Below are 141,505 nucleotides of genomic sequence, written 5' to 3'. Positions count from 1 at the left end.
AGTAATAAGGAAACAGTGCAAGATAATATGAAGAAATAAACTCTGTAATGGGGAGAAATCTTTACAATAATCTGTTCTGAAGGATGTGAAACCAAAAAAAAAAATCACCATCAGCAGAACACATATTATTTTACAAGTCAACCACTTCAACTGTACAAACTGTTATAATGTTTGAAAGAAGTTGCAAATCCTTGAGAGAAATGGGTTTGCTGAGATTATGACATACATTAAATAGTTGACAAGACTGCCTAATTGCGTTGTATTTATAACAAGGATTCCATGTCATTCTGTAATTAATTTCATGGCAAGTGTGATGTATGCTTGCCTAACATAAAGAGCTAATGTGCAGATGTACACTGTTCATAACATTACCATTAATTCCCCCGCTGTTGACAATCAGTTCATGGAAGTAAGTTGCCAAATCCCAGCAGGACTCTGCTATGCAGAATTTGTTCCTTTATTTTAGATGAATATCCTGTGCTGAAGTGCTTTGCTTCTGAAAAGCAGAAAACAAAACTCTTGTGAATTGAATCGTATCATTTACTTTACAGCTAATTGCATGTGGTTTTGTTCTGTTCTGGTTTAAGCAACATCCTTTGAAAACTTTTAATAGAAAAAACAGACAAAACATGTCTACCCCATTGCAGTCAGTAGTCCTGTGAAATGGACACCTAACTCAAGTAAGTTAAGACTTGGTGACTTGTATTTTGTGCAAATTTTGGTGGGGTACTGGCTGTTGGTTTAGTACAGAAATTGTTATTTTGAAGGTCACGCACAGAGGACAGAGGAGGACCAAGGGCTCTGCAGTGCACAGCACCAAGCAGCAGATCTCCTGCTGGCCAGGTGAGCATCCCCACCACTGGAAGTGAGACCTGGGGCCATGCCTGAGCAGGTCACCTGCCAGAGCTGATCTGCTCCATTGTTGGTCACTTCCAAAAAAGCAGTGGCTGAGAAGAGCTAATGTAATGGGCTTCAGGCATTTAGGAATCTGCTGCAGAGAAGAAGAGAGGCCCTGTTCCTCAAAGCCCCCATGGAAACAGCAACAAGCAAGGGTCTCACGCACACAATGAAGATTCACACCAGAAGTCAGAAAGGGCTCTCTGACAAGAAGGAAGCGTGACTGCTGAAACAGGCCCTGAACTTTCAGCAGAGTTCCTAAAGAAACGACCAGGCAGCTCTCAGTAACCTCATAAACACTTCTGCCCTTGGTCTGAGAGAGCTAACAGCCAAGGAGAGCACTCACAATCTCCCTGTGCTTGGTTTTCAATAGTTCTGACTCAACACATCACTGTTTGCTGACAAAAACTGTTTCAGCAATGGACTTCCGACCACCTCTGCTTTTTGCAATTGCAGGTAGGGGGAATTTGAGGGAGAATGGGCTGAAATTGTGCCAGGGGAGGTTTAGGTTGGATATTAGGAAAAACTTCTTTATGGAAAGGGTTGTTAGGCGTTGGAATGGGCTGCCCAGGGAAGTGGTTGAATCACCCTCCCTGGAGGTCTTTAAAAGACGTTTAGATTTAGAGCTTAGTGATGTGGTTTAGTGGGGGACTTGTTAGTGTTAGGTCAGAGGTTGGACTGGGTGATCTTGGAGGTCTCTACCAACCTAGATGATTCTGTGATTCTGTGAAGTAAATGACTAAACTGAATATGTCATTAACAACCTGAGAAATGAAACTGGACAAGAGCTTGAACTGTGCGCTCACAACCGAACACTTAAAGCAATGTGGACCTAGACTTGTGTGAACAACTGAGATGAATATAGCTCATATATATAGAAGCAGGGCTGAAAAAGAAATTCTTGGCATGTGCCTGGGAGCTCTCTTTTCTGGAGCTGCAAACACTGGACTTACTGGCCTTACAGGCCCCGTCCGCCTGCTGTTCCCCGCTCTGCCCCTGCAGCCTGCTGCCTGGGGCGGGCGAGAGGGGCTCCCTGCGCAAGAGCTCTTCCACCATCTGTTTCTTACTATCCCTTTGGAAATGTATCCACATTGTGCTTCTCCTGGTACTGAAAGCTGTCCCCGCTCAGACCAGGGAGGTTTGGGTGGCTTGCAATGATTTCTCAATCAGATCTTGCACCTTGTAGTTAGCAGATCTTGATTAGTAATCAGGGATACCTAAATAGATAATGCAAAGGACCTCTTTGGTGTCTCTCCTTGCTGGATCCATGCGTCTGCCATGCCCCGCAGTTCCTGGCATCACCAAGGACACAGAGACACCGGGCACGTTCACAAGGATGGCGCACCTCACCCAAACTGCTCTGCAGGCACTGCACGGTGCTGTGGCCCTCGGAAGGAAGATGCTCTCTGCTGGCTCTCATCATTTATTTCTCAGTTTGCCTCAAGTGAGACAAAGGACAGTAAATCAATTCTGCAGGCAGTAATCAGGAACTGTCTATTAATATGCCTAATTTTCACTGACCTGAAAATGTTTATCTTGTCTAAGGATGCAGTTCTTATTTCACGCTTTTAAATCAAGTGTTCTTTTCTATGAAGACTCAGTGAAACAGTCTGCGATTTTTTGTCAGAAACACTTTTCTAAGCAAAACAATGATGACGCATTTCCACCTGTTTTCTAAGCAAACCAATGATGATGCATTTCCACCTGTTCTCCAGTCAGTTTGCAACATGGTGTAATAGACACCCCCCAGTGACACACTTCCCTTGTGAGACAGAAATGCGATGAGAAATGTCATTAATTGTCCCTACGCTGTTATGAACTGTGAGGTCTGGAGACTGCCACTTGGAAGCATTTCTGATCAGGAGTGAGACACCCAGGAAGGCTCTCATTTTGAAAGGCTTTTATCTAGTTGCAGTAGGCTCACAGTTTCTTTGGTGATGAAAACATAATTGAAGAAAGTGTAAGACAGATGTCAATAAGACTGATTCTAAAATTATCCCAAACTTGAAATGTATTTTATATATATATATTTTTTTTAAAGACAAGAGGTACTGGGAAATGGACAGTAGTTCTTTTGGCTGACTTTAAACTTGTGCTCGTCTGTGGCTGAGGTTCTTCTGTTTGAAACTCTAAATTGATAGTTCATGTTTAGTTCTGGTAATATATACATATATATATTTAGATAATAAAAATTGTTCAAACCATTCATAGTGCAAGTTGAGTTCAACTCCCTGAGAAGCCTCCTGTGCAAAGTCATGTATGGAGGAATACTGAAGGTTTGCTTTTCCAGGCAGAATGTACTGCATAAAGCAATCTATAAAGCATCCCACACCTGTGAGATCATGCAAGTAATCTCAGCCTCCTACAGAAAATGCACAATAAGGGCAGGAGACGGTTTGACCCTTGCACATTTGGAAATGGGAAAGGATTCACTGAGCATTTCCTCCAGAGAAAAGAGTGCCATTGTTCCTTTAGAGACCTATTTTATTTCTGAATTACCGCACCTCGGGAAGTGACCCAGTATTTGCTTTAAGATATCAAAAATATATTCTCTTTTCAGTGCTGTGTGAAATTTCAAGTTCCCCTTTTCACATTTACCCTGTGTAAAACTGGTATTAGCTGCTGTTTGCCAATGCTATTTTAACATGTTTCAAAGATAGTAGAGGTTTTTCCCTGGAACATTGAATCCTCGTGTTCACTATTTCTGGCAGAGTATTCAAGAATATGATTTCATTTTGCTTTCTTAAAAAGCTAAGCAAGAATATATAGATAAGTGCATAGCCTAAATTGAACTGGTCTACAATTTCTCTGCACTTCTCAATACCACTTTTTTTTTTTTTTTTTTTTTTTTTTAGATCAGGTTTGAGAACTAACTATGGGTGAGAGGTGGTAATGTTGCTGATTTTCTGTCATGTTAACATTCTGCTCATCAGAACTGGCAAAGAAACAGCAGCAACTCTCAGGCTCCTCCTGCTCTCCCATCCGTGAGCTGGTGTCAGTTTAGCCCCCAGCCCATGCCAAGCCAGCTGAGCATGGAACCAGCCAAAGACCAGCAGCTTCTTGTGGCACTGGGGGACCCACAGCAGCGTAGGACAGAAGCTGAGAAACAGATCAGAGGAAAGCTCTGTGCTGTCCCACCCCTTCCCACCCAGGGATGGCACTGGGCATCACCTGGGCAGGGCGCAGATGGACACGGAGCGAAGCAGGACCAGTCTTAAGAAGTTCCTGCTGGGAGGGAGACCATACAGTGAGGGAGACAGCCAGAGACTTGCAAGGAGAGGATGATAAAAATCAGGCCCGAATTAATCCTTCTCCTAATCACAGGGATGTGTACACACACACACTATTTGTCTAATTCTGGTGTTTTTATTCTTAAGAAGAAAACCACTTCTCTGAAGACGAAGATTTCATCCCTCAGCTGCTGGAGGCTGAGAAAGCACATCAGGAAACACAACTACGTGCTCAACTCACTCCTCTTCCCCTGACATCAGCTCTTACCCATGGTCAGGGACAGGACACTGCCTGAGACAGACAGAAGACAGTACTGGGAACTGGGAAGGTGATGTATCTATGCCCATGTCTTGGAAAGCACTGTGTAATGATCACTTTTAGGTAGCACTCCTGTTATTAGTAGGATTTGCTCTGCGTGTGTCGTCTTTCTATGAGTATCCCAGTTAATGCAGGCATAGATGAGGGTGCTCGTAGGAAGCAGGGAGTTTGAAATTAATATTGCAGGGTATATTTGAGACAGGAGATTCTGAATTCATAATCTTGCATATTTGTATCTGGAAAAAGGCTCTGAAAGACCTTTGGAGCTTGATCTAAACCAAACTGAAGATGGTACATATTGCTTTCATAAAGGCACAAAGAAAAAGAATAGCAATAGGGCTCATCTACTCCAAAAAAGTCAGATTTTGTAACTGCATATGTTGTTCAAGACAAAGAAATTACCTAGCAAGAAAAGAATGTTAGCAATGTTTAAGGAAACTGACCTTATAACAGGAAATTTGAGAGCAAGGAATAATATGGAGGTAAATGTGTGCAATATAAAGTTCTACATCAGAATAAGTCATTAAAAAGTCTCCCATTGTTATATGAATGTACATTAAGTAATGATAGAAACGCATCTTTGGACACATTATTTCTGTAAGCTTTTTGTGCATTATCCCTGCATTGTCCTGAGAAGATCGTCGACAGACCTGCTTGCTTATTTCCGTAGCTCTTTATTGTCTCTGGAATAGATGTAACCCTGATTGAAGTCCTGGGCCACTCTCTCCTCAACTTGAAGCAAATGAAGAATAGAAACATTTTTTTCCTTCCATGCTGTTGGCTCTTATGCAGCACTTTGAACACAGCTTCACAGAGAAAGATAAAGTATTGCATCAGACAAATGTTTCTTGGAGCTGCCCTTGGCCTTACATTGTCTGTCGTTGAGTGAGCTCCATATTCATCATTCACCGTGCACGAAGCCAGTGGGTTTCCTGGTATTTTGTAAGTGCATGGGGAGACATTGTCCCTGACCTGAGTTCATAATCTAACGGAAGACAAAATAACAAAGACTGTTGTGGCACTCAGGGTACAGGTTTGAATTAAGATGAGTAAGGGAGCATTACACACATCACTTTGGAAAATGTTTTCCTGGCAATGTCTGTTTAGAGGGAGGATGTGAAAATTTGCTTTCACTGGAACTGAGAACAAGAGGAAATATCACAATAATTTTTCTGCAGATGAAAATGGTTTTACAGTGATTTGCAAATGTGGCATAATTAATCCTGAGAACGAGTCTGGAGGTACAATATGTCCAATCTGGCAAATTATGGGGGTCGGCTCTGAGCTGAATTGCAACGTTTGCCTCCTCACAGTGTTTGGGGTCATACTGGTGTTCTCACCTTGTTGGGGGAAGACTTACTGAAACATAAACCTCAGACTTAGTCTCTGATCTCACTAATCAGAAGCTTTCGACAGTGGGGTGGAACTGTCTGTACAGTCTAATCATATTGTTGTATCATTGGCAAGGCTACAGGCAACAGATGAGACCAAAAGAATTCAGGCAGATGAACACTTTGATCCAAAACCTTTCTCTCTACAAAGAGGGAGGCCATCAGGCCAAGCTGGGAGCCCTGCTGTGCCTGCCGGAGACGTCCCACTTCCTGCATCTTCACGCAGAGCAACCAGTAACCAAAATATGTCGCAAGACCTCACGATCTCTACTAAAAGGCTTGTTTTGTTGTCACCAAATAGCCAGCGGCGATGGGAAGCCTGGCTTGGCTCCCACCCCTCTTATGGGGAGTGGCAGCACTGCCCGCAGGGTGCCCGGCAGTGTGCCCAATGCTGGGCAGTGTGGCTGCAGAGGCCCTGCCATGGCTCTCCTTGGGGAGGAGCACGGGTCCTGGTTCCGTGCCAAAGCCAGCTAACTTGGGTGGCCTCCTGCCCCTCCCTCCTGGAAATGTATTTGAAAATAATGACAGCATGTATTTTCTCATTTGCTGGAGTCAATAACCCAGTGAACGTGATGCACAAATTAATCACACGTCATTGAAGAGGGATGATGGGAATCGCCCTGAGAAAAGGCAGCATTCAGCAGCACGGTGTAAGGGATCAATATGTCTCTCTCAGAAAAAGTAATAAAAGCATATGAAAGATGACAGGTTAGTCACAAGAAAGCAAAGAATGCAGTTTCAAAGCCAGCCAAATAGTATTTGACCCAAACCTTCCAATTAACGTCACGCCAGAGAGTTCTAATGGGAAATTAAGTCTGTGCTTGAGAAGGCATGGCTGAGGACCTGACCTGTGGAGAAGATATTAGAGAGACAGCAGCAGTATTTTTAGCAGTGTAGAGAGAAGGGAAAACAGAGCATGCAGCTGGAATGTATGCTGAGGGCTGGCCAAGCTTTGGGTGTGTCCTGCAGAGCAGTCGCACCACCCAAAGCTATGAGTCTCCAAAGATGAGGAGGTCTTGGTTTATCTCTGCTGCCCAGCACAGCTTTTGGGCACATTTAAAGCATGGGCTCTCAGGGTGTTATGAGTTGTCTTCACTTTCTTGCTATGAGACTCCAACCCACTTGACTTCAGCCAGGATATCCAAACAAATTATTATTCAAGGTTAATGATTTATTTGAAAAGAGTTTCTTTATTAGTAATCAGGAAACCAAATGAGGACAATGGATGAAGAGTGGAAGTGGTGAAATGATTCTCCTAATTAAGTAAGGTGATGCCTCAGGGGGCTTCAGGGAGTAGGAGAACCAAGCCCAGCTTCTCTTTCCTGATCATCTCTGATGTATTTGACTGAGTGAAATGTCCATTCACAAAACTGAGCATATTTTTGGTGATAGTAACATCTGTCCAAGAAAAGATATTTCCTTGGCCAGCTGCCTTATGTCTTGCACTGAGGCAAACACAGAAAATCTCTCACATGTCCTTTGAGATGAGAAAGGACATGTTTCCTTGGCAAACCTCCCCACTGTGTCTGTGCAGCTGCCCTCAGCACGATGGGTTGCATCACATCGAGCTGCGGTGCACAAAGCCCAGCTGCAGGAGCTGCCCCCGCCCTCCCAGCTGCGGTTCACACCGCTTCCCTTCCCCTGCAGCTCTCTCCTTTTCCTCTGTGGCAGGGAAAGGGAAATTTCTCATATTCTCTCCTCCCACCTTCCACCTGCTCAGTCATACCTGCTCATACCCTCTCTGATCTCCCATTTTGCTTTTGTTGCTCTTCTGCCATTCCCCTTTGCTCCTCCTCATTTTTTTTTTTTCTTTCTTTGTTTTTGTTTTCCCCCCACCAAAATAACATGCTTTAATCCCTCTCATTCTAAAAATAATCCCATCCCCGATCCCATTTACCTTTCCAGCGATAATTCATCCTTCCTTCATCTGGAAACTAACTTACCAAAGCAAAATTTCTAAAACACTGCAGTATTGAAGACGTAGCAGACCCTCCCGGCTATGTTACATGATCATTACCGGAAGGGCAGTAGGAGCAAAGCAAGGTAAGGAAGCCATCCACCCTGTTACTCGGTGAGAAGCAAGGAAGCTGATTGGTGTGTGAATGAGAAATACAGGCTGTCTCACACCAGACAGGAGCACTGGTAAGCCAAACATCTGGGGTGCTTTTACCTTCAGCGATAATAAAAACAAATAACATGGTCCACGAAGGAATAGCAGGGAACTTACAACCCTAGAGCTTCTCTGGAAGTCTGGTAATTGCCTTTGGTCACCTGCAGAGACTGCTGGGATTCGTGGAGCTACAGACAGGGTAATCAAATGAGAAAGGCACATCACAGCTTTGGGCACACACCCAAACTTTCACAATGTTCCTAGGTAAATTAGAGCAAAAATGAACACTTCTTGGCTAAAGGCTGGTGAACTGTTTTGCACTGAGAATTGCTCTCCCAGAGAGGAGTCCAACCCTTGGAATCAAAGTGTATAATTAAAATGCTTAAACAACCATTACAACAGAGGTGTGAACATGCTCCTATAATTATACAGCTGTTTGTTCATTAAAGAAAAAATTTAATGCAATTATAATATTTACAATTCCGCACACAAAAAAAAAAAAAAAGGAGAGAGAGAGAAAATAAGTTTTTAGCAAAAAAAACAGACTGTGCTGTCTCCTCTCCAAATTGGCCTTTAGGTATCAGGGCTTACAGAAAACTTTTACAAGGGGCAATCTACTCAGGGAGTTACCAGATTTTTCCTTGTTTGAATGATGCAATCCAGAGTTAAGAATAGAGCCGATGAGTGAAGGGTCCCTGATGACCTTTAAGATAACAGATTTGTCCCAGCCATGCAGTTCAAACTTCTAGGGGATAAGAAACCAGAGGGTAAAGGAGCCTTGGACAGGGTCCCGTGAAAGGGGAACTGGAGACGCACCAGCCTGCTGTGTCTGAGCCCTTTTCCAGACCAGCACACAGCTGAGTGCAATGGAGGGTGAGTGCTGCTCAAGCTCTCACCCTTTTACCTGCTCCCTGAAGGCTGGCACCCTGAAATCAAAGAACTTTGCTCCTCTCTCCCCATGAAAACATGAGCAGAACAGCCCCCAGGACCGTGCACTACCAGGAGGTTAGACCAAGAGTGCAAAGTGCAGGCACAGAGAGGTGCGTGGACTAAAGCAGAAAAAAACGATACAAACTGTGAGCTGCAGAGAATAGAGAGGCACTGCAAGAGCGCTCCCCTCTCAAATGCAGCTGCAATTTTGCTGAAGGCACAGCAGTTTGGAGTAGGATAGCCTAGCCACTTGTTCATACAAGATCCAACCTCACTACAACCTGTTTTACAGAGTGTCAGAACACTTCATTGCTGAAAATGACAATGAAGTGGAACCGCCATAAGATCCAGAGTAAGTAAGTAGGAAAAGGGCAGATGATGGAAGAGCTTAGTTGTACAGAAAGGAGATTGAAGGGTGCAGTCACCCATCCTGGAGGAACTCTTTCTGAGAGTCATCAGTCAAACACACAGCTGCCTGCAGGGCGCTGATTTGGAGGAGTCCTCTCCAGACTCAGAGATGACCACTGCTCATAAATCACTGAGAATTGCTTTACTGGGGCTCAGCCTTTCAGCACAGCCATTTTCAAGGCTAACAGCATGCACATCAAAGCATGAAAGTGCTGCCGCCTGCCTCCTCAGATACTGGCCAGTCTTGGCTGCAGGTAGGTGTCTGCAAACACCACCTGCCCCTTCTGCCCACATGGGGCTGGGACAGAGGCTGGTGCAAACAGCCTCAGGTCTGAGTCCATAGGATCATTAGCGTGTCAGGGTTAGAGCTAGGTGACAATGCTTTTATTCTCATTCGGTATCCATCCCCAGGCTTCTCTTCAGCTTCATTAGAGTTTTTATTGAAACAGAATGGACCTTTTTTCTGTTTATAAGACTCAGTTTCAAAACCTAGTCTTTAAGCAAATATTGGAACTTTTCATTTCAACTCTCTAAAGAAACATTAACTCTTTTGGATTTTCCCCTTATTTTTAGAAGCAAGCTGTTTAGAAGCAAGCAAACAGTACAATACAAGCTATTTGGAAGAAAATTAACTCTATCCCAGCCAAAACCAGGACGTAAACTCATTGCTGTATTTGATCTGAATTTACACACAATTTCAGTGCACCTGAGTTTGTGTTTTTGTAATTAATGAATTATTTCATAAAACATTTAGACCAGATATTACCAGGAGATATATGAATGTTATAGTCACTCAAAACACAGTGCTTATAGAGTGCTTTTGATTAAATCTTTGCAGCCACTGTTAAGCTACAAGATTTTGTGGAGGTGGAGGAGGGAAAGGTTTCCACACAGGACAAAGACTATCTGATGTTTATGCTCATCAGGGTTATCAGCTCAATTCGAGGGTAAGAAACATAACTGTGATCTACTGGTGATGCAGACATCAAATGCTGCTCAGTGTTATCACCAGTGTGAGAACTAAGCACAGTGAGGAGTTGATCCTGCACAGCTGGGAAATTCCTTCTGTCAGGGAAGGAGAGAAGATAATGAAGACTCAGGCAGGGTTAACATAGCTGATTAGAGGGGTTTAGGTTTAATGCCTAACACCACTTTTGAAGCAGATGGCTGAACCATGCCCTAATTTACCAAGCTGGCTTAAAGGCAAGAGAGGAAAAGGGGCTTCCTGGATGCTTCTCCTTGGTTTCGCACAGTGAAAAATAGCCAGACTAGCACTCCATCTTGCTCAGTCTCCTGACATCAGACATCATCTAGGAGGTGCAAATAATGAGAAAGTATGTTTAGATAGTGAACATATTAAATGTAATTGGCAGAGGTGAAGAGACAGAGAAATGTGAATAAGTCATCAGTACTCGTCACCAGTCCTTTTTTTTTTTAACGGTGTGGATTGGTATAAAATAAACTATTACCTAGAAACTGCAGGGCAAACTGAGGAAAAGCTGGGGCAGTTATGGTATTTAACTTTGTTCTAATAGTAGTTACTAATGGAAAAGTGAAATTAATTGCACAATAAAGGCTGTGTTTGACTTAGATGAAGTGGGTGTAGCTAAAGTGTCTCTAGTACATCATTCAGACCTGAGCACATAGTAACAGGAAATCAATTAATCTCCACCAACATTTGTTCTTTCTAGTGTGAAACTGTTTTAATTAACTTATTGTGAGTGGTCAGTCACTGCTCACTCTGGAAGAACCTAACAGACTTAATGAAGCACCATTCTTTCTAAATTTATGTTGGAAAAGTGACAATGACAAATTTTGAAGCTGAATTACTTGGCATATGTGATCAATTAATGGAATACCTTCCTCATCCCAATTATTTAACTCCTGTCTGGTTATTTTTCCCAATTAGGCAGTAATCTTCTGGCTTAGGCTATGAGTCCAGGAGCAAGCATACCATTGTCACTTGACAAAAAACAATTTGTACACAGGAGAATTGCTTTAGCACAGGTCATAGCCATCTAGTATTCATTTGGTACTTTCTATAGTCATTAAAGTGTTTGAAATGAATAAAAGGTATGCACAGCTCAGGGCAGGTCATTCACTGAAGACAAAATGGGGTAGCAGAGTGCCCAGTGTTATTCCTCTTAGCTCAACAGAGAAGCTGTGCACTGGGTATGTGATGGGTGTCCCTGTCAGCTGCAAAAAACACACTTGTTCTTTTCCAGGAAGAAGTCAGCATATGGAAAGGAAAATTGAAGTGAAATGCATGGAGTCTCAAATAAAAAACAACAACAACAAACAAACAAATGAAAAAAAAAAGCAACCAACCAACCAAAAACAAAAAATGAAAAACCCTGAAACGCCACAACCATGGGGCCATGTCTGTTGGACACTATTTGAAGCTTCATACTAATCTGAGCAATTGCAGCCATAGACTACCTGGGCAAAGAGAGAAGCTGCTCCTGACTGCACTTGTTTTCTCTGGCATCACTTTTCTCGAGTATTTCCAAACACCACTGAGTTTTGTGGTCTCATACAGACATGACTTTGGTACCTAAATAGAAGACAAGTCCAGCTTTGGCTCGTTGCTCCACAGCCCACAACAAAATGGCTGTGGAAGAGACCAGAGGGGGAGGAAGACCAAGTAAGCTCATCCTCTCATTTTGCAATTATGAGATGCCAGTAAAGCCTCGGTGCTCTGCTAGGCAATGGAGCTGCCAAACACACCAGAGCTAGCATCTGCTTGACAGACTTGCCCTGGGGCATACGGGCATGACATCAGTAAGTTAATGAGCAGAGAAAGGGGGATTACTTTGGAACACCTGTTCCACACTAATACCTTTCCATTTTACCAGTACTCATTGCTTTTGGCTGCATCACCTGCAGGAGTTGCCTTGTTCCCAGCTGAGCCAAAGTCTCACCACGGTGAAAGATGATAGGACTCTAATTAAAAACACATAAACCATTTCACCAAAGCTGGCATAAACAGAGTGATGGTGACACACACAGATTAGAAAGAGAGCCCAAGCATTTGGGTGCCAGGCTGTTCTCTAGGAGTCATGGATATTGTCACTGGTGGGCAGCTCCGTCTGGACCCTCCTGGAGCACTAGGCAGAGATTACTCACAAGCGCTAATTGGAGGCCACAGTTAAACAGTTAAAGTCTGGAGATTCAGAAATTAGGTGGCTTTTCTAAGCAGGAGCTCAGATAATCATCACCATGATTATGATGTTGACAGTAGGAGTGCCACAGAGCCTCCCCAACTCAGGGAGAGGCAGGTGTGCCTGGAGCTTTTTTGTGCCTTTCCAATGATACCTCTCTCTCTCCTTCAGAAAAATGTAATAGTCCAAGCCTGTACTGACAAGGTTCTTCAGCCTTATCTTGCATGAGTTATTACTGTTCGGGAGGTCTGTGCCGGGAGAACAAAATTCTGAATAATTCAGCCCCCAACAGTCACAGGCGTCCCCTAGCTCCCAGACTGCCTTCCCCCAAGGTAAGTTGGTATTTCCAAGTGTTTATGGTTAAGAACCAGAGAAAATGATCTGGGTTCTTCATGCAAGAGGAAGTTATCAGAAGAGATAGGAAAAGCTGCAGCAATACAGAACAAAATGCATTAACCTTTTCAACAGAGAACTTAGCAGTGGCAAAATCACAGATGTAGGAGTATTTTTATGAAAAGTCAATGCTGTGGTTTTTTGTAGTGACTTGTTCTGAGGATGATATCTGTACATGATGCAAAGTTAAAGACCTTATCCTGTTGATTCATACAAGCAACAGGAAAGGAAATTAGTAGTTAAGAACTTTATAAAGATTACTGAAGACAGGGAGATAATGCAGATTTCTTTTTTTTTTTTTTTTTTAAGCTTGCCTAAAGGTTAATTAAAATATTGATAATGCAAGGTGTTTTTTTTTTTTTTTTTGTGTGTGTGTGTGTGCGTAAATAAAAAGATATTTAGTGACAACCACTGAGTATTAGTACTGTGGACACGACATGGGGATAGGGAAGGAGCAAAGCAGAGCTTCGATTCTCAGCAGATTTTATTACTGTGGGTCACAGGTAGTGCTGGAGAAGACAAGGGGCAGGAGAGGGTCAGGGGTGCTCAGGGGACAGAAACTGAGGCTGCCATCCCGGGGGTGTTCCTAGTTCTGCGGCCCTGTGCCCCCCTCCCAGTCTGTGCCCTGGCACCCCGGGCTCAGCAGCGAGGCGGGGAGTTGTGCTCGCACCCGTGAGCTGCTCTGCCAGCAGGGTTGAGGGCACAGGAGCGCAGGGCAGTTGGGCCGCTTCCACGAAGGGCTCGTGATGGCGAATGGAGCCCAGTCCCAGCAAGGCGTGGTGCTGCTATGGCGAACACACACTAAAAATAATGGGACATATGTTAATCTTTGTCGTGTCTCAGATTTCCTTCTTCTCTTCTCAGAAGAAAAATGTATTTTCCATTGCTTATTTGCACGTTCATTTAAAAGTTTTAATCAAATGACTAAGAATGACTTTCATCCGTTTTGGTAGCTGCCATATTTCATCTTCAAATACAGAGTTCTTGTATGGTAACAACTGCAAATCCCATAATATTCTTACATCCCTATTTTCTACAGATGTATGCAACCAAGGAGGATAGGGGTCAGGAAAGCAACACTGCTCTCCGACCTGAAGCCAACATTACCCTTAGCATGGTGCTGCCAGGTTTGTTGTCCCATAGCTTGTGCCGGCTGTGGCCTCCTGGATCATCTGCTCAGAGCGTGACTCACAGCCTTCTGCTTCTGGACACGTAACCTGTGCTTCTGACACGTCTTTCTCTGTACATGCCCTTACTTTGTGGCCGTAATTATATTCTCAGTTTCTCTCTTTAAGCTGCCTTTGACAAGTCATTTATATTTTGCCGGCTTTCATGAGCTTTTATAGAAAAAGAAAGTTGGCAGGCAATTCTCTGCTATCCTACATGTCTCTTCTTGTCTGTCTGATGATCGATTTCCAGTGGGAGTAAGTTTTGATATTTGAAAAGATACAGACTATTATTCTTGAACATTTGAGTTGTGTAATGGAAGTATCTGTCTGACAAACCCAGAAGGGTATCTGTGCAAAGAGTTCGAAGGCTTAAGGAAATTCTGGATCATGTATAAACCATTGTCCAATGCCTTGTTTCTCACATCGGACAGATAATGGAGAGAAGACAACAGAAGAGTATAGCCAAGGTAAGGAAAAAAGGGGTACAAATGGAATATTTCAAAAAAGTTGGGAGAAATACTAAATTCTGTGAAGACTGAAAAATATGTCAGAAAGTTGTATGAAGAGGACTGATCCTGACCTATATAACCAGGCAAGATCCCTACTGACAGAGTAAAAATGATGCTTCTGATCTGCAACTGGCATCAAAACTTTGGGCAGACAGAACTGGTTGAATACCGCTGAAAAGTGGGTAAAAAGAAGCACACAAAAACCAGTGGAGTCAGGGAACTCACCTTGGACATGTTGGCATCTCAGTCTGGGCCCAAGCTAAGGTTTGGGGATGGACAAACCAAGCTATGCCCCACCTGAGGACTGGACATTGGTGATTAACTTAGGGACAGAGCTCTGCCAGGAGAAATGTTAAGCATGGAGCTGGTCAGTGTCAGCAGAAAGCAGATTGCAGATACCCTTTGGGTTTGTTCCAAGGTGCACTGCTCGAAGGCTTGGCTCTGGCTTAGGAGCTCTGTGCCCAGGTCTCACACATGGCAGCTTGTTTTTCCTGAAAAAACACACAAAGGTCGCTGCCTTGGTCATGGAAGCCTCCCTCCATACCTCATAACCTGAGTCAAGTAAACGGTTGGGCTAATATAACACTCACTTTATGAAAGTATATAGTTGAGGGTAAAGCACAAGAGATGATTTGAGTTTATGCTGTACCCTCCTTAAACAGCAAAACGTCTCTGAGTTCTTGAGAGATGTCTCCTTTTTGGAGCCATGTGGACAAACATATTTTTTTCTCTCTCATGGAGCTGAAGAAAGGACAACATCCTTGTGTCAAATGTGCAGCAAAGTACCACTCATACATGCAGGGAGACATCATTACAGACAGGCAAACTGTGCTTCCCCTGTGCAAAATTAATCCCGAAGTCTTGGTTTCACTTGCGACACTGGTGCCCTGTGCAATGTTGACACAGTGGTGGCAAAGCCGTAAGTGGGGCTGTAACTGTGCGTGAGGGACCTAGACAGTGGTGTCCTGGAATAGCAGACAGGCAGTGATACTAGAAATTGCCTTGTTTTATGTTATTGAGGGAGAGATGGACAGCATGTGCTTTACTCCTGAAGTACTGTTCCCAGTCTGTACCTGATACTGTTTCTTGTGCAGCAAAGTCTGCCTTCCACCTTTTGTGAGGCATTAGGGCACCGAGCCAAATTTCAGAAGCAGCATGCCAATCACAACCATTCTCCTATCCACACCTTACTGTAAAAAGCTGTCCCATCGCAGCCTGACAAAGCTGTTGGCTGATGCACGTTCATCTTGCCCGCTCGTGCTGGCGTTCACCCAGAACAGGAGCGGCAGGTCCCATCTGCTCTGCCTCGTGCCGTGTGCGGGGCGCACCGCTGGCCCCTGCCTCCCCCGGGCAGCGCCTGCTGCGGGCAGGGCGTGGGGCAGGCACAGCACCCGCACGCTGCCCGGCACGGCCTCTGCTCCGTGGGTACTGCCGGCACGGGCATGGGCACAAGCGTGGGCACAGGCGCAGGCAGTGCTCATCGGGAGGGCAAAGCCTTGCTTCTGGGCACGGCTCGGCTCTCCTTGTTGTGATACTTGCAGGCAGAAACCCCCACGCCAGGTTCTGGAGGCTGATGTTTCCCGTCCCAGCACTCACAGCTGCTGCACACTGTACCAGGAAAAAAACTTTGGGTGATGTCCAAGAAAATGCAAATTTTACCATTGTTTCTGGCAGGCTAGCATATAGTTTTTCACCATTGCTACTTCTGCTCGCATTTTCTCCTCCCAGATATTTGTTTTACATCCTCTTTCTCAGCCTCTGAGGCGCAGCTCTGCCCATCCGTCCCACCCAGACCAGGCGAGGATGAGCATCCCATGCTCGCTACCAATATATATAAATATATATTTTAGTTGAAAAAAATGTATTTAATTAAAATATATCCAAAATGTATGTATTATGCAGTTCATATCTATTTGATCCTTGTTTTAATTTACACCAGGAAAACTGATTTTTCAGTCAATCTAGTATTTATCTACAAAAGTGAGCGGGAGTTTTTCTGAAAGTGAGTCAGACAGAAAAACGTTTCCTAGAAAAGCAGGCCAGCTCCACTCCTGCCTCGCAGCACTTGGCCTCGCAGTCGTGCCCGTGCTAATAGAGCAGTGAACACGTCTGCTGCTATTCCCACCAGCCCACAGGTGTCTTGAGATGGAGGAGGGCGAGCGGGACTGGCTCCTGCAGCAAGGTGCTGCGTGCTGGGGGCACAGGGTGTGCAGGGTGTGCACACCTCTCTTGTGCTACTGCTGTTTGCCTAAGGGCAGTCTCTGGGCTGTATGTTGTGCTATAAATGCATGGGGATGGATCTCCATTTCTGCTGCAGGTTCAGGCCCACCCATGTCCACCCTGACCTGTAGGTGCAGGCGCTTTGCAGGGGCTGTCGGCCCTTCCAGGCATGGGTTTCTGCAGCTCAGTATGACAGGGTGGGCTGCCTGTCCCTGGAAATGGCGTGGTGGGCATGGCTGAGGAGACCTCTGGCCCTACACACGGCATGATCTGGAAGGGTGCGGTGTTGCCACGAGATGAACTGTTCTTGTTTCATGCTTCAAGGGACCCTGTGACTGAGCATTAAATTATAATGAACTAGATATTAGCTATCTTGGGAAATCACTCTGTAATTTGTTTGGAGATGTAAATAGCACATCCAAACCTCACAAACTGCATATTAAGCAATTAGAAGATAAGAGGCTTTTTGGGTTCCCATCTGTATCAATTCAGTGAAACAAAAACCTGGTGTAACCAAGGGTGAATCCATCTTGGGGCGCTTTGTGAAAAAGGAGTCTCTCCTGAACTTTGTATCATCATACCCAAGCATGTGTTTCCTTTGCTTAGCTACTTAGAGCAGATGTATTATTTCTAGGGGCTATTACTCATCACTGCATGCTAGTACATCTCATCAAATAATTGAATTCATTCATTTTATTTTTTAATTCTTCTTGCAAGAGTATTTGTCTACCGGTAATATCAGAGTGAGCTGTTATCCACCTACAAAAGGAGAGGTTTGTTTCTCTGGCTGCAGACAGATAGACAGGAATCTGTCAGTCCAACCAGGTGGCAGCATTACACTGCTTGTCCCAATTGTTCTCCCACCTGAAGGTGCCAGGAGGGAAAGAGGCACCCAAGTGGGAATGTTTTGTGCCTCATGTACCTCCTGCTAGTTTTGTCCTTGCCGGGAGAGCACAGGACCCAAGCTGTACCTGTATATCCCCTTGGCCAAGGCACTGTGCTCATGCTCGGGTAGCTGGTGGCATTTAACCCGAGCCTGTGTCCTGCTGTGTGACAGCGTGGGCAGCGCCCGCAGCCAGCCATGCCTGCCTGTTCCCACCACAGCTGGGTGCCTGCTGGTGGGGATGGCCCAGCCTGTGGGGCTTGGTGCTCCCCGGGCCCCCCAGGCACCCACTGAGGACCCCCCACCCCTTCAGACCTCATGTCCCTGCACGGGCCATCCCTGCTGAACCTGCACAGCCCACTCGCCTGGGCAGCCAGCTCCTGTTGAAAGGCATTTAAATGCCTGGCACAGCTGGCTCATTTTCTCTTTTGAAGAACTGGAGGGCATTTTTTTGATCCTGTTTGCAGGGGGCTGTATATGTTTATGCATCTTTTACAATGGAGTAAACCAGCAACTGCGAGTAAGCCCACACTGAAGGCTGTGCCCATCACTCACCTGTGCAAGGCCTTGCTGTAAGGCTCGCACTTCAGCTTTTCTCTAGAAACTCGTTCCAAGCTTCGTTCAGCCCCGGATACAGGCATGGATCCAGCTTTAGGGATGGGAGTGGCAGCTGTCAGCCTCTGGGACCTCCTCAGGTGCACGGCGGCGATGTTCACTCAGCAGAAGGGCCACGGTGCTTTCTGCAGTGGGGCCCTTCTCCCACCGAGGTGAGGGATGGCTCCTGAGCAGCAGCAGTTTGCAGTCCCCACTGCAGCGCCTCGCCCGCCTGTGCTGGGGGGCTCACCCCTACAAGTCTGCTTTGCTCCAGAGCATAACTTTCTCAGCAGACTGTTCAGTCTTATAAAGAAAGCTTGCAAATCCCCAGGAGTGAAAATGTGGGTTTGCAGAGGTTTCATTTTAGCACCCCAACTTCCATTTGTGGGGCAGAGCTCACCTGTGCAAGGCACAGTGCAGTCTTCCTTCGAGACAGGCAGAGCTGTACACCAGATATTTCTGGGTATTGCCTCTGCCACACTGCTGGTTAGCACCAAGAGAGGTGAAGAGGACAAGCCGTTTCCCCCCCACACCCGAGAAGTCTGACATCTGCAGTCCTTGTGTGAAGGTCACAGCCTACCAAATCATCCCAGTCCCACCTACTGCCTCAGCCCCCTGCAGGGTTTGCAGGATGCTCAGCACTTGTGTGATCGCACCCTGCTGCATGTGAAGCCATACCACCCACTGCACATTCAGCTGGTGTTCTCATTTACCTACTTCCAAACTATCCCAAACCCACCCCACTCCAGCATCATAAAGCAGAACAGTTTTTTCCACAAAACCAGCCTTTGTTTTGATGAAATTCACAAAACAGAAGTTCTGAACTGTTCATAACATCTTCCCACAGTTCTTTGGCAACAAAGAAGAATCAAAGTCTATTTTTTTCATCTTCTTTTACATAATGCATTCATTAGTACCAGACCTTTCCACCATTCTTCAGTACCTTGCTTTTTCATTTGGAAGAGATTTGAGGAAACCTCCTTACCACATGGCTGCTCTCTCTTTTTGTTAATAATTAGTCTTAGAGAACTGTCAATATGTTCTTACCTTGTGCCTGGTCATAGAATCAACTCTGCTGCCCATGGGGTTTCTATTAATTTACTTTTTCCTGCTGCTTTTCATCCTACTGCTTGTGCAAGCTTTGAGTCTGCTCAGTCTATCAGCGAATGTTGATTATTTTTTAATGTCACCTCTACTCTTGCCAGCTGGGATGTGGCCCACAGTGACCCGCGGCATGGCCCTGGCGAGGTCCTAGCAAGCTCTGCCTCGTGCTCCCGTCATCCTGGCTGGCGGCACGGTGCCCTGCACCCGGGGCTAGCGGGGCTGCCAGGTCACACAGCCACAAAGGCAGGCACGGGAGGTGGACAAGTTCTGCTTCCGTTTCTCCTTTTTATCCTCCCCTGGATAGCTTTTGGTTTTTTAATTGTTTTGGCTTGACTTGTTTTGCCAGTGAGTGCCTGCCCTAAGCTTTACTAGTGAGACACACGGTAGTTTTAAAACATCTCCGTCTGAAATGGCAATGCTGCCCTGAATGTATCTCAGGGCTGGATTTGCCTTTTCTGTGACCACCTCACAGCACTGGCTTGCACTTATGCTGGCAGTTGTGGACCAGTGCTTCAGCAGTGTTGCTGCCCTCTCCCACCACCTTAGAAGACCTTACTGTCCCATACATACAAATTACATTTGTTTGTACATGTTGGTTTGAAATGCCTAGACATATGCTCATATGCTGGTTCTAGAGGTGAGTTACTGCATTTCTACTTATTTTTGATGTGGCACATTCATAAAACTTTCCTGGCTTTGCTGTCCTTTGATGAGCTCAAGAACAATTTAACTGCTTACATTTTAAATGCTTCTCAGATTTAACATATTGTTAAACCAAAGCTACTTGTTCTCAGCTCTGCTTAAGCATATTAACTTTTTCTTCTTTCTAATACTGAGCAGAATTTGGGAGATGGTACCTCCGTTCTTAGCACAGCGCCACTCAAGGCTGGGTCACCTCCAAGCACTTGGTGGGAGGTATTCTCTTCCTGGTAAGGGTACCTGTGGTCAAAATACTTTGTTACTTTTAAGTTCTCTCTTTGCTTTTATAGCCTGTGAGGTCCAAAATCCCCTGCTGATCTCATCACACTTGCTCCTCCTCAGCCACCTCTGACTTCTGGGGCTCTCCAGCACTGCAGCGTGTGCACTTGTCCGTGGCTGTGTGGGGGTGCACGCACACGTAACGAAACAGAGGGATGATTTGCCAGCATTGCATGTTTGCTGAGATCAGCTGCCAACAACTAAAAAGGATCAGGGGAACTAATTATGCTCCAATATTGTAATTGTTCAACAATTCAAAGTAATGGTATGAGAGCTGACTCCTAGTAACTGCTCATGACTCAGGAGTGGATGAGGTAAAACAAGGACTTTGAGAAATAGGCAGTGGCACAACTGCTAATGCTCAGACAGGAGATCTGGGGAAATCGTTATCACAGCAAGCTAGACGGGCAGCTGATCATCTCTGTTGCAATTGGTCTCTGCAAATATGGCATGTTGGGTCCAAAAACCCCATTTTACATTATACCAGCACTGTTGCTTTTGGAGGAGGATTTAGGTTTGAGGTTACTGCTTGTGCTTGCTGTGGTTCCATGCGGTTAACATGCTCCCCTGTGGTTAATACACTACTCCTCCATATTTTTAACACTGTTATTTTCTAAGAGAAGTTTGCTTAGGGCAGGAGCGGTGGTGAGCAGCCACGAGGGAGAGGGCAGCTCCTGCTGGAGCTGGGCCGGGGCAGGCAGGGGCGCGGGGACACGTCCCCTACACCCTGCATCCCCGCCCCAGGGAGCTGCTCCCTGAGCCACGGCACCCTGTCATCGGCAGCATGCAGAGCGTCTCTGCCCCCACGTACTTTGTATTTGTAACTGCACAAAAGAGCAAAATATGTCCCCATCAGAATGTGCATTTCCCTCTGTGTCTGGAAAAGAACAAATTAAGATCTTTTCATGGAAATTAGGGCTTCATCACTCAATTGCACTAATGCCTTAACTACTCAGCGTTTGTGTGGAGAAATGGCACCAGGGACAGGGAGTTGATAGCGAAGCTGACATGCCCATTAACACATTGCATGCGTAATGCAGACAAACATGCTCTGTGGTGGAGCAGCCTGGTAACCTGTGACAAGGAAACTGGGGTGAGAAAAAAAAAGAAAATCTGAGGAACAACTGCATTGTGCATCTACGGATTTGGCAGAGTTGGGACGCTTCCTGGGTCAAGTTGTCTGCAAATTACACAGCAAGTGCTGTTATTTTTGTCTTATTGACAGCCTGAATAATGCAGCACTAGAGCCACAGGAAACTCTTTAGAAGGGTTCGTGCTGTGTTTGGGAAGCAGAAAATGCTTTTCTTTCCAGAATGACCTGAGATAGACTGTCCATCCATCTCCTCACAGCAGGGGGTCTCTGACTGAGGCTGGTGCCCTCACTTCTCTGTTTCTATCCCCACTTCCCCTCCATCCCCCCAGCCCCACATCCACAGGGCAGGCAGTCCCATGGCTGCACCCATGTCCACGGCTGCTCCAGGCAGGTAGGGCTCTCTGTAAATCCCTGGGTGACAGCAGAGCTGTCTTACTGTCTTACAGAGCTCTTACTGCTGCTGGCACCAGCTCTTGTTGCTTCTTGGGTTCAGTGATGTGCACTGCAGCCCTTTTGTTTTGCAGGGGGGCTCAAGGCACCCTGGCCCCTCAGCTCCACGTTTTTCACCAGTGCTGTTAAGGTGCAGTCTCAAGCCTGGAAGGAATCACAGAACTCAGACGAGTCAAGGCTTCTGTGGGCGATGCGCGGCTGCTCCTCGGGAACCAGGAGACAGCTCTCCTTGGAGCACCTCCATCTGCACTTCTGAGGTTGCCTTATTCTGGGGGGGAGCTGATTTTTTTTGGAGGGAGAAAACTTGCTGCCCGATAACTGTAACTGACAGAATTTGAACCTTTACTTTGGTTGAAGAGTCCAAAGCAGCCCAGGGGAAGCTGGTGGGGGATGAGGTGTCTGCAGGCTGCGGGTGCCCTTCGTATCCCATGGGCTCCGGATGGACCAGCTCCCCCCGGCAGGGCCTTCTGCTCACACATCGCTGCTTCTGCACGGGGCAGGGATGGAGCTGCATGCTTCACCTGTGTGCCTGAGCATGGTGGGGGTGGAGTGGAAGAATGGCCTCATTTTTATTTTATTAAGGCACCTTCTGTCAAATAGGAAACCAAACGAGGCATTTGGATAATGCCCTTGATAAAACGCTTTAACTTTTGGTTAGCCCTGAAGTGGTCAGGCAGTTGGACTTGAACTTCGTAGGTCCTTTCCAAATGAACTATTCTAATTCTAAAACAACAGACTTTTGGCTCGCCAGTATTAGTCTGCCATACAGGTACCTCCCCTCATGGTGTGTCACTCTAGTTGCTATATAAAATACTAAGTACTGAAGAACACTGAAGTCTCCTCTCAGCAAGGCAGTTCTGTTCTCTCTCACTTCTCTCTTCTGTAATAGCTTACTGTGTCCTTGCTTTTAAGAGGGAGAGTGACAGATCCACTATTATAACCAATATTAACTCAAACATACAGTGAAAATAAAAGTGTTTTCTTCCCTGGATTTCTGCAACACCAAATTCTCCTTGGGGCATATAAAATGCACACACAGTGCTGCACATGCAGTGCTCAGCTACAGGCCTATGGGGCTTAAAGTCACCTTTGTCAAAAATCAAAATATCAAAACAAAATATTTTCTAATAAAAATATATATTAGAAAATGATAATCTCTTATAATATTCCTCTGAAAAAGTAAAACTTGAGTAGAAGTAGTAAGAAGAATGTTTCAAAATGGGACATCTGGATTGTTTCAAGTTCTACCTACTGACTTGCAAGGCAGACGTGTGCCTGGTATAAATTAAAATTGACAAAATGAAAAAAACAGGAGATGATTGAGACTGTATCAGATTTCCATTTTAATTAGTCGTTTTGATCATTGCCATTTACAATGTAGATTGCAAAGGATTTTCTGATCTTCTTGATGAGAGGTTTTTAATCTCCAAGGCATTTCGTAGGGCTGCTTGAAACAAATCAGACTGAACACGTTGATGGAGTTGTCCCTTAATTTGCTCAGAGCTCTCACTGCTGTTGTGGTAACATCTGCCTGCAGGGTCATATGTGCCGTGTGTTGCAGGCAGCAGCCCTGTTGCAGTGCACCTAGGCTGAGCTGGAGTCCTGTGCGGGATTTGTGTCTGAAGGGCTACGTGAAGGCAGAGCTGGAGTGGCTGCCTTCCCTCCTTGTTTCATGATGGCTTGAAACTCACATTCACAAATTATTTGCATCTCCAGGCACTGAAAATCCTTTAAAAATCTGTGGGCTTGGCAGCTTGCGGGGCTAACTGCAATGGGGACCTGAATGTGGCATTGTTACTCTGGTAATTACTATTTCATATATGCCATCATTAGACGGTATAGGGTACATAAAACTATTTTTAAATGTTATCTGTAAATCCTCAAAAAATTAGTCTGCTTTTAAGGAGGTTCTATGGGTACACATGCTGGTCCAAGGGTATTTATCATTTCCATAAGATTCTAAAGAAGGAGGACGAGGGAGCTGAGTGGACAGACTGTAAACCCGTGCACGTCTCAGGTCAAGCAGCTGAGATACAGGGATCTGTGGAGAATGAACCGCGTAACCGGCGTTTCATAGTGAATTGCACAAACACGACTTAATCTCCAAAACACAGACTGTAAACCCAGGATTTTCAGAGTCAGTTTTTGGGGGGGGGTATGGAACCCCCCTGCAGCGGGGAAAATGACAAGTAAGAAATCCATCTCGCGCCTACCGGCTGCTGCGGGGTCACGTCCACTGACCCCACACCCGCAGGGACACAGCCGCCTTGCTCCGGGTGCTGCCCCCCGACGCGGGCCCTCCCTCTGGGCCCTGCCCCCCCCACGGCGACACCCGGGGCCGGGGGCACCCCGCGGCCCCCTGCCCAGCGAGGCAGCGGCGCTTTTTAAAACGCTTTTTTTTTTTTTTTTTTTTTTTTTAACGCTTGCAGTTGTTGTGGGAGAAGCGGCACCGTGTGCGCCCCGCACATGGCGACCACGAGTGCATTCTGAACGGGCTGGGCTGCGGGGCTGACTCCTTTTAGCTACTAGACAGAGTAAAATAAAGCAAATTAACCAATTACAAAGACTTAGCGGGCTTTTAGTTCCAGTAGTGCTGACGACTGTCCGCTTATCTTTGCACAGAAAGGTTTTTGTAACGGTAATGAGGCATTACCTTGCCATGGGGGCCCGCAACAAAAAATGGTTTTCCCGCTGTTCTCAAACCTCGATCATCATTCCCTGTGGATTGCTTTGTTGTGGCTGTGGAAATGGCAGGAAATTCACCTGATTTCCCGGATTTGTAGCCATCATTTCTGCTTTCAAGCGACTTGGGAGACGCCTCACAGCCAGCGTGCATTTTACTGGTCGTGTGGGAGGATTATGGCGATCAGAGGTCTCTGCTACTCCTCTACAGAGCAGCTAAGCACAAGCTGGCACTGCAGGGTTTGTTTTCACAATGTAACGTGATGAAAGCTTGAACGATTTTCTTCCTTTTTGAGGACCTGCAATTTTAATTGTATGGGTGCTTTTATTTCACTGCCCAGAGCTACCACTGAGGCTGGTAACTTATTACAACTCCGAAAGCAGACCAGACATTAATGTGGACAGTAATGAAACGAGACCAGAGGTGTATGAAGGTGATAATGCATCCTGCCTCCAGAGGTGTCGTCCAGCACTGGAGACGAGAGGGCTGGAAGTCACAGGCTCTTGCAAGCGGTGGCTGTGTGGGAAGCCTGGGGGCTGCTTCTCAGCTGGGCGCTGCGGCTGCAGTGCCTGGCCGCCCCTCACCTCCTGGCTCTAGCGCAGAACTGCCTGTGCTGTGCAGCCCCGCAGCGCTGCAGAAGGGAGGGCAGGGGTGACCTGCAGGCACCGGTTTGCCCCAGGGCATCATTTCTGTCTTGGCCATGGGTGAGCCCTGCTCCTGCAGACTTGCAGCCTTTAGCTCGCTTTACCCTCACAAGCGCCCCTGCAAGCTGGCAGGAAGTTCAGACAAAGATGCCAAATCCAAAGCGAGGATGGAAGTGCTGCCTGGCTGCCACCTCTCACCTGGACCCATGGCCACAATTTCATGCTGTCTCCTGACCTATGATCTGAGTGGGAAAATCCTTCTTGAATTTCCTCATGTTTGTTGCAGTTCTCTGTAGCTGGGAAGGCTCAGAGCAGTGCACACCACTCACAACTCAAAACTATTCCAATTGCCTTTGCATTCTTGTGCTCATATTTCATGTACAAAAAGCCAAGCTCTGCACACAGAAGATTATCTTTATCCATGCAAAATTGTTTCTCTAAGAGGAGGAGTGGGGAGCCCTGCGCTGCCAGGGTGCGGTGGGCACAGACTGCTGCAGACCTGGAGAGGGGAAACCCCAAGGTACACTCATCCTCCTGGAGCCAGCACATTTTGAGAGAACCAGAAGGAAGGTTTGGTTTTACTGAGACTGACAGGTCCAGCAAAGATAAACAGATGCACAGAAGTGTTCAGAGAGATACAGTGTCACATCCAAACACAGAGAAAGATGCTGTTAGAGATCTCATTAGCATACTCTGCTTTGTTTTTCACTAATCAAGTCACTGTGAATAATGTTGCTTATGATTGTATTTGATTGTATTAGTGTTATGGGTTTGAAAGGTCCATATTTTTTTAATCTGCAGAAAGCAGCAGCATTATTGCTGAACTATATTTAGAGAATTTTGCAGATAGCATGCTCTGTCCTTTTGCTGCTTCATTATAATAAGATTTTACGTATAGACCCCCAAGGAAAGTGAAATGCACCCTACACAGGTGGCTGTTATGTAGGTTTGCACGATGAGCAGGTCCGTTTTCTGAGTCATAAGTCATTTCACACCTTCCTACTGCCTGCCAAACAGCCAACGGTGATTCCATGCCAGAATACTGCCCCACGGGTGTTGCTACGACTCCTGGCACTGTGGTAGAAACTTGAGGCCAGACCTGGCCAAAGCCCAGGGCCCTCTGGGCAGCCTGTGGCCTCTGGTTGCACCACTTGCCAGTCCAAAATCGGTGCCCTGTAAGAAATCTGCTGTTTAGATCTGGTTTATGATCCAGACAAAGGGCGAAACACTGGATTGCAATATTAATTGACCCTGAAGATCTGTTATACTATGTGTCTGAAAAGAATTTTTATAAAGGCCAATACTCCATTTCTTCTACTGAACATATTAAACTACACATGTCCCACATCAGACAAGTCTTTAACTGAAAAGTGGTGAATACTACCAATTTTGAGGCAAAAACATATCCCGCTACTTTAGATGTGTAATTAACAGAGCCTGCTGTTTGCAGCACCATGAACCAGCACAGAAAGTGCGAGCAGGGTGAGGCAGCCTGCCCCCCCGCAGCTCCACACCAAGCCATGCCACGGCCCCGCTGGGGAGGGAGAGGTGGCAGCGTTCCTGCTCACCCCGGGGGTGTTGGGAATTCACAGTCCCTCGTCTAGGGATCACTCAGGCCAGGTCAATAATGCAAGGGAGAAGGGAAAAACAACATGTTTTTGGTGTGGTTTCCAACTGTTTTATTAGACCCAAACCTCTCCAGACATTTTCAAAGTCAGAAGAAGGACATAAGGGTTTGTGTGCTGCCACTTCCTACAACCCTAAGGAAGATTATGAGAAACTCCTCTCGGTCCAGCCTTTGCCAGGCGTTGTCAGCAATCATTGAGAAATGCTGTCAGTAACCACACAGAAAATAACCCTGCTCTTGTTTTCATATCACCATCATAGCAAATTGCACTTTTGGCTTGGTATTTTTGGATCCCTAAAATAAAATTAGGCAGGGTTGAAAGGGAAATACACCCATAATCTACACACTCACTGATGAAGGAAAAGATAACACTCACCTCCATCATGCCGTGACTTCAGTGTTGCTAAATAAAACCCAGTGGTGCTACTGTAGTTTAGAGCCTCATAGACAAAATTGCATTTTGTAACTCACACACCTTGCCTGCACTTACAATATATCAAAATGAGTAGAAGATGTTTTCTGCTCCAGTGATAAAAAGTGATTTATCTGTCAAGCCTGAAGTTATAATTACAGGTGAAAACCATGTAAATGTGGAAAGTAGATTTCCATGTAACTTTAAACCTCAGCTGCGGTCCTTTGAGGCCACAGAGGTTTTAAGGCCACCATGCAGCACCACTGCAACCACTAGCGAGATTTATGGGCAGCTGCTCTCTTTCCAAGTGCTTTCCCAGAAAGGGGAGCAAGCTGGGACCTGGCAGCCCACCTGAGTCACTGGGGCACAGCCAGAGCCCGGGGGGGTTCCCGGCAAGTGACACCGGCTCCGCGATCTGGGAGAGGAGCTGGGGAGCATCGCTGCAGAGACCAGGGAGACCCAAGGTCAGATAAGCTCCCCATCACCCCACGTCGTCATTTCTGCACTGGTGTTCTCCATAGAGGAACCAATTTTGCTGAAAAAAAAAAAGAACATCAACAAATTCCATCTTTCTTCCCTCATAGCTTCTTTGGGAATTACCTATTCTTTTTGCATTAGAAAAGACTCTTAAAGCATAAAAAGTCACCTCACTGGCAGCACGTCCCACAGTGGGAGTGAGTGCTGGCTGCACAGGAGGCATGGGCAGAAGGAATTACTGGTTTAGGATAAAATGAAGGCACTTCACTGAAGGCAGTTACGGAGCCTCTCTGCCTTAGGCGCTCCCTTGTAGTAGCGCTGTCCTGCTTTGTGGATGGAGAGGAAACCTGTCAGCGAGTGAGATGTTGCCTAGCTCTTCAGCTGAGCATACACCTGTGCACATCTGCACACACACACAGAACGCACGTTTTCTCCAGTGAATCCTGAAGAAGAGTTTAGAATAGGATTTTGAGCATAGGCTGTTGTTATGCATGTCGGCTGCAACACTTCCAAGGCACATGGGAAGAGTGGAAGGAGATACAGCGTGAAATGTTTCCGTGGTGGGTGATGGGATTTACTGGGGAAGAGTTTTTTTTTCTTTGCTTGCTAAGTTTTTAGAAATACCAGTGACATTGATCCAAACAGGAGCTTTTTATAATCCTTTGGAGGTTACAAGCCTGCAGTCTTCTGTTGTGAATTATCTCATGGGCTCTACTAGAACAGGTAAAGGGATTGCTCCTAGTACATCCACTAGCACCCAGCAGGACAAAAATATCCTGGAGTTAATTATGGATTTAATAACAAGGAATTACCAACAATTCCATCATCTTCACTCAGGCTCACGAACAGTATTGTGCGGATGCAGGGAGGCTGACTGGCCGGCGGCACACCCCGAGTGGCACTGGCAGCCAGCACACCCTGCTGGTACGGGCTTTGTGTGCTGCCCAGAGGATGGATCGATGGACACCAAGCTCTGTAGGGTCAGCAGCAAAATACCCATCTTGGGCCCTGAATTAGGCAAACAGATAGCCTGTGCCACCTAACTATGACTGCCAGCAGCTGTGAAAATATTTGTATGGCAAAAAACAGCTGAAGGGAGAAGGAAAAAGAAGCACTAAATGGCCCAGCCTCCATTTCAAGAAAGGTGGCAGGGACAAGCAGGACCAGAACAGTAGAGCATCATGTCCAGCAATGGTGCTGTCTTCATTCAGTCCATGGTCAGCTAAGGAGCTGGCTCTTACACCACTGACAGACTAAGAAATTACTAAACTCATTCCTACTTATGGCCCGTCAAAGAGCTAATAGGACAAACAACCATTGAAACGGTACACTGTATTAAAAGAGTGTGCAAGCCTGCATTAAGTGCTGTTGGTAAAGGACTGCAGACCATGTCCATGGAGTGTCCTGCCTTAACGTGAATTGTGTGTCAGCGTAGGTCTTCCCTGGGGCTGCCCTGAGACCCAGAGTCGTACCTAATGGCAACCTTGGGCAAAGGAATAACAGTCTGAGTGTCTGACAGCCTGTTTGCAAGACTCCAGCCGATACTTTTGTGCTGAGTAAATTAAAAAGTTTTACTCTGGTTCCCCCACAAAGAGCAGATAAGAAGCCAAAAGACAAATAAGAAGCACAGTCAGAACAGTAAACATTTGCTTTAAGGAGTGGGAACCATGGTTAAGTTTCTAGACCATGAAGCTACAGGCTTCCTCAAATTAAATTAATTTAATGGTTTATACATTTGCTCCATAGAGATGTGGGTACTGAAAAGTGCATCTCCAGACAAGTGCAGGAAGATCTGGCAGGTACTCCTGCCTCCCCGCAGAAAGAAGCCCTCTGCAGAGGGGTAGGGAGGAGAGGGCTGCAGGTACTGGTGCCACATCTGCACTGGGGACAGCTGGGGGGACAGGAGGAGGGACAGGGATGTGGGAGGAAAATCTCCCCGAGCGACCAGTGTGCCAGCTTCAGCTCTAGATGAGGGCTCTGTCCCTTCTTAACCAAAAACTGCCTGTATTGCCATTCTTCAAATTACTTTTCACTCATTTGGCCAAGCCCTAATTCATTTCTGTCAAATATTTTTTCCTAGTGTCAAAAGCACAGTTCTTATTACTCTGTTCCTCACATCCACTTTAGCTTAATGGCATCTGTAAATAATGAATTTGCATAATGAAAAGTATTTATGAAAACCAATTGCACTCTGTGTAGGTGACCTTGTGACTTCAAATAAGTTAATAACCTCTGAAGTACAGACAAGGTAATACAGCGATGCATCACTGCTTCATTGGAAGAGGAGGGAGCTATCACTGCCAACACAGGTATGCAGACTGTCAGCTGTGGCGGGGTCAAAGAACTGATAATTGGATATGTGAGCTACATGCGCAAGCTCACCTTGCCTAATCTACTAGCTGAATACATAAGCCCCAAACACTGAAAACAGAAATTCACCAAACTCCCTGTAAGAGTAAGGGTTTAAATTTGCAAGTCACAGTCCGTAAGGGTGGCAACACCCTTCTGGGTCCTGGTGAGAGACACAGTCTGGGACCACAGAGCTGGGTCTGTGACTGTATATTCCCACTTGTCAGAAGGCGGTTAATTACAGTGGAAAACACCATGTTTCCAGCCAAGGTTCAGTGTTTATAGCAGCACAGTGACACAATGTGAAAGATGCAAGACATAAAAAAAAAAAAGTACTAATGGCAGGTGTCTGTTCCCCTGAACTGCTTAAATGTTAATCTGCCAGGAGAAATGTGCATCACCTTCATTAAACTAGTTGCTTCTCTGTGGGCTGGAGGAAATTGATGCTGAGCTTGCATCATAAAATTTCTCTAAGAAAGGTTTTACAGGAGGTGGCAGAAGTGTTGGCAAAACCACTGTGGGCAAGCTGCTCCATGGCTAAATGTGCTCCATGTGCCTCTTGTCCCTTGGCACCTCCAGTCCCTCAGGGCTTGTGCAGTGCAGGGCTGGCTCAGGGGAGCACCAGCAGCTCTGGGTCAAAGACACACTGGCATCAAATGTACAGGGCAAGCCCTCCAGACAACTCGCATGTGCCATGCGGGCCCTGGACTCCACCTTTCTCTCTCTGGAGGATCTGCCATCTCTGTGGAAAACTTCCTGAAGTTCAGGGTCCTTGGGGATCCTCAACCAAGAGTTACTAGCACATAAATGGTCTTCATGAGATGGTGGGCTACTATCTTACAATAACAACGGGAAGTGGTTGAGCAAAAAGACTTAAATGTGCTGATTCTTAACAGACTTTCTATTTTAAATGCAATCAACAAATTGTTCTTTCCAGTGAAGCAAGATGGAAGTACTAAGGAAACAGTAAATGTGCATTACTCGTGACACATAATTCACTGAACAATCCTGCAATTATTATTCTTTCTGACATGTCATAAATAATGTAGCAGAAGAAACAGGCCTGATTAAAGAAAAGGGATCTGCGTCGGGTTTGCTTATCAGCTCTGCCCAAAACAGGAAAAAGAAGAGCATTTTGGATGTGGAGCCTCTGTGAGCCCTCCTCCGGCATCCCGGTGGTGCAGTGCAGCTAGCCCCCAGCATGGCACCCTGCCCCACACCTGCACGGGCTGGAGGGGCACTGCCCGCACCCGTACGGGTGCCTGGCACCCAGACCTTGTGGGCTGTGAACTGCTGGCACCAGCCTGCGAAGGGGAGCCCCCGGCCGGCCAGCCCTGCCCCTGCCGCAGCACCTGCTCACCCATGGGAACCGCTGATGAGGGAGATGATTTCTTGTGTCCTGTGATTTTCAGGGTGCACAGGAGCAGTCTCCACGAAATGGCCACAGTCCTGAACCAGCCTGCAAATGGGGACCGAGGGCAACAAGGCATCTGTTCTGGGCACCAATGGAAACACAGAGCCCAGGATTTTTACAATTTTGCAATATCTAGGAATAGACTGAAATTCACTCCTCAGGCAGAGATCTGCCAAGGAACCCAAACCATTAATGTATATGGGAAATAAACTGAAACATCCATCACAGCAATTAAAAGGAGCCCTTTTGCAGGATGGAGGCATCGAGGCCAGGCTGTGGATGAGCTGTGCTGGGTCCCTGCACCCAGGGCAGCCTGTCACTGGCAGGGGATGGCCTCTGTCACAGGTACTGGTCACTGGCCCTCACACTCCAAATGCAGCTCAAAGTTTACTGTGTTTCCACACAAGGAAAACTCCCCAAATTCCATGGTAACTGAAGGACACAACATGTTCAGAGTTTTATGGAAAGAATAGGTTAAAATTTGAATGAATTAGATGGAAGGTAAAAGAAAATTATCTAGAAGGAAAAGTTCAGGATATCAAACTAGTGACTCATTCTGGCAAAGAATTAAATGAAAAAATGCCACTCATTCTCTTCATCTTCTTTGTAAACAATTCCATGTTATAACATTCATATGGAGACCACCAAACCTCATCACATACAAAATGTCCTTCCCAATATCTATGACATTTTACTGAGATCATAACACAGGCTGAAAACTTTAGCTACTCAGCAAATACAATGTTTTTCTTTGCTGAAAATATATAGCTGGTAATAAATTACATCCTTGCCCTTACAGGTTACCTGGAACAGCTTAGTCAGTTCACCAGTGAGACTGTCAATTATTTTGCAAAATATCAGGCTTCTCTAAAAATCGCCATAAACTTTTCAGTTTTATAACATCAGATCCTGAAACTCATTTTTACCTCCTCAATTTTCCATTTGCCCATGAGAGCGCGGAGTTCCTGGATGACAGCAAGCTGTGGTAAATTAAATTTATCTCTTAGATATATATGTGCATGTTTAAGAGATAACCATTAATTCCAGCTGAAATAATTCTATAGATTCCTCTTGTATGCAAAGAAATTCACTCAGAAAGTTATCTCTCTCTAACCATATGATTTATATGTACAAATACAGATTTGTCAGAAGCTTCTGAACGTGGCTGTGTGCCAGCATCCAGCACACACTGTCTGAGCACGCAAATGGTGGAAAAATGGTACGTCTGCACAGGAATAAAATGACCCTCTACGATAACATGTACTAAAAACCCACTTTGAGAGAGCAACACAGTTGTACACCCGGTACCTTGCAGGGAGGGTGCACAGAAGCGTTGTTTTCTGCCAAAGCTGAGCGCGTAGTCCTCACTCAGTGGGCTCAATCCTGCACTGATAAAAATTTGTCTCAGGAATGCATTTGCAGTTTTTTCCTGGACTTCCCAGCTTCTACTGCCCTGAGAAAGCGGCCAACCGTCCCTACGCTACTGCAGAGGCCCAAGCCACCTCCCCGCAGCACCCAGGTGTTTGGGGGCGCAGGCCTCGTGCCCCCGTCCCCGGGAGGGCTTCGTGCCGCGGGCAGCAGCTCGGGCCCGGCCGGGCCCTGGGCAGAGGCCCCGCGCTGTGCTCCCGCTGCCACAGCGGCCGCAGGCCTGCCTCCTGCGCCAAGGCACCGCTTCCCCTGCCGGCACATCTGACCTCACGGCTGCCTTTAGCATCCAGCAGTGAGTGAAAGCGAAGTACCTCCAGAAACACACATTCCCATTAACCGTGTAGCTAAAGCGAATGACCCGAGGTTTATCCCAAGTCGCTACTTCTCTTTGCTCTAACCCGTCGGATAGCTGTGGCAATTCTGAGCACATAATTGGGTGTACTGAGGTGACCTAAGCTGGAAACTGTATCGGCAATCGCCCGATTGTCCTGTAAACCATTTATCTGTCAGCCTGGCAGAGGGCATACTTGACAGAGACAAGACAGAAAAGTGGTCAAAATCAAATCCATACAATATTATTCCATAAAAGAAAAAAAATAGAGGATGTATCTGTATTTGCTGCATACATACGCTTCTCTAACAATGCATTTCTGGACAAGGAACAGAGACACTTCAAGGAGTAACACTTTTTTTTTTTTTTTTGGTGTGTGTGTCTATGCTTTAAACTTACTATGTGATCATTTTTGCTGTGCTGCTTTGTTCATGTACTGTGAGAAACAGTGAAAAATAGTTCTCCATTTATCTTCTTTCCCCCTTTATTGAGTATTATACCAGCCATGCAAACACATCTTCCTTGGGCTGAAGAGATTCATTATGTTTGGTTACTTCTTATATGAAAGCCACTACTGTTGTCCTCCGTGTATTTTCCAGCCCCCAGGCATCCTCCTCTGTGAGGCGGGACCACAACTGCAGGAAGCCCAGCGGGGGCTACAGAGAGCGGCGAGCAGGAAGGAAGTCAGACCAGACAGCACTATCTCAAGGAGACTCTTAGCATCCTTTTAGACACCTTTCGCTGTCTCCGAGAATTGAACTTATGTCAGGTATTCCCAGTGACTACATTTTCCTTTGTTCATAAGAAAAAATAAACGATTTCTAGTTCTGCACAGTTAACAGTTGCTTTTAGCTCTCTGACTTTTGTTCCAACTGATTGAACTTAGTTAATTTATATCCCGTTTGTTTAAAGCTGACTACAAAGACATGAAGAAGCATCTCACAAAACTGAGGACCAAGAGAAGCCCAGTAGCAAGGGAAGCTGTTCTGAATAGGTCTGAATCATCTCCAGACTTTGTGTCCCCCCTCAGGGGTAAGTATGAGGGTGCCCAAGCACTGGGGGCCCGGGAGCCCTGTCTGGGAGCAGGGGGGTGGGGTGGGGACATGAACACAGCCCCTCCTGCAGCCGTATCCTGGCCAGGCATGAGGACACGGGGACAAGGGGACTCCAGGCCCTAGCCTCCACCCCTGCCTCTCCTGGAGCAAGCCACTGAGGGACCTTTGGAGAGACATCCACAGCCCGAGGGGGCCAGGAATGGCCCAGAGCGGTGAGCCCAGCGGTTCGGGGGGAATGGAAGCTGCAGAGAGCTGCCTCTGTGGCAGAACCTGTGCAAGACCTCTGGGAAAACTCTCATTGCTTCTGTCCTGCATTCTGTTTGCAGAGGTTTTGTTGTTGTTGTTTGTTTGTTTGTTTGTTTTTGATGTTGTAAAAAGATGGAAGCACAGGCTCACTTCCTAAAGAAAACAAAAAACAAAACCAACCAATGAAAAGAAACAAACATAGGAACACCCTACGAAAACAAAAACAAAGCTTCAGCTTTGTTTTAATCTTAATGTGGAAACACCACGCTAAGATTTCGAGAGAGCTTGCCACTGACCCCAGAGCACACACGACAACCCTTCCTAACGGGCAGCAGAGCAAGGGCCATGGGCGCGCAGCACCGAGCAGCCCCCATGGCTCTTGAGAGGGCGCGCAGCAGCTGAGTGCAAATGTGTGGAATTAAAGAAAAACACCACCTCTATGTTTTTTCTCCCCAAAGCCTTCAAATGTCCACAAGAACAAGCAGCATAGTTCATGATGAATGGACTAGAGGGAAGAAATCAGACCCGAACCACAGAGAAACAAAGAGCTAAGAGCAGAAGCAGAAGCAACCCCCCGGCCAAGCACCCGCTGCACCTGGGGGCGGGAGCAGCCCTGGTGCGCAGGGGGCAACCCTGTGACAGTGGGGGTGCAATGGCACCCTGCTGCCCCCGGACCCGGAGCAGGTAAGGGCTTGATTCCCGCAGTCAGGGCCCTGTCAGCAGGTGACGGGAGAGGAGAGCACAGAGTGGGGGCAGCCAGGGTCTCCCTGGGGCAGCAACAGTGCAGGGCGGGTGTGGGGTGTGGGGAAGGGGGACACGCTGGTGAACGAATAACACCTCTGTGAAGAAATGCATCACAAAAATCAGGACTGTGTAAAGTTAATTAAATGTAATACATAAAGACTGAGGTTAATTATCACCTTTCATGAACTCTCCACAGGTGGATACCATCTCCAAAGGAGCAAAGCGTGATTTGTATGATGGCAACAATTAATGTTGAGGTAACATAGCTTGTGCAAGTGTTAAGTTTATTTATATATCGTAATCCTATGGTTCTTAATAAGTTTTTCACATATGGACCTACAGCTGACATCGAGCTTGTTGCTTCACACTGTTCTGCAGGCCCTTGTTCTGCAAGCAGGGAGCTGCCAGCAGTGGGGGTCTGCCCCCCGACCCGGGGGGCTGCAGGCACACTGGGCTCATGGGGATGGAACAAGTGAGTGGCCTAGTGGATCGCTTTTATCAGCTGCAAGACTTCTGGACTTGTCTTTACACATTATAGAGCTAATTTAGAAATTACAGTAGATTTGTGTTTTCTGTTAGGAATTATGTGAGGCACTTCACAAACCAGGAATGGCTACCCATCCCATAGCGAGCTGCGGAGTTCCCTCGGAGCTGCACAGGGCGTCACGAAGCAAGACAGAGCAGGGAGGGGTGAGTGCCCCTAGGATGCTCCTTCGTGTGGCCCTGGTGGGAGTCTGGAGTCGAAAGAGATTTACACGTTCTTACTGTGCTTTTGAGTGACAGCTGCAATCTGCAGGCTATCAAAAGGTGGGGAAGGCAGCTGTGTCACCCTGTGAAATGGTGTTGTCATTGCCAGTCACAGTCCACACGCTCTGCACTGAGTTTTCCAGGCCCAGCACCAGGGCTTGTCACGCCGGCACTGCCTGAGCTCAGCATCATCCGCCTGCAGCTCCCTTGGCTGAGCTGCAACACCAAGCATGTGTACAGCAACTATAACTGCTTTTGCTGTAGCTATTAGGTCTGGACTGGTAGTGACTTGACTCTCAAGATTTCAGCAACGCTCACAATAATGTCTTGGCGTTGCTTTTGCATAAGGTGTGCCCATGATAAAAATCATAGAACCATAGAATGGCTTGGGTGGGAAGGGACCTTAAAGATCACCTAACTCCAACCCCCTGCCATGGGCAGGGATGCCACCCCCTAGATCAGGTTGCCAAGGCCCCATCTAACCTGGTCTTGAACACCTCCAGGGATGGGGCATCCACAGCCTCTCTGGGCAACCTGTGCCAGTGCCTCAACACCCTGAGGGAAGAATTTCCTCCTAACCTCTAATCCAAATCTCCCCTCTTTTAGTTTAAAACCATTCCCCCTTGTCCTGTCATTATCAGAACTATAATGCTTCTTCTAATACTAATGGAGTACAGGTTACCAATAATTTCTGGCTGATCAGTTGCCTACCTATCCTGTCTTCATGATAGCTGTAAGAAAGTACTCTTAAAATGAGAACTAACAGATGCTAATTCCCATCTGACAGTTTGGGGCCATGCGCATATTGCATTGCAGCATAAGGAAAGGAAACATCTCTTTTCAGTTTTATTCAAAGCAATTCTACAGTAGAACAGAGGCCACTCCTGTCTTTTGGTCAGTCCCTAAATTCTGTCCTACAAATGTTCCTCAATGACTTTCCACTTTTATTGAAAGAAAGCACAAAGCTCAGAATTTCAGTATTTTTATTTCATGTTCTACTCCCTCCATTCTTTTTTTCCCTTTTCTAGTAAGGGAAGTTGGAAATGAACTGGGAAAAGCAGGGAAGGGAGACCTGAAATTTCAGGTGAAGAGGGATTGGAAATGAAAACAGTTTCCAAAAAAGAGAAATATCTTCTCAAGTGCTTGATTTTTATTTAATCAAAACTTCATAAAAATATCAGTATATGTATTTATGCTTTATCTGTGTATTTGTTTTGCAGAATTATATATTTAGCTTGCAGAAAAATAGGATATATTTCCAAGTGGCCACAGTGACTTATGACTTATGTTCAAGGCAAACAAAAGATGAATGAGGTACCACCTCCAGACTGCTGAATGCCAGCCAAGCAGGGTTCACTGTCATGTGGTCCAGAGATAAATAATCACTACTATGCAGGATAGATTGAATAAATGCATAAAAAACAGGAAAAAAAAAAAGAATAAATCATGAAGGGGACACCTGAATGGACAAAACAACATTGTGGCTCATAAACTGGATTGTGAAGCTTAGAAAAATATGGAGAACAAGTCTTTGATAAGTAATAGTTTCTCTGATGTATGTAATGTATCAGATCTTGTTTGATATATTATATAGTGTGTTTTGTATTACATTAATTATATCAGCAATTGAAAGCTTGGAATAACATCCCTGTGATGATGAATGTTGGTTTCTGGGTTGTGAGGCTCCCCTTGAGGGCTGCACATGGCTCACTGCTGCTCGTGCCGGGCCGTGGCCGTTCCTCGCAGCGAGGACAGCAGCACTGACGGCACCACCGGGATCACGGGTCATCCAGCTCCGGGCACGGGCCTGCCACGTCCCCCTGGGCCTCCCTGCCCACCCGTGTCCCCACGCCTGCACTTCAGCCTCTGCCAGCTGCTGCTTGCACGCCGACCATGCCTTGCTGAGCAAGTGCTCCTGTGCAGTTCCGCTCAACACCGTGAAGCTGACTCTGGGTGCAGAAGTTCACCTGCAGGTGTCCGGGCACGGCTCGACCCAGCCCCCTGTGGCCTTGGCCCTTGGAAGCGCCTGGCACTCGTGCAGCGAGGCGAGACCTGGTCTAGGAGGCTGCTGAGGGGCACCAAGGTGGCCTGGGGCACAGCACCGCCCTGGCTTGCTGCAAGGTTATGTGGGCACTGCAGCAAGCTGGTTTTGTATTAGGCGTATCCCGTGTTAGAGCAAAATGAAACTTTGCTTGAGTAACTGTTAAGAAAGTTGCTGAAATACTTTATGGCATTTTAACTTTTTATACTTGCTTGCAATTAAAAAGAGCTCGAAGCACATAGTCAGCCAGAGTAATCCTTAATATGTTTAAGGCTTACACGCATTACCAACAGCTCAGTGCAGTACCGAATGTAAAAGGGGCTTCTTCCTGAACACATTGTTATGTAAATCAAAAGCAAGTGAATACAAACATTTCTGTTTTATAGGGGATCTTTTACCAAACAAACATTTGCATAAGAAGTAGCTTTGCGAGACTATTTTTAAAACCATTGATTGGGATTCCACACCTGCCATGTTTTTCATCGGAGGACAGAAATGACATTGCTTGTCTGACAGTACAGCACTAGAGCTGCTGTTGCCTCGATGCTCTAAGGATATAAGCAAGGAAGATTTATAGCAGACAGGACCTTTTATTTTACTACCTGATGTAGCTGGAGAAAAACAGGCAATATTTCAGGAACAAAAGATCTCTGGATCTGAAACTTTGCCTACCATATCAGTGGTCCTATTAAAAGATATAATCTCTCTACATAGACTTTACCTTACTTATGTATTTAGATCAGCTGTAAGTATGTTATTTCTGCAAATTGGAAAGAAAATCACATTTTCCACTTTGAGAGATACAGCAGAAGATGCAAACCACCTCCACTTCCAACCCAAAGTCCATGTACCTATTTATCCAGCATGAGCAGAATCAGACAGCAATGTACCTCCAAACCCCAAGATCCTAAAAATCTGTGCAAATCACTATGGAATACTGTGAAAGGAGCTAAAACCTAAAGCTGGCAATAACAGGACATAGGTCTGGAAAATACATTCTAACTTTGCAGATCAAATCCTGAAGCCTGAAAATAAAGACAGTTTGGTTAGTAAACACATGAAATGCACCAAAATTAATAGAAAATTTGGATAATGTAGGAATGAGAAAGACCTAAAAGCAAAGACGACAGACTTGCACACTGGCTGACAGCAAGTAACAGGAAAAGAGATTAAAGCGTATAACCCCAGAACATTCTTCCAGTTTCTCAGGATTTGTGGCTCAAATAGTTTTGTATTTTAAAATACAGGATTTTTTTTTTTCATTTCATTATAAACGTACCCAATCACTCCTCTGTTCAAGTGAACCTGTAGCATCCACAACAGCAATGCCTAGTTCATGAGCTCACACAAGATACACGACACGCTTTCCGGAGGATGTATCATCCCAAACCTTCCAGCACCGCCAGGCTCACAGCTCGGCTGTTCCCTCCCTCCTCTCAGGCTGTCAGCAAGGCTAAAGGAGGGGCTGCCGGTGTCCCCAGCGCTTGGCCATCCTCACACTGCTGTGGGCAGGTGTGGGAGATCAGGGTATTGTCGGTATAGCCGATACCTTGACAGGTTCCCTTTCCCCATTGCCCTGCAGCTCCAGGTTACGCCTGAACACATGCCATGTGGTGCCTCTGCATGTGTTAGGTGCTACTCCTTGCCCCCCCCCCCAAAGCCAGCTGTGTGAGGCACCAGCTGTGCATTTCTGTAACTGCCGGTGGTGAGTTGTGCACAGCCATGGGTCTCCCATGCCCATTGCTCGCCGCCCCGCACCTGCGCTGCCCTGCCTCACGTCCGTGTCTCCACGCCTCCGCCTCTGCTCCTGTGCGAGTCCCCGTCTCCCCACGCAACGTCTGCGTGTTGGTGGTCGACACTGCTCCAGCCTGGAGCGGCTCCTGGAGGCTGCTGCCCGTGCAAGGACAAGAAGAAGCAGAGCAGAGCAGACGCGGCCCCCGGTTGATGCAGACATCGCTGTCCCAGCTCCACCAGGCCAGAGGCGGCGGCAGGCAGGGCAGGCAGGGCAGGCAGGGCAGGCAGGGCAGGCAGGGCAGGCAGGGCAGGCAGGGCAGGCAGCGCAGGCAGCGCAGGCAGGGCAGGCAGGGCAGGCAGCGCAGGCAGCGCAGGCAGGGCAGGCAGGGCAGGCAGCGCAGGCAGGGCAGGCAGCAGCAGGCAGGCAGGCAGGCAGCAGGCAGGGCAGGCAGCGGCAGGCAGGGCAGGCAGGGCAGGCAGGCAGGGGCAGGGCAGGCAGGGCAGGCAGGGCAGGCAGGGCGGCAGGCAGGGCAGGCAGGGCAGGCAGGGCAGGCAGGGCAGGCAGCGCAGGCAGGGCAGGCAGCGCAGGCAGGGCAGGCAGGGCAGGCAGGGCAGGCAGCGCAGGCAGGGCAGGCAGGGCAGGCAGCGCAGGCAGCGCAGGCAGCGCAGGCAGGGCAGGCAGCGCAGGCAGGGCAGGCAGCAGCAGGCAGGGCAGGCAGCGCAGGCAGGGCAGGCAGGGCAGGCAGCGCAGGCAGCGCAGGCAGGGCAGGCAGGGCAGGCAGCGCAGGCAGGGCAGGCAGGGCAGGCAGGGCAGGCAGGGCAGGCAGGGCAGGCAGGGCAGGCAGGGCAGGCAGGCAGGCAGGCAGGCAGGGCAGGCAGGGCAGGCAGCGCAGGCAGGGCAGGCAGGGCAGGCAGGGCAGGCAGCGGCAGGCAGCGCAGGCAGGGCAGGCAGGCAGGCAGCAGGCAGGGCAGGCAGGGCAGGCAGCGGCAGGCAGGGCAGGCAGGGCAGGCAGGCAGCAGGCAGCGCAGGCAGCGCAGGCAGGGCAGGCAGGCAGCGCAGGCAGGGCAGGCAGCGCAGGCAGGGCAGGCAGCGCAGGCAGGGCAGGCAGCGCAGGCAGGGCAGGCAGGGCAGGCAGCGCAGGCAGGGCAGGCAGGGCAGGCAGGGCAGGCAGCGCAGGCAGGCGGCAGGCAGCACAGGCAGGGCAGGCAGGGCAGGCAGGGCAGGCAGCGCAGGCAGCGCAGGCAGGGCAGGCAGCGCAGGCAGGGCAGGCAGGGCAGGCAGGGCAGGCAGCGCAGGCAGGGCAGGCAGCGCAGGCAGGGCAGGCAGGGCAGGCAGGGCAGGCAGCGCAGGCAGGGCAGGCAGCGCAGGCAGGGCAGGCAGGGCAGGCAGCGGCAGGCAGGGCAGGCAGGGCAGGCAGGGCAGGCAGCGCAGGCAGGCGGCAGGCAGCACAGGCAGGGCAGGCAGGGCAGGCAGCGCAGGCAGCGCAGGCAGGGCAGGCAGCGCAGGCAGGGCAGGCAGGGCAGGCAGGGCAGGCAGGGCAGGCAGCGCAGGCAGGGCAGGCAGCGCAGGCAGGGCAGGCAGGGCAGGCAGGGCAGGCAGCGCAGGCAGGGCAGGCAGCGCAGGCAGGGCAGGCAGGGCAGGCAGCGCAGGCAGGGCAGGCAGGGCAGGCAGGGCAGGCAGCGCAGGCAGCGCAGGCAGCGCAGGCAGGGCAGGCAGGGCAGGCAGCGCAGGCAGCGCAGGCAGGGCAGGCAGCGCAGGCAGCGCAGGCAGCGCAGGCAGGGCAGGCAGCGCAGGCAGCGCAGGCAGGGCAGGCAGGGCAGGCAGGGCAGGCAGGGCAGGCAGCGCAGGCAGCGCAGGCAGGGCAGGCAGGGCAGGCAGCGCAGGCAGCGCAGGCAGGGCAGGCAGCGCAGGCAGGGCAGGCAGGGCAGGCAGGGCAGGCAGCGCAGGCAGGGCAGGCAGGGCAGGCAGCGCAGGCAGCGCAGGCAGGGCAGGCAGCGCAGGCAGGGCAGGCAGCGCAGGCAGGGCAGGCAGGGCAGGCAGGGCAGGCAGCGCAGGCAGCGCAGGCAGGGCAGGCAGGGCAGGCAGCGCAGGCAGGGCAGGCAGCGCAGGCAGGGCAGGCAGCGCAGGCAGCAGCAGGCAGGGCAGGCAGGCAGCAGGCAGGGCAGGCAGGGCGGCAGGCAGGGCAGGCAGGCAGCGCAGCAGGCAGCGCAGGCAGGGCAGGCAGCGCAGGCAGGGCAGGCAGGGCAGGCAGCGCAGGCAGGGCAGGCAGCAGCAGGCAGGGCAGGCAGGGCAGGCAGCGCAGGCAGGGCAGGCAGGGCAGGCAGGGCAGGCAGCGCAGGCAGGGCAGGCAGCGCAGGCAGGGCAGGCAGGGCAGGCAGCGCAGGCAGCGCAGGCAGGGCAGGCAGCGCAGGCAGGGCAGGCAGCGCAGGCAGCGGCAGGCAGGGCAGGCAGCGCAGGCAGGGCAGGCAGCACAGGCAGGGCAGGCAGGGCAGGCAGGGCAGGCAGGGCAGGCAGGCAGCAGGCAGCGCAGGCAGGGCAGGCAGGGCAGGCAGGGCAGGCAGCGCAGGCAGGGCAGGCAGCGCAGGCAGGGCAGGCAGGGCAGGCAGCGCAGGCAGGGCAGGCAGCGCAGGCAGGGCAGGCAGGGCAGGCAGCGCAGGCAGGGCAGGCAGGGCAGGCAGCGCAGGCAGGGCAGGCAGGGCAGGCAGCGCAGGCAGGGCAGGCAGGGCAGGCAGCGCAGGCAGGGCAGGCAGCGCAGGCAGGGCAGGCAGTGCTGGCGTGGTGGGGCCCGGCGGGAGCGGCAGCGCCCTGTCAAGAGCTGCACGCGTATTCGCAGCCGCAGCCATCGTCTCCTTTTCCTGGCAGCCTGTTTGGAACCAGCAGCCAACCAACCACAAACACTGCTTGCTGTGCTTTTGTATCTCACGGTTCATCCAGCTTTTGAGTTAGATCCTTTTTCTACCTTCATTTCAGTGGATACTGAACGTAGCTGACCTGGAAAACCTCATGAAGGTAATGAGATCTCCCAGCCTTCCCAAACAGTACAGAGCGGTGGCAAAAAGCATTTTTTAGGGAAGAAATTGCCATTTTGTGTGTGGTATGATGAGGAGCAAGCAAAGAGAAGAGAAGAGAGGAGAAGCAGGACTCGTTGGCTGGATTCCTTTTATTTGCTGTTGTTGCTTTTTTTGGAGAGTGAAAGGGGGGAAAAAAATTAGTGTAAGTTTTATTCAGTGTCAACCTTCTCGACATCAAAGAACTCTAGCAATGCTAGTGGGTTATTTATATAAACCACAAAATGCCCACGAAGTCTATTCCGCAGAGCTAACAGGAAATCTAGTTGTTACAAGCTGTTGTTTAAGAAAAATATAAGGGCAGGTTGTAATAGCGTTTTGAGTCCCGTTCATCTCAAGAATGCTGCCTTGTTTGTTTGCACAGGATTTGTCCACGCATTTTTTCATCCTTGAAAAATTTTCAGAGTTTGTCTGGAAAAACAAAGCCAGAGAATGACTCTGGGTGTCCTCAGCATCTTTGTGTCACACACAGCCCTCCTGGGACATGCAGTGCCAGAGTGGGCGCTGTGCTCTGTGAGCAACACGGACTCTGTCTGGGAAGGGATGCTAGAGGGATGTGGGAGGAGGCACGTCCATTTCAATTTCACTTGGGGCTGTCTGGAAGAGAGGAAGGGAAGAAAACTCAGAGATTGTTTTCAACCATCTTCCCAAACGCTTCCACTGGCAGAAGGACTACTTCTGTCTTGCTGGATGTACTTGAGGACCAGTGCCTCATGGCACCTTCCCTGTGAGTCCTTGCCCTCACAGCTACAGGTTTGACTTGCTGCTTCCGTATTCCAAAAAAAGACACTGGCTCTTGAGCTTTACTATGGAAATGCCAACACTTCTCAGACTTGGACCAGGTTAGTGATGGCTGGCCAGTGTATAGACTCATGTTCATAATGCAAGCATAGTCTTTCCAGGAGGAATCAAAGCACTTGAGAGTTATTACACAAGTCTTAAATTCATTATTAACAACGTAGAATTGCTAATTGTAGAATTGTGATGTAGAATTTGGCAATTGCTTACTATGCAAACACTTTAATGATTTAAAGAATTACATCTAGTTACTGGCTTTTGACAGAAAGCAGGCTTGAAATAAGTCCAGGGCTGATAAAATGAGTGCCTCAGCATCCTGACAGAGCATTTGCAGATGAGGTTATAAGCCAAGCGAAGCAGATCCACCACTGAAAGAGGAAGTCTTGCTCACCCACCTCTTCCTCACCCTGCTTCCACTTCTGGCTGTGTTCATATTTCTTCCGCAGAACAGGCTGAAGGAGATACAAGGAGGTGCTCGTTCTTTGCCACTTTTTGGTCCCAGTGGGAGTTTAACTTAAAAGCCAATGCAAGCGTGGCTCATGGGTTTTGTTTATCACACGGGAGGGCCTGCCCCTGGCAGCAGCCCCTGGCGCGTGGCTGGCGCTGCTCTCCCGCGAGCGTACGGGCTCCAGAGATGCCTGCCTTCGTGCGCGCCCGCCGCTGCAGATTCGTATCTGGCCAGCAGGGTAGTTTTACACATTTTTCGTTAAACCTATGTTAAATATGGAAAAACAGCAGAAATGAGACTCGTTGTTTTGCATGTGAGCTCTCCTGCGCATTTTGGTTTTCCTCATGTTTGGAGATAAAACTAGGATTGACAAAAATCTCTTCTGCCTTTCTACTGGAAATGTACATACGCTTACTGAATTGCAGTGGTAAATTCGTTTTAAAAAACTAATCTAAAATCAGGTAGAGTTAAGGAAATCTCTAGAAATGTTTCTCCAGTCAGATGAGCAAGATTAAAGACAATTTCTTTCTCTCTCTCTCTCTCTCCCTCTCTCTTGTTGGTTTGTTTTTGAGAAAGTAAATTTTGTCATTGTTGGTGTTTCAGAGTCAGTGCTCTCCTTGAAATAAAATGCAGCTCTCCCAGGTGTGACCAGCAATACAACCCCATCCCGGACCAGGCAAGTAGTTCAATAAGATCAAAGTTTCAAAAAGGAAGGTGGTTTTTCTGTGGTCATACAGAGAGAAGATTTTTGGATGCACTGATTGAGAACATCTTATTTGTGAGTATCTGCACTTTTCCAGAAGGTAAAAAGCTTTTCTGGCAGCACATCCTTTTGCTATGTAGTTTGAGAGAGGAGTTACGAGAGAACAAGCCAAATGGAGACAATAGTACCTATTTCTTTATTGTGTATAAAAAAAAAAATCCCACTCAGATATCAAAAAATGCCTTTCTGAAATGTAGCTGTGCAGTGCTTTATTTATGTTCCTTCATGAAAGGGAAAATTTGAGTGAAGGTGCCGCAAGTGGATGAACAATTTTAAAGAGAACATAAGGAGTGAGAGAACTTGCAAAGAGTTGGGGAAAAAAAAAGATTATCCAGCAAAGGGAAGTGCATCTTGGAGACAGTGAGAATCTTAGAGAAAGCAAAATTTCCAGAAGAAAAGTAAGGATAGGTTTTGACACAGCATGTAGAGTACCATGCTGAACCATTGTGTTCAGCAACATGAGAGAAAGATGGCTTCTCTGCATTTTGGCTGGGGCCGAGATTCAAATAAAGCTGGGCAAGGCAGAAGAACAGACTTGTTCACTTTATGCTTATGTCTTTGGTAAGGCCTGTGATGGTGAACAGAGGCGCAGAAAGATGCTGGTGAAAGGAAGCAAGTTTATGGAATAGAGGTGGCTGGTGGGGATGAGGAGCAGCTGAGACCACTGAGCTTCTTACCCACAAAAGCCAGCTCTCCACTCCATGGTACTGTTGTGACAGACCAGAAACAAGGTTTTAAGAACAGTCAGATTGTGGATAGTATCATCAGATGGAAAAAAAATGCACTAGGGCCTATATTTTAAGAAAGTGGGAGCTGAAGTGAGAGAGCAAAACAGGCATCTTTAAGTTAGTTCTTAGTTGTGTGCAAAGCTGCAGTAGAAACTGAGAAGAAATAACAGCTGAAGATAAGTGGATGCATCTATTATCAAACAAAGACTGGGTTTGAGGGAAGCCAATTGCAGCAGAATTACCCAGCCAGCAACATTTTCTTAATGACTGACTTCCTAGACAGGATTATCCTAAACCTAATAATGTACGGACCCAATCTGCGTGGAGTTCAGGAGGACAAACATATTTAAATTTGGCTGGGAGGAGGTAAATGTGATTGCCCCCGGCCGGGTGAGGCGCGCTGTGCTGGGGAAGGGCTGACAGAGGAGCTCCTCGGGGAAGGACCTGGGGACCTCCACACTCAGTCTGGGCTGAGCTGTCTGGGGAGAACAGCAGGCAGTGGGCAATAGTCACCAGAAAGAGAGGCCCTAACATGGAAAACGGTGTCCTCTCCAGCTAAGGAACAGCAGCACAAGCATACGTGAGCCTTAGTGCAAGTGCAGCTCCTGATCTGTACTCTCCGTCTCCCTGCCAGCCCTGTCCGATGCACAGGAATTTGCACACAGTGTCTCCTGCCTCCCTGATGTGTGGGCTCCTGGCACTGCTGCACCCTGCAGCACGAACAGAAACCTGCCACCCTGACATGGGGAGAAACCAGAGCGCCCCTCTGGCAGGCACCCGAGCAGGCTGAAAGCTGGGGGAAACGGTCCCTCTGCTCTCAGCGCGGCGGCTAGCGCGGGGCTGTGGAAGGGTAGCAAGGGGTTAAGGTGAGCAGAGGTTTTTATGCTGAGTGTACACATTTCAGCCTTCAGCAGCCCTGAGCTCCCTCCTACCATGAGGCAGATAGGTAGATTTTCAGGTCAGTGCCAAGCAAAGGCTCCTGCGTGGGCTCATTGAGAAGGCTGCTGCGAGGGCGCTGAAGCTGCTGCGAAAGGAAGATGCTTTTCATTACTATGTCTGCCATTGGCAATGGAGAATTCATGCTGCGCCGTAGCTACACGCACAGATCTCTGCGAGTGGAGAGGCAGGGATGTGCAGGTGCGACTTTGGTAGTGTGGTCTCCGTAATGGGAAAGGCATTTCTGAAGGGTATTATCTCCAGCACAGAGGGGGAGGTTTCCTGAACTGCCTTTCACTCAATGCGTATGAATGACTGCTATTTCACACAGCTACCTGAAGTGCTTGGTCATTGCTGTGTAAAGGACATTTTCTGTAGATCCTGTTCCCACTTCCTCTACAATTTCATGTTCCTATACGTACTGAATGCATATTTGTCTTGCATATTCATATTGCTCACTGACTTCGTAAGGGCACTGTATCTTTGTAATCTTGTCTTTTGATTCTATATAACATATACATTTTTTAATACCAGTAGGAGCATCTAAGTGCTTGATATTCACAGGGAAATGTGGTTTCATGCCTGCTCCTCAAGGGCAGCGCTGTGTGAGGCAGGCAGCTTTGCAGGGCTGGCAGGACAGTGGTTTATGAGCTGCGGCGGGGGAGCAATCTCCTCCAGCAGCTTCTAGCTGGCGGGGGCACATGCTGGGCAGTAAGGGCAGGGGGTTTGTTGTGAGGCTGGGTGCTCGCCATCACTGCTGTCCCCCATGAGGTCCCTTCATCACAGTAAGGCAAACTCCGACTTCTCCCTGAGCTAGGGCGGCGTTTCCCAAGCACGCTTCTGGGCAGGGGACACAGCAACGTGGGCCCTGGGCAGTGGGACCCCGTGCACCTCAGGGGGACGAGGCGCCTGAGAGTGGGGTCTGGCAGCAGGGAGACCCCTTTCCCTGCACCCAGGGATGGCCAAGGTGCGACTCCAGCAGGGTGGGCTGGGCTAGCAGGGGAGGGGGAAGGCGGCCCGGTAAACAGCTTCCTCCGATTTAGCAGGGTTTCTTGACCCTTTCAGGTTAGCAGTCCCTTCCTTGCAGTCATATTTTCTCAAGCTGCTGTGGCAGTATCAGCGGTAACGCTCTCACTTCACCGGTGTGAATTTCAAGAGCCTGCAGATGTGTGGCCTTGCAGGGAAGGGTGCTTCCTAAGTGGGAAGAGAGTGGGTTTTTTTTTTAGTTTGTTTGTTTGTTTTGTTTTGTTTCTTTCCTCTCTCCTCTGGAGATGGCAATATAATTCTGAATATCTCCTGACCCCTTCCTTATTAGGATATTTCCCATGGTCTTTCATACCATACCACCATATATTACCCAGTGCTGAGAAACCTTTATTTTTAGGGACTAGGCCTCAAAATAATAAATAAATAAATAAATAAATAGAATAAATAAATAAATACATAAATAATTATAAATAAATATATAGAATAAATAAATTCTATATACACACACACATATATACTGCCACGTTTGGAAACTACAGTGGAAAATTTAAAAGTAAATTTAAGATGCACATTTTTAACAATAAGGATAATAAGTCGTTGGAGCAACTTACCCAAGGGGCTGTTTGGGTTTTGCCTCGCAAAGCTTTTTTCATCCCAGACTGGATTCGTCTCTAGGAAAACTTCAATCAGCAGCACAAAGACTCTTGGCTCTTGGCCTGTGCCCTGTAGCAGTTCAGATGGGGATTACATGCCTGCCTCTTTTTTTTTTTTTTTAAGAAACTAAAATCTGTTTGCAGCCTCTGAAAGGGACCTGGGGTGCAGTGCTTGCCGTCCCGACCCGGCTGCTGCGTGCCCCAGCGTGGTGCCGGGGCAGCTCAGCCTCTTGCAGGGCTGCGCCCCTCTCCTGCACAGTCACCAGCAGCAGACTCCGCAGAGAAGCCTGTGCTGGCAACAGGAGGAGCGAGCCGGTAATTAGCAGTGACGGCTTCTGACCCGGGCGTCCCCGATCTCCCTGACTCTTGTAAAGGGAGTTATTAGTCAGATATAGTGCCTGCGTGTGAAACAATTATCACTAATTACCATCAATTCATGACATTCTGAGATTTTTAACCACAGCATGGAAGTCTTATGTGATTAGAGAGACTGTCAGGGCTAGGATTTTTCTAAAGCAACTTTCCAAGTGCTTTGCATGCAGCAAAATTTTGCGTATTCCTGAAAGCACAGGACGATTCTGTGCCAATCAGATGACTTTTAATGCCTTCTGATCTGTACATAGTATTCAAAATAAAGTAGGCTGGCAGACTGCATTAGGTTTACATGGCAAGGTTTTGGTAGCACAGGGCTACAGGGAGGGTCTCTGTGAGCAGAGCCCAGAAGCTGCCCATACTAGAGATGAGCCCGCTCCAGCCACCTCCAAAAAGAGCCTACTGCTGGCCAGAGCTGAGCCATGGGCACCGCTGGTTGTGCCTCTGTGAGGTGGTTAAGAAAGGGAAAAAGAAACACCAACATAACAGAACTGCTGCACAACAACAGCTGTGAGAAAGAAGTGAGAAAATTCAGAAAAACAATCCCACAGACCCCAAGGTGAGTGCAGCAGGAGGCAGGAGGTGCTCCAGGCACACAGCAGCAGTTCCCCTGCGGCCTGTGGAGGGGCCCCTGGTGGAGCAGGCTGTCCCCCTGCAGCCCACGGGTCCCACACGGAGCAGATCTCCACGCTGCAGCCCGTGGAGGAGCCCCCACAGGAGCAGGCCCCGGGCCGGAGCTGCAGCCCGTGAGAGGAGCCCCTGCAGGAGCAGGGGGCTGGGGGGAGCTGCCGCCCGTGGGGGACCCGTGCTGGAGCAGTTTGCTCCTGGGGGACGGACCCCGTGGTACGGAGCTGTGTGGGAGCAGTTTTTGAGGAGCTGCAGCCTGTGTGCAGTCCCCATAGGCTCAGTTTGGGAAGGATGGCATCCCGTGGGAGGGACCCCACGGGGAGCAGGGGCAGAGAGGGACTGTGAAGGAGCGGCGGAGATGAAGCATTAGGGACTGACTGCATCCCCCGTTCCCCGTTCCCCTGTGCCACTTGGGGGGAGGAGGTGAAAGTATGTGGATGGAGGGTGGAGAGGTTTTTAGTTTGCTTTTAGTTCTCACTGCTCTAGTCTGTTAGTAATAGGCAATAAATTACATTTATCTCCCTTTTGCCCATGATAGTAGTTGGTGAGTGATCTCCCTGTCCTTATCTCAACCCTTTTTCATCGTATTTTCTCCCCCTGTTCTTTTGAGGAGAGGGAGTGACAGAGTGGCATGGTGGAGCTGAGGTGCCCATCAGCATGAAACCACCACACAGACTGGGACCAACGCAGGCACATCTTCGCAGCACGTAGCACTAGCCCCCAACCCCCCCCCCCCTCCCCCTGTTTTGCACATGGGCGGATTGTGCGAGGATGGGACCAACAGGCCTGCATTGTGTCTGGTGTGCTGCACGCTGGCAGCCCAAGGAGAGCAGGCAGCAGAGGGGGTGGTGGGGAAGAGAGGTGTAGGGAGGAGGGAATGATCCTGAACGTGCAGTGCAGCCCCAGCACGACCAGACACAGACACTGTGGTCCCCAAACCATGCCTTGGTGGCACTGTGGTGGCAGGAGAAATTGCATGAGAAGGACATGAGTGCACCCCACAGATTGCCCCACTGCAGACATGAACAGAAAATAGGCCCAAATGGCCTTTAAAATGTGCTTGCTGCCTGACTAGACGGGAGTAAATTCTCCACTGGAAATACTGTGTCATGGCTAAACTAAGTAATTCAATAGTGCTCGGCAGTTGCATAGTCTCTTCCTTATTAGATTTATCTCACAGTTCTTCCTTCCTCCTCTGTAGGGTTCTTTATTCAGAATTTGCTCAAATATTTTCCTTCAGAAGATTTAATATCTCAAAGTGCAAGTATCCAAACCCTGTATCATTTTGTAATTTCATACTCCATGGTTCTTTCATATGCATATCACTCATTTGCTATCCCTTTGAAGAATGCAGCTTGAGTAATGGAAGTGAAAGAAAAACCATTCAGTGTTGATTTTAATTGAACAAGCTCAGAAGCTGTGGGGATCCATGCCAGATTCCAGCTCACTCTCTTTTGAACAGTTATTACTAGACTTCTTTTGCATGTGTGTCTGTATTTTTTTTCCAATTAGCAACTTCCCCAAAATATTAGTTACCTTATTATTTTTTCAGTTCTGCTTGTTTAGGATGTTTACTCCTAACAATCATTCAGCCTGCTTTCTTTTCCTGGTCCAGTGGAATATTGCATTCTTTCTTTGGTGAGCAAATCATCAGACAAATCTGAACCTTGCCTGCATTCAAGAGGAAAATTTTAGTGACAACTGACTCAAATTTCGTCTAGCTTTTTCATTTAAATGTGGTTACGCCAGTAGTGACCTTCTGTAGGCTTTAAACTGTGACTGTAAAGACTGTAAATTAAAGATCGTATACTATAATGTATTTATTTATTTATTAAGTTTGTGTGCATAAATGAGATTTCTAGTATTCTTCATTCTCCCATCACAGTCATCTGAACACGTGCCCTCAGCTTGTTGCTTGGATGCAAGAGAAGAGATGGGACATGTGGAAGGAAGACAGTGCAAACAGCTTGAATTATTGGATACCCTTTTCCATGCAAGACTTGGCTTAAGGAAAACACTTAAATCAGCAACTGGGAGAAGAGCAAACAATTTTTCAGTTCATTATGGAAACAAGCTCTCCACATGGCTGTTTCAGAAGCAGCAAGCATGCTAAGGGACTTTGAGAAGGCTGGTGATACTGATTTTGCTATTTTCGGCTGAGATGTCACCTCAACAAGGAAAATATAAATCACATAAGAAAGAACGTGAACAGGAAAGAAGTAAAAACAAACAAACAAACAAAAAGCAACTGAGCAAACAACAAACCAAAAAGAATGCAAGTATTAAGGGATGACATTATTAAAATGTCAAGGGCACACCTAAATACTACCAGAAGAAGGGAGAAGGTGACAGGCAATGGAGTGCATCCTTAACTCAGCCACTCTGCTTTGTTAAATAAGCAAAGAGATGGGTGTTGAGCCCTGCTGATGCAGGACAAAGGCACCTGCACTATGGCCAGGTGCAGCCCGTCCCATGCACACATCACCCAACGCTTCTGCCTGCCTAAATGCAGCAGAAGCACACTCACCTGATGATGTACAGGGTCGAAAGACTGCCAGCTCTGATGAAGGCACCTCGAGTGGTGTTCTGCATTTCTCCATCATCATCCCTGTCCCTGTGGGCCTGTCTTGGCTGAGAGAAATGGCACGGTCCCTTGTGGCAGGTGAGGTCTGGGCCAGGCGATGGCAGCGACATGAGGTCTGGCGCTGAGGGGGGTGTGGGTGCTGTGCAGTGTGCCAGCAGGGAGCCTTGTGCATCTCTGCCCTTGGATCCGGCAGGTTAAAATCCCTCAGAGAAAGGAGTCTAGGGTTGTTTTTTGCTCAATACCAGCTCATCACACAGCAGCATTGCACTGCAGCACTGAGTCCCTTCTCCGGGGACCATTGGTATATTTTGGCTCCCACCTCCCGCTGTTAGCTGAAACGCGACAGTAAAAACCACTCCTGCATCAAGAACCAGGCTTCACAGACTGAAGGCAGTGTCTGCCTCAGTAACACCTGTATGTCCTTTTACAGCTGGAAAAACAGGATTGCCGGGGTTGTCAGCAGCCCCCTTGTTTTACATTCACCTCTGCCCCAGCCCCGACACATCAGTGCCGCCCTCCCGCCGCAGCGGCAGCTCCCTGTTGCGCTTGGTGCCTTCCTGCCCAGCACTCCAACTTGGGCTGGCGGCTCGGGCAGGACGGGGCATTTGTCCCTCTGTGCTGTGAGTGACAGCCACCGCCACGGTGCCTGTCCCAAGTTAACGCCAGTCCCACCTTGAGGGACTGCAGGACAGGGAGAGGTGCTCATGTTACACAGGACCAGCATCCCTTACAAAACGGAGTTACAAAATGGATTCATAACGGATTATTATTCATACATAATAAAACAAAATTACTTTGTGTGCTAGGTCACTACTGGATGTCCAGTATTAATGTGTTAGTACTCCAGTTTATATGTACAAATTTAAAAATACTGAAAGATATTAAACGCTTTTTTGACAGACAGGTACTAATTGGTAGAAATCTTCATACAATCTTGTATGAGATTTAAAGAACAATCCAAACTACATCAGTGCTTTATTTTACTTCTTTCTCAGAAAGAAAATCTGTTAGAAGATCAAACAAACAGTGCAATTACTGTAATCATGAATATAAATCTAAGTCAAAAAGATTTTCAAAAGATAAAAAACCTGACAAAAGTAGGTTTCAGTTATTAAGCATCTCCTTTACTCGATTTAGTTTCAACTGGTGAACCAAGTCTGCCTGAGGACCAACACAGACCCACCATCTCCCTCCTCTCCATGGTGCTTTCAGGCACAGGGACGGATTCACCGTCTGTGCCAGTTGTCATCAGATAGAGAAGCACACCAAAGAGCAATAAATCAATCTTTTGGTGGTAAAGCATCATCTGTGCTGATGCTTTACCACTAACAAAAGTACGCTGGGCATAAACACAAAGCCAGTCTACCTTAAATAAACTTAGAACTAATTTTAAGGAAGAGGCTCATCCAACAACTGTTTTCCTGGGTCAGGTTTATGCACAGCTCTCAGTGCCTCACTGGCTGATGAATGCAATAATCGGATAAGCCTCGCTCCAGCAAGCCTCTGTGCCTGCTGCAGGCTTGCACAGCTGTCCAGGCTTCTGCTGAACTCCTGCTGCAGGCTGCTTAAGAGATGACACAACACCCAGTAACTAGGAGGAACTGTCTGTGCAATTTTTTTGTACAATGCAACAGCTCCCCCATCTTACAGACTAAAGAACTTGAAAAGGAAAAAAAAATCCTGTGAAACGAATAGCTGGGCAATGCAACAAACTTCACTGCTTCTTCTGGAGGGAGAAGCTCATGCTAAGCCCTGTGCCAGCAGCATTTCCCATTTCCCAAGTGCTCTGGAGGAGGGGAAAATCCACTCCACGCAATGCTGCACTTGACATTTCAGTGATTAAAGCAGTGAATTTTCTTCTTGTAAAGATGAGTAAACACTGCAATTTCCACATACTTTTTGATGAGGCACAACAGCCTATCATAAAAAATAACATTTACTCCCTCTTGCCTTAAAGTTTTAAGCAGGGATGCTAAAACTTGCAGCCACCCATCTGCTGCTGTTACTGCTACACTGCACTGCTGCTGATCTCCTTTAGGGTGTATACACAGCACACTATATGAACAATCAGAGGTGCCTAATGAAAAAGGTTTTTTTTTCTTTTTTTTCCCCAACATAAAGCATTTTGATCAATGCAGAATGATGTATGCCTAATTTGTCACTCCTCCAGACTCGCACACAACCACCACCACCTTAGAAAAGAAGTATTTCTCCTTTTTTACCCCAAGAATAGTGTGCAGTTTTGCTTGCCCAGCTGTTTGGCAGCAATTCATGTGGATGGTACCTGCTTCAGTTGCATCTTTAAAGAGCATGTGGGGTTATGGCACGGAGCCAGGGAGGAGGTCTGAACTGATGAGGGACAGGCTCCTGCTGCGATCCGCCGCCGTGGAGGGCAGACAGCTGGGTCTGGGAGGCGTGGGAGCCAGCTTGGCAGTGAGGTGGGCACAGTACCCCAACCAGCCAGCTGCACGCTGGTGGCACTGTGCCCAGTCCGTACGTCCCTGCTCTGTGAGATGGTTTAGGGTTAGAAAGCTCATCAGAGCAGCTCTATGTATTATTTGGTATAAACCACTTTCCTGAAAAAGATCTCTTTGTTTCAGCCCCAAAAGACCAAGGTGATGAAATACAAAAAAAACCATGGGGCGGAAAGAGGTTAAGGAGTTATTGGCTCTTTCAGAAAAAAAGGCATTAAAACTATTCTTGGAGGCTGGAGTAAGACAAAGCTCACCCCGAAGGCTTACGGGGAAGAGGAATGGGCAAGGCACACGGTGGCTGAGCTCTGGTGCAGTGAGGGCTCCCCGAGGCCGGGGGTCCAGAGCTACACCGCAGCTCAGGTGAGCAGCCCCCTGTGCCCCCAGCCCTGTGGGCGACACGTGCCCAGGCCACCTCGGGGGCACGCTGCCAGGCGCACGGGGCCTCCCCCGGGCACGGACTGGCCCCTTCCTGGGCCACCGAGGTCTCTGCCCACGCAGCCCGCCCTGAGCGCTGCAGGGAGTGTGCAGGCGCAGCCCCCCCTGCCCGACCCCGGGCAGCCAGGAGCACCCCAGCGAGGGACCCCAGTGCAGGGGGGACCAGAGGGAGGGGACTCCCCGGGGGGGGGGCTGCACCAGCAGGAAGCAGACAGCAACACCGGCCCCAGGGTTCGCTTTGCCTCGCTCTGATGTGGAACAGAATGCGCTGGTGACTGCTCCTGCCTGAAGGCAGCTGAGGTTTTGCTCTCACAGGCCATGGAGCCACACTTGGCAGTGGGCGTGCGCCTCCAGGACAGGGGCAGCCAGGCAGAGCCTGACCGCTCGCTGAGCACCACCACCCGCTGGGCAGCGCAGCCAGAGGCCAGTCACCGTACAGCCACCGGTCCTCCAGACCCGAGTCCGCGCTTGTCACCAACACGGTGCTCCCAGGAAGGGACACTCCTGATCTCCTGCAGCTGGAGTGCCTTTCCTTCTGCGAGCAGATCACAGCCAGGAGCATCCCGGTGCCTTAGGGGCTGCCCTGCTTTCAAACCAAGACCCCAGGAGCTGCTACCTGGGGAGAGCACCCGCAAGGCAACCTGGAGACCGAGGCCAAGGCCGAGGGCCGTGGAAAGTGACTGAAAGAGACATGCTGCGTCTCTTGGAGCACCACTGTCGGCATGTACAGCGACCAGACGAACTGTCTGTTCCTCTCATCCAGCAGGGGGTGAGCCCCCCCCAGCACACCCCCAGCTCTCCACACCCCCAGACACTCCACGGAGGAGCGTTTTCCACCAGGTACGTTAACAAGGCAGTGGTGCCACTTCAATCCCATGTCCGCCACAGACCTCAGGCTGGCAGAGAAGCTGCAGCAGCCCTTGCACAGCCCCCTGAGGCCAGAGGGCGTGGGGCGTTATTGTAGCTGCCTGCAAGAAGGCAGTTTCTGGGCTGTGCTGTCATAATCCCAGTTCAGAGAGCGGTTCTGGACCAGTTCTCCTGGTGTGTTTGTGTTGGATGGTAGCAAACCAATGGAGCCTCCAGTACAAGCCTGACTCTGAGAGCAAGCTTCCGCTAGCAGGGCTTTTTCATTTCCCTGTCGCCAGGGAAGCCATATCCAAACACTTGCTTCCTTCGTCAATGCCAGCCGCACAGCTGGCATCACCACTGTGCCAGCTGTCCTATTCCTGGGGCAGCAGAGGAGTTGCCAGAGCAGCAAATGCTGTGAACAGGAAGCCCGAGAAGACTGTCTAATGTGGTAGAACTCAGCCAAGACTGCAAACGTTATACCACAGAGCATCTTCTTGTCTCTGCTCTCTCCAGAGGAGAGCACACTGTTAAAGCTGAGCAGGGCTGGACACAAGACTGAGGAAAGCTGAACACCCTGTCTCCAGCTCCAAAGGCCAACAGCGATAGAAGTGGATGTTAGGGAGAGTAACTGCATGAGCCAACCTCAGCAAAATCAGCTTTCTGCCATGACCTTTCCCTTAGGGGAGAAGAAGAGTTAGTCATTCCCTCCCTCCAGCATTTTAGCCTCTCTGCCCCTGTAACAACTTGAACCACATCCATGAAACAGCAGCTGGGACTTGGAGATAAACACTGACTTATGAGAGCTGCCACGAGTACCTAGCCTGGCTGCCAGGCCCTGGGCAGCTTCACAGGCTGCTGGAAGAGCAGAGGACGGCTGCTGCTCTGCGAGGGGCACTCCTCTCTGGACCACGGTCACAAGCTGCTGTGAAGACCACAAAAACAAACTCCTTTTCCACCTCAGAGGTTGCAAGGAGAGCAGTTTTCTCAGGTTGCACGGACACACCCGAGCCTAGGAGCACTGCTGCATTCCCTTTTCTCACCCGCACTGACACGACACATCAGATCCAGGTGCACGAACAGTTTCAGCAGAGAGGTGTGAAAACTGGCACTGCATCTCTCCTTTTCTGGGGTGGAGCTCCCCCCACGTGCACCTGCAGCAAAATGCCAAGGTATCCCGACAGCACCAGGTCCGCTGCCTCTGAGCGCACGGAGCAGTTGTTGAGTCCTCCCCGGCACCCTGCAGCAGCAGCCGCCCCGTGTGCTGGTCCAGCTGCAGGCAGCAGCATCCTGAGTGCGTCAGCCAGGGAAGCCGAGCAGGCCTGGGCACCTCAGAAGAGCGGGCGGATGTGGGCTATCCCGACGGAGGGCAACCGAGGAGACAGCCCATTGCAGGGGGCGCAGGGCGTGCACCTTCCTCCAAACGCAGAGTCACTGGCAGGCTGATGAGGTTCGGTAGCTTCTCTTCAAGGCTTTCCAGGCGGTACTTGTCACACCGTTCCGCTGACAGTCCTGTAACACCACTGAAATTTTCTCGCAAAAGAGAAGCAAGCAAAGGTACCAGCGTTTCATAGCACGAGATGCACTCTTCTCTCTGTTAGGGATCTCTGGAGCCAGACGACAAGCTCTGAGTCCCTAAAAGCTCCCGAATTTATTGACCCCAGAGATAACCCAGCCTCTCCTTCTCCCGCCAGGATCATCCCCTCCTCCACGTCAGGTGTCAGGGCCCGTGCCCTCGGACCTGGCGCTCGCAGGACGGCTCCGCGGGCGCGGCTGGGGGGCCGCCTCCGAGGTGCGGGCCCGCTCGCCATGCAGGTCAGCGCTCAGCCTCCGCCGCCGCCTCGCAGCCGCGCCTTGCTGCTGCCGGCGCCGCGGGCGGATCCTGCGGCTTGCTTTTGCCGGCCGCACGGCCAGGTCGAAACCCCCGCGCACTCACGACGGGTCGCAGCCGCCCTCTCCTCTCCTCTCCTCCCCGCTCCGCTCCTCTCTGTCCGCTCCTCGCTCCCCGCGCGCCCTGCGGCGGCCCCCGCCGCCCGGCACCGCACGGCCCCCGCCGCCGCCGCCCGCTCCGCAGCCCGCGCCCTCCGCCGCGCCGGGGCTGGGGGCGGCAGCGCCCGTGGGCACGGCCGCGCTCGGCGCCGCGGGGCCGCGGGCAGGCGGAAGCGTGCCGGGTCCCGTGCCGGTGCCGGGTCCCGCGCCGGTGCCGGTGCCGGGTCCCGTGCCGGTGCCGGTGCCGGGTCCCGTGCCGGCGCCCCGCGCTCCCCCGCCCGGCGGCACGTCTGCGCGGCGGCCGGCGGCTGCGGCTCAGCCGTGCGTGCGGCGGGGCGGGGAGGCGCCCGGCTCCTCCAGCCCGCCCCGGCGCGGCGGCGCGGCGCGGGGGAGGCGGCGGCTGCCTCCATGCTGCAGCGAGCGGCGCGGCTGCCCGGGGCCGGGGCCGGGGCCGGGGCCGGGCGGCCGCCGGCGGCGCGGAGGATGGGCGCAGCGGCCGCGGCGGAGGGGCGAGCCGCGGGCGCCGAGCTCCCCGCCCTGCCCCGCCGCAACGCCCGGCGCCGCGGCTGCTCCGCCTGAGCGCGCCCGGCGCGGAGCGGCGCGGAGCCGCATGGCCCTGCCGCCGGCCGCCCCTGCGCGCTGCGCGCCCGCTGCGCCGTAGCTGCCCCCGGGAGGCGCCGGGGCCGCCGCCGCGCCCCGCGCCCGCACCCCCCCCCCTCCCGTCCGCCCGCCCGTCCGTGCGTCCAGCGGCGGCGCCCCGGCGCGCAGGATTACGCAGCGGGGCGCGGAGCGAGAGCGCTCGGCGAGGATTAACCTGGCGCAGGTACACGGCAAGGTCACCGGCCGGCCGGCGGGCGCGGAGCGGCGCGGAGCCGAGCGGGCTGCCCGCGGCGGGGCGATGCGAGCGGGCTCGGCGGGCTGCGCCGCCGCGTGCCCCGCGCCGTCCCCCCGCCTCCCGCCCGCCCGGCGCGGGCTGCGCGCGTGTGCATGTGCGCTGCCGCCGGCCGCGCCGCGCTGAGCCGCCGCGCTCCATGGGGCCGTCCGCGCGGGCTGCCCTGCCCGCCCCGGCCGCCGGCAGCCGCCGCCGCCGAGCCGCTCTAGGATGCGGCTGCTGAGCGCCGGCACAGGGCAGAGAGGCGGCCGGCCTGCCTGCCGCGAGACCCTGACGCCCCGCCGGAGCCTGGCCGCGGCCGCAGCTGCAGGGGGAGCGCTCCGGACGCCGTCTTTCCCCGGGAGGCACCAGGTAATCGCGGGGCGGGCGGCCGAGCCCGGCCCCATCTGCATTGCAGCCGCCGGTACCGCTCCGCGGGGGAAGGGGCGCGGGAGGGCGGCCGCGGCGGGTCCCGGGCCGGCCGGGCAGGGCTGGCCCCGCAGCGCGGCGGGCGGCGCCGGGACGGGGCTGGCGGCGGCGCCCGGGACGCCCCTCCCGGGAGGGCGGCGGCCGCGGGGCTGCGCGGGGCGGGCGGGGCGGGCGCCCCGCGGACGGGCCGGGCGGGGCCGGGCCGGGCCGAGCCGAGCCGGGCCGAGCCGAGCCGGGCCGGGCCGGGCCGCGCTCCCGCCGCTGCCCGCGGGACGGCGCCGGCGGCCGCCCGCGGCTGGGGGTGCTGCAGGGCCGCGGATGCCGCGGCGGCCGCCGCCCCCTCCGCGCCTCGGCGCGGTGCTGCCGCCGCCTGGGGAGCGCCGGCACCGCCGGGCCGGGCCGGGCCGGGCCGGGCCGAGCTCTGCGCTGCCGCGCCGGGTCCGCCCCCGCGGGGCTGCCCGTGCCCGGCGGAGGCGCCGCGGGGTCGCGGCCGCGTTCGGAGCCCCCCCGGCCCCCGGGCGCTCCCGCGAGGGCTGTGCCGCCGCCCCGTCGGCTCCTGCGGCCGCGGGGTGTGGAGCTGCTCCGGAGGGAAGGCGGCCGGACGGGGAGGCCCCCGGCTCTCCGGCGTCCCCTTCTCGCCCGCCCCCGCGGCGGGAGGCTCCGGGAGCCGCCCCGTCCCGCTGCCCTCGCCCGGGCGCACGCCTGGCTCCTCGCCCCGCAGTCCTGGAAGGCTGTCGCTTGTCCCCGGCATCCCGGGATATGCGTGTGCTGCCGTCCCTTCCCCTCCCCTCTGCCCGTCTGTAGCATGCGCTTCTAGTCTGCGGGAGAGCAAATGTAGGACAAGAGAAACGTTTTTTGCTGCTGGAAGGTTCCCGCTCGGGGAGACGGCACAACAGTTGTAGAGGAGCCAGCGGAAACCTTGCAGCCATGTTGATGTCAGGAGCAAACAAACCTGGTTCCAGGGAGCAGCCGCAGCCGAGGAGGGGCCCGTGCGAGGGGCAGCCTGCACAGCCAGGCTGGCTCGGGGGCTGCCGCACCCAGGGGGGCACTGGCGTGGCTGGGCTGGAAGCGCTTTTGAAAGCCCCTTCCTTTGGTGCTTGCCAGCGCTGGCTTGGAGGCGCAGGATCTGCACCCACCGAGGTCTGCCATGAGAGTTAACGTGAGCACTGCCCTCTCTCATTGCCTTCTGTGGTGCAAGATAGCAATGTTTCCTCTCCTGAACCTTTGTCTCCTTGTCTAGCTTGGTCTGTCATGTCTCTGGGACAGGCACTGCTTGTCATTGCATGGAGTGTCTGGAGCAGGACTTGCTGGTCTCAGTTGCAGGTATGAACATAACCTGACCAGTCCCCCAAACTGAGCGTGGGAAAGTTGGGTGTCTCTAGCTACGTCCAGCCCCTTGCAGCCTCCAGCTGACCGTCCTGGAGCCAGGATACCTGTGCCTTGGTCATCTTGCTGTTCGGACATCTTTCCCATCCATGCTTACATTTCACATGTCCCCAGAGTGACATCGTGTCAGTGCATTCCTTCTGATTGTCCTTGGCTGAGTGCGGCATGTCCAGATGTGTTCAAGCTAACGTGGCCAGACAACAAACCTGTGAGATGAGATGGATCCACCCTGGGTCATTTGGGCCTTTTTGGTTACAGCTGTGCGTCTGAGGGCCTGCTGCTGCTCTGCGGAAGGGTCTCAGCTGGTTCTGACAGCACAAATCCTGTCTGCAGATGTTTCCAGGAGCATGGTGCCCACCTGGACTTTCAGGGCTGCGCATGCCTTACGGTGCCTCATGGCCACTGGCTGGGACCCCCGTTAGCTTAGAGACATTCCCCCAAAGCTGTGAGCTGTGTATGGGCTTCACCTTCGTGGCAGCCCATGGACTTCGCAGTGCTGCTGGAGGTCTGTCCTGGGGGACTGGAGCTGGTGTGCTCCAAAACAAGGACTCTGCTGATCTGGGTGTCAGGTTCAATTTTGTAAGAAGAACCATACAACAGAGTGCTGTCAGTGCCCAAACACCTTTCTGAAGTAAATTTCTAAATATATACTGTATTCAGGGGATCGTGCATTTGTTTAAATGCATAGTAAATACATTTAAATGCACAAGACTATCAAAATGCATACCCAAGCTTGCCAGCTAGGCCTCAAGTCACAAACATTACTAAGAAGCTTCCCTTGACATAATAGCTTATTTCTGAAAGAGCGGTTACTAGTTTTATCATGGCAATGCAGTCAGTGGAAATATATCCTGGCTATTTCAGGCATCTAGCACGAGTTTGAGGTAGTTTACCAGTTTGGTGGTTTACTAAAACGCATACAGGTACAGGAATGGACTCCCAACTGTGCTGTTTCAGTGAGTGCTGGAGGGCTGGGTGATATTATTTTCCGTTTATGATCAAGAAGAAGGCTGGACTCTGTGGTGCAGTGTTATTCAGGATGGTTTCGTAGGGGGGCTTCTTGAATTTTTCATATAACTCTTGTCATTTAGAGAGGCTTCCATTTGGCCACACAGAGGTGAACGGAGGTAGACTTTGGTCATAAGGCAGGGGAAGAAGGATCAGGGATTGTCTCCCCAGCCCAACAACGGGACTGCCTCAGTGTGTGGTGCAAAACGGTTTGGAACCCAAGGAGAAATGTAGCAGAACAGTGTGGCAAGAAGGAAACAGATCTTCCCCGGTCAGATCTCCTGTGAGCTGCTGCCACTGCAGGTGGCTTAGTGTGCATTGTTTCCCACAGAATTCATGGAGAGGCCGGTGTGCCCGTAGGTGCAGTCTTGGCAAGCAAGGGTGCCTGCAAGCTGGAAGCACAGTGGGAAGATAAAGCACCCAAAGGTGCCTGGAGAGCTTGTTCGCCTGCTGGGGTGTAGGGCGATATGTCAGATGCTGGAGAGCTAATGGCTTTCCATTGCTGATCAATATTTCCTATGCTTTCAGATGTGGTAACAGGTTCAGTTTTATAGAACAATCTTTGAATGTTCTCTGAGCAAGCAACCAGTCCAGAAAATCATGCTAATAGCTCTGCTATTAACAGGCCTGGCAGAATTTGAGCCAAACAGAAAAGGCTTGTCTAAGTGCTATTGAAGCGTTTTGGGCCAGGCATATTCCATGCATTAGGGAAGATTTGTACTCCTTTGACCAGACATTGCTGAGTGTTGTCTATTTATACACATCTAAATATATCCTCTGCAGTCTTCAGACTTTTCTTGCTAGTAGTAAAATTACTTTTCAATATTATGCTATTAAAATGTGCTTGCTGACACTATTTGATGAGTTTCGTGCTAAGAGATATGTCTCTGCATGTGTTTTAAATAAAAATTATTCTTGAAGTAGTTACCTAAAATGCTTTGGAAGTAAAAGCATGTTGTTAGTGCAGATGGATAGCAGAAAGCAATGTAGTTGAACAGAAGCACTACTGGAGACATGCTCAAGCCTCTAAGGCCAAATCCAAACCAGTACAGGGTTTTGTTGCTTAAAAGTGAACCCCTTCTTCTATAAATATATATCAAATATATATATATATCACATATATATAAACATATATGTGTACTTTGCAATGAAAAGGAAATATTTGCTTCCAGTTAGTCAGGTATATCTTCTGGTATGCTGAAGTTTGAGACGTCGTTCTGGAAACAAAATATTGAAGAAGCACCTTCTCATTTGCTGCGAGTGTGTAGCGGGCCCAGGGAGCCAGCCGGTGCTTTGGTGCTGGTGCTTTGGTGCTGGGGCCTCCCCTCCTCCAGAGCAGCACCCAGGGGAGCACCCGCCTGCCCCTGGCAGCAGGGGGGTTCACAGCGATGGGAGCAGGACTCTCCTCCCCAGGTTAACTGACCGAGCAGCTCCCGACGGAGGACGGTGAGCGGGGAGCCCGTGGTCAGCCCTCCAGCCCAGCCGTGCTGCGCACCAGGGAGCAATTGCTGGTGGAGGAGCTGGTCTGGGAAGCTGTCTCACCGAGTACTGAGGTGGAGAGTAATCATAGTTGCTGTCCAGGTCGTGTATTGGAAATGGTGTTACAGACCCAGGGGTAGAAGATGGTGCCCTAATTCCAGGCTATCATAAATATTCCGACATAAGCCTGCTGCAAAAGCGATTGCAATGATGAGTCCATATCTATGAGTGCATTTCTCCTGCAGTAGGGAGGGTTTTGTGGGGCTCCTGAAGAGGGATGGAGACCTTTGATGTGTTCCCAGATAACAAACAGGATCCCTCATTGGGTTGTGGTGATTATGTGGCTGTCTGTCTGGCCTGCAGCCCATCATGAAACAGTAATAACAGTAATCTTTTTTTCTGTGGCAGCTCTTGCTGATGGTTCTTGGAGAACTAAGACAGCCCGTAGAGGAAGTGAGAGGAACTGGTATTCATAGGGCGTGGAGATGGGGCACAGGGAGTGTAAAAGCAGTGTTCTCAGAAGTCTTGAGCCTGGTGTTTGACGCCCTGATGTCCAAGGACAGGCACTGTGCCCTCCCCAGCCCCTTGAATCACAGAATCATAGAATGGTTTGGGTTGGAAGGGACCTGAAAGAGCATGTAGTTCTACCCCCACCCCCTGCCATGGGCAGGGACAGTTTCCAGTAGATAAGGTTGCCCAAGTCCCAGCCTGGCCTTGAACGCCCTATGGATGGGGCATCCACAGCTTCTCCGGGCGGCTCGTTGCAGCGCCTTACCACCCTCGGAGGTGGTGAATCCTAGGTCCAGGCTCTGTCAGCCAGAGGTCTGTGATGTGGTGAAAGGTTGTGGTGCCAGGAGCCTGGCCCTGGAGGCCACTGCCTGGCCAAGGACCGGGGGACATGGAATCAATGGCAGCTGTGTTAGCTGACAAATCACCTTGTAATTTAGAAAGGTGTGTAGTGGCGTCTGTGGTGTCTGAAGGGAGGAAGACCTGGGGGAAGGTCCCTGGCCAAGAGCATGTCCAGGTGGTGCCCGGTCCAGAGGGCGATGGCAGCGCTGGCCCTGGGGGCTGCGTCCACACAGGCCCTGGGTGCTGGCTGCCTGCTGGCCCTGGCCTTGGGGCTGCTGGCCTAGCTAGCGTGGCAGCTTCCACCTTCCTGGGGATTAAATCACTCTGCAGATAATATTTGTCCCAAGCTGGCTGAATAATGCAAAGGGTGATTTGTCAAATGGCTAATGGGAACCCTCAGTGAAGGCCTCCTTAACTGCGTAGCATGTGGCCAGAGTGACTCTGAGTGCTTGAAGCTGGTTCCCGATGCTGCGAAACCTTTGCCTAATGCCTTGCTTTTGAGGTTGCTCTTCCAGATGAAGTTTCTCACCAGGAACTCTTAGCAAAACATTTCCATGAAAACACGTGATTAGGTAACTTTGCTTTAAAGTTGAATGCCTTTTTTGTCCTTTGAAGATTTTGTTCAGGCTTCTCTGTCAAGATCATGTTGGATTGCTTTTTGGATTAGAGGCGTAAGGCTGTTTTCATTGCCTCAACATTGTTATGTTGCCACATATCTGATATTCCCTTGGTAAGTCATTGTAATTCTTTGTTTTGCGTAGTCTCTGTGCCTGGCCAGGGGGGACAGAGACCAGAGGCCGGAGCTTGGCACAGGAGCCTGTAGCAGGGAGGTGTGGCAGCGCTTTACCTACCATAGCATGAAGACTGACCACCAGCTGTAATACAGCAGTAAGGAAAAGGCGTACAAGGAAGAAGCAGCGTAGTAGAAAAAGTCTGACAGACAGGAAACCCCCAAATGTGTTTTCAGCACACTGGTGGCAATGTTCCTGGTCCTAGGATTTGGGCATGGGATTTCTCTAACAACACTGAACAGTAATTCAGAGACTTTCTGCTACGTGTGGATGAGACGTGGGTTGAATTTCTTCTAGGTTTTAGCCAGAGTTAAGGATTTACCCATTTCATGCAGTCTGTCCCAGCAAAGGAAAACACATACAGTTGGCAGCATTGCCTGTGCTCTGGAAAGCTGCATTGTTTTTGTTTTCACCAACACACTCTTAAAATACTTGATGTAAAGCCCCCTTCCAGGCTCCGTGGGAGCGCATCTGAGTAAGGCGAGCAGGACGTATCGCCTTGCCAGCTGTGACTCAGTGGCTGTGCTGAGGACGTGGCATTTCACAGGAGAGCCCCTGCTCGGGTCACGACTCAGCTGCTCTGCACCGAGCTGCCTTTGAGCCCGGCCATGCCAGGGCTCCTCGCGGCTCCGCTGCACGCTGGCGCCACTGAGCAGGCGCTGCCACTCGCGTTGGTCTCGAATGCCACGAGAGGACCCTTCCACACTGACACAGGGCTGTGCACCTGCCTCCGCCAGGGTGTAAGGAAACCAGATGAGAGCAGTACAAGTCTCAGTTCAGGCTGTGGTGGTGTTTGCCCATATGCAACTGCAGGGTGTCCCGGCAGGCTCTGTTCAGGAATCTTCTTGGATAGTCTGTGGTGGGGCTGGGGAGGTGGTGTGGGTTGATCCATATGAGGACCTTTCCTCACAGTGCAGCTTGTGACTCTGCAGCATTTGAGCCCCGTAGGTTATGGCTTTGGTTCCTAAAGAGGTTTTGTTGCACAACCCAGTGCCACGATGCAACTCCATGGCTTCTCTTTGTGTATCAGCTCTGTGCATACCCTGTTAGAGTGGATCCAGAGGAGGCCACAAGGATGATCAGAGGGCTGGAGCTCTCCTGCTATGAAGAGAGGCTGAGAGAGGTGGGGTGTTGAGCCTGGAGAAGAGAAGGCCCTGGGAAGGCCTTATAGCAGCCTTCCAGTTCCTAAAGGGGGCTACAGGAAAGCTGGGGAGGGACTCTTTGTCAGGGGGTGTAGTGATAGAACAAGGCTGATAGTAATGGCTTTAAACTTTAAAAGGGTAGATTTAGATTAGATATTAGGAAGAACTTTATTTTTGTGAGGGTCTGGAGGCACTGGAATGGGCTGCCCAGAGATGCTGTGGATGCCCCATCTCTAGCAGTGTTTAAGGCCAGGTGTGATGGGGCTTTGAGCAGCCCGGTCTAGTGGAAGGTGTCCCTGTCCATGGCAGGGGGGTGGATGATCTTTAACGTCCCTTCCAACCCAAACCATTCTATGACTCTGCTGGGAGAAATTTTGGGAAGGCAGCAGACGCACAGGCTGGAAAGAGCTGTGCTGTGCTGGAGACAAGGATTGTGGAGTGCACGTGGGGAGGACCAGTGTGCCAGGTGACGTTTCACTGTAAAGGCTCGGCCCAGCCTCTGCGAGCAGAGCACGCACATGGATGCCCCTCTTTGGGCTGCTCAGCGTTTGGTGCCCTGGCTGTAGCAGTGATGGACTGGGACACTCCAAACCATGTTTGGTCCCTGTCACCCAGCCTGTGGCAAGGGATGCACTTGGTGACCAGTTCTGGGGGTGCAGTTTTCTTTCTAGTTGCTCCTTGTTCCCTTGCACGGAGCCCCCGTTCTCACTCCAGATGATCACAACAGTCGCCTTACATACGCCTCCCCATCTCTGTATCCCCGTGTCTGCAAGCAGCGAGAAGCCCTCCCGTTGTGGGCTAGTGGAAAACTCATGGCGATATGGTTAGTCCTGTACTGCGTGTCTTCAGTTGTCCAAGAAAAGGAGGTTTGTTCATGTTCCAGGTAGAACTAAGATATTTCAGCTCATGGTTTGTTAAAAACAGGTATACACCTAACAGCATATGTGTGTGGTGGCAGGTAGATGCCGTGCCCCTTCCTGCATTGAATAGCCATAAATGGCTCATCTTAAATGGCTCTTCAGCCCAGCCCCCACAACTGTTTTTGCAATTAAGAGATTCAGAGCAATGCTTTTGTGTTGTTCTAGTGGCATAAGGCAGTTTTTGTTTTGTTTTATTTTATTTTATTTTTTATTATTTTATTTTTTTACATTATATCAGAAAACTTTAGCACTCCAGTCACTTCTCATATTGCAGCTCCATAAAAATGGAATACTTCCACTGGAACCAAACTGGAGTTTGGCTGGTGTAAGAGCTGAGCGTGGTTTCCAGTCTCATTGCATCCTTCACAGAGGCCTGGCACGCTGGCAGTGTAGTCCTTCATCCAGCCTAGCACATAACGTACTTACCTAGGTTTAGTTGCAGTAATCCTTTTAGAGTCCGTAGGACTGTGCACAGCACTAGAGGAAGTGCATGCCTGAGGGCTTGCCTGGCTCGGGGCCCTGCTGGCTGTTATTAGCCTTGTTACTTCAGCAATGTAAGGTCATGCCTGACTTCACCGGACATGCCGTGCCACATGCACAGGAGCGTGCTGTTGGGACCTGCTCCTCCGCTGGGTGCGGCGCAGAGCTGACACCTGCCCAGGGCAGCAGCAGAGACGTGAAGAGGGGGTTCCTGAACTTGCTCTGCTTGGAGAATCTGCTAGAAACACTACAAGAGTTGTGCATCTTGTGAAACGTTGGCTTTTAAAAATTTAGTAGAAAGTCATAAATCGCAGTGCCGTGCAGTTCTCTGTGTGGGGTGGCAGATTTACAGTAAAATACGTCTCTGCAGAGGCTGCCACCTTAGGAGGAGGTTTTCATTTCTTCACATGACATATGGTGGTCTTATTCAATGAGCATTGGTCATTAGTGTTGAGTGATGACTTACTCCCCGGCGTGATGGGGAATAAGAGCGAGGGCGGTGTGCTGGGCGTGCCTCGTCGCGTGCCACGCGCCGCTCCCCGGGCGTGATGGCGGGGCTGGTGCGTGGGGGCCGGGGGCACCGGCCCGGCTCTGCCCTGCGCTGGGGCTGTGCTCGCTCTGCTCCCAGTGCCGTGGGCGCAAGAGAAGAAGGCGGCAGAGCTGGCTGCTGGCCTGGCCTCTTCTGGGGCACTGGCCCCTCTCCTGTGGATGTCAGATGCCGGAGTGTGGGGTCGCCTCCAGGACCTGGCCCTGGCCCCGGCGAGGGTGCAGGGTCTCAGCGCATCCCCTGGGTCACGGCACCGCCCTGGGCACCAGCCCCGTCGCCCCGCGTGGCGTGTGGGCTCGTGGGCAGCTGGGCGAGTTGAATCGCAGGACGTTCGTCCCTCACCGTGGTCCAGGGCAGGGGCTTTGTTTGCTCCGCTGTAAGTAAACAAGCGGAGCACACCTCAGTTTGCTTTTTGTGTTCAAACAGCCTGACCTATAGACATTTCGATGCAGTTGTTGAAATGGGAGGTTACTTCCCTCAGGGCTCACATTTCTGTTGTGTTCATTATTGCCCATTACTGCCCTGGGTCAGACGCTCTGTTTCCAACTTGTTTTATTTAAGAGGCAGTCTGCAAACAAACACCTTCTGTGTATTGAAGCAATCCCCATGTCCTTCCCTTCTCATAGAAGGAAAATATGATAAATACCATGGAAAAAGATGTAGTAGGTAAAGAAGGATAGTTACAGCTGACTGCTAGTTACGTGTGACAACTGTATAGATTTCTAAGGGAACAAATTAGGAATATAGTTTATAAATGAATGTTCCTAGTGTAGCGTTGTGGAATACGTAAAAACGAGTAAAAGATAAACTGCTTAGGTAAATGCCCTTTCATGGCTTACGTTGGCGATCCACACGATCAGCGTTAGCTCTGTTTGAGTATCGCAGCCCCTCGCTGTTCACAGACGTTGTGTTATTGTCTTCCACACTTCCACTGGAGGATACAAACAGCTCAACTGAATAAGCTTAATTTCTACTAAGAAGCATTAGAGAGGCCTGTGTACAGACTGTGTGACTGTATTTGAATTGCATCTGGAAAGCTAAAATAATAATAAATAAATAACAATAATTAGGAGCAAAATTCTGGCTGGCAGAATGAGAGGCTCTCAGAATGCAGAGTTGCCATCTGAAATTCAGGCCATACATGAAACCAGATACCCAAGTGGTTCCCTGATGGTCAGTAATGCTTCTGTGATTTATATTTGGAATGTGAAGAGAGGTGAAGGATAAAAGAGGAGAGTGAAGAGCACAAGCATTACAATTACCACATAAATCAGAAGAATCATACTCCGAGGGTGCAATGTGTTTCTCCTTTACTGCTGGACACAGAAAATCTAAACCAGAACATCTCTGCAGAGCACCCGTTCATCTGGTGGTGTGCTGACTGCGTCCATGCAGTGTGGCAGGGACAGCGGCTTGCTCATTGTCCCGCTGCCATGTGCCGTGTCCATCTTCAACTTACGTTCTGACCAGCAGTGCAGAGATTGCAAATAATACTGAGCATTAAGATGCAAAAGTAGATATTTTACGCTGTAGGCTGGTTTCTTAACTTAGGTTTGTGTGCGCAGGGCGCCATGAAGCAGGATATCCTGTTGCTTTTAGGGTAGCCTCCGTGTGCCTTGTCTAAGCATGCTAAGTTTACTGACATAGCCTTGGTTTGTGTCTATTTTAGCAAGTGGTGTGGGGTAGCAGGAGAGCATTTCCAGGGTGACCTGATGGGTGGTAAGGAGCTGATATCCACACCGTGTGCGTCTGGGATGTTGCACAGATCTGGCTTTGGTAAGACATCATGGACCGGACGGGGGTCAGAGGCAGGAGCACACGGAGTTCGGGGCAGAGCATGCTGTCCTGTCCCGCTGTGCTTCCCTGGGAGCAGCCCCGAGCGGGGCTCCCCAGCGTGGGGCGTCCCCTGGGAGGGGGCTGGCATGGGGCCTGGCTCGCTGCTGCCGGCAGCGCAGCTCTGCAGCACGTGGCTGCGGCGCGGGGCGCTGGCTCGGCTCCGTGCAGGCTCAGCCCAGGGCTGAACGGCGGTGTGCGACACTTCTTATCTCGCCAGCTCAGAAATGCAGTGCTCAGGGCATCCTGATGGATTTGTGACACTCCCTGTGGGACTTTGTGCTCATAAACCAATTAAAGGATTACATTGTAATAATGTGGAGAGTATTCTTTGTTTATTAAGTAATGCAGGTATAATTCAATTAGTGACAGGCTGACCTGCTGATGTCAAGATGTGGATGCCAGCCAGGTCAGAGTCTTCAGCTCTGCTTTGCAGCTCAGCAGCAAGCTCGCTTCTGGCCTCTGAACCAAAGTGCCGAAAGCTGGAGAGAATAGCTGTGAGCTAAAAAGCTGAGATAGCTGCGCCTCTGGTTGCTCCTCCTGCCTTGCAGAGAGCTGGTGGTGGAAAGCCAGGGGAGAGTCACTCTGCAGGGTGCCCGGTCTCCCTAAGAGCTGCCTCCGGCCACTCCTGCTCGTAGCAGGAGGTGAGCACAGGCAAAGCTTCAGTCGGACCCTGTGTAGCCATTTCCTCATCCCTTGCGCCATGCTCACTTGGCGCCGTCTTGGGTAAGGTGTGGGGGCAGCACTGATACCTACCGTGGCCACGGCTGTCCCCCCACATGAGCCGTGCTGCCTGTTCTGGTGCCGCCTGCTGGGAGGGAAAGCCAGGTCTTGCACAGCTGCATCTGCCCTCGCGCCTTTGCCGGCCGAGGAACAAGAGACGTGTCCCTCCAGGGCTGCGGGAGGCAGCAGGACCTGACTCGCCCCGGCTTCCAGCACGCAGGCACTCAGCCTCTGTACCTGCATGACTGACTAGCTGGTGTGCGTTACTCCTGAGCGGTCATTAAAACAGCAGAATTTGTTAAGATTTTTACTAGTGTTCGTTTATGAAATGTTTTCAAGCTTGGCTGGGTATTTAATGTTCAGCATGGCTCAGAAAGCACAGTTTGACCAAACTGTGAAAGGCAATTTGCTCCCAGGGAGAGGCGTACCATGCAACATGGCCAGCCCAACTCGAGCGTGCAGCTGGGACCAGGTGGGTGCAAAAGGTGTTTCTGGGCTGCCAGAGATTTCCAGAACAACCAGTAGATTTCACTATCCAAAACAATGATGCTGGTCAAAATCACGCTCTGGTTTTCCGTGCAATCCTATGACAAGATTATGAGGAATTTGCAGCAAAGATGAAGTAATGCCTACCTCGTTATATGTTGAATGCAAATACAGTGAGAAAATACCTATATTATCTATACGTGTATGCAAATATAGACATAAAATCAGCTCATGTAGCCTGGCAGTGCTGGCACAATATAAGCACCCGACAGCACAAGAGGATAATCTCTGAGGACCAAGGAACGGCTTGTAAGCCATGCCCATATTTTGCAGCACTTACTTTCTCGGTTGCACTTTGCAGGGAGTTTGCTTGGCTGCCAGTTACTGTTTGCCAGGAGGAAAGCCCCAAACTGCTAGTAGTCTGGGCAGCTGTCTTGCAGCAAACTAGGCACATATGGTAAAATAAATGAGGCCTGGGCAGTAAGCTGTTCCCCCGCCAAGGTGAGAAAAGCCGGAGGCGCCCGCCCGCCATCGCTGCTGGGGACGGGGCGGCCTCGACCCCGCGCAGTGATCGCTGCCTGGCTGGGCTGGGGGCAGTGCGGGTTTCTGTCCAGTTTGTGCTATATTGCGTCGCAAAATCGTGGCTCTCCTTACAGAAAAACCCGTCACAGGAAGAAAGCGTGTACTTTTTTGGGTGAAGGGGGAGATGAATGCTGATTTTCCAGCTGCTGCGAGGCCCTTATGTGGTAACCGTAGCAACCGGGCTTCAAAGACAAGGGGTTAAGGTACAGGTTTCCCAACTTCTCCATCGGCACAGGCAGCGTCCTTCCAATGCCGTCGTCCACCGCAAGAGGTGACAGGAGCCGTGTGGGGGGAGCCTGGCTCCGTCCCCTCTGGGAGCTGCCCCGGCTGAGCCCCCCGGCCGCGGGCACCCCCGGCTGCTGGTGCACATCCGGAGCACGCAGCCGTGCAGCACCCTGCACGCCTCATTTCCCTGCGGCTTACGCCTTCGGCTACAGAACTTGAAATGTAAACCTCTCTGTGTGCTGCTTCTCTCCCAGAAGCTCAAGCAGCTTCTTCAAATCCTTCCCAAAATTGTAAGATTTGAGCCCATTTGCTTGGAGGGCAGAAGCGGAAGCGTGGGATCTCCGTGGTCAATCACAGCTTAGCAGCAGTTCCTTGATGTTTAGGGTGAGTTTTCACATGCTGGTGATGCCAAGCTGTCCTGACATTATTCCTTTTCCCATCGCTGTGTGATGCAATGTCTTATTTTCTATTTACCTGTGCCCTGCTGCTTCTCTTTAAAACATGCAGTTAGTTAAGGCTGTAACTTTGACATGACATTCATTCCCATAAAGTGCTTTGTACACTAATATGGTACAATCACGTTGCAGTAAGATGGTATCTAAATGCTTCTAAATGTCAGTCCGTGTTGATGCATGGATGCTGTTTCATCAGGAAATTAATTGCAAATACAACACCTCTGGGCATCCTGGAACAATAGTCTCTGCAGTGCTCCCAATTACCAGCCAGCACTTGCACAGAAAAGATAATGGCATATGAATGAGTTAATGGTAGTTGGAGGGGCTGAAGGGAAGGAGGATACCTTTTACAAATTAATGAAGGGGAAGAAAACAATGGAAGGAAAGTCAGTTCCTCGGCAAATGAGGACAGGAATGGAACCAGCAACCTGCCTACATAACTGACTTGATTTAAAGTTGACTTTATCATCCTTGCAACGATGGCTTCATCTCTGTGGTGTCAGAGCAGCAGCTCCAGCCGCTCCGGACTGTGGAGCTCCGTGTGCGGCCATCTGGGTGTTCTGTCCCTGCCCCTGCATCCCTGCCCTGAGCCTTGCCCTTGGGGCGGGGGTCTTCTGTATGGCCACATTTTGGGTTGGCCGCGTGTGACTGAGCTGCCCCCAGCTCCGGCTCCCCCTGCCACCAGCGAGCTCCTGCGCCTGGGGCTGCTCGCCCAGGGCGAGAGCTGCGCACCCCTGCGCTGCGCCCGCTGCCCCCGGGGACCCCCGGGCTGGCCCGCTCCCCAGGGCAGGGCAGGCCCATCAGCCGCGCAGGACGCCCGGGTGGCGGCCCCGTGACTGCCCCCGCAGGACGGCGCTGCCCAGCCCTTGGGGCTTGGCTGCAGCACGTGGTGCTCCCCTCTCCAAGGGGCTGACCTGGCTGGGCTTTGGGCGAGGAGCGGGCGAGCAGGAGCCCAGCTGGGTGGCGGGGGGCTGTCTGCTGTGCAGCAGCAGTGGGGAGGTGGGCTGAGACTGTCTGTGTGTGCCTTGCCAGCGCATCCCATCAAGTGATAACAGCTGTTTGACAGCAATCTGTGAGCCTGATGGGCTAGGCTCGTCTCCCAGACTAGGAGTAGGAAAGAGTAAAATACCCGTGCTCCCAGCCTGTGTCAGGGCAGGGCTGAGCAGCATGTTCCAAGGGCAGCCTGGACATCTTGTGGGTTCTCGTGGGGATCAGAGGGCAGGAGGGGCCCTTGTGCAGCCCTCTGTGCATGCAGCGCTGCCAGGTCTCCTCCTGAAATTCGCTAGGCGGAAATTGTGGGGAGGTGGAAGCTGAGGCTGAGCTCAGGTCGAGGGTGCCCTGCGGTGCCACCGGCCGGGAGATGTGCTCCTGCGTCCTCACCCGGGCCATGTGGTGGGCAGCGGCGGGCATCCTTCTCCCAGGATGTGCCCGATTTGTCAGGCCGTGACTTCTCAGTGGTTTTGCTGAAGTGATGATGCTTACGTCCCATGCAGTGTCGATTTTTCACATTATATCAACGTGTTCTGCCTGTTATCACCGAGGACAGAGCTGATGGCAGGATCCTTTTGCTGTGAGCATGGGCCTCTCTGTTATTTCATTAGATTCAGCTACTGAGGGACAGCAGCTTCAAAATGTAATCGCTTTGCTTTGCAAAAGGTCTTTTCCAATATGTTTCCAGCTGTGCCATGGTGGGTGCAAGTGCTGAGAGTGTCAATATGTTGAAAGGAAATTGCACATAAAGACAGCTCTTTACACCAAAAAGACACAGTAAGGCCAGTCAGATCTCATTCAGAGGTTGTGTAAAAGGCTGACATGGTATCACTAGGAGATATTGCTCAGTGCTTTTGGGACTTGTTTGTTTGTTTTGCTCTATGCGTATGTAAATGAGAGTTTAACTGATTGCAAATAGCAAAGTAGCACATTCCTCTAATTTAAATGGTTGGAACAAAGTGAAGCATTGCCTATTCCTTTCTAGTGGTGTGAGCTGTCTTGTGTCGTGGCTCTGCTGCACTGCTTTATTAGAAACTCATTTCCCATATGTCATCTTTAGACGTCAGTGTGTGTCAGAAAAGGCTGTGCTTGTGCCGGGTGTACTAATTCACATTTTCTGCAGCATATTTCCATGTTTCCCTAGCCACTGCTCTGCCGTGGTTAGGATGCAGCAAGTCATGGCATGCTGACGAGGTCTGCTATGGACACCCAACTGAAGTCTGGTTCAGAGAAGCCTCTGCTGGAGCCTGGCAGCCTCTGTAGGCAGTGGCCAGGGCACAGAGGCAGATGTCTGGAGCACAGGATCTCAGGGATTTGCTTCCTAGCTCTGCTTCAGGTTGAAAGAGAGTAATTTCTTGCATTAAGGGCATCACTCCTGAGAGCAAAAGGTTTTGTTTTTTCCTGGGCAGTGCTCCTGGCAGCTGCCCTCTCTGCTGTTTCTCAAACAGCCTGTTTGTGGCTGCTGTTCTCCGAGCAGTGCCGGTGTGGTTTGGGCAGTGCCAGAGCTGTCGCGGATGTCTCCAGGTGCTTCCTCTGGTCGTGGCTGTTGGGAGAGCGGCAGGGTAATGCTGGGCTGCCGCTGCCCACTGTCGCCCCTTGCCCTTCACTGTGAAAGCCGAGCAGGTCCTGCTGACAGTGGGGACACAGCACACCTGCCTCCGGGGCGTCTGGGTGTCACCCTGGGAGCCAGCCGGGCTCTCGCTGTGGCCTCCGACTGGTCCTGGGAGCAGTGCGGTTGCTCTCAGTGGCTCGCGAGAGGCTAGTCTGCTGCCGGGCATTTACGTGTCCCCAGAAGGTTTTTCAGTGACTAAAAAAAACCAACCCGAGAGTCACCTGCTGTCCAGACAGGCATCCCTGGCTGAGGAGTCCTCTCTGCCGGGGGAGCAGCACAGCAACCCTGCAAGGTCGCTGCTGGAAGGCTGCAAGCAGCGGGGGCTGCCAGAGGTGGTGGGGAGCTGCCGGGTTTCCACCGGGGCTGTGGGGCGCGGGGCTGCGGGGACGGACGGGGCTGGGGCCCCGGGGGAGAAGGGCCGGGCCGCGGGGCCGCGGGGAGCGCAGGCCGTGCAGCCCCGTGGCGCTGGTGGTGTGCGGCCTGGGGACCGTGTGCTGTGCTGAGGGGACAGGTCCTGGGCTGGTGTGCGCAGAGCTGCCGCAGCACCCTCCTCCGCCACCGCTGCTTCCACACGGGCGTGCCCTGTTTGAGGCTGCTGCTTCCAAGCCCCTGCAGACTGTCCTGTGTCCTGCTGCCTCGCCAGCCCTGCTCCCACCAGGAATCTTCTCCCCAGCCCCGTGGCCCCACTCCTGTGCCGAGGGGACGCCCCCATCCTGGGCCGAGGTGTCCCAGCTCCAAGCACAGTGCCAGGGGATGCTGCCTGTGCCAGGGGCAGGGGCATGGAGGGTTCCCTCTGTTTGCCGGCCAGCCTGGGGTGCTTGGAGTTTTATCATGTGAAAAGAAGAAAAGCTCAGTGGTTTCTGTGCTTGGAGACTCCATCTCCCACAGTTAGTGCAGCGAAGAGGGAGGCACGGAGGGGAGCAGCAGCCTGGGGACAGATGCTCTCGGAAGACGGACCTCTCCAGGAGGATTGTGACCTTGAACTTCGGTTGGGCTGTATCAGTGATTTTGGGACTTTGTTTACCATATCTGTGTTGAGATACACAAACAGAACAGCACTCACTCACACTGGAGTCTCACCATGGCACGTGCTGCTCACAGAAGTGCTGCTCTGCAGAGCTTACAGCCAGATAAATAAAATTGGCAGAAGAGTGATTTTTAATTAGAAACTGAACTCTGAAGCAGCTCAGTGACTTGCAGTGTTTCAAGGTCTGTGGCAGCCAGGGTCGAGGCACAGACTGAAGGGCTGATCCCAGCCGGTGACGGAGCTAGCTTTCCTCCCTTGTTGCAACACCCGATGAATAAATGTGGAACAAATGTTGCTGCATTGATTACTACAAAAACTTCTCTTTGATGAGCAAAATGTGCAACCTTGACTAGAAAGCATAACTGTAATTTTTAGAAGGCATGTATCTCTTGAAAGACTTAAGAGTCCTGTTTCTGAGAGAGATGAAGCATCAATGTGCTCACAAAATTAGTGGTACTTGAACTTCTGAGTGGCAAACTAACTTGAAAACAATGTTCAACCCTGTGAGCATTAAAAGTGTAACCCACAGTGTTGCTGTGCCAATCTGTCTCAATACTCAATACTGTAAAACTGAAATATTTTGTTTTTCTCTGTCTTTCCCCTCTCTTGTTTTTAATTGTAGAATTAAACAAAAGGATCCGGGAAAAAAAAAACAGATTGGAACGGAAGAACTTTGATAGCAAAGCTGGAAAAAAAGTTTTGGATTCTTTAAAATAAAATTTTATTTTCAGGAAAAGGCTCTTTTATTGCAAGAAAGACAATTAGCTTCAGTTCTTTGCAGCATAAAATTCAGCGTATGAGAAATTATTTGCATATCTCAGAGGCTTCAGTGCAGTGGGAGTGATAAGGATGGACCAACGATAATGCTTTTGCTTTTCTGTTGCTTTCTTTAGTACAGTAAAACTTAAAGAACAAAACAGCAGTCAGCAATAGCAGTTGTAATGTTGGCAAAAGATTGCAGTATGTTCACAGCAGCCATGGCAAGTGATGCGTTCACACTGTTCCAAAATGTGCAGTTCTGTGGCTGTGCCACTGCGCTTCCCGTGGCAGACAGTCACTGTCACCCATGTTACAGAGGATGCGAGACCTCACCTCTCCCGGGTGGTTTATTTCAGGTAGTTTGGTGTCTTTGGGTTCTCCAAGGTCTCCGCTGTGACTGACGCTCTCCTGGCCCTCGGTGGCTCCCTGCCCGTGGCAGCTGCTCAGCCTTGCTCGCGGCCGCATGGGAGCCAGCTCCAGGCTTTCCTGAGGAAGCCGAGCAGCGGCTGCCTGTCCCCGGGGATGGCACGGTGCCTGCCCGTGGGCTGCCCCCTGGTCTCTCCATTGTAACTCACACTTTGCAACTGCGAGTGCGTTACAGACCCGGGCCAGGCGAGGCTGCGGGGCGAGCAGCACCCTGCGGCTCAGGGACTTGTGTGTGGCAGTTGTGGGGTGCAGCTGGGCCCCTCGCGCTGCCACAGGCGGAGCAGCCCTTGGGGTGTCCGACTTGGGTGGGCGTGGGCGCGAGCTGTGCCCCCGCCTGCCCCGGCACGGCGCTGTGCTGCCTGGGGGCCCTGGGCCGGCAGCTTCCACTGCCGTGGGGAAGGGGCGGCGTGAGGTTGCCTTCGGGGCTGGGAGAGCTAAGGTTTAACTGGGTGAGCTCTGCTGTCAGGGTGCTCTGCGGTCTGTGCGTCGGGAAATGCCTCGGACATTTTCTGCAAAATGCCGTGCTCAGACTGTTTCAAGTTTGATGTCCTTGCTGTATGTTTAGGACAGATTTCTGAATAACCTGCCCTGGGGTTATTGGTTTCAGTCGGACCTGGAGTGCCTGGAAGCTGCAGGTGTGCGGTGCTGTGTCAGGCGCCCCCAGCTGCCACGCAAAGCCTCGGGGCCTGGCACCCCACGGCTGCCGAGGCCCAGCCGCTGCGTCGCTGTCGGTGCTGCCTTTGGTGCCGAGGAAGCTGCCGGTGCTGTTGGCCTCCAGGCAGTTAGAGGCATTCCGGTTCTCCAATAGTAATTTTGAAGAAAAAAGATGTATTCTTGTTCAGAGTGAAACAAAAGTTTAAAAATCCCTACCAAAATCCCTTCTTGTTCAACAGCTGTCTTGGTCATCTCTGTGTAGCCTGTGCAGATGGGGGCACACTGTTATCTTTTTTTTGCTATAGCAAACACAGATGAAAAATCTGCCTAACCTCCAGGCACCAACCGTCTCCTCACCCCTCTTGATGCCCTGCAGGTGCCAAGGCTCAAAAAGGCTCGTACGGGTGTGCGCTGTGCTCACCCCCACCCCAGACCCGCGGTGCCCGGTGCAGCAGGGGCAGCTCTTCCCCAGCCCCTGCGCTCCCGCGAGCAGCTTCTGCTGAGCTTCTGGAGAGGGTGCTGTGGGCACTGCGTGGGGAGCAGCCCGGCTTGGATTTCACTCCTCATCTCTCACTTTCTCGTGTAGATCCAAGTGGCACCTAAGCAGCAGGACTTGGGTGCAGGAGATCTCCAGTAAGGGCGAGTCATGGCCGTGTGCTGCTCCCTGCGCCAGGGAGATGCCGGGGATGTGCCAGTGACATGCCCAGGGCTGCTCCCCACCTGCTCGGGAGGTGATGGGCTCTCCTGTGCGTCCTCCCCTTTCCTTCTTCTCATTCAGCTTCTTTCTGTCAAGCTTGCTTGGATTGATGAGTAGGATCTGACACGCACCATGTCACGGGAAAATGCATTCCTATGCCTGGAAGCCTAAAAATGAGAAAATGCAGTGCGTTTCTAAAGAGAACATTCTAGGGAGAGCAAAGTACCTCGTTTGATTTCAGTGCATAATTTAGGAATAACTCAATTATCTTCAGTAAAGTCATGCTAATTTACCTTCGGTAAAAGTTTGAGGTTTCCTGTTTCTACGAGCATTTTCCTGCATAATGCTGTTCTTTCTCCTTTGGTGAAAAGGAAACCATGTAGTTTCCCTGATGCTAATTAAGATAGGAGAGAATTATACCTAAATGTATTCAATGGAAAATTATTACATTTAATATATAGCCTGAGCTCCAGGTTAAAATCACTGGCCTGGTCATTGGAAGGCACAGGCATCCTAAACAGCTGGGGCTTCTGTGGTTAGCTGATATGACAGCATCGCAAGGAACATGCGTGGCAGAGGTGCGTGAGAGCTGTATGGACCTGATTTTCATTTTTACTTTGAAAATATCGGAGAGTTGGGAAGGCTTACATAGGCAGGAGGTGCTACAGACAGCCATCGTGCTATGGCCACCAGCAGTTGAGCGATGCGGGCACTGAAGTTAAGGCTTCCCGTCCCCCTGCCCCCCCGCCGCTGCAGGGCTGCAGAAGGGCTGCGTGTGGAGCTCCGACGGAGCCTCCTCGCTGCGGGGCCGCACTCTGCCAAGGCGCGAGGGCCGCAGGTCCTGGCCCCGCGCACCGTGCCGCACGGCGAGCCTACGGGGCTGAGCGCAGGGGGCCCAGGGTGGTGTTGGCGCGGGGCTGGCCCCGAGCTGCCGTCCCCAGTGCCAGCACAGCGTGCTGCTGGCCAGGCCCGGGCGTGCTGCTGGGCCAGCGGCGGCTGGGAGGGTTGCTGGAAGAGCGGGCAGCGGGCATGGGCATGCGGCAGGCGTTGAATTCCGTCTTGCAAGTCAAGGAAAGATTTTGCCCTTCTGAGCTGGCAAATGGCAGGTTGCGGTGCAGTTCTGGATAATTTTGCTTACACCTGATGCAGCAAGGGGGTTTGTCCTTTACCTTCAGTCTGGAGCCTGTTGTGCTGCTCCTGCAAGCCACGAAGATACAGCTTGGGAGCCGCAGGGGCAGGCTGGAAGATGTGGGGAAAGGGCTTCTAGATCTCCTGAAATCTGTCTCCTCTGAGCAAAGATCAAAAGTGGCAGTGGCACGGCAAAACTTAGCAGGACGTGTGGCTCAGTGGTCAAAGCTGGGGCTGCTCCGCTGAAGCCTTGCAGGCTCTAGGATGGCCAATCTACAGTTGAGTGCAACAGAAATGTGGCACAAATATAATGCTTACAGGTGCCTACAATGGTAGGTATTTCTGATGACTGTAGCCAGGATTAGCCTCAACTTGGTGTACTGATGGATTTGATTTTGGTGGGGTTGTAGGTGTCCGTCTATCAAGTGTTCATTTCATGAGGCCAACAGAAATCTTGCAACAGAAGCACAGTTGATCAATTTTTGAAGCAGCAATTAAAATCTAAACTTCTTTGCCAAAGCCTTAAGTGTGTCTCTTATCTAAAATGCTCAGACACATTGCTGAGTTAAGAACATTAGGACCAAGAGACCCATTAAATTATCTGGCACAGAAGAGATAGCTATAAAACCTGCAAACTTACTTGATCTCATGCTGCAGATTTGATGGTATCTTCCTTATACACTGAGATGCAGAAGAGGGAGGAGGGAGAAGACTTTTTAGAACAATTCCTCTGGGATAGAAACTTTGAAAGCATGCTAAGGATTTCTTTTTGTTTTTCCAGAAATCTGTAAAGTATTTTTGATCTTGTCCAGCTGAAAGGAAATCTGCTTTGTTTGCCTCTTTTTTTTTTTTTTTTTAAATCATCCTATAAGAAGTTTTATCTCTCTTTTGGAAAAAGACAAAAAGATATAACACTGTTCTGTAAGCCGTTCCCCAGATTAATTAAAATGATCCATGATAATTAGATTGATTCAGAAACTGTTCAAAACTGTAACTCAGAGATGAGGTAAGGTCATAAAAATAATCACTGTACAGCTTTTCTATGTTTCTGTGATGTTATTAATCCATAATCCAGTTTCTTTTAAGTTTGGAGTTGGGGGTTATTAAAAGAAGTAGCCTGGATTTAAGTAGTAGGATTTATTTATTAGCCAAAGTTCGGTGCTTAATAACCAGTAAACACTTGTGTACACACTATCCTGACTAGCCTCAACGACGGTGTTTATAATGCGAAGCAGTGTGGTATGGAGAAATACCAATTAACACATGAAATAATGATGCGCTTACTTTGTCACCTACTTACGCAGAGCTGCGTCTGGAGCAGCCGGGCTTCCTCCTGCCCTGGGTGCACGGGCGTCCTTCGGGGCGAATCCGTACGGCTGCTCCTGGAACCGCCTTCCTTGCTGCCATTTTCTGAGCTACATTTTTGTGAGACCACGTCTTTGCTTCCTGGTCCTACTCCCCAGAAAAATTTCTGTGTGCTGAGGCTCTTTTTTGTGCCTGAATATCGATATGCCTTCGGAGGTCAGTCGAAGTTCTTTAACTAAAATGTTAAATATCCCTGGGTCAGGTACCAGGTGCAGAAGGAGAATTGCACGTAGAAACCAGTAAAAGCCTGTCATAGGAACGGACCTGTCATAGGAATGGACCTAACTCTAGGCAGAGACAGAAATGTTGTCAATGGCTGTGCAGAAAAGAAAGGACTTTTCAGTAATTATTTCTGTTTGCCATTTCCAAAGAAGCAAAAAAATGCAAACTCACAGTGACAATGAGATTTTTTTTTACCTCTGCAGGAACTAAGAAAAAGCTTAAAAAGTGACAGTTTAAGTAAGGCATTTTAAAAGTGGCAGAGCTGGATAACGGGTACCCAAGAGTATTAAAATAATTGGCTGAGGAGCTCCCTGAGACAGCAAAGGTTTATTTTTATCAGCTCCTGGAACACCATGGACAATCCCGAGGAATGGGAAGGGGCTAATGAAAACTGATAGAAAAACCAAATATGATTGGCTCCGGGGGAACTGTGCTGTCGGCTCCCGCTGGCCTGATCCCTCCCTTGCTCCCCTCCTGTTCCAGTGCCCGTACCCGTACCAGTTTGTCCAGCGCCCTGCACCACACGGTGCCCAGCAGCTGTGATCTCCCGTCCTCCCTTTTCCTGGAGAGCCCAGACCGGGGCTGTCCTCGGGCAGGTGCCGGCCCTGCGCTGGGCACCTCTGCCTTCTCCAGCATCGCCCTGCCCACGCCTGCTGGTCTGGGGGTGGCCGTGGGACTCCTGTGCCCTCTTGCTCCCTTTCCCGAGACCTCCCCGTCCCTGCAGCCCGTCTGTGGAGCTATCCGAGATGTTTCCCCTCTGCGCAGGCAGCTTCCCTTGCTCCTGCTGCCTGGCCTGGCCCTGCAGAGCTTTATCTGGCCTGTTTCTTCTTTATGAAAATACAGTTAGATAGTACTGGATTATTTTTTTAAATACAAATGTGGGAAGGACATTTTCACCCGTCAGTTACAGAAAATCCCGCTGGGTGGAACGGGACCCAGCCTAGGCTCTGGGTCGGCGACTCCAAACCTCCCAATGTTTTACTGCAAGTTCTTAGCTGCCATAGCTCTGTTTTAAACAGTTTCCCGTTTAGCTGACTGACAGGTGCTTAACCGAGGATATCTGAGCCTGCAAGATAGATGCTGCAGTCCGTGATCACTGAGCGTTGGTCCCGTTGCAGTCCCTCGGAGCCGCAGATGGCTCCCACAGCGTCCCACCCGTGGTGAAGGGGGACCTGCTGCGGGCTGGGTGCGCGTCGGGGTGGGCTCGCGTGGTACTGCCGGCACAGGGCACCGACCAACATAACAACTCCGCCGTGTCCCTAAGTACATGCAGGAACCTCTTCTCACCTGTCCTGAGCTCTGCTCACGGGCTTTGTTTGTTTGAGAGGAAATTTTTAAGTTTCACAGGCTTCTACAGGTTTTTCTATCTGCATCCCCTCTCACACAGCTTTCCGTATAAATTCTCCTACACCCAGTGACCTCATGTATTCTCTGAGGCATGCCAGGTTTTTAAGCCCTTTGGCATCATTATTCTGTTGCCTCTAAATAGTATGCCATCAATTATGGAAAGAACTGATATGAACTGATAGGACGGGCTCGGTCTATAGTTTCCTGATTACACTACAGAGATAGGCTTAAATGACTTTCTGCAGGGCGTTATCTTCTGCTGCGTCCTCTGCAAATTCACTCTCCCAGAGAGGGAGGGATCCTTTATTTGGGACTCCAGTGGGCTGAGTTATTTGCCGTATCACCTAAGGAGCGTTTCTGCCGGTGCCCCAGGACGGGGCTGCTGCCGGCAGCACCCAGCTGCGTGCCCCTGCGCTGGCTGCCCCTCGCCTGCCCTTGGCAGACAGCACGGGGGGCGCGCCCCCAGCGGGCCCTACCTGGGCCAGCCCTCTGCTCCTGCCTTTCCCCTGAAGCTGTCACCGGTCCTACATTTGCTTATCTGCCCTGCTGCTAGAGCTCTGCTAATATCTCATGCAGCTCATCATTACTTTCTTCTGTTGTTTTTCCCTATATCAGGAAACGATAAATATGTATTTTAGTGCCGTCAGGTTTGTCAAGCATGCAGAGTACTGCCTCCTGAAAAAAGTCCCAGCAGCAGATTTTGAGCCAAAGGGAAGACTGCAAAAAATAGTTTCTCCCTTATGGCGCACTGAAAGTTTGTCTTTTAGGCAAAATTGCCCAAACCTGACAGATGTATCAAGTTTTTAAAAATATAGGTCCCAGTATTTCACTGAAACTGTCATCCTTGGTAGGCAAAGGAAAATTCGCCTTTTAGTATGCCCGTTGATTTCTTTTGGATCTAAATCCACTTCGTGCTGCGGCTGAGCTCCTGCGGCCGGGCAGTGCTCGTGCTCCTCTCGCCAGCAGCGCCGCAGCCGGGCGTGCTCCCGGGTCCAGCCCCGCGCTGGGCTTCTGCGAGCGCGGCCTCCCCTGCAGCTCCGTGCAGCCTGGTGGGGAGATCCGGGCTCCGGCCGTCTGTGGCCAGAGCTTCATCTCTTGGGCTTCCTGGGCTTCATCCCCTCCAGGTCTGACCCTTGGCACCACGCGGCACGTCCCGTCCAGCAGAGAGGGACCGGGGGTGGAAGGGCGCTCAAACGCTCGGTGCCCGAGGACGCGCTGGGTGGGTCGGGCAGTGGCTCCCAGCTGTACCCGAGGCCGTGGCTTGGGGCCGGGAGCCGTGCCCCCCGGGCACCCCGTGCTGCTGTGGTGGAGGTGCCGTGCAGGGGATGCTCAGGAGCACTGTGACTGGTTTTTGCCTGGTTTGTAATTCTCTTTCTGAACCGTAGTTTAAAACAAGTTGGGGAAAATTGGTTTTGTCACCTTAAAGCTCTGGGCGTTTAACGTGGGGTGTTTCAGATGGGGGTTTGGCACTTGCTGTTAGGCTGCAGATGGATCCCAGCAGCCAGAGCGGGTCACATCGTTAGTGCTCTCAAACATTCCCTTTGAATTGATCTAAGCCCTAAGGCAGTCTCAGCTTTGAACTACATTTGAATTGATTTTACCTCCCGGACGGTGAGACGTGGAGTTATTTCGGAGCCAGAGACGGATGGAGGTGGGAGCAGTGCGAGGGCTCTGCCGGGCGCGCCCCGCGCCCCGTCTCGGCGTCAGGCCCGGGCGGGTGCCCCGAGCACCCCGCTGCCCCGCAGCTCCTCCGCACCAGGGCTCTGCCGGGGAGCCGCAGCCGCGGCTGCTGTGAGTTCGTGGTTCCTGGGAAGGGGGACTGCTTGGACTTCCAGGCAAGATAACGTGGTGGATTAATTAGATAGTTAAGTGCTAATAGCAATTGAGAAGAGATACACTTGCTGTATGCCCCTAAGTTTGAATTTATTACAACTCCTTTCTGTACGGCCTATTAATTTTTGATGACTTTAGATAAATTGTGCTCAGCCTGAAAATAAATTAAAATAAGTGCATATAAATCATTTACTATTCTTGGCTTCTGCAAAACAAATTTCCATTTCAGCTCTTGTTGTCCTTTTATTACATGTATTCTGCCTAAGCACATCATTCTTTATTGTGATAAAAATGTTTTATCTCCTTGAGATTCCTTGGTTTTGTCTTTGAAGTTTTGAGACTGCTGTAGACGCAGCACATCTTATATCATTTCAGGAGCTAATTTGACTATATCCATTTTGATTTACCAGTTAACAGGCTAGACCTAGATACTAAATAGGTATTATTTCAGGAGAGAGATCTACAGTTTGCAACTCGTATTAGCTGATGTTAAATTAAACTTTAGAACTTAAAATCCAGCCTATGCTTTATGGCTCACATCCCTAAGTAATGTAGAGGCAAGTGTAGAGGAAAGCCTAATAAATGCTCATCTGTTTTTGGCTCATTTAGTTTACTCTATGTTTATGTAAAAGTACAGTGACTAAGAAAAGAATTGGCCTCAGTTAGTCCTGCGATGATTGCGAAATATTAATACTAAGATAATAAATGTCCATCTGGACTAAATCATTGTTAGTTTATTTTTCATTTAATTTTGTAGATTATGTGTAAGTGAGGCAGTGAAAGAACTGAGTTATTTTTACAGCACTTAATAAAACCTATGGACTGCTTAGGCTTGGAAAACGAATTATGATTACCCCCCCCCCCCCATTTTACTTTGATATGCCGAGCTAATGACCCCCCTCCTTGGTGGCGCAGTTTCTCCCGCTGTCCACGCACCCTGCCCGAGCTGCAGGCAGGTCTGGCGGCAGGTGAGGCGCTCGGGCACGGTGCTCGCGCAGCGGGTGACGGTGCTGATGGACGGGGTGCGTGGGCCATGCCGTTCCCCTGCGCTGGCCCTGGGCAGCAGGGATGCCTTGGCCTCATCACCAGCCTGTGCCACCTGCGGCTCTGCTCCCGTGTGTCCTGGGCTTCCTCGCCCAGCTGGTGCTGGCCCAGCTGGTGCTGGTGGGGCAATGGGATGGTGGAGCAGGCCCCGCGGGTGTGACAGCGGCAATGCACAGGGACATGAGCTCCTGGCCAGCCCCGGCAGGATGTGCCCCAGGTCCTGGTTCTCTCTTCTCCTGCTCTGTCCCACCCAGCTTGGACAACACCCTAGCACTGGGTGTGACCGCGGGCACCCCGAGCCAGGGAGCGGTGTGCTGCGGAGCTTGCCCCCAGCTCAGCCGGTGGGGCCAGGGCAGGGGCTGGATCCTTGCTGCTGCAGTGCACATCTCACCCGCACAGTCCTGGGCGCCTCTGCCTCTGCCTCCAGCTCAGCTGTGGTCATGGTGCCACGCTCCCCTGTAAGGGCCACCGGGGCTGTGGGTGGGCGATGGAGCTTGGGTGTGTGATGGAGCTTGGCTGCGCAGTTGGGCTCACATGCACGGTGGAGCTCATGAACATGATGAAGTTTGGGTGGAGCTCAGGTGCATGGTGGAGCTTGGTTGGGGGTGCAGTGGAGGTTGGGTTTGTGGTGGAGCTTGGGTGTTTGAAGCCTGGGACAGTGGAGAGATCATTTCCCTGCCTCCTCACGGGAATGGCAGGAGAGTCTCTGTTTCCATGTGTCCATTTCCCGTGGTTGCAGAGACAGTGTTTGGATAGCACCGTGACGGGGCTCCCTGGCGCCCCCCTGCCACCCTCCCTGTGTGGCTGCAGCGAGGCGCGCTCACCCTCACCGCTCAGCGTACCCCTCCCCAGGCGCCTCGCGAAGAGAGCAGGCTGTTGGGCGCTGAAGGCAGGCGGCTGTGGAGGAGCACGCCCAGCTGGGCAGTGGATTGTCTATCGTCCCGTAGAGCACTTTACCCTGGATGTGAAGCTGCACACCAGATCGGACAGAAATCCGGGGTTTGATTCAGGTTTCGGTTCAGTGGGCACAGCTCTCTCTCAAAGGCTCTGCTCACAGGTCTGCGGTGCCCCAGGTGGCCACGTCCCTGGGGAGAGCTGCGGTGACGGGGCTGAGCTGTCACGGCGGGTGCCAGAAGTGGGTTAGGAACTGAGTGCGAGCTCTGGAGTAGTCCTCAGAGGGAGGATAAAGGGCTAGATCCCGAGGCAAAGATGAGGCTCATACTTGTACACGAAATGCTGCATTTAAATTTGAGAACGTGCAGAACTTTTTGAAAATGAAGCCTTGTTGTTAAAGATGAACCCCCTGAATTTAAGGGAAGGGCACTGTGTCTACGTGGAGCTGCGCTGTGAAAGTGGAGCAGGGGTTTTGCTGGTGTCGTGTTCACCTGTGTGCAGGGGCAGGCAGAGAAGTTCATGCCGATGCCCCATTTCAAACACAGGGGTCCCCGAGTGGTTCCTTGGCACGGGGGTACCTTTGGCTACCGACACATCTGAGCTTTCTGTCCTCCAAAAGCCCTCATGAGGCACAACCCTGCATAAGAGTCAGGCAGGAAATGCTTCCCATATGCTTTTTGCAGTTTCCAGGAGTGAACTAGTGACTCCAAGGTGAATCCAGAACTTGGCGGAGATGGTTTTAGTGCTTTTTCCAGGAGATGATCCCCACTGGATGGCCAGTGGCCCTATAGCTGGAGTGCTCAGCCAGCCAAGCAAGGTCTGATGCAGCATTTTGGTGTGCAGTCCTCTTTTTCCTGCTTCAGTTTTGTTTTGAACACCGGTTGTTGTGGCTTGCAGCGCAGTCGCAGGGTGCGTGCACCACAGGTGTACGTGTGGTGCTGCGTGGTGCCCGGCTGCCTGTGTCGCCGTACTGCTCGGAGCCTCTGCAGGCATCAGTCCGGCTTTGGTGTGTCTGCTGTCCTGTTCACGCATCTGCTGGCAGCGACAAGTGCCAGGATTTGGCGTGGTGTATTTCAGGTCGCTCTGTGGTGGTGCCAGCCTTCTGGTAGGCCACGGACAGAACGATTCTTCTGGATGATTTTCCTGCCGAGCCTCTGGTTCGGCTCTGTGCAGAGGGAAGCAAGGACATTCCGGCGTCCTCCTTTATGGGATATGCAGTTGCATGCTCCCTTCTGCTACCCCAGGTAACTGCAGGTACCTGAATAGAATTTGCTTTTCTAGCTGTTTGGAAGAGGACTGATCAGATCTGTGTGTGTGTGTGTGTTCGTGCGCTGTCAGGAGTTTCCCCAGCACGTTTGCTGGCTGTGACACAGAGATGGCCGGGGACAGAAACGTGGGCTTCTGGATCAGGAGAATCAGGACTTCGGCCTCCAAAAAGGCAGGATGCAGGTGGGGGAGGAAGGTGAAGTCTGTGACTGAGGCACCGTCCGACCGTGTGCCGTGGCACAGAGCGCTCCACAAGTGCGCAGGGATGTGGCTTTCTGTCTGTGAGCCTCCGTCCCACGCACAGGTCTGTGTTTCTGCAGTCGTTCCCGCTCCGGGGTCGCAAGGGGACGTTGGTGGAGCAGAGCAGGCTTCTCTCCACGTGCGCCTGCGCCGGGCACCTGCAGGACAGCGCCGAGGTGCTCGCAGGAGCAGAAGTGACAGGAGTCACAGGACCCCGGGACAGGAGCGCGGCTCTGGCGTTGCGCCCCAGACGCTGCCCGCCCCGGTGAGGGGCTGCGGGGCTGCAGCAGCAGCGCCTGGGCTGCAGTCAGGCAAAACACGCTGGGGGAGTTCAGCACCATGAAACACTTTGATTGGTGTTAGAACAAGCTGAAACAAAATGTCTCATTTTGTTTTCCTGAATGGCAAATCGGTTTTTTTGATAGAAATAATGAGATTTTCCTCATGGGAAAATTGGATTTGGGGATAGATGTTTGCTGTCAAAGCCACTGAGGTAGAAAATGCCTGTCCAGCTGCGACGACGGGGAAGAAGCCACGCTCACCGCGGGGCTGCGGGGCAGTAGCTGGGCTCGGGTTTGGGCTGGGGTCGGCGCACTGGGGCCTGGGGAGCGCCTGTGGGTGAGCGGCTCTGGAGCCGCCTGCGCCGTCAGGCCTGAAATGCCCGGGGTCATGCGCTGGGCTCACCCCAGGGCTGACCTGGGGACTTGACAAAAGGCTTCTTTAAAAAAAAAAAAAAAATCAACATCATTTATTTTGAGGGTTTTTCAGTTAAATTTTCTTTGGAATTTGGAATCTGAAATTAAAATTCCAGCAAAACAAATCTGCAGTGTTGACAAATGACTTTGCTCTCTCAAGAACAGTTCTAACATTTTCGTTTCAGGCATGCCCTGTGTTACAGAAAAGCCTCACGACTGCTTATTAGTAGGGTTGTCAGACATTTCCAAATCTTACGCTGATTTTCATTAGTCTATAATAATGTTACACCTTTGGTGTTTGGGCTGTGTTTGGGCTGAAGCAATTGCTATCGATTGCCTACCTACAGCTAATGTCTTTTTTATTTGATACAAGGTATTTCAGCAGTTTCTGAGATGACTTTAATTTATTTTTAACTAGGAAACAAACTGATGACTTATTTGGGTGAGAGCTTTGCCATTTTCCTTGCTTGACACAAATTAAAAATTCCCGGTGGGACTTTGCCAGGAGAAGAGCTTGCGCCGTGCCCCCGGAGGAGCACCGCCAGCGCGGTGCCGGGGGTGCTGGGAGCTGCGAGGGCCCTGCCCCACCTCGGCGTGCGCGGCCCCTCGGGGCAGCGGGGCCAGGGAGGGCAGCGAGCGTCTGCGGGGATCTTCCCTGGGGTTCAGGACCGCGTCTGGGCAGTCAGGGCTCTGCATGTGAAACAGGGACGGCGTTGGCTTCCCTCGGGGGAGCTGAGAAGACGGGCGGTATTGTTGGAAATCAACAACAGGAGAGCCAATGCAGGAGATAATAACTCTCTCCAGAGCAAGGTTTGAACAGTGAGCAGTGAATAAATCCTGAGGCCACAAGTACACTATCTAGATAAAGCAAAATATTTAATGGCTGATTACTGGTGAGCGCCATCCATCCTGGTCCCTCAGCAGAATGGGCTCCTTCAGTGGCAGCCGGCAGCCGAGCGGCTCGGGCTGGGCAGGGGCCGGGTCCCCACGGGCCGGGCTGGGGTCTGGGGGCAGCCAGCGGGGCCCAGGGGCGGCAGGGCAGGGGCAAGTGGGCCCAGGAGCAGCCCACGAGCGGAGGCAGCAGCTTGCGAGAGGTGAGGCTGCGTCCTGGCACCTGGGGCGCTGGGGACGGCCCAGCGGGCGGTGGCTGCTGTCCCACGCCTGGCGGGGTTGGCGGGCTCCAGAGAGGGGCAGGGTGCCGGAGGAGCTTGGTGTGCAGCGCTGGCACTTGTCCTGCGTACCCGGCCATGGCAAGTCCTGGCATCAGTGCCTCCGGTCCCTAACCCTAGCCTCGGAGCCAAGGCTTCGGCATTTGGGTGGACATTTCCGATGTCCAAATGGCCACTTCGTGCTGAGTTTTCAAACCTGCATTTTCCAAGACTAGGAACTCCTTTAAAGTAGAAGTATGAAAAAAAAAGGGAGGCTGAAGTGCGTGTTCTGGGATAGTCCCAGGATTTCTGCTGCTTGCTGGCACCAGGAGAGTCTGTGCCCTGCCAAGCCGTGGCAATGCCGACCTCGAGCTGCTCACAGTGCCAAGGCAGCCTGCGGAGGAGCCGTGTCCCTGCAAGATGCACGCTGTACTGGGGAAGTGGCGGCCGCTCGGCCAAAACCCCCAGGCTGTGACAGCTTTCCTTCTCCTTGGCCTCCTGCCATTCAGAAACGCTCTGTGTTGGGATGGGTTTCTTGGCTCCCTGTGTCCTTTTGCAGCAACTTGAGCAATGCCCTGCTCCTTCCCTGCTCCCTCCCTGCTCCCTCCCGCTCCCTCCCACACCCCGCCGGCAGCTGCTACCCAGGGCCGGGGTGGGTCCTGGGGGCAGGCAGGCCGGGCGCTGGGTGGTGGGCGCTGGGCGCTGCCTGGCCCCACATCGCCCTGGCACGGCACAGCACAGCACGGCATGGCATGGCATGGCATGGCACGGCACGGCACAGCACGGCATGGCATGGCATGGCACGGCACGGCACGGCACAGCACGGCACAGCCGCTCCTGGTGTGGCCTCAGGGGATGCCGGGCGGGGGGTCCTGGCTCTGTCCCTGTGCACTGGGGCGAGAGCCCTGGCTGTGCCGGCGGGGCCTGCGGCAGGGCGTTCGCGCAGGTAGCAGGCGGCGCTGGCTGAACGAAATACGTGGAAGGGTTTTCCCTGGGAGAGCGCGGCAGCATTGCTTTTGAAACGCTGTGTGGGAAAGCACCGATTTTGGCAAACTTTGTGACAGAGAAGTGTCAAAGCAAATCCCTTCACGTTTCTGTTGTGTTTTGATGTTGCAAAAACACTTAGTTTTGAAAATGCCGCGATACTCCAATTCAATAACAATGTTTTGATAAGATAAAAGCTGTTTTGTTTAAACAATTATTCACTTTATTCACTTAGGCTTGCTCACATTTTTAAGCTGCACAATTAATGCTGATATTACAGTCAGCATTTAGCATATTTTTGTAGTATTTAGTATGGCAATAGCCCAGCAGTTGAAAAATGTAATAGCTTGGTGTTTCTGACTTCAAAAACCAGCGTTCTCAAAGCACTTGCTCCCTGGTTTCCCCGGGGCCGGGCCCTGCCCCTTGCTCAGCCAGGACAGCTGCCCCCCACCAGCCCGACCCTCTGGCTCTGCTGCGGTCTCGCTTGCCCGAAACCATCGGCTTTGCAAAGGCAGAAGTAGTGGGGGAGAAGTGGGGTTACAGTCTCATCTGGGTGCCCATGGAATTTTCATGCAAACGAGGGCTGATCAAGAGCAAAATAGATCCTTGCACTTCTCCACTGGAAGGGTGGGAACTCCCTCTGAGCACGGCGTATTAATACACCAGTCATAAAGGAAATTGCGCTCTGCTTCCTTCATTGTGTATGGCTGCATGAATGCTTATTGCTGGCTGAGGAAGGGAAAAGAAAAGAATTTATAATAGATAGTTTATAGATGTGGAGAAGATGAGCAGTCTGTGCCCGCTGTGTTTGCAGACCTGTACCACTTAGAGCACTGAGCAGGATGCTCTGGCTGCTTGCTTTCTGTCAGTGTGCACTTCTTTCAACACGTGCAAAAAGAAAAACTAGTGCAGTAGTGATGGACAATTCAGGTGGTAAAAAAAAAATAAGTCTGTTGTCTACAGATAACTATTAATGTACACTTGTTTAATTTGCCTCAGAAAGTCAGTGCTTCACTGGAAACTGCTGCTGGACCAAAATGTATTATGGAGCCTTTATATTTCAAGGACAAGGAGGATATACAAAGAAAAAAGCCAAAGCAGGCTCTCAGCTGTGCCTTGAAGTCAAGGTAATAACACTGCCACAGACAGCTCGTTGGCTTGTACAATGGACAAGATGGGAGTGCGAATACGCCCTTTACTTTTTATCAGTAAAAGTGAAAGCAAGAGGCCATTTCCTCTGCAGGCTGAGTACCTAAAACCAGAAGCTGAGTGTTCAGAGGGATGCAGGCATAGGAAGGGCACAGGCACGCTTGGCTGGATGTTTTCACAGCTGGCTGTGTTTCAGTACAGCAGAATATCGTGGTGTTTACTAACCTGTACAAAACTGGGGCCGAACAGGAGATTTTGTGTTGTGACGGAACATCAGGGGATGCAGATGTTGGCGGCCATGGCGTCTTGCAGTGAAGTGCTGAGATGCAAAGCAAGTATTCGAACCCAGCAGCAGTGGCTTGGCACAGCACGCGCCCAGGCAGCCCTGCACTGCCCTGAAGAGCTGCAGTGTGAAGGCCCTGCCGAGGCTTTGCTGAGGGTGGTGAACATCACCCGCAGGCTGCAGGCAGGACCCGGGTGCTGCCACGTCCTTGGGGAGCCCGCAGCGCTGGCTGGGCTGCCGTGCCCCCAGGCGCTGCCCCTCCAGCGGGCACCCGGAGAGCAGGGCTGGGGGTGCTGGGGGGCACGGGCGAGCGGGGCTGGGCGCTGCCCTGGGCAGGCAGCTGCTGGCCGTGCCTCCATGTGCCCAGCTGGGCTGGTGGGCTCTGCGGGGCACCGCCACGTCCAGCAGCCCGGTGCCTGCTCCTCCCGCAGCCATCCCTGAGATGTTCACCAGCGTCTCTTTCAGAAGCAGCCCTCATTTGTCCGTACCGGTTTAAATACCCGTCTCCTCAGGCTGGTCCCAGAGCCCATGAGAAGTGCCTCCCAGAGCCCCGCATGGTCAGGAGGCTGAGGGCGGTCGCCTCGCTGGGTTTTCTTACGGCAGAGCTATTAATAAGTGACATAGCTGCAGCCTTGTTCCTACACCGCCGTGTTGAGTCACGCCGTGTATCACTCTCTGCTCCTTCTCTGTGCTACAAATGCCTGATGAGCTGCCTTCGCTTCAGCTTTGCGTGCCTGAGTTTTCTTTCCTGTATGAGTTGCTCAGCATTTAATTTATTGAATTTCAGATGCATTAATTTTAGCCCATAATCGCGGTGGCGGAGCAGAGCTGTGTGCTTGGCGGTGCTCTCAGGGACACGCCGGCAGCAGTGGTGCAGCAGCTGAGCAGCCGTGCGGTGCGCGTGCCGTCTCAGGTGGCCTCCTGGTGCAGAGGAACCGCCACGACAGTGCCGGTCACACGCTGCCATCAGTGCGCTTGGCAGCAGCTGGTGGCAACAGCACTGTGCTTAGACGTTTTCAGATCGGTTTGCTGGGAAACGTGCATGAGAGAGAGACCAAGTAGTGGAGAGCAGAACAGAAAGGGAAAACAGGCCAGATTCCTGGAAGTCTCTGCAACTTGCTTCGGCTGTGCTCCTCCTGTCCTCACCTGCATGGCACAGGGTCTGTGCCGGTGCCGCTGTGACCGCAGCTGTGCCGTGCTGGGGCCGGTCCCACAGCGCCGCAGAGCTGGGGCTCCACCTTGCCACCGCAACCCATCCGCTGGCACAGGTGCTGGCGCGTCTGTGTAGAAATGCAGAGCTCCCATAAGCTCTTCGGGAAGGAACTGTGTCAGCAGAAGTGAGGAGACTGCCTGAAGTGTCCATTATCCTAGGTTACTGCTGTAAATCCTTTATCCATAAGCAGAGAATCACGCTTTGTTTACTTCGGTACAGGGAATATTATTTTTACCTTTTGAGGGCTTGGCATTTTTGAGTGTTGTCTGCTCCACTTTGAAATAATCCTAAAACAAGGTGCTGTAATAGTAAATAAGGGACAGTCACGCTACGGATCACGTAGCTGCACATTGCTTGGGGATGTGAACGGGGGGCAGCTGCTGGAGCTTGGTGGCTGGGGGGAGGCAGCGGCGTTGCATTCCTCAGCTCTGGCTGCGCGTGACACGGGGGGGACGTGCGGTCTGCAGGACAGGCTCCCGGCAGCGTGCTGCAGGTGGCCCTGCTGGACCCTGCTGGGGGCTGAACGAGGTGCTCCCCGGGGGTGCCGGCCCAGTCCGGCACTTCTCTGACTCTCTGTAGGGGTCTGCTGTCAAATGACCAATTTCCCTTTGCATCATTTCCCGTTATTTCCTGGATAAGCTTGAGCAACTGTGATGACGCAGGGGAGGTATTTTTTGCCCAGAACTGTGATACAATGTACACAAAGATCCTTTGAGGTCAGCGACCAACGAGAGGCTGGGAATTAAGGCGGGATGAGTAATTTCAAAATGATTAGTGGAACTGCAGGCTGAGGTAATCACGTCCCACGCAGCAGGGGATGCAGGGCTAATTTAAGAGCATGCAGAAAGCGTGGTTCCGTCCCGGTGAGGGGTGGGTGTGTACACGATCCTAGTATTTGTTTGGGGCTGCCTTCCTGGAAGTGAGTGAGCGTCAGCCCCGTCCAGCAGTGATGTGCAAGATGTGGTGTCCTGCTGATCTCACTCGGAGCAGCAAACCCCGCTCCCCTGCTAGCAGTCCGGGTGGCTCTGCAGCAGCTGAGCTCTGGCAGTGCGGACCAAGGCCGGGAGCCCCTCACCCTCCCCCAGCCCAGCCCTTTTGCTGCTCCAAGGCCGGGTCTGCTTTTCAGCTGAGGCAGCTGGAGGAGCCAAAGCAATCTGCCGATGTGTCGGCACGAAGGACGCCTCGTTGCAGCAGTAGTATTTCAGCTGCTGTCTCCTCCCTGCCTGCCTGCGTGGCACGTGCTGTGAGCGGCATCTCTGGAAATGCTGTGGGGAGGCTCGAGAGCAGCACTGCTGCCACGGCTGGCCGAGCCTCCCCGGGCTGGTCAGGAGAGGAGCAGCCTGGCCTCATCCAGTGGTGGTCACCCCCTGGACAGGTTTCCAGCTGTGCACGGCGCCCAGTGCTGCTGGGGGGGGCTGCGGGCCGGGGAGCGCTCGGGGGCTGCGCTCTGCGGGAGCTGTGCCGGGGCTGTGTGTCCATGCCCTCGCTCCAGCCTGGGCAGAGGGCATCAGGAGCTTGTGTCCTGGAGAAAAGGCGACACAGAACCAGCTTACCCTGCTCTGCTGAAAGGGGCTGCCATGCCTCGGGCGGGCTGCAGAGAGGCCCGGAGCAGGAGGTGCCCCTGGGGAGCTGCAAGCACAGGGAGCCACGGCCCAGGGCACCTACGCCAAGGCGGCGAGAATATGCAGTTACATTCGCGCCCTTGATGCATCCTCTGCCAATTTTACACTGATGAGATCTTGAAACAAAGTATTATATCAAAGCACTCTAATCTTACGGGTTATAATAAAATAAACAGACAAAATAAGTGCAAGTAACAACTTGCAAATTGTCTTGAAGATTGCAAACAATTTAAGGAAATAGAGTTGCTCATGAAACAGATGAACTGTGGGGAATAAAAAGCCAAACTGCTGCAACACCTCAGTTCTCTGCTGGCACGTAACTGTTTCTTACTGCTTGGCTGTCTCCATAGCCGAGTGACAACTGAGAAACGTGTAGAATTAACATTAATAATGGATTTAGCAACCTTTTAGTACTGTCCAGGTGACAGCCCCTCTTCGACTGCAGCAACTGGGGACGGTGTTCTGGGAGGGAACGGGCAGGCACTGGGCACGTCTGGCGCTCCCCTGCTGTGGGGACGGCAGTGGCAGCAGGACACGTGCCCCCCGCACCGTGCCGTGACCCTGGGGTGCTGGGGCCAGGGAGAGCAGTGCCTGCCGTGCCCAGCGCCGCCGCTCCTGCCCCCCCGTCCTGCTCGTCACCCTGCGGGTCACAGGGCACTTCTTCCTGCTCGTCCCAAAGCAGAGGAGTCAGGCCTTTCTGTGAAAGGCCTACACCAGGTAGGCTGCGGGAGTCTGAGTGAACTGCTAGGTGAACAAACATTGGTGTCCATTAACAGTCACAGGCAAATAAGCTGTAGGACTTAGTTTGCGAGAACCGGTAAGTGACAGGAGTTGTGTCTGTTACATTTATAAATGAAAACACTTGACCAGCTCTGTGAAAATGTGTGTTGCACATGTGGCTTGAAATGTGCTGAACTTCCTGAACCACATTTAATTGGAAACTTAAAAAAAAAAAAAGTAGTACAATGTGTTGGCCCATACGCCAGATTCAGGCACTAGGAGTTAGGACGCGGCAGGATGTCCCCTTTACCTGCACACATCAACACTGACCAAGTGCCTAAAGCAGTGCAGCGAGAGTGGTTCGCACCCCTCCGCGCCACTGCCTGTCGCAGCACCGCAGGGGAGATCCGGGTGCGTCACAAAGTCGGGGCAAGTCGAAGGGAAGCCGCACAGTGGCTGCCTGGCTGCGCTGTGCAGGGCTGGTGTCCGCCAGCCCCACCGGCAGTGCTGTGACAGCGGCTCCGTGCCGGCTGCCCCTGCTGCTCTGACAGGAGCCGGGGGCTCTGCATCCTCCGGGGCCGCTCTCCTGTCGTGGGTGGCACCACCGGCCTTAGGGGACGCTTCTGTGGTGCCCAGTAACCAGCAGCTGGCTCCTGCCTGAAGAGCTGGCACCCCTTCCAGAGGTCCTCCTCCTAGCTTGCTTCCATTTGCTACACTGCACTTCCATTTCGGCCCCGGCCTTCGCCCTGTGAACACTACGCCTCTGGGTTGCAGCTCGGGTCTGGCGGTGGTTTTCCCTGGGTCAGACAAATCACCTCGGCATTGCAATGCTGTGTCACCAGCTGTATCCCACCACAGCTGGCTGGTAGAGCTGGGTCTACCTGTCTTCCATCATACATGAGCAAATATTCTTAAGATCCGGGTTTTAGTAACAAAGCATCTAGGAGACTGGTAAGCGCTTCAGTAAAGGACCCAGTGATAGTCTGTGTAGTCACTTGTTCTGGGGAAAGGCTTGCTGTGCACTGAGGATAAAAAGTGCTGTATTTGTGAATCAAAGCTTTACCTGCTTGGTAGTGGTTGGTGTTTCACGGTTTTGTTTTTGGCTATGCTGCATGTAGTGGTATCACGCTGCTCCGTGTCATCAGTGCCCTGTGCTACTGGTGCGTGGTACCAGCTCCCAGGGGATGTGTGCTCCTCTCCTTCCTGCCTTGCTGACCATGTGAAAATGGGCCAGAGGAATTGAAATGCCCCTCCTGAAGTGTGCGTGCGCAGCCCTGGGCGGTGGGGAGCCAGGCCGAGTGCCTGGAGCTGCCGCAGCGTCTGTGCGAGGCCCCCAGCCTGGCAGCATCGCCGGGCCCTGAGCCTGCCTGCCCTGCGCTGCCCCTCACCCCTGCTTCCTCTTCTGCCCTCCCCTCGTTGCTGTTACTGCTGGCTGGCTGAAATGGCCTCTGACTCCTGGAGGCTCTAGGATGCAGTTCTTCTGCCCACACTGCAGTATGGTGGTCTTATACTTTCCGGTGAAAAACGGGTGATTTTCTGCCTCAGACAGAACTGGAGAGGGGCTTTGTGGCTCAGCTCAAAGATCTGTCCCGTACTCCCAGCTCTGCCACGGGCTGCGGGCAGATGCTCACAGAAAGCCCAGGTGAGTGGGTGCAGGTTGGGATCCTTTCTCAGGCACAGCAGCAGCAGAGGAAGGACTTCCAGCGGTGCTGCTCTGTGCACCAGTGCCACCCGGTCCTGCGGAGCAAGCAGCATTTATTCTCCAGTGCTGCTGCCTTTTCAGCCACCTCTTCACAAAACCTTCCCATGTCTATGAACTTTTCTCGCGTGGAGATCGTTCATGCCAGACATGAGCCTTTCTCTGAACCTTTCCTACGTCACTTTTTGCCTTCTGGAGATCCAGGGACCAGACAGGCGCAGAGCCCTGCTCTGCCGTGCTCCCAGCCCTGCGGCCTGGGAATTTGCTGTGCTTGGGGGTTTGCTGTGCTCAGGGGTTTGCTGTGCTCGGGGTTCGCTGTGCTTGGGGGGTTTGCTGTGCTCGGGGCTGCTGGTGACGCGCTCAGGTCCCGGCCAGCTCAGCACAGGGACAGGCTCTCCTTTCGTGCTCGGCACAGTGCCTGGTGCACTGGTGATGGAAGCAGCGACAGCTTTGCTTGCAGATGTCAGCCTGGCAAGCAGTGCAGTCTAGGTCTTACTAGTACTGGTTCTGCTTTCTTTAGAAATCATTTTAATTAAAATAAATGTTATTTTTCACTTTAATCTTGCTGGTTTAGACCTCATTATGGGGAGAAAAATTGCCTCCCAGAATGCATTACTTCAAGTGTGTATTGCTTGCGGCGTAAGGCTGGAGGAAAACGAGAATAGCTACGAAGCAGCTCATTAGTCAGTCTGCCTCCAGCGATGGGCTATACTGCATCATTTACAGGGAGACCGTCCGCCGGGGTGCCCCTGACCACCTATGCAGTAGCGTCAGGCACACAAAAGGGAGGCTGTGGAGCTGGCAGAATTTAATGTTCTGGAAGTTGGGGGGTGCAGCTGCGTTTGTTGCAGTGTTGGAAGCCATTTAACACAGCACTGGCAATGTGCCTCCCCATGGTGATTAACCTGTTAAATCCTCCAGCAAGTACTGCAAGTGTCCAAACCCCAAAGCAGCCCCTCCTTCCTCCTTGCAAGACCCAGGAGCAGTCAGGAGGGCCGGGGGACGCCCGGCCGCTGCTCCCCCGGTGCCCGTTGCCGCACCAGGGCCGTGGGGCTGCGAGCGCTGGGCACTGCGGGGGCGCACGGGTCCTGTCTGCGCTGTGCGGCCGTGGGGCCCCCGGGAATTGCGTTTTGATCCGAGTGCTTCTGTTTTCTTAGGTGCGCTTTGTTTCTGATTCAGGAAGACACTCAGGCATGTTTACAAACCATTGACCTTTGTGAAATTGAAGCTCTGCGTTCTCCACTTAAGTAGTTTTAGCAGATCATAAGCCACTTCTCACAGCATCTCTATTTATATGCGCCCGTTTTAGCATGGCTTCCAGATGCCTTTCAAGACCTGTGCCAGCTATTTCCTCATCCTTCATCTCGAGCAGGTGAATATGACCAGCTTCTGGACTTTTTTTCTCCACCACAAAATTGCATTTGCAAAGACCTTGAAAATCTTCTCCTGAGGCCTGGAGGGATAGGATATGCAGTCAATAGCTTCTGTCATGACCTGAGTGATGACAGATTATGGCTGAGTCAGGCACCGTGTTAGCAGCTGGCTCAGACTAGCCGGCGGTGTGCCGTGTTCAGTTTTCCCACGTGCTCACTGTGTGCGGCACCTACAATCCAACAGACTCAGATTCAGTGGAAATCATTTGCTAATTAATTACGGCATCCTGCTGCTTCCCTTTGTTACTTAGTTCACAATATGAAAATGAAACTTGTAGCACTGGACACATCAGCAGATGCTACACTAAATCTGCTGAAGTGTATTGCTCCCAGTGAAGACCAGGGAAAAAAGTCAGCAAGCCATACATCGGGAACAGGAAGCGATTTCAATCTGATGTGCCTGCCATTTCCTTCCTGTGTCCCCTGGATCAACTCCAGGCAGAAATTTCAAATTCATTAGCTGTTTACGTGACCTCGATTGGTTAGTAGAAGCAATGGGCGGTCGTTTACATTCGTAGCACGTGCACCTCGGGGCCTTTGACGCAGGCATCGGAGCTGCTGCTGCTGAACCCCGCAGGCGCCTGAGCCCTGGCCGTGCGGGGCAGGGCAGGTGTGACAGTCCCTGGGTGCGGGCGGCTCCAGCCCTGCCACCCCACGGGTGCTGGGGTGCCCTGGGCACACCGCAGTGACAGCATCCCCCGGGGCCGCGTCCTGGTACCCAGGTGTGGTGCTGGGGTCTGCCCGTGTTCCCTTGCCCAGCTGAGCGTGGCGTGAGGGCACATCCGTGCTGTTACGCAGCGCCCAGGGCTGAAGTCCGTGCTCAGAGCATGGCTTCGGGGGAGCCTGGTGCAGAGGCCAGAAGCCCTGTGGGATAGACCTGGCACGGGGAGAGAAGCTGCGTTGTTGCCCATCACATCAGCGCTTCTCCGATGAGCTTGCCAGGGCAGAGGTCTGCAGGAGGTGGCAAGGACAACTGGTGTCTGTCACACAGCTCACCCCTGGGGGCTGCTTTTAAAGGCCTGGCTTCGGAGCTGGGCTCGCTGGGAGCCGGGGGGCTGGTGGTGTCAGCCTGCACCTGCCCGAGCTGGGGCGAGTCCCGAGAGGAGGTGCGCACCAGGAGGGTGCCGATGTTGTTGCTCTGGGGAGACACATTTCTAGCGCCTGCATGGCAGTGAGCCATGGAGCCCACTGTAATTCATGGTTACTTGTTGTAGACGTTGAATAACTCAAATTGAAGAATCTACTAAATGAAACTAATCTAAACCTTGAGAGCCTTTTTTACTTGAACCGGAAGCATCCCATGAGGAGCTGGGGTGTCCCTATCTTTTTTCAGTAAGTTAAAGCAGTGCATACTTTCAAAGGAAACTAGCATTTGTCCATTTGTTTTCTTTTTCTTCTTTTTTATGTTTTTAAGCAAGGCATGAGAATCAGGCAATGCTTTGCAGAGCTGATGAGGAGCCACGAGCTGTGCCGTGCTGCTGGGCGCGAGGGGCGAGGCGTGCTGGGGAGGCAGGGGGCACGGGCAGCCACCCAGCTGGGCCAGGCGGGGAGCTGACCGGCTGGGAGCCGTGCTGGGCCTGCTGGAGAGACGTGTCTTCTGCTGGTGGCTCTCTTCTAAGCCACCGCATCCTGTGGATTCAGCCATCTCCCCAAATATCTCGTCCTTGGTCACTGGCACGACACAGCGTGCGATGCAGAGCATCTTCATGAGGAAGCACTCCGCTGGCTTTCGGCAAGGTGGTGAAACACGCCTGGACTGACGTCCATCCTGAGCGGGGCCGGGTGCCCTCCCTGTGCTGAGGAGCCGGGCAGGCTGCAGCACGGGCCCGGCAATTCAAAGCCAAGTGCAGTTTCTGTTAATTGTAATATCCTGTGCTGTTCTTCAGCTGCAAATGTCAGTACATCTTTGTGTGTCACACAGATTTTAGAGCACTTGTGAGCACTTGTACAGACACATAGCTTTATTTTAAGCTTTGCTTGCATTTATATTACAACTTACATGACACTTCTAAAAAAAACCCTTGCGAATGATAAGGAACAATTTGACAAGACTAGTTGGGCACTGGGCAGCAGCAGGGACCCCACAGCACGTATGGTTTTCATTAGGACATCTCAGTGTGGAGAGGGACACCCTCGTGGGGCTTGGCCATGATCAGAGGGAGCCATACACCCACTTTTCTCTGCTCTCCTCCTCTCTCCCCCAGCGCTTGCCGACAGGAGTTTCTCGCACTGCAGCACAAGAGATCCAATAGACTCGATAGGATTTTAGAACCACCATGCTGGTGCTGGCTCGGCCCCATTTCTGGGGCATGAGCTTTTCTACCAGGACCATGGGAGGAAAGCAGACCTGAGCTTTGAGGGCAGTGTGGGGCATGGAGAGCTCCCCTCCAGGCCTGGCTGCCCCGGCTGGGGCTGGGGCCTGGGGGCTGCTCTGCTGCTGTGCTCTGCTGAGCTGCCTGCAGCACGGGACGGGATGGGATGGGATGGGATGGGATGGGATGGGATGGGACGGGACGGGACGGGATGGGATGGGATGGGATGGGATGGGATGGGATGGGACAGGATGGGACAGGATGGGGTGAGATGGGACAGGTGCTACCTGGGGGCTCTGGACTTGCCCCCACCCCATGCCCCTGCCTGGGGGCACATGAAGGAAGAAGCAATCACAAGTGCTTTTCTGTGGTCAGGTGTCCCCCTCCCCGAGTGGCAGCCGTGGGCAGCACTGGGCTGCCTGCCGCCTGTGCCGCCCCGTGTCCCGCTCCACAGGGAGGTTTCGCACATGGGAGCTGCTGACGCCTGCTTTGCCCTGCTGCAGGTTGTTCAGCATGCTGCGCCTGTGCTGGCGGATGGGGATGAGTGGGATGCCTGATCCCGGCCTGCTCTCTGCCAGTTCTGCTGCCAGACGCAGCCGCCCTCAGGGTGAGGAGCCCTTTCCACAGGGGGATGCCTCGCTCCGCGGCAGCAGCGGCACGCGTCTGACCGGGCGGCCCTGCAAAGAGAAGTTTGTCACAGATCAGTTGCACTTTTCTGCCTTGTTTGAGGACATTGTGCTCTCATCCCTTGAGCTTCAACTGCTAGGAAACTGGTCTCAGCTGCAGCTTCGAGGTGAGGAGCTCCCCAAGGGGGCTGCTGTGGAGGATGCTGCTGAGGAAGGCTCTAGGCTCCGTGTGCTGGGAGAGGAGGGACAGATCATGGCGCACACAGCACCTCTGCCCGGACAAGTGCTCCACGTGAGGGGAGCAGCGTTTGGCTGGCAGTGCCACGCGTCGCCCTCACAGCACGACTGTGCCCACGCGGTGCTTCCTGTGGTCGGGGGGTCTTTGGGCACAGCGCAGGGGCGGCAGGCCCGGGGGTGCCCTGCCATGGGCTGGGGCTCCCTTCCCCCATGTACGTCCCACAGGCTGGGGCTGCCATGTGCCCCACTCCCACCCCATTGCTGTTTAGGGGAGCAGCTGCAGACTCAAAGCCAAAGTGTTGTTTAGACCAAAGGAGCTGAGATCCTTATGCCACTGACCTGCCCTTGGCCAGGGGGTGTCCAGAGGGCCTGCAGAAAGGGCTTCCTCACCCAGCCCAGTGTGGTGGGACACTTGCGAGCACGTGCCCAGCTTCTGCTCCCCGAGGCATTGCTCCCCAGGAGCTGCCTCTCCTGGGGTCGGCCATGGCTGTGTCGCCGTGCTGGCTGTGCAGGTCCGGGCACCCGGAGGTGGCTGAGGGTGCTGGAGAGGGCAGGCAGCCCTGGCAGTGGGCTCTGAAGGGGGAGTCTTCAAGCTCTTGAAGCTTGCTCGACTCCTGACACTTCCTTGTCATCCTTTCTCCAGCAGCAAAATCACCCACTGCCCGTCCGTGGGGCGCCGGCTCCACGTTCTCCCTTTGCGTCTGTCCTGTGCTCAGCACTTGGCACAGACCCTCATCGTAGATCGCCAGAAGCTGAGCAGTGCGCAGAGTTTGTGAGGCTTAGCTGAGGTCCAGCCCAGGGACAGGCTGTGTGTCAGTGCCCTGGCAGGACGGGACGGCATAGGGCACCTGGTGAAGACGTGGTTGGTGTTGGTGTGTTTGGCAATAACCCCCCTGAAGGGGCAGGAGAGCGCCGGCCTCATGGCTCCATCAGCAGGGGGGGCAGCAGCGGCAGCCCCGGGGCTTGGCCGTGGGCAGCGCTGGCGTGGTGGTGCCTCCTGGACACAGTGCGGGTCTCAGGTGAGAAGCCAGCTGTAGGAGGGATCTGTGCTTGCTTCCACCCCTGTCAAACTGAGGCAGCACTTCATTTACATTGCCACGTGCACCCAGAGTGATGGAGGGCTGCTGGCACAGTGTGTTTCACTGGCTCAGTTAGTCAGAAGAAGGCTGGGAACTGGGAGGCTGCTTGAAGCTGCGCTTGCTCTCAGATAAGTTGTCCGTGAAAGCAGTTGCAGGATGGCGGAGAAGGGTTAGGTCCTGTCTGGCACAGGAGGCGAGTGACCCAGGAGTTACGGAGGGCAAAGAGGGTACCTGCGGGGCTGGCCAGCGGCAGCAGCTCTGCGAGGGGTTGCGCAGCATAGGGAAGAGGGTCACTGTGGGTAGGCTTTAAGTTTGCGTTTGCTTATGTCGCCGTTTTGTTTGTAACAGTCTTTCCAAACTTGTCATCTGAAGCTTTACCCTCTGCTTTACTTAAATGCACCTTGCTGACTTTGTTTTAATCCTGCGTAGCTCTGAAAATGAACTTGGCTGAATCTGAGAAATGCTGAGCGCATTACTTTAATCACAGCTACAAATCTAAATGAGCTGTATTGTATTAGCAAATCTAAATGAGTACGGTGTTCCCAAGCCAGGATTGTTTGGGGACCTCAGCAGTCAGGCCATGGATGCTGCTAAGCTGCAAAGTTCATCTTGAATCTGTGTGCGCCAGATCCAGGCTAAAAGAGAAAATCCTGCCTGGAACGGGTGGGCGACTGCAGCGGTTGCTCAGGGAGGTGGCTCCGGGGGGTGGTCCCCAGCGGGCTCGGGGTGTTGCACAAGGTGGGTTATTTGTGCAGAGCTTCCTTAGCCCATGGTCGTTGTCAGAACTGTCCTTTAGTTCTGTTTGCACCTGCAGAACAACCCCGATGTACAATGCTGACACAAGAGGTACAAAATTTAACCCACAAAATATATTTAAATGCTGCCCAGGAGGTTTGCTTTCTGCTACAATTAATGCAAAAAATTATCCCCAACAGAGTGCAAAAGGTTTCGTTCTAAAGTTTTACAGTTTCTGACAAGAGCAGGCTGCCTCCCGTGAGGTTAACGGAAAGGGGAAACAAATTTAATAGGTGCATTTATAGCCCAAGAATGGCCAGTTTCCGCTGGAGGAGTCCCGTATAAATTGGTGCCACGTTGGATTGTATAGCGAGCAAATTGCACTCTCAGCTGGCTGTAAAAAGTAAATTTGTTTTTATATCCTTTTCCAGTTGTCAGATAAATAGCAGTTCTCTTCAGCAAACGTTGCTGGTGCGTGGCAGCACAGCGGACGTGCTGGCAGGTGCCAGGAGCTGGGCTCCCCTGCTCGGAGGCACCCTCCGCCGGGTCCCACGGGAGGGAAGCCCAGGGTGCCGGCAGGGCGGCGGGGAGCGCTGGGAGCGAGCACCGTCTGCCTGAAGCCGGCAGCATGCTGAGCACGAATAGCTTCACTCATCAGGAGGCCATATGTTTGGAGATTTCACCGGGGGGGTTGGGATGGTTCCCAACACTGCAATAACAATAGGCTCTACCTTCAGTGGCATATTCATTTTTGAACTTAAATCTGACAGTTAAAGACTTCTTTTTTAATTTTATGTTATTTTCCTTAATGAGGGCTTACTGGTTATAGTCAGTAGTCAAGAGAAATATTAGCAAAAGAGAAAAAAAATAGTGCTGAAAGGCAGGTTTTAGGGACTGGTATTTTCACTTACCCTTCCTGTGCCTTAGGTTTGCATGGCAGCGTGGATTGATTATAGATAGAATAGACAACAGGAGATGTAATTATTGTTGTAATATTAAATACCTTTAAATATCTGTGAAAATTCAAGACCCCTGCATATGGTTAGCTGTGAAACTTTTTTTACATTATTTTTGTTAGTACACTTCTAGGATGATGATGTGTCTGAATAATCTGATCGGTGTATGAATTGTTTTAGCAATCCCAAAGGAAGCTGACTGCTTCATTTCCATTGTGGAGTCCTGCTGAAGACAGTTGCTTAAAACTGAGCCGTTTTTCTCCTGAAACTCATATGTATTGCTCAGCAGGACTGTGTTTCTGCCCATGCTTCTCACTTTCGGCATGGAGGCATACCTGGGAATATACCACCGTCTTCATCCACCAATGGGTACTGCGGTGAATGTGCTGTGACAAAGGGGCGTTCAGAAACTGGTAGCATTGCACTTGTGGAGTTTTTAGCAGAGTGACTGATAGACGATTTCATTTAATTGGTGTGGGCATGGTTGTTATCTTCCTTGTTTTCATACTCTGTGAGGATCCTGGATCTACCAATGTAAAAGATAAGGCTAATTGAACTGTCAGGGTTTCTGGGATAAGAGTGCGGCACTGCTGTAGCATCAGGGAAAACAGCGATACTCTAAAATTAGCCCATGTTCCACTTTTAGTAAGATCGCTGTTGGTTTTTTTCCTTTTTTTTCTCTTCCTTTTTTTTTTGTTTGTTTGCTTGCTTTATTCACATTTTTGTTTGTTTATTTTTTTGAATGACATAAAGTTATTTCCTTCTGGGTTTATTCTGAAAATAGCATTAAGAGTTTAAATGTTCAGTAGAAATTGTTATAAACCTATTGAATGATTTAGAGGCCACTGAGAATTTTAGGTTAGCATGTAAAGCACACATGAAACATCCCTTCTTTCCAATATGCAAATGGCATTATCACAAAGTGGCTCTAGATCATGAGGTCAAGAGCATCTTTGGAAGTTCGGTGTCTGCTTCGCAAGTCTGCGGATGAGCTCTAGCAGGAGGGGCTCAAAAGGCACCACTGCTGCAACGTGTGGTGCCACCAACTGCTTCCAAACCGCTTTGTCATTTGCATATAAATGTGTACATGTCTGTATGTATATGTCTGTATCCAGATGTATAAAAATCTCAGTTGTTCTTCTGGAAGGTACTGTAGAAGCTCTTATGTCAGGATATGGACAATTATAAAGACATCTGGTAGTAAGATGGGAAAGAAAGACTGTTATATGAACCTCAGTTTCATGATGTAACCATAGATGGCTTGTCTTTCTTTTTTTTATGATCTTACTTGCTAATCTTGCGGGCATTAACAACCATTTTTTCTTCCTTACAGGCTCGTGAACCTAATCTACAATGGAAAAACTGCTTTTGTTTCTGCTGTTCATTGGCGTAGCAGTGAGAGCTCAGATCTGCCCAAAGCGCTGTGTCTGTCAGATTTTGTCTCCGAACCTTGCGACCCTTTGTGCCAAGAAAGGGCTCTTATTTGTTCCACCAAACATTGACAGGAGGACCGTGGAATTAAGGCTGGCAGACAACTTTGTTACAAACATTAAAAGGAAAGACTTTGCCAATATGACCAGCCTTGTGGACCTGACGTTGTCCAGGAATACAATAAGTTTTATCACACCTCACGCATTTGCTGACTTGCGCAATTTGCGGGCTTTGCATTTGAACAGCAACCGATTGACTAAGATCACCAATGACATGTTCAGTGGACTCTCCAATCTTCATCACTTGATACTTAACAACAACCAGCTGACACTGATTTCTTCCACAGCTTTTGATGATGTTTTAGCTCTTGAGGAATTGGATTTGTCTTACAACAATCTGGAAACCATCCCCTGGGATGCCGTGGAGAAGATGGTTAGTTTGCACACTCTCAGTCTAGACCACAATATGATTGATCATATTCCTAAAGGGACCTTCTCCCACCTCCACAAGATGACCAGGTTAGATGTCACGTCTAACAAACTGCAGAAGCTACCGCCTGATCCTCTCTTCCAGCGAGCTCAGGTACTGGCAACCTCAGGAATTATCAGCCCCTCTACTTTTGCGTTAAGCTTTGGTGGAAACCCGTTGCATTGCAACTGTGAGCTTTTGTGGCTGAGGCGTCTTTCCAGGGAAGACGACCTGGAGACATGTGCTTCTCCCCAGCTCTTGTCTGGCCGGTACTTCTGGTCAATCCCCGAGGAGGAGTTCCTGTGCGAGCCTCCCCTCATTACCAGGCACACCCACGAGCTGAGGGTGCTGGAGGGCCAAAGGGCAGCACTGAGGTGCAAGGCCCGGGGGGATCCAGAACCAGCAATTCATTGGATTTCACCCGAGGGCAAACTTATTTCTAATGCAACGAGGTCTGTGGTGTACGACAACGGGACGCTCGACATCCTCATAACGACGGTGAAGGACACGGGCTCTTTCACCTGCATTGCTTCCAACCCAGCTGGGGAAGCCACACAGACGGTGGACCTGCACATAATTAAACTCCCTCACTTGCTGAACAGTACTAACCACATCCACGAGCCTGACCCTGGCTCCTCGGATATCTCTACGTCCACCAAGTCAGGCTCTAATGCGAGCAGCAGCAATGGGGATACTAAAGTCAGTCAAGACAAGAAGGTGGTCGTCGCTGAAGCAACATCATCTACTGCTTTGCTGAAATTCAATTTTCAAAGAAACATACCTGGAATACGCATGTTCCAGATCCAGTACAACGGTACTTACGATGACTCCCTTGTTTACAGGTAAGGCAGAGCCAGCCCGGCCCGGCCCAGCCCGTGCCCAGGGCCCCTCCGAGCTGGGTGCTCTCCGCTCCTCCAGCGGCTGGCGGCGCGAGCCTGCTGCAGGAGTAATGTGGTGTTCAGCTCGCAGACAGGGCAATTGCTCTGAGTGCTGTTATTTTTGGTAATCCAAATGGACTCTAATCCTCTAAAGTAATCTGATTAGCAAAAGGATTGTAAAGTTAGATGAGCTAAGTGGATGTTAACACTCTCAGTTTTATGAAAACACAGGGAAAACACTGCCCGTAAATGCATTCCTGTGAGCGCGCCCTGGCTGCTGTGGCAGTGCCCGTGCAGGAGCAGTGCGGGGATGTGCTGTGCACCCTGGGTGGATTTGTTCTGAGTCTCAGCTGTAACAGTCATACCTTTCAAAACTGTGTTTTTCTTAATTTCATCTATGTTTTCGCAATGGTCTTTCTCAAGAGGGGCTCTGCTGAGCAGAAGCCGTGCAGGGGGAGCGTGGTGCTGCCTGCTGCCGCACCAGAGCCAAGGCAGCGTGGGGACGACTGGAAGGGCAGGACGGGAGGACCGAGGCCCCGGTGGGGTCAGCATGGCTGGGGGCTCCGGCAGGTGGGCTGGGAGGTGGCTCTGGGTCTTCCATGTCTGTTGACGCCAATCTCCTCATTCCCCAGAATGATACCTCCCACGAGCAAAACCTTCCTGGTCAACAACCTGGCTGCTGGGACTGTGTACGACCTGTGCGTCTTGGCCATCTACGATGACGGGATCACCTCGCTGACTGCCACCCGCGTCGTGGGGTGCACGCAGTTCACCACCGAGCAGGATTACGTGCGCTGCCATTTCATGCAGTCCCAGTTCCTGGGTGGGACCATGATTATCATCATTGGTGGGATCATCGTGGCCTCGGTGCTCGTGTTCATCATCATCCTCATGATCCGCTACAAGGTGTGCAACAACAACGGGCAGCAGAAGGCCACCAAGGTCAGCAACGTGTACTCGCAGACGAACGGGGCTCAGATGCAGGGCTGCGGCGGGGTGCTGTCCCAGTCCGTGTCCAAGCAGGCTGTCGGGCACGAGGAGGGCGTCCAGTGCTGCAAGGCTGCCAGCGACGGCGCCGCCCCCTCGCCGGAGACCGGCTCCGGCCAGGACGCCGCCACCACTACCTCCGCTTTGCCTCACGCGTGGACTTCCAGCGCTTCTGCGCCCCAGAAGCAGAAGCGGAAGCCGGGGCCAAAGCCAGGCAGCGAGCCGCAGAGTGAAGCTGTCACGAATATCGAGTCCCAAAACACTAACAGAAATAACTCCACTGCTCTGCAGCTAGCTAGCCGTCCCCCCGACTCTGACAAAGGGGCCCCCACGTACAAAAGAGCACAATCAAAGCCAAGTAAGTTTCTCACTTTGCCGGCCGCCACGTCCAGAGCCAAGCGCAGGCTGTCGCTGGGCGGGGAGCTGCTGCAGTGCCGCTGCCACCTGGACGCCCCGGGCGCGGGCGGACTGTGCTCCAGGCGCAGCCTCTCTATGAACGGGATGCTGACCCAGGCAGACCGCTCTGACGGGGAGAGTGGAAAAGCAACTTTCTCGAGTTCTGAGTGGATATTGGAAAGCACTGTGTGACCTGCCTTTTGTTTTATTTTTTTTTTTAAGTTAAATTTTTTATTTCGGTGAAAAACAAAACACCAAATGTCGTGTGAAACTCCATCTCCTAGGGAATGGGATTTGGAAGTCCACTGTTGTCTCGCTGATTAATGGCTTGTTCACGCGGGGTTCTCTATAAGCCACCCAGTGCACACAGGGTTTTATTTAGTTTCCATTTTGTTTTATTTATTATCAAAACTGAAGGCAACATTGAGAGATTAAAAAAAAAAAAAGAAAAAAATTAAGGGGTGAAAAAAGCATGATACAGCACCAGTGCCTTCCCTACTCTAGGACTGGCTTCCTGGTTCTGCAGTAGCAGAAAACACAAGAGAGAGTTTTCACAGAAAAAGCCTTTTATAAAGGAAATGAAATTTCCTCCAAGCTAACAAATAACCACTTCTGGATCAATCAGTAAAATATTTTTTAAAATGGTCAGACTGTATATTTCTTTTCCGTGACAATGGTGTTGCCTTTGTTTTTAGGCAGATGCTGTACAGAAACAACAACATTGTGTTGTTATCTTGTGTAAAATAAAATACTCACTCGGTACACCCAGCCGGCCTCACGGTATCTGCCCGCCCGCAGCCCTGCCCGGGGCGCGGACAAGGAGGAGGAGGAGGAGGAGGAGGAGGAGGAGTGGGACAGGGGAGCACTGGGGCAAGGGTCCCCCTCTGTCCAGAGCCGGGGTGTCAGTGCCAAAGCTGGGAAAACTGCCGCCTTTCAGCAGCAGCACCCAGGGCCAATACCTGACCAGTTGCTCCCAGCTCGTGCGAAGCTTGGTTTGCTGCATGGGAATTGACTTTGTCGAGCTCCAAGGAGGGCGCAGGCAGCTCGGGATGGCGGGCAGCGAGCCCGAGCGGAGCAGCAGGTGTGGGCGCCGGGGCCGCGTGCCGCTGCGGGAGGGCAGCAGCGGGCTCTGGAGCCGCTCGGCGAGCGCCGAGGGCAGGGGTGGTGGTGGCGACCCGGTCTGGTCTGGGCCTTTGGGGGCCCGTTTCCTCTAAGCGCTACAGTTTGCATCAGGCCACCATGCAAAGACAAGCATATGGCAGTAAGTGGTAACAGTTGAAACACCCACGTTGTGAGGATGACAAATGTGCTGCTGCTGCTCTGCTCATTCTAAAGAAAATTTAACAATTACTATTAATTAAACTTGTAAGGTCATTGTGTTTAAATCAAAGACAGTTGAACTGAGCAATTTCAGTGCATTCTCAGATGCTAAATACTGGTTTTAATATAGGCTTTGTGACCATTAAAGCGATACAATAGTTAAATTTTATACCCCCTGTGCTTGTGCTCGAAGGAAATACAACCCAAGCAGATGCTTGAAGATGTCCTGGCTCTAAGCCAGCGCATCCGTGCAGCGGGTCAGCCCCAGGGCTGTCGTGGAAGGGGGCTCCTCCTCACAGTCCTCTGGGATTCTGCTGCCGAGGTGCCACGGCTCTGCCCTGGGGCGTGCAAAACCTTCTGTGGGTCTTGGCTGCGGTGTGCCGCTCCCTGCTTGGGCTGTCTGTCCGGGAGGCGTGGATCCTGGGTGGGGGTGGTGTAAAGCACACGAAAAGAAGAGGCTGTTTCTTTTTTAGAAAGCCCTTTCTCTTCTTTGGAAGTGCGGAGACCAGAAAGGAAACGAAGCCTCAAAATTAGAATACCCGTTTCCTGCTGGAAAAGCTAAAAACATCCCTCCAAATTTCTCTGGAAGATCACGTTCTTCTAGAGGGGATGTATGCACATAAATTAGCCAGTAAAATAGCGCACCACCAGAGACAGTGATATATTTGTCAAAGTGATGGTAGTTTGAAAATGAAGGCATTGTCAAGTATGGGAAAAATGAGTACTTAAGTGCTCCATTGAGGAGCTGGATCTCTGCAGGTAGTACCTTCACTTTATGCTTGGGTAAGGAGACAGCTCTAAAGGTTTTCTGCTGAGGTACTTGTTTTAATTGTGCGTTTTAAAAACATCAAATGAAAATGCTTTATATGTTGTCTAAAATTGGACGTGTGTCTAATGTTTTGTGAAGGTGCTAAAACATTAATAGCTTCTGGGGGCTTAGGGGGTTTTATTTTCATATTTTTAATTTTTTACTCTAAGGAATCGATTTTCTAAACACTGAAGCTGAGTATTCCGTCCACAGTGCATTTGTATAAGCAGCTTAGAAGGACCATATGTCACCGTGTTTGATTTAATTCTGTGCTAATATTGCAGGAACAGTTAGACCTGGAAAGCTGAGGTTTCTTCTCATGCAGCTTTCTGTCTTCGTCAGAGATGAGTATCCATTGGGTATGCACTGTGCCACTACCACTGTAGTAAATGTACAGCAGGACATTTCATTTTATTTGGGCTTGATTCCACCAAAAGCCATGCGAAGGAGGAAATTCTGTCCTTTCTGTTCTGCACAACCAGAGGCTGCCAACAGTTAGAGGCAGAAAAAGTGCTGAGATACTGCTTGATCAAAAGAATAACATTTATGTATGTTTGTTCAGTGACGTTCTGGAAAATTTTCTAGTTCTTCGGAAACAAAAGTGTGCATTTAATGAATCCAAGCCAGGAGTACCCCGCCGCGGGTGCTTGGTGCCAGCACGCTGGCAGGCCCTGGGAGCTCGGGGCGCTGGTGGCGTGCTGAGGCTCACACGGGCCTGGTGTGCTGGGCCCTGCTCCCGGCTGAGCTCCGCCGGCCCGGGGCTGTGCAAGGGGTGTGCGGCACCGAAACCAGCAGGCGGGACCGTGCTGCCCCGGGTATCACCTGGCCTGCAGGTCTGCTGCCTTTTAATGATGCTTCTTGAAAATAGGTTTTACTCCTACTAAAATTTCTGGCACATGCTTCCTCTTACGTCTTTCTAAATACACTCGTAATCCCTTTTCCAGAGCATGGTTGTGCTGTTAAGGAGGTCTGGTACCGATAATGTTTGGATGGAGAAGCAGGGTTTTGTTGGGTAAGAAGTTTGTTGTGTTAGCTTTTCTTTCTGTGCCGCTTTCTGCTTATGTTTTGGACATGTTCTTGACAGTGAATATATGGTACTGCTCAGCTCTGGGTGCAAATGTGGCTTTATTTCTGGCAACGTGTCCCGGTTTGCTTGAAGCCCCCCCCCAGGTACCCGTGCAGCCCCGCGATAGATAACGAGGTGAATGGGGGGGATGCGGCCGCCTGCTGGGTGCCTGGCCGAGGTCCGGCAGGCGGCCGGGGGTGCGGAGGCGTGTGTGGCCCGGCGGGCGATGCCCGCGGAGGGCTGCGGGGTCGAGCCGTCCCCACCGCGGGCTCTGCCCTGTGGTGCTGGCGCTGGCGGCCGCCACGTGGCTGCAGGGACAGGTCCCGTGGTGGCTGGGCAGATCCTGGCGGGGCGGCGGGAGGCGGTGGCAGGGCCCGTTCCCGCACGCTCCCGCTCTGCCAGCGTCCCCGTGGCCGTGCCTGGCGTGTGGCGCGGCGCCAGCGCCTGTCCCGGCGGGTCTCTCGCAGCTGGTGCTGCGCCCAGCAGAGCTGCTGGAGGCTGGCGCTGTGCTCGCTGCCGAGCAGAGCTGGTCGCATTTTCCCAGAGGTCTGCTGGTCGCTGCCTCGTGCGCGCACGTTGCGGTGCTGAGTAATGCGAGCCAGCTGCGCGCCCGCGAAGCAGCAGGAGCCAGCCGATCGATGCCGAGCTCTGGTGGGTGGCAGTCCTGCAGGGCCGGCTGTCCCTGGGTCCCGCGGCAGCCTGCTGTCCCTGTGCCCACTGCTCACGTGTCCTTCAAAAAGCACAGCGTAGCTCTTCCTGCGTCGCCTGTAAAACCAGCACCCAGAGCCACAGCAGGCACTGTGCAGGGAGAGGCAGTGGGTTTTAGTCCCCGGTGATTGATCCAACAAGCAAAAGTAATGGTCACGGTTGTTATCGCTTACTATTGCTTCTCTTCTTTTTAATTGGGAGAAACTGGAATCTCAGAGGTCCTGCTTGCAGAGTGGCAACATTTGTCAACCTCGCAATATCTCCAGGCAATTTATTGTCCTGTTCTTTTAAGGTGCTCCTTGTAACAAGTGATGTTCTCTTGCTCTCTTAAAGCAGCAATAACAACAGTAACAGAACAACACAATGCCTTTCCCATGGTAACTTAGTAAGTAATTTTAAGGTAGGTCAAAGTTCTGGTTTAAAAAAAACAAAACAAAACAAAACACAACACAGCAAAATCAATAGGGTCCTGCTTACTGAAAACGTCTCCAGTACTTTGCTTTTGCAAATGTCTTTCTGCACGCCTTCTAGTTCAGCACTGACTGTGACACCAAAACGCGGATTGCCTCTGCAGCTGTGGGCTGTGGCAGCATCTCCTCTCCTCTGTGCAGATGTGCAAGTGTGCGCCTTTGTCACAGGTGTGGTGCATTGGGTGCGTACCATCATTTAAAAAAAAAAAACAACTTTTCCTGTATACAGCTAATGTTTTATTTTAAAAAAAAACACACAAAAACAACAAAAAACTTTCCCTGTATACAGCTAATGTTAACAGCTAGAGCCTAACAGTGTTCTGCAAGGAAAGCACCGTCCCCATGGCAGTGGCTGTGTTACCTCTCCCACTGTGGGGTGCCCAGGCCCCCTGTTGGGCCGGTGCTCCCGGTGCCCCCAGTAAGTAGCCTTGCTGCAGCACCCCTCTGAGCCCGCGCCCCCTGCAAGTCGGCGGTGCTCACCGCTGCGCCCGCCCCAGGGCTGGCGTGTCCCTCGGGGCAGCGGGGCGGAGAGAGGCAGCAGCACTGACTGTCCCACCGGGGCTGCGGGGAGGTGGCAGCGTTAGGACGTGTGCTTTGATGTCGGATGAAGTCAACGCTGTGAAGTGTGAAGAACAAATGTGCCATATTCTGAGTCGCTCTTTGAGTGTGGCTGGGGCCTTGCTTTCACAGCAGCGCAGGTGTCCGTGAAGCAAAAGTGTGCAGGTTAGTGGGGCCGAAATTGAATGGGTTAAAGCATGTACAACCTGGCATCAGTAATACAAGACCAAGAGAAGGCAAATCCTACTGATCTTGCTGATAGTAAGCTTTTAATACAATTGATTTATTCACAAGAGCCAGGCGTGAAGGCTGCTGCTTTAGCAAGAAGGAAGCTTAGCTTGCAAGGAAAGAAACTAAAAAAGAAAAAAGCAAACATGGCAAATTGCTGGCTGCAGAGAGACCATGAGTTTGAAACTTTGTCTCTGTGGAAGTAAGCAGAATGAGCTCTGCTGCTTTTGTTGTGCTGGAACAAGCCGTGTCCCCCTCAGGCCATTTGAAGTTGTTATTCAATCTCCCAATATCAACTTCCCAATTGATAGAAATTAGTAATAACTGATAACAATTGTTATCAATTGGGAAATTGGAAGTCCATGTGCCTGCCTTGATGCCACAATGTGCGTCCCCCAGGGGAAGCCTGGTCGGTGCTGGGGGGCACCTCAGGAGGGGCTACCCCTCGCCCCAGCTCACAGAGCCCTGCAGGAGGGTGGCCACATGCTGGAGACAGGAGAGCAGAGGAGGGGACGCATTTCCCTGCTTTTTTCCCCGAGTCTGTAGCTAGAGCAGCGCAGGTCAGGAGCGTGTCCCCAGCACCGCAAGTGCACTGGGAGCTGCTGCCCTCCTGCACATGCAGCGCACACGTGCCGGTGGGGCTGCCCGAGCCCGTGGGAGCTACCGGGGGCGGCTTTTAGTGCGGGAATAGTCACGGCATGTCCTGGCCTGACGCGGAGCCTCACGGGCACTCGTTCATTAAACTCCTGGCTTTGCCCTGAAGGCGCTTTCTGGGCTGGCTCAGCACAGCTGCCTAGCTGTCTGGGGCTGCACCATGGGGCCCATTTCCTCTGTCACGTTGAAGCTGCCCTTTAAGGGTGACTTCTGCTGGTGCTGGAGCCCTGTGAGACACTGGGTGAGCCCGCAAGGCGCAGCATTGCTGCGGCCGGGAGGAGCCACAGGGCCACCTCGGAGCAACTTTGGTCTCCCAGCATCACCAGGAATTTTGTGTGCAAGCCACGCCGTCTCTTCTGCACAGGAAATTTTGTTTGCAGAGGACAGTGAGAAGGAAGATTAAGGGTTATGGCACCTGCCCTCTCCACCCCCGTGCTCCCTTGGGTGGGGTGGTGGTGGGCAGCACAACGTTCCTGCGGGGTCGGTGGGCAGGGAGCCCCCCAAGCCCCGGCGCTTGGCTTCACGCAGCTGGGAGAGCTGTGACTGCAAGGGCGAACTGAAAGCAGGGCGCCTGGCTGGTAGGTGGGTGCTGGCGTTCCCGAAGGTAAGTGAGGCTGTGGGGCTGGCAGGCAGCGAGGCCGGAGCCCTGCCACGCGTGGCAGTGGCCTCCCCGAGGAGCAGGGGCCCCCTGTGCCGCCTGCTCTCCCTGCTCCCCCCGGCGCACACGGTGCGGTTGCTCACTGACGGGCACTTACAAACCTGCACGTTTTCCACATAGCGACTTTTTCACTTGCATGTAAACCTTGCAAGGGCCAGTGCTGGACACGTGCCCATCCACTGCTTTCTTTTGGTGTTTTCACTTCTGTGCAAACTTCTGAAACTATACCAAGAGTTGAAATCCCTATCGTAGAAAAGGGCTTCACCTCAGAGAAGGCAAAAGCCAATCTAGAAAATGGAAAACCCTCTGATTCTGGAACAATGATCTTTACCTGGTCTTTGCTTTGTGTGGGCGTTTTTTGTTTGTTCATTTCCCTTTTGCAGCAAGGGGCCAGCCAGCACTCCTGCTGCAGCCGAGGCCGGGCGAAAGGCCCGATCCTGCGCTTCGTCCCCTCACTGTCTCTGTTCTGTCTCTTTGCACAGAAGCTGACCCGAAGGACGCCTGCCCTCCTCCGCTCCCTGAAAACGTTGCCACCGATGTTTTTACTCGGCAGAAAACAATACGATTCCATCGCAGTGAAGATTGATGTGTCGAACCGTGCTCACGCCCGTCAAAACTCTTACTTGAAGCCGCGGCTGAAGCCAAGAGGCCGTGGAGGTTGGCTGTGTCGGATAAACTTTCTTCCCCAGTTCACAGATTCCCCATCTCCCATCTGCCACATTAAGTCTAAATACATTTTTTTCTGGTGTCTGAGGTTTTTATAAAACTAATGATGAAAAATTTGGTGGCAACAGCTGCAGTACCGGTCATGTTAAACGTTGCCAGTGGTGAGTTCACAAACTGTAAACATGGTAGCTTATATCACCTTAATGAATAAATGTTTTACTACGACGGAGCTGGCATGTGGGTTGATTCGGAGGGCAGCGCCCGGGGCCGTGACACCTCCTGTGTGCGGGTGCTGCTGCCCCGTGCCCGCGGCCCCGAGCGCGGTGCGGGGCTGGTGCCGCGGTGCTGCCGGTGCCCGCGGCGTGGGCGGGACACTGCCCGCGCCTCTGCCCCTGGTCCCCTCGGGAAGAGCCGCCTGGGCCTCGCCCACCCCAGGGCTGGGAGCGGGGAGGGGAGCCCCTCCTGCCCCTGGGCACCACCGAAACCCCGCTTTTGCACCCGCGTCTCTCTCCTCCGGACGGGGCCCCGGGTGTGCGGCCGTGTTTGGGTGCCCCGTGCTCCTGCAGCACCAGCCCTGGGCGTGCTGCCAGTCCTGTGTCAGGGCAGCCCTCGGGGGGGGCTGGGGACTGGGGGGACTGGGGACTGCGGGGGCTGCAGCTGGGGACTGCGGGGGCTGCGGCTGCCTGTGGCTGCGCCAGCGCCTTCGGCACGCTCTGGTCCAGCATGACACCGAGACTTTCCGTCATGGCTTGCTTTTCAAACAAGATGAAGGGTTTTATTTTTCTTCTTTCTCATCAAGAATTCCGTATGGCTTCCAGATATAATTGTATCTTTAGCAAAAAACGCAGTGAATCAACCACACCTTTTAAAGAACAGCCAGTGTAAGTATTGCCGGTGGGGCTGGCTGTGTGGAGGGCAGGTGCTGGGGCTGCCCAAGCACCGCGGCCCTGCCCCATCCCCGCAGCTCCCAGGGCTCTGTGGCAGGGACCGCTCCCAGTGGCAGCTGCCGATGCCCTGTGCAGCTGTGGACACCAGCCCAGATGCCCATCCGAGGGGCTCACCTGGGGTCTGCGGCACCCGCAGGGACAACCACATCTCCCTGGCTCAAGTGTGAGCTGAGCCGGGAGCATCAGCAGCCACCGGGCACCCGCTGAGGCTGCCCAGAGGTGGCCAAAGCACAGAAAGCACACAGCCGGGCCGCGGAGCTGCACGGGGCGAGCGGCGGGGGCACGGGCTCACCCGGGCTGGCGGGGGCCCGGCACTCCAGGCTGAGTGTGTGCAGGAGGCATGGGGCTGGTCCGGCCCCGCAGACCCTGGGGATGAATGGTCAGGGCTTTGTCCAGTGCACTAGAATGCCAGATGGACATTTAAAGAGGAAAACCCATCAATTCTGCTCAGGAATTGGACTCGTTGCTCTTATTTTCATTAAGCATGACCTGGGATCTTTCTGGCACTGCACATAGACTGGATTTTACCTGGATTATAATAACAGCACATATTGCTCTTCCCTTTCCTTACTGCATAGTGTAATTGGGGTTTGAATTCTGGAAAAGGATGAGTCCAAAATAAACTACCTTTCAAAAAAACGTTTGGTGGAATCTGAGTCCATGACATCACCACAGCTCTGACTGCAGACCCCGCTGACTTCCCTGGTGAAGACAGAGGACGACTGGCCTTTCTTGGAGGAAGCAGATGACATCCAGGTCTGTGAAACAGCCAAGCAGCGTGAAACCATGATTCAGAGATGGGGTTATAAGAAGAAATGAGAGGTTGTTTCTTCCTTTGACATTCTGCATTAGGCTGCGCAGCTGCTGAAACCTTATTAAACCAACAAGCTCCAAATTCTTCCTGCAAAGACCGTATCAGCTCTCAGGAGTTCATTTCGCATTAATACCATGTTATTACCCTCAGTCAATGGCTCCAATTTCAAGCTTTCACGCACATAGCAGAGCTGTTTTTCCCTTGCTGATTACTTTTTATGTCCTTTTAATTAATCGTCAAGGTAAGTTCCACCTGTCAGCTCAATGTTAGTTAGAAATCCAGATTTCACTGTGGTCAGATTTGCTGAAGTTGTGAATCAGATTTTGCAAAAAAAAACCTGCAATATCTGAAGAGTAGAGCTTGCCACCTGCACGCTGTCATTAATAGTCCTGTTGGTGGGCTAGCAATGGGGGACTGCTTTAGATTGGGTAGTTTAATAGCATTTCATCCATACATTAAGAGATTAGAGGATATCAACAAGCAAAAATGACTTGTTAAAGAAAAACAGAATGTGGATACTTACTGGAGAATCATGCCAATCTTCTCTTTTTATGAATCTAGAGATAATTCTGGCCCACTAGCAGCATTTTCTTAGCCCCCGGCGGGTGCTGCACCAGCTGACAATGCGTGTGCCAGCATCGCCGCCTCGGCGGGCAGCAGCCCTCAGCCATCCGCCACCTCAGGGCCAAACAGCACCCGGTGGGCAGCAGCTCGCGGCTGCCACTGCTGCTCCCCAAAGCAGGTGAAGTGCTTTTCTTAACAGGTTGAGAAAGCTCAGGACAACACTTCTGTAGGTGACAAGGAGGCAGTGGGAACCGGTGGAGAGAAAGACAGACAAGGATGCAGCTGCCAGCCCCCCAGGGCGCACCGGTGGCGGAGGCTCGGGCAGCCCAGGTGCTGGCAGCGTGACCAGCGGCACCTCCGTGCACACCGTGACCAGCAGCAGCTCCGTGCACACCCTGACCAGCGGCAGCTCCGTGCACACCGTGACCAGCAGCAGCTCCGTGCACACCCTGACCAGCGGCACCTCCGTGCACACCGTGACCAGCAGCAGCTCCGTGCACACCCTGACCAGCGGCAGCTCCGTGCACACCCTGACCAGCGGCACCTCCGTGCACACCGTGACCAGCAGCAGCTCCGTGCACACCCTGACCAGCGGCAGCTCCGTGCACACCGTGACCAGCGGCACCTCCGTGCACACCCTGTGCTCCGGGCGTCCCAGCGAGAGGCAGCCGGACCGTGCAGCCTGCCGGCTGCTGTTGCTCTTGCGGTCCTGTGCTGCACCAGGGCAGCTACTTGGGAAATTTCTGATTAAACTTTATTTTCACAGAAGTATGCAGACTTACCATGATCTTGTTCTGTTTTGGTTGTGTCTGTTTTGTTTTGTTTTGTTTTGTTTTTCCAGTGGGAGAAAAATAAATGAAGAAAAAACTTGTTTTCAGAGAAAAATGAAACCCTCGAGCAGCCCACAGAGGATTGGTTCCTGGGAAGCAGGAAGCCCAGGTTTGGCTAGATCTGCAGTGGGGATTTACATTTCCATTTTCCATATCTGATGCAAACATCATTCACTAATGCCCCAGGCTGTAATCCCAAATTAGCACAGGCCTTTCTCCTCCTCCTCTCTGCTGCTGGCAGGAGAGAATTGCCTTGTCATGTGCTTACTGCAACCAAGGGACACCAGAATGGCTCTTGTCCTGCTCAGCTGTGATGAAGCATTAACGAGTTACTGATGAATGCACTGCTGCCCAGCAGGGAAGCCGGACCTGTGGCCATTGTACCTGGGAATGCCTTCTCTTGCTGTTCCAGGAGCGGGAATTGCTGAAGTGCCCTTTCCCCATGCGTTAGAGAAGGAGGGAGGCTGTATCCTGGCTGCAAAGTATTCTTCGAGCATCGCCCTGACCTCACTGTGCGAGGAGGACCGCAAGGAGACCTGTCCCTGTAGCGTCTTTCAGCCATTAGTAAGCAAGGTCCCAGGCTATCCCAGCAGAGCAGTGACCACTAAAAGCCCATTCTCTATAAGCCTCTGTTTGTCCTTTTGCTTAATGAGAGTGTCATCTTCACAAATCCGTACCAGGCATACAGGTCTGAGGAGGCATGCACCCTGACACTAGCCGTGGGTGTCGAGGATGCATTCTTAGTATCAAACAAGACTGAGTTCAACAGACACTTCAAACAACATGCTTAGTCTTTGTTTGTTTGTTTGTTTGTTTTTTGTTTTTAAGTCTCCTGAAATCTTCACTAGGCCATGGAGGCACCTCAGGCAGCTCTTCCAGGTTGTCCATCCAGTACAGGATGGCCTGGCCCCAGCTCAGCAAGGACTCCGCTCCTCTGGGATGTTTCCATCCGGGCAGGTGGACATGCACCATGCAGGACACGTGTGCTGCAAGCCAGCCTTCTGATTGCTACTCCAGCTCTGGGGTTTCCAGGGTCACTTACACGGAAATCTGAAATACTGCCCAGTTTGTTCACACATCCAGTGCCGGTGGATGGTGGATGTATGCCTTTTGCCTTGTGTGTGGAAAACAGATAGCCAAAGAACCAGCTAAGTACTAGTTACTTTGATGCTAGTAAATATTTTCCTCCCTCACCAATTTGGAGAGTTTGTTTTGTGAGCTCTGCAGTTTGCTCCTTAAGCACCTTCACAGGCTGTCTGCGGCATCGGTCCCTCACGGTGCGTGAGGACAAGCAGGCTGCCCTGGCTCCGTTCCTCCGCTGCCTTCCCGTGCTGCCCCCAGCCCCGCAGCCCCCTGCCAGGGGCCCTGGGCCGAGTTCCTGACCCTGCCATGCGCTGCTGACTACTGCCACTCCAGGGCTGCTCTCCAGTGGTGGTACAGAAAACCCACGAACAAAAGCCAACAGGAGAGAAGACGTGGTGGTGATGTGCTCCAGGAGGGCCCCAGGACAGCTGCTGTTGCCAGAGCTCCTGGCACTCCTTACCCCGGGGTCTCACCGTAAGGCCCCAGGAGAAGACGCTGTCCATGGGCCGCAGACAGACACCAGGCAGCTGCTGCCAGCCCCCGGCCCACTCCCACCTCGCTGGATGGGGTCTACGTGTGCCAGACTGCTGCAGGCGGTCCTGTGCAGGACACGCCATCTTCCTGTGGGGGGACGCCATTTCCAGCTCCACAAGATGGACACAGGGGCAGATCAGAAATTTATCTTCATGAAAAAAAGAGCCTAGTGGAAATTAAAGCAGTAGAAAGTAAACATAGAAATGGTTCAACTGTTGGGATCAGGAGGACTGGGAATGCTGTCTGCACACGTGCAGTCCAGTCCTTTCCAATTGCAGAGAACAGCCTCACATAACCTTGCCAACCAATGAATCAGGCCCTGCCCAAAGCCTAGTTGGAGCTCTCCTCTCTGCAAATCCTCCTGAGGGATCTTTCCAAGACATTTACCAGACATTTTTATTTGCTTACAACTTGCACCAGTTCTTTTTTGCTAATATTGCCTCATAACACAGATAACTTTTTTCTACCCTAGGTATTTTCCTACCAGCATATCTGTATCAGGAGTCATACCTGTGTTCGTTTGGCTGTTCCCCATTACTCCTTTGATCACCCTTGAAATTATTCCTGTTCTATTTCCTATTCTTCTCTGAACTCTTGTTTCTTCACAATGAGAGTAGTGATTTTGCACACTGGCCAAAAATGTGTATAGTCACGCTGCCACCACCACTGCCACCTCTAAGAGGGAGCGTTTGCGAGGGCTGTGACTGTCACTGCGTCTGCTGCTGCAGCACCCCAGGCTGCCCAGATCTGCCTTAACACTCGCAGCCTCCTGGGTGCTGGCAGATGACCATCCCCAGGGAAGTGGCTGCTGCTGGGCCCCAGGCTGGCCACGACACCCTAGCGTGGCTTCTGGTTGACTTTGCACAGACTCACTCTCATTTCAGGCATTTTTTTCTATGACATCTATTACAAGATGTATTTATGTCCCAGAAAATCTTTAGGCCTATGCCCTAGGATAGCAAGCTCAGTTATGTACGGAAAACAAGGGCTTTAGGCTGCCTCAGGGCAACACAAATACCAATCACAACCATGCCAGCATGCCAGAAAACCCTGCCCAGCAAGGGGTTTGGGTGGCAGTACGAGGTCAGTCTGGCTGCCCCGCTGCCTGCCCCTGCCCAGGCCAAGCCTTGGAGAGCATGCCGGAGGCTTTCCCTCCCCTTCGCCCTGTCCCTCTGCCTCCTTACCTTGGACGGACGCATGCTGTCTGGGGAGAACTGCCTCCAGCACAGGCAGCGAGGTGAGGACTTGGGATCAAAAAGCTTCCCAGCCAGGACTCATACCTCAGCCTGTGACAGCACACTTTGAGGGAGGTGGCACCAAGCCCTCCACCAGCGCAAGGAAGCTGCAAGCACCTCAGGAGGTGGTTCCTTGGAGGAGCCCCCAGGGACGCAGCTGCACAAGTTTATGGGGCGCAGGGTGCAGGCTCTCGGCTGCCCGTGTGCCGGGGGGCTGCAGGCGCAGGAAGGAGGTGTGGTGCCCTCCAGCTCCCGCCCCAGCAGTTCTGAGGCCAGCGGAGAAACCCTTAATGCTTGAACCATGGGCCACCTTTTAAGTTACCACATGCTTTCTGGCAATTTTCTTCTATAAACCGTCTGATACACACGGTGTTTGAGGTGGACTGGTTCGGCTTTAACACAAGCCAATGGATGATGAATGTCAAATAGGCTCCCAAAAGAGGCTGTAAGACAGTCAAAAATGTGTGAGATAAGGAGGAAGTCAACACACTGCTGTCACCCGCCTTGATGCAGACATTTCACTGTAGACTAATGACCTCGCAACCCCTTTTTCCAGTTATATCAGAAATAACGTAGTCCGTTGGAATTATTTCACATTATAATATCCATTACTGTATCTATGCTCATGCTTCTAAATGACAGTAATTATACAGCTCTTAAACAGCCATTCTTTTCTAAGTAGTCTAATATTCGTCTTCATTATTTAGGAGTATTCATCCCTAAAAAATAGTCTGACCTTTAAAGTCCTAAAATCCAACTGAATTTTAAAATACATCGAATCTAATCCGTGCCCGGACTGATCTCCTCCTGTCACCGTCTCAGAGGACAAATGTGATCGCAGTGGGTAATTCACTGCTGGCACCGCATCTTTCCTGAATGTGTGTGAGATAAACAGCTTCTTGTCTTTTAGCCCTTTCTCCCTGGCCTCTGGGGGAAAGCTGTGGGAGAGACAGGCCTCCGTGGTCCCGCGCTGTCTGGGCAGATGCTTACGGGGTGGGGCACAACGAAGCTGGAGTGTGGGGGGCTGGACACGGGGAGAAACCTTCCCCTCTGTCCCAGGCAGTGGTGTGGGGCCCAGAGGGGCTGGGGGATCTCCATCCTGGAGGTTTTGGGGAGCTGATGGAGTAACGCCCTGAGCAGCCTGGCCTGAGCCCACAGCCGGCCTCATGCAGAGCAGGGGCTGGGGCAGGACCCCGAGGCCCTGGTCCTGTCCCACCTGGGGACTGTGTCTGAGAGTCAGCGCAGGGCCACGGGGGTGGCCTGGACTAAAAGCAGCAGTTCTGCTGTTCCTTTTGTTCTCTGTTCACTTCAGTGTTTACTTCCCAGGATGTGAAGTTACACAAATACCTGCAAACAAAGGGACTGAACTGCCCGTGGGGAACAGCGGTTCCTGCACCTCAGGGGAAGCAGCAAAGGTTCCCCTTCTGTTTTTTCCAAACGCGCGTCGGGACACAGCAGGTGCAATGTGAGGGCAACCCCGGGAGGACACGGACAAAGCAGGGAGCTCGTAGAGGCACTAGGTAGAGGTATGCAGTGCTGTTGTGTCAGTCTGCTGCACTGCCTCGTGTCTGAATGAACACTGGGAATCGTGTTCTTCAGAGGAAAAAGCATTTTCAAAATGTGACCTCTTTTATCCCGTGGAAAATGTTGTATTTGTTAGCGTATCAGCCCATTCTTATCCCTGGTCTCGTTTCAATCACCTCTATCCGCACAATGTATTTCAAATTTTCAGCTGGCAGTTTTGTAGTTTTCTTGAGCGGGCAAGCATACCACTAAGAGTTTTCTCACATTAGCTTGTCATTGTGCTTGGCCGTGACACCGCTCTGCAGCTTCTGTGGTGACCGTTCTGCAGCCTGCGCCCACAGCTCACTGGGAGAGGGGGTGACTCAAGGTGACTGCGACTGCCAGGTAACACCAGTGCATCTCTCTGTGCCATAAACCAGCACTGAGGCACCTCCGGCCTTTTTTGCAGGGTCTGTGGCGAAGGTCTCCGTCTTTTTAAGACAAAGGACAGAAGTCACTGTCAGCAGCACGGGTGCCGTGTGGACACGGGTGGCTGGGGCGATGCGAGGCCAGGAGCCGTCCCCAGGCCGCAGGGCACAGTGGGCAGGCTGGCACAACCTGCACGAGTCCCTTGGAAGCCCTCTTCTAAGGTCCTGCCCAGGTGCTTTGGGTCCAAGCCGTCAACAAAAGGAAGCCCCCCGGCCATGCCTGCAGCAGGGGGCTCTGTCCCTCCCAGTGCTGTCTGCGCTGCCTGCGGCCGTCCTCGTATGAGATGCGGGCGGGCGGGTGCACTGCATCCAGCTTCGCTGCCAGCCTCCCAAGCACACCTGCCCCAGGCCCGGCCCTGCCGCAGGACGCAAGTAGCTGGGGAGCCCCGTGCCCACAGAGCAAAGGGCCAGGCCACCCCTCGGCAGGGGGGCTGTGCTGTGCTGGTGGCGTTGCTGCCTCTTACCCTAGGGTTTCACGTTCTGTGATACAGAAAACAAGCAAATGGTGTGAGACAAAAATCTCTGCAAGCTGTCTGGAGGTCGCTGGTCAAGGGAGTCAGGCTATGGCCAAACCCCCGTGTTCCTCGGTCAGTGGGTGCAAGGGCACCACGAGCGGGTGAAGCCGAGCCCTGGCATGGCAGCACAGCACACAGCACACGCAGCGCACAGAGTGCATGCAGTGCATGCAGTGCACAGCCCTGCCCTGTCACCACAGAGGGAACAGGCCTACAGCCCCAGTGAGCAGGCATTACAGACACACTTTCACTGTAGGCTCAGGTGTGACGTGCTTAGGGGGATGAAGCCCAGCACCAGCCAATGAGTGGTGCCTATTGCAGCTGGAAGAATAAGGATAAAAGGAACCAGCTGTCTAATCTCCTAGCCTGCAGACCAGCCCATCATCTGGTAGAAAGCCAGCCCTGCTGGGGCTGGGCAGGGATGTGGGAAAGGTAGGTGCATGCATGGGTGCTAAGGTGGGTGAGGGTGCTGTGCTGGAGTATGCTTTTGAAGCTGGGACTGTTGGGGCTCCCTGGTACCAGACTTGTCCGAGAGAGGTTGCTCCCCTTTGCTGGGAGGAAAGTGCAAGCTCTAGAGAGGCCCCAAAACATGTCCTTGTCTGCTTCTCTCTTGGGGCAGATAGTCAAGGTATTGCACATGTATTCATTGAATCATGAATGGCTTGGGTTGGAAGGAACCTTAAGGATCATCTAGTTCCAACCCCCTGCCACAGGCAGGGATGCCACCCACTAGATCAGGTTGCCCAGGGCAATCTAGCCTGGCCTTGAGCACCTCCAGGGATGGAACATCCACAGCTTCTCTGGGCAACTTGTGCCAGTGCTTCATTGCCCTCTGAGTAAAGAACTTCTGCCTAAAATCTAATCTAAATTTCCCCTCTTTCAGTTTAAAACCATTCCCCCTTGTCCTATCATTTTCTACACGAGTAGAGTTCCGCTCTATCCTTTTTATATGAACCCTATAAGTATTGAAAGGCTGCAATGAGGTCTCCCCAGAACCTTCTCTTCTCCAGGCTCAACACCCCCAGCTCTCTCAGCCTGTCTTCACATGGGAGGTGCTCCAGCCCCTTGATCATCTTATGGCCCTCCTCTGCACCCGCTCTAACAGCCCCACATCCTCCTTGTGCTGGGGGCCCCAGACCTGGACGCAGGGCTCCAGGTGGGGCCTCAGGAGGGCAGAGCAGAGGGGCACAGTGCCCTCCCTCCCCTGCTGCCCACCCCTCTGTTGGTGCAGCCCAGGATGCAGTTGGTCTCTGGGCTGCAGCCACACACTGCTGGCTCATGTCGAACTTTTAGTCCACCAGAACCCTGCGATCCCTCTCTGTAGGGCTGCTCTCTGTAGGTTCTTCCCCCAGTCTGTGCTCATGTCCACCCTGTCCCAGGTGCAGCACCCTGCACTTGGACTTGTTGAACCTCATTGGGTTCGTGTGGGCCCACTTCTCAAGCTCATCCAGGTCCCTTTGGATGCATCCCTTCCTTCTGGTGGATCAACTGCACCACTCAGCTTGGTGTCATCTGCCAATTTGCTGAGGGTGCACTCAATCCCATCATCTATATCATTGATGAAGATATTGAAAAGCACTGGTCCCAGGACAGACCCCTGAGGGACACCACTTGTCACCGGCCTCCACCTGGACACGGAGCCATTGACCACCACATTCTGGGTACAAACTTCAAGCCAATTCCTTATCCACCGAATGGTCCACCCTTCAGATCCATCTCTCTCCAATTTGGAGATTAGGATGTCATGTGGGACTGTGGCAAAGGCCTTACAGAAGTCCAGGTAGATGATGTTTGCTGGTCTTCCCTCATCAACTGATGCAGTCACAGAAGGCCACCAGGTTGGTCAGGCACAATTTGCCCTTGGTGAAGCCATGCTGGCTGTCTCGGATCACCTCTTTGTCTTGCATGTGCCTTGACATTGCTTCCAGGAGGATCTGTTCCATGATCCTCCCAGGCACAGAGGTGAGGCTCACTGGTCTGTAGCTCCTGGGTCCTCCTTTCCACCTCTTTTAAAGATGGGAGTGATGTTTCTCTTTTTTTCATTCACCGGGGACTTCACCTGACTGCCAGGACTTTTCAAATAGGATGGAGAGAGGCATGGCAACTCCATCAGCCACCTCCCTCAGGACCCTGGGATGCACGGCATCGGGCCACACAGACTTGTACCTGCTCAGTTGCATCAGGAGGTCCCGAACCTGCTCTTCACTTACAGTGGGAGGGACTTGGCTCCCCCAGCTCCTGCCCGGAGGTTCGGAGAGATGTGGGAAGCAGGGGGGGAGGGAGGGGAGGCAGGGTACTGGCGGCAGGGAAGAAGCCTCAAAGCCTGAGAGGGGCTCTCACCGGTGCTGCGCTGCAAGCACAGGTCAGTGCTCTGGGCGGTTCCCTCAGCAGCTTCTTTTCAGCTCTTCTGTGCTCCCTGTGAGTATGGCTGTTGGTGGTAGGACTCCCTCGAATCCCGGTTGTGCAGCACTGCTGGGTTTTTGGGGGGTTAATGGATTGTGGGAAGCCAAAGATCCATTGCAATGTGGCTTTGTGTGCTGGCGTCAAGGCTTCTTAGTGCACATATTTGGCTGTTTCAGATGTTTCACAGAACTGAAAGCTGCTGTACAAGAGCAGCGCAGCCTTCCAGGATTCTGTCCTCAGGTTAGTTGGGCTCAGTTTCCCTGCTTGATGGGTCCGTCTAAGGCTGCTCAGTTTTGCTTCCAGTTAGCATTCAGTCCTAGAAGTAAAGGACTCCCGAAGCCTTCTGCATTCCCTGGCCAGCCAAACTCTGTTTGCAGTGTTCTTGCCTCTAACAGAGGGGGAGTGAGGGATTTTTCTCCTGTGTCCTTGTTGGTTTTTACCCTCTGATCTCATACTGCTTTTCCACCTCTGTGTGGGTGGGGGATGGCAGTGCTAGGGCTTGGGCTTGCTGGGATGGTGCAGCAGGGAAAAGGGTTCCAGGCTGGCAGACTTATTTCTTAGCTCTAGTCTGGGGGGGACACAATTCCTCTCACGTCGCCTGAATATTGGCTGCATCTAATCAGAAGTGCAATCACACACTTGTCGGTTCCTTCCAGGAAGAGTGCTGCTCTCCGGGGTGGGGTGCCCACGCGGTGTGCCCAGGTGTGCAGCGCTCTGCACGCGCAGCCGATGTGCTTCCTGCTGAGACCCGCGCCACTCGCAGCCCAGTCAGGGGGAAAGGAAGGCTTCTTTTCCTGCAGGTATAGTATTTGTTGTGCCGCTCACTGAAACCAGAGAAACTTTGTAATAGAATGTGAGCATCTAGCATTATCCAGGTTGAAGCCAACTGTATTAGTGGAATGCAAGCACTCAGAAGAATGTTGATTTTGTAATTACTGTAAAAAAAAAAAAAAAGAAACATTCTTAAAGGAAAAAAAAAAGTGGTAGCTTTCTCAGAAAGATTCTTACTTTATAAGATCTAATCTGGGGTTCAGAGTGACCTGACAGAGCCCTCTCACAGCAGTTCAATACAGTATGCTCCACAGTATCTTGCCAGCTGCATGCTGTGAAACTTTTGCAGTCATTAAATAGTGAATATATTTGACATACCACAATTACAGAGTCCTCTGGTGAATAACTGTGCTATAAAGCACAACTGCGAGGACTGCTATTTTAGAACACGCAGTGTTGTAGTTCCTGTTATTTGTGCTGGATAATATGGTGTGTAACTATGTTGAATTTTGATGCATTTTAAATGGGGTTGAAATATATTTGTATATTTTGCTGATGCAATAGAAAGATGAAACACACATGTATCCTTTCTTTCCCTATTACTCCATAACATTAAATGAACAAATAACTAGTCTAGTTCGTATGTGAAGATGCAGGTTATACTTCAAAGTGATACAGCAGGGTACAAATTGCACCCAACACTTCTGACACACTGCAATAAACTGAACCTAAAAAAATCCCTGCAATATAGAAGAGCTAAAACTGATCTTGTTTCTTTGTTGGAGATATAGGCAGCATTATTAAGTGTGCAGAGCTTCACCCAAGGGACAAGGGCCTGTGATGCTCTGGCTCTGCAGAGGAGAGTGGATGCGCGCCTGGCTGTCCTAGTTGCCTGTGGCATTGGGTGAGTTCTCCTGGTCCCCTCCCGCAGTGTGTCAGCAGTTAGGAACAAACATTGTTGGGTGGCACTGGAAGAACACCACACTGACTGCTTTAGATGTAAGAAAGAGGAATTCATCAAATCAACAACAGGCTCAGTGCAGCAGTTAGAGGAGGTGCGGACAGTGCTGCACCAACAAAGCGTGCAGGTACAGCACTGGCCCCTCTCGGCTAATGCTGCCTGCTACAAAGGCTGTGACTTTTGTTTGTGGTGCCAAGAATTGATTATGTGATAGGGTGCTGGGGAGGCTCCAAGGAGAAAGCTGTCACTGTTCATTAGTGCTGCACAAAGTGCCTGGATCTGCTGGGCACATGCAGCATCAGCACGGTGCTGTGTGGGGATGTGGCCAGGGATGTGCCTGTGACCGGAGCGCAACACAAATGCTGTCTCTGTGGCAAAGGCTGGCTGGAAACATGCCGGGGGGGGGGGGGGCGGGGGGAGGCGTGCAGTGGGGCAGGCAGTGTCTCTGAAGAGAGCTCCTGGTTCTCTGCTGCTTGCTGCTGGTGGCAGAGGCTGTGCTCCTGCTGCCGTAGGTAACGGCAGGTCATCAGTCCCGTTCTAGTGCTTACCAGCCAAGGATTTGAAATGTAGATCTTAAAGTAAGATCTTTTAAAATGTGGTGCAGGTGAGGAGCTGAAGGTCTTCTTTTGCAGTAATGGGTTATTGTTTTTTGGTGCGGTTTGGCTCCATAGTTGCACCTTGCAAACTTCATCCCCAAATGCATTAGAACACAAGTTATCTGTATTTTTGATACTGAAGGGAGAACTTGGTAAATGGAAACATTCAGAAATAATCACATAGAGGAGAATAGTTTCCCTATTGCTTTTTTGGTACTCTGAAGGTTCAATACAAATCACCCTAGACAAGTCACGGCTCTGGTGCCTGGCATTACAATTTAAAATTACCAGAAATGCAAATACGGGTTAATCTAGACTATCAATCATAAACCTTTTAAAATCAAAATAAATGTGTTTATATCTTGCTAGGGTCTAGAATACAAATAAGTATATTACAAAAAAACTAACGGTCTTTAGCTTGGCCTCCCAGACGAGCACGTCTTTTTCAGCTTATGAACTAATTACTGGAAAAAGCATTGGTACAAGCTATGGTGTTAAACCCTCAATGAGGGCTGGTGGCTCCCTCAGCCAGAGCACGGCCACTTAAGGCAGCTGCTGGCATGCTCCTCACTGCGGCAAGCCCCTGGGCTGCTGGCAGCTGGGGGAGGCAGGTAGGATCAAAAACCACTCTTTTGTCAGTTTTCCTCTCTTAGCCTTTGGCCCTCTCTCACAGGTGGGTGCTCTGTCAAGCTGGGTATTTCTCCTCCAGCGGCCGAACGTGACTGGGTGCATCCCGTGGGCCGCTGGGTTCTGCGTCCCGCCTGGGTGCGGGGGGCACAGGAGCTGGGCTGGGGGGAGTCTGAGAGCTGCTGGGCTTCTTCAGGTCGGAGTGGGTCGTGGCACCAAGCCTGGTGGGTGCAGTTCGGGAAGAGCCTGGACAATGAATGCTCTGTTTGATTCCTGGGTGGTCCCGTGTGGAGCCCGGAGCTGGACTCCGTGGTCCTTGGGGGTCTCTTCCAACCTGGGCTATACTGAGTCTAGTTCTCTGAGGTCTGGGAAATGCGATGGTGTATGTGCCTCTGCGCTGTGTGCTCTGGAAACAGCAAGCCCCACTGCCTGGCCGGAATGCCTTGGTCCAGGCATCAAGCTGAAAGAAATGGCAAGAGCGAGCACACACACGGACACCTCCTCTCCAGAGATGCAGCAGCTGACTGGGCTCTATGCAGACATACTGACTCAGATTTCCTTTCTTCTGCCCACACAGCAGCAAAATCTTGACCTTCTGAGCGTGGGGGAGGGCTCAGGCAGGACTGTCCCCTCTGACTGCTGCTGGTCCTGGCACAGCCAGCACATCTTGTTCACTTGTGTTGGGTGAGTCACACGCCTTGTTCTGCTTTGCTCTTTCTGCGTTTTTGTGTCATGAAAACCCATCCAGCTGCTAAATATGTTCTACCTTCACCTCTCTAAGTAAACAGCAGCAGAAGCTGATGTTGCGTGGTGGCAGATGGAGTTTATGAATGCTCTCTCTGTTTAATGTTTGCATGGTGCAGGGCAAATATTGCCAGCAGTTCTTGGTGCTTGGGGGTGGAAGTGTGAGCTCAGCGCTGGGGCAGACACTTGCTCCTGTGCCTCCCCCGGGGGGGGCTCATGCAGCACCTCACCTACAAGCGCCATGAAGGGCTTTACGGGGGCCCTCGCCTGTTCAGTGTTACCAGTACCGCGCTCTGTGCTACAGCAAGTGCTGTGTGAGGAGTGGGGGAGCCCGGAGGTGCAGACCCTGGGAGGCGCAGCAAGGCCTCTGGCTGCCCACCCGGCTCCTGACCTCCCGGGGAGAAGCAGCCCCAGCTTCAGGGCTGGGAGCTGCAGGAGGCCCTCGGGGCCGCATCCAGCATTGGTACTGCCCTGTGGGGCCTGGGCCGTGCCAGCAGTGGCCTGGCGAAAGGAATGGCTCTCAATGTTATTTGGGCAATGTCCTTGTGTCGGGCAGGTCAAAATGGAATCGGGTAGCACAGGAGGCAGACTTGCAGAAGAGGGGGTTGCATGCGTGCTTAGGTAAAGGGTTTGCCTTTATCTTTTCCTTGCTCTTTCTGACCATAGGTCTTGCTGCTCTAACACGAAGGTGTTCTGTGCAGGCTTAGCACTCAGCCTATGAGCAGAAATTAAATGCCAGATCTGAAGCTTTTTGGAACACAGTGTGTCGTGTCCCCCCCCAGTATTCTGTCTGTACAGTCCTGTCTGAGAACACCAATGCTTGGTGCAGCTCAGGCACGGCAGCGGGATGGGGCTGGGTGCAGGGCTGCCTTCCCCCGGCCGTGCCGAGCCAGCCGGACGCCCGCACGCAGCCCTCCTGCCCGGCTGGCGCTCGGCCGTGGAGCAGCAGCGAGAGCGGAGCGTTATTTTTATGTCTCATTTGCCTTTCGTGACGGCGCAGATGCTGGTTAGGATGGGAACGTTCACACGGCTCAGCCCACGCGGAGGTATTTTTGTGCTGGAGGAACGTGGGGGCTTTGCTGCTGCTTTCCTGGAGTACCGACAGCGGCTGGCACAACACAGCCCTTCGCCTCCGGGGCAAGGCTCTGTGGAGGGAAGCCCTGCCCTTGTCTGGCAGGATCCGGCTGCTTGCTGGATGCTCAGCTGCTGCCTTTGTGTTGCATAGAGGTCAATACCCAGGTCTCATGCCCTGCGGTGGGGTGAGCGGTCGTGGACGGGGCTGGCAGGAATCAGACAGTTCTGCGTCCCATCTTAATGAGAGTGACCCCCCCGACAGAAAACTGGCATCAGCAAAACTACAAAAAGCCCAGGAGTGTGTGCCAGGGTTATGATAGGGAAAAGAAGGGATGATGGATTTCTAGGAGTTGTTTGTGAAAGCTTTGCCTGATTCCTAGATGGAGTGTCTCTGATCCAGACAAACAAGGCTGCAGAGCTAAAGACACCTGAGCAGAGTGGGGTTTGCGTGCTGCTGGGGATGATGAGGAGGTGCAGGTCTATTGCTGGGTCCCTACATGCAGCAGGGTGAGGGTACGGCCCACCGGCCCTTCAGGCTCACAGCGTATGCACAGATTTCTTCCCCTCCTGCAGGGCTGCTGCTCTGGCTGCTGTGCCTCCCCCGGGAGAGGCGTGGGGCACTTAGCAGGCTGCGGAGGGTGGGGTGTCTCAGGAAAGAGAGTAACCCTGCTCGGGTTACATACCACCCAGAAATGACATCTTGGGACACAGGGCTTTGAAATATGGTAATGTCCTTAAAAACAAAATAAAAAAACCACTGAGAATCAGAAAGGAAAGGAAATGTCTGCCTTGTGTCTATGATGGATAGGGAAACAAACGGTGGGTGTGCAGAGCCAGTGTCTGGAGCAGAACTGGGAACTGCCTCGGGTGGTAGGGCATGGGCAGCTTATCTGGAGGGCTGCAGGTCCAGCTGGACTGGGGATTCAACAGCTGCCTCTGGGACCATCTCCTGCTAGTCTGTCCTTCCATGGTAAAAAAGTACTTCTAAACAGAAATCCAATTCTGGAAGGAAACAGAACGAACCAAGGGACTCTCCTGCTCTCTCTTCATGAACCTGTTGCTCTTGTCTTTGCTGCTATTAAGCAGCTTTTCTGCACGGCGTGCAGAGCGAGAAGTGAGTCAGTGGATGAAGTCTCTCATCCCGCTGTGCCACCTACAAAGTTCCCTAGAGGTGTCTTGAGTCACACTAGCAATCCCTTCTGAAGTAAGTATGGAAAAGAGGAGTTCAGCCACTGAGACAATTGGTGGTTTTCTTTAGAAGGTAAATTTACACAAGTAGGCACTTACAGACTGGTAAAACAAGAAACCCCACTGCCAAATAATCCCATTACTGAACGTGTACAGAGCATGCATCACACTTGGTGAAAGGCTTTCCTTCTGTTATGTTTCAGAGTTCCAACCACAGTATGTCACTTGGGGATTGTTTAGAAGATGCTGACAGTGACAAGGAAACAGTTTTACAAAAACAGGGTGTGAGATCTGGGGCCACCTTTTTAAACATAATTGAACCATTGCTGATGATAATATGAGTGCTGATGATGGTAAATTGGTACATTTTCTGGCAGAGAAATCATAACCCCTTGGCTGGTTCTGACCTGTGTGACTTGTCCAGTTTAAAGGTTGTTGGGTCTATGGGGTCATTCAGTCACACTGAGGAGTTGGTTTTTGGTGTGGCAGAGTGGCACCAAGCCGTGCACACGCAGCAGCTTCGTGTCTCACTTGCCCATTTGTGCAGGAGCCTATGAACCAGCGTTCATTCACTGTGCTTTGTCTGTTCCTCAGCTGCTGTTCAGGATGTCTGTTCCACTTGGGAAATATTTGCTGTCATCTTAATCATTCTTTCTATTTGGCTCTTATGTCAATAATGACTGAGGAGCAAAATTAAGCATCCTTAATAGGCTCTTGTGGGGATCTTATCAAAAGCCATTTACAATTCTTCACTTTCCTTCTGCTTTAGATAAAGTGTATTTGTAGCTTGAAACAATGCCAGCGGCTGTCACAGTAAGTGCTTGTTGCTGTTCACAGCGACGCTGACCACTGCGCAGTGCGTGCAGGCAGCGGTGGGCGCCGGGCGGGAGCTCCGTCGGGGTGGTTTCCTTCTGCATGCCTCACCACGGCGGTACCGGGACGTCTGTTTTAATGAGCCCTCGCCTGCTGGCGAGGAGCGATCCCCGGGGGCTCCCTGTCTCTGCGGCCCGTGGGAAGCACCCTCCAGCTCCGGCAGCGCCCGGGCTCAGCGCTGTCCGTCTGCCTGGGGACCTGGCCCTGCAGTGGGGCTGTGCCCGCGCCGCGCTCCCAGCAGGAGCCGGGCTGCCCGGGCTGGGGGCGTTGTGAAAGCCCCCACCTGGGGCAGAGCAGGGCACGGCACTCTGCGGTGCCTTCGGAGAAGTAAAAGCAATGTCACTGGGAGAACTGAGCAGAGCTGGTGGGAGATGTGGAGCAGATTGTATGTTGGGATTTTTAATGTGGACCTAGGGTTGGAACAAGGTTTTCTGTTTTTCTGGTAGCTTCCATCACTGCGTGGTAGAATAGCCAAGTCCATTCCATCCTCGGTCCAGGCAAATGCGTGTCAGTTCTCAAACATGGACTGATGCTTCAGGGGGGCCGGAGGTGGTGGTGGTGGAGAAACAGCAGCACTCTGGTAGTAGAGCTTTTACATGAAATGTGTGGTTCTGTCCTCCCCTGACGGCTGGGGAACATCACTTTGCATACTGCTGAGTAGCTCGACGTTTTGGTTAAGACAAGCGAGCCACCTGATGTGGTGTGAGGGCAACCTCAGCACTGCTTCTGTCATCCTGCTGAAGTCCTACCCGAATCGCCTGGCCTAACGGGTGGTGGTGAGGGCCGGCCGTGCCAGGTGACTGCCTTGCAGCACGTGCTGAGCCTGGCCCCAGCAAGGTGGTGCTGAGACATGCGGTGCTCCCACACACCAGATGGAGAAGGGTTAATGTGCAGGATCACCACCACAGCAGGAGCCCCTGCTATCCACCCCGCTGGCTAACCCGCTGCCCGCTGCCTACGGGCTTCAGAGGGAGCCTTTGGAGACAACCTGCAGGCTGAGCCAGGGTTTCTCGCTTGGTCCTTTTTTACTGATAATTGCCATTAAATAGGCTACTGCTCATCCTGCTGCTATTCATATCAAGCCTTTCTCCCTTCTCCCCAGCTGTGAACCTGTTTGAAGCAATAACTGTATTTAAGAAATAATAGAGTAAGCGGGAGGAACTGGTGTTTCTGCTCTTCCAGATTATCTGTATGGTGAATATAACTATTTGATGTGGAAAAAAAAGAAATTGTCATCTCTAGCAGCGCTCTCTTTCAATCCCCCTCCCCGTCTCCTCCCTACCCCCCAGATCATTTAGTTTTTCTTATTTGGTATATTTTCCTCTGCTTTAAATGGGTCTTAGCATTATTCATCTTTGAACCCTATTCAGAATTAATGAGGCAGTGAAAAAATGGAGATTTACATGAGAAGCAGTTTGTGTATTTTAGCGAGGGTCCTTGGAGCCTTCCCTTGACAATGATACAAGTTATTTCAAAAGCAGCATAACTAGCTCACTTGTATTTTGTTTTAAAAGAATCTGCTTCTTTTCACTCCCTTTGTTGGCTGGAGCCTTGAGTTCAGTTCTCTGAGGTTTCACACTGTTGCTCTCGCTGATACCAAAGTCATTGCAAATACACGTTTCCCATCAATATGTGTTAAGCAAATAAATCACCACTGCAGTGCTTTTTCATGTGCAGGCTTCTGACTTCAGTGTCTTGACTAAGCTAAAGCGAGATTTCCCCCAGCACAGCCTCTGATAGGAGACTTGAGCTTGGCAAAAATGGTGATGGATGGGAGAGACAAAAAAATGTGGGTGTTGAATTTGTCCTCTGTACTCCTAGCACCCCGTGCAGCCCCTGCAGGCCTCTGGCTGGGAGCCGGTGGTGCTGGCGAACACGCGATGGACGTTTGCAGTGCCTGACAAGGAGAGCAGGGACCCACGGTGGGCAGGGGCCAGGAAGAGGCAGCGGGGGGCTCAGGTTGTCCGGTCTGAACAACAGGGGCTGGAAGAGAGGCAGCTGTGCCTGCCGGCTCGTGTGAGACGCCTGGCCTGCACCATGCTCGGCCAGGGCTCACGCCGCGACCACCGCGTCCCCGACCTGCTGCAGGCACCGCCACGTCCCCCGTCCGGCCCCGTCTGCGGCAGGGTTAAGCCTGCTTACAGCCAAGTGAGCAGACACTTTGCTGTAGAAGCTAAGGATGCTGTGTCCCTGAACTGCCCGTGAGTAACCTTTGAATAAAAATGTTTCATGACCTTTGGAGGGGTGAAAAAAACAGAGGCAGGCAAATGTATCTGTGTGACATCTGAGAAAGGTACAAATCCAAGCTGGAATGGGAAGTAACTTAGTTATCCCTTTGGAGTAATTTTGGAGAAGAAAAAACACTGAATACAAAATTTACATCCAGTTGGTTTGCTACCAACACTACTCTACCACACAAATTTCTTAAAGGACAAAAGTTTACATTTATAGGCTCAGTCTGAGCTTGTGGGCAGCTCCCAGGCTGGGCTTGTAGTTGGCAGAGAGGCTTGAAGGGGCTCCTCTGAGCCTCTGCTCCAAGGCTTTGCTTTGGGCATAACAAGCCAGTGTGCACAGGGCGTGTTCTTTGAAATGCTGCTGCCAAAACAGTTGGGCCAAGATTCTGAGTATATTGTGATTAGAAGATTATTAAATCAAAGAAAATTCTTAACTGGTCCAACAATTAGCTGTATGCATAAGATAAAACATTGCAGTCTGAAGTGGCAATGTGAGAGCCTTAAAATAACCTGGCTGGTTATTTTAAACACCGCATGTCATTAATGGTGAATAAATCCCAGCAGGCAGTGTGCTGGCTAATGCCCACAAGCTACCATGCCAGTCTTCACCCGGCCTTTCCCAAGCCCTGTGCCTGTTTGCACTGGGTGTTTGCTCCTTTCTGGGCGGTGATGGAGGACAAGGGAGAAGTGCTCAGTGCTGCGCCGTGGCTGGGGAGAGCAGCAGCCTGGCAGCTCCTGCGTGCACCCTCCTGGGACCAGGGCCCATGTCTGGAGCTGCAGGGGCAATTGTATCTGGCATGGTTATTCCTAAGGTACAGACTGACTGGAGGGATGAAAAGCATCTGTCCTCCACCACTGGCTGCACACAGCTGGTGCTGCGTGGGTCATGGGTCTGGCCCCAGCAAAACCGTGTTGGAGAGGAGGTGCATGCTCTGGGTCCTGGGTACCCTCCTGCCTCTCTGGTCGCCTCTTTCTTCTGCGAGTATATTTCCTCAGTATTTTTTAATGGCTTTTTCTGACAGTTTTCTTCATAAAAATAACTAACCAGTCTCATTAATTTTAGATTTGCTATTGCTAGAGTAGAGCTGTGGGCTCTGTACTGACAAGTCGGTGCAGTCTCCAGCCTTGCATGGGCTTTCCATGGTGCAAGATGACGAGCTTGTTTTCGGTGGGACGGTGACTGTCTGATGGTTAGGTGGCCGCTGCCTGAATTTGCTTTGGCTTTAGCCTAACTTGCTTTTTGTTAATTACTTGCCAGCGCTATCAAGGAGCTCTGCCAGGCAGGGTCAGCATCTGTGACCCTGCAATGAGTGGCAGAGGGAAGCGGCTGCCCAGGGGTGCCAGCGGCCCTGCGTCCCGTGGGCCAGGGCAGGGGCACAGCCAGGCACCGGGGAGCTCCCTGCTGCACGAGCACCGGGGAGCTCACCGAGCAAGAATTTAGCTGTATTTTTAATGATTTTAAAAAATAATAATTAGATAATTTGGAATGTAGGTGTTAGTGCTGTTGTAACTGGACTAATAATAACTGGTTCTCATATTTCGATTAGGCTGGTAAAACATTAATTAGACTAGCAATAAATTCTTGGCACCTTGGATGTGCGCTCCTGTTTGCCTGTAACAAGATTTTGAGTATAATAAATGAAGTGTATATATTTTTATGGCAAGCCATAACACTTCCTCTGAGGTATCTTAGGTTTCATTGGATGATTCCAACTAATTGTCCTTGAATTCATTATAGAGAAAACTCTCAGCTGTCATTTGAAATGACTGAGATTTTTAGACATGGAAAATGACTGTTCAATGGAGATAATCTGCCAGAATTTCTTATTGCAAAGTCCTGTGTTTAATATCTTGGCATTCCTCCTTTGTTTCTTCTAATGTAAGGCAATAGTTATCATTACTATGTCATCTGCCTGGAGTGGGGCTTGTCTTCATCACTTCTCTTGGTAGAAAAGTAACTCCTTATTTCCTAATTGCTGGATTAATGTTTTGAGCTCAGGAAGTTAAACAGTGGCAGGATGAGACAGTCACACAGGGACAAGGCACAATGAGACAGCTGCAGAGCCGTGCTGCCACAGTACTCTGATAAGGGAGAAGAACGTATCATTTCCATTGGCAATTATGTTGAATCCATAGTAGCTTTGCTTCATATTTGCAATCCATTCACCAGGGTTATTTTGCAATCATATGAAAACAATCATGTTTACATGATTATACACACATGGAATACCTAAACATAGAAAATGAGATTTATAGAGTTCAGTGTGACAGCTGTACTTTCTACTGGGGGCACACTTGTTCACCAAATTTCTTTCCCTCCCTCACTATCCCCCCACCCCCTTGTTGGCATTTCAGTGAAGAAAGGATTTAAAATACAGAAAACGTTAAGGATATGAAGAATCATTCTCACAATCTGATTTATGTTAACTTCTGTAAAAACTACAAGTTTAGGAAAATTGTCATTTGAGGATTTCTTTTGTTCTGTTTTTTTCTTTTTTGAAGACTTTTTGATAGTAAAACAGATGCAAAGTAAAGTACATACAAGGAACAGACGCAGTCACAGAACTGATGTTTTGCAAATCCTTTACAACTTTCCACTCATATTGATGTAAAACCTGTGATCAGACTGCGTCAAACTGCTTGACATATGGATCTGTGCAGTTTGTATCTGTCAGGAGCAGAAGAGACAGCACGGTGAGTCAAACACGGTGGGATCTGAGAAACAACAGAGTTTTGGTTCCAAGAAGAATGAGAGCTAATACATTTAAATGGGGACAAAACTCATGTCCACATTACGCTTCCCAGCAGTCATAGCAGTGGGCATAAAGCCTCAAAGAAGATGGGATGGGATCAGTCTGGGAGTAGTTGCTTCTGACCCAGCGCTTCGCTTACTGACTCCCCTGCCGAACAAGCGCAGGGCCAGGCTGCGGGGGTTTCCTGGCTGCCAGGAGAGGTGATGAGAGCTCCTGTGTCTGTCCTGGCTCCTTCCTGCCCCACACACGCAAAGGCTCAGCCCATGGCCTTGCAGCGCAACGCGCTGCTCTCCTCACGCACCTGCTCGCAGTCCGCTGCTGTGCACCCGGAGGCTGGTGCTGCCTCCAGCACGAGCGAGGGGAGCGGGCAGATGAGTGGCAAGATGCCAGCCTGCACGGGGCCAGTCCCCTCGCTCCCCTGTCTCTGCTGCTCAGGCACTGCGGTGTGCCAGGAGGTGGCTCCCCATTGCACCCTGCTCGGCTTGCCAGCACCCGGCCCCCAGCACCCCACGGTGCCCTCATGCTCCGGCTGCGGCTCCTGGAGACGTGCGCTCACCAGGGCAAATCTGCATCCCAGCTCGGGCAAAGCACTGATTTCTCACAAATAGCTGCTCTCAGATGGTAGATCCCAAATCTTACGTGCCGCACCAGGTTTATCCTCTGCTGCTAGAACTGCACTTAGCTGTAGAGGGACTCCCTGGCCTCTGTGCCCATGGAAAACCCTTGTTCATCTTCAGACGTTGCTACGCAGACATACAGCAGGACACCTGCTTTGCAGAAATTGAACCTGAAGTTGCATTTGTATAATTTTATTCAAAATCTTTCTGTGTGGTTTAAAGACTGAAAAAGAACGTAACCACTTTCCATTCAGATGCCTGACGTTGCTTCTGTACATTTTGTGCCCGTGTCTCGTTGCTGTTAGCACAGGGAAGCTGGCAGGAGCTGCAGCGACGTGTTGGCAGGGCTGTCACTGTGCGGCTGCTGGGCTCCTCGCTGGAGGCGGTGTGTTGTGACTGGGGGGGGGCAAACGCAGAGCCCCCGGGGGGGGGGACAAGCTGGGGAGGAGAGCAAGGGCCCTGCAGGGCCGGAGAGTGGCAGGGCACGGGGCTGCCAAGCCTGGGCCATGTGGTGGGGGCCCAGGGGGCAGGGCAGGAGAAGGCTTTGGAGAGCTCAAGTGTCCAGGGTGACCCTAGTGCTGCTAATGCTGCTGACGTGGTGGCAGCAGCTGACAGCAGAGGCTCCGAGGTTTGCTCCTTGCTGACTGAGAGTCTCCACGAGCCGTATGATGGTGTCAGGACCAGAAATACTTCAGCGAGTTTAGTTAGCTCATCATGGGAAATCTCACAGGGATTTTACATTTACTTAATTCCTTGAGAGAAATGTTGCACCTCCATATACTTCTGTTACTTTATAGCCTTACTAGTTTTATTTTTATTTATCTTCTTCATTGAAGAAACGAGTCTTTTCCCAGCTCAGGAGGGTGTTTGGTGCAAGCTGTTTGAGGTGTCCCTGTGCTGGGCAGCTGGAAGGAGCAGACCTGCGGCGGGGCCAGGCCAGGAGCGGGCTGTGCAGTGTGAGCTGCAGGTACCCGAGCATGCGTCCTGCCAGGGACTGTAGCTCAGCTGACAGCTGATGTATTCTTTTTAATTTGCTAATGCCACAGGAGAGACTCATTAATTGCATTGAGAACTGATAGGCAATGGCTGGGACTTGTTATGATTATCTGGAAATGATGCTGTACAAGCTGACACGATTAAAAAAAAAAAAAAGATCCTGGCAGTTGTCCTTTATACACGTGTCAGCCCCTGCTCAGCTCGATCCATGGTCTGGCTGGGGGATCCAGCGGCAGCTCGTTGCTTGATATTGCTGTGAATCTTCTAATGCCCGGGGGCAAAAGCTGAGTGTTCCTCTAAAGGGAAAGTGCTGAGATTGCATTCTGCATATATCTCTGGTGCGAATTGACACTGCTTCTTTGGCTTTGTACCTCTGAGCATAGCTTGGCCAAAACTGAGGGAGGCTGAGGCAGAGAAATGACTGAGGCACGGGGGAAGCAGTGTCTGGGGGGTGCTGCTGGCACGCAGCAGCTCTGAGCACCCTTCTGCCAATTCCCTGGCTGTGCTGGGCTGTGTGACCTTTCTGGTGAAAGAAAATTCAGTGCTGAAGTATTTTATTTCTTTAAAGGGGAGTTTTTAATATTTATAACATTCACAGTAAAATTAAAATACATGAAACAGACATTGCCCTGCAGGCGTCTTCGGGCATATGGAGAATAGAGCTAGCAAAAATGATTTATTTTCAGATATAATGTAAAAGAAACTTTCTTAATTTTCAGATGTGTATTAGCTAAATCACAGGTGAAACAATAATAAATCAGCAATTTAAAAGATTTCTGCCCACTTTTGGCAAGACTGGCACTATGATTCAGTGCTGTTAAGGCCATTTGGCAGGTTCATACCAGAATAATGTTTGGAAAAGCGTGACTTTAATAATCCTGTGAGTGAAGGGAAGGATCAATTTCTGTGTTTTTAAGATTAGTAAGAAGAGACAGGTTGCCCGGTACAAAAAGAAGGAAAGAAAAGAAAATCACCTGTGCCTAGTACAGTGCCATTGTTAAGAAGCATCCTCCAAGCTCAGTGTATCTGTATACAGGAGTTTGGTCTCCAGCTGACTGGCAAATGAGGCACTCTCCTCAGTGAATGCACTTTCAGAGAAAGCCCAGTGTTGGATTGCTTTTCGTCTAAACGTTTCAGAAGAGGAGACCCCAGAGTGCTGCTCTGAAGCTGTGGCTTGCATTTCAAGTGTATATACAGAAACGTCTCTTCCTTTCTTTCTTGGAAAAGCATCCAGACGCAACTATTAACATAATGATACAGCACAACAGCTGTGCTGCACAGACACCCGTACCGGAGCGTTTCTTACAAATAGCTGATTTACTGGGGCCTTGGCATGGCACATTGCACAGGCAGGGAATGAAACCTCTGCCTGGCCTTGTCCCTTCTGTTCTGGAGGCCCTTGTTAACCCTTGCTAACATGGATTGGGCTTCCCTTTTCCATTGAAAAAGTACATTTATCCCAGCTCTGGGCTCGTCCTTGTTACCCTAAAGGTACTGGGGAGATTGGCTGCATCCCCTCCATGAAACATTCGCAGTGATATCACCAACTCTCTTCCCCCTGACTTTGTCTTTGCCTCAGGACTGGTCTCACTGCACTGGCCGCACAAGCATCTCTTTTCAGAGCACTGCACCTCTTCTCACGCTGCAGGAATGAGACGTGCTGCAGCAACGCGCCCACGCGCCTCATCCCACCGCAGGGCATCTCTGCACCCACCTGGCTGCTCACCCAATCAAAGAGGGGCCCAAACCTTTCAGAGTCATTCTTCAGGCTGCAGGCT

The 141,505-nt window shown here is 51.7% G+C and overlaps 1 protein-coding gene and 1 long non-coding RNA gene across 6 annotated transcripts in view; both read left to right on the top strand.

The window, feature by feature from the left end:
- Nucleotides 1-58,166: 58,166 nt before the first annotated feature.
- LRFN5 (leucine rich repeat and fibronectin type III domain containing 5) lies at nucleotides 58,167-115,602 on the top strand. Of its 3 annotated transcripts, XM_066998959.1 has the most exons (4): nucleotides 58,558-58,723; nucleotides 105,415-106,822; nucleotides 107,491-108,203; nucleotides 115,194-115,602. In XM_066998959.1, exons 2-4 carry the CDS (start codon nucleotides 105,435-105,437, stop codon nucleotides 115,295-115,297), a joined length of 2,205 nt encoding a protein of 734 aa, XP_066855060.1. In that variant the 5' UTR covers nucleotides 58,558-58,723; nucleotides 105,415-105,434; the 3' UTR covers nucleotides 115,298-115,602. The 3 variants fall into 3 exon arrangements, with proteins under 3 accessions (XP_066855059.1, XP_066855060.1, XP_066855058.1); XM_066998958.1 differs by lacking the exons at nucleotides 58,558-58,723; nucleotides 115,194-115,602 and adding an exon at nucleotides 58,167-58,303 and having other exon boundaries at nucleotides 107,491-111,474; XM_066998957.1 differs by lacking the exon at nucleotides 115,194-115,602 and having other exon boundaries at nucleotides 107,491-111,474.
- Nucleotides 115,603-124,196: 8,594 nt separating this feature from the next.
- Nucleotides 124,197-141,505, top strand: part of LOC136791035 (uncharacterized) — a 17,580-nt gene continuing 271 nt past the window's right edge. Inside the window, exons 1-5 of one of the 3 annotated variants that reach the window (XR_010832125.1) lie at nucleotides 124,197-124,322; nucleotides 126,470-126,533; nucleotides 126,950-127,093; nucleotides 127,856-127,968; nucleotides 137,864-140,566. This is a non-coding gene — a long non-coding RNA (uncharacterized lncRNA). Of the gene's footprint in view, nucleotides 124,323-126,469; nucleotides 126,534-126,949; nucleotides 127,094-127,855; nucleotides 127,969-137,863; nucleotides 140,567-141,306 lie in introns of those variants that run through there. The other 2 variants (XR_010832126.1, XR_010832124.1) reach the window with 2 other exon arrangements.

Source organism: Anser cygnoides, chromosome 5 (assembly GCF_040182565.1).
Source record: "Anser cygnoides isolate HZ-2024a breed goose chromosome 5, Taihu_goose_T2T_genome, whole genome shotgun sequence".
Classification (NCBI taxonomy): domain Eukaryota; kingdom Metazoa; phylum Chordata; class Aves; order Anseriformes; family Anatidae; genus Anser; species Anser cygnoides.
Note: the sequence above shows the minus strand (reverse complement) of the source record. Positions and strands in the feature narration are given on the sequence as shown.

Excerpts from the sequence above, each read along its gene's own strand:
- LRFN5 (XM_066998958.1), top strand. The coding sequence starts at position 105,435 with ATGGAAAAACTGCTTTTGTTTCTGCTGTTCATTGGCGTAGCAGTGAGA. Across the intron at positions 106,823-107,490 it reads GATGACTCCCTTGTTTACAG|AATGATACCTCCCACGAGCA; the intron begins GTAAGGCAGAGC and ends CTCATTCCCCAG.